A 144179-nucleotide genomic window follows, 5' to 3' on the forward strand; every position below is an offset into this window, starting at 1 on the left:
TGCCACCAAATATTGGGCTAAAATCCTAGTTAAGCAAGCTGTCTGCAAACCTCCAAATTTATAAGTAAATTTCTAAAAGGCTAAGAATCTTAAATTTCTAGTGGAGTCTTGCCTCATACATTGGAACACCACCTGTAGCTCACACAGTGACTGGCTCCTTGAAATCTTTATTCATTAGATTCTGCCACAAAAAATTGTTCTTTGTCTGCTTTGTAAGTTCTAGAGAATTAAAAATGATGATAATTTCTCATACTGCTCCTTTTGTTAAAAACTCACCTTCAGTCTAAAAATTAGAACATCACAGTGCAACTTCACTGTTTGGAATAAACTTCACTAATTTAAATGTAGAAAAATGGTATAAAAATTCAAAGGCAGAGAGCCCGTGGGGAGCACCCCACGAGCGAACCTGAGCCTCGGGACCACAGGTAAGACCAAATTTTCTGCTGCAAGAAAGCTGCCTGGTGAGCTTGGGACACAGGAAAGCAGAATTTCTCTAGGACCGGGCACGTTCTGTGTTTACCGGAAGTCCCACACCCGCGGATCCCGGCCCGCAGAAGCTCTCTGCTCCCAGACCCGGTGAGAGAGAGACCCAACCGCCTGGTCAGGTGGGCACTCCTGAGGCTGCAGAGCGGAAGAGACCACCAACTCTGCTCACCCCTGCCCACATCCCTGGCCCAAGAGGAAACTGTATAAGGCCTCTGGGCTCCCGTGGGGAAGGGCCCAGGAGCGGCAGGACCCCTGTGCCTGAGACACCGCCGGAACCTGAAAGAAACAGACCGGATAAACAGTTCTCTGCACCCAAATCCCGTGGGAGGGAGAGCTAAACCTTCAGAGAGGCAGACAAGCCTGGGAAACCAGAAGTGACTGCTCCCTGCACACACATCTCAGACGCCAGAGGAAAAAGCCAAAGACCATCTGGAACCCTGGTGCACTGAAGTTCCCCGAAGGGGCGGCACAGGTCTTCCTGGTTGCTGCCGCTGCAGAGAGCCCGTGGACAGCACCCCACGAGCGAACCTGAGCCTCGGGACCACAGGTAAGACCAAATTTTCTGCTGCAAGAAAGCTGCCTGGTGAACTCAAGACACAGGCCCACAGGAACAGCTGAAGACCTGTAGAGAGGAAAAACTACACGCCCGAAAGCAGAACACTCTGTCCCCATAACTGACTGAAAGAGAGGAAAACAGGTCTACAGCACTCCTGTCACACAGGCTTATAGGACAGTCTAGCCACTGTCAGAAATAGCAGAACAAAGTAACACTAGAGATAATCTGATGGCGAGAGGCAAGCGCAGGAACCCAAGCAACAGAAACCAAGACTACATGCCATCATCGGAGCCCAATTCTCCCACCAAAACAAACATGGAATATCCAAACACACCAGAAAAGCAAGATCTAGTTACAAAATCATATTTGATCATGATGCTGGAGGACTTCAAGAAAGACATGAACACACTTAGGGAAGCACAGGAAAACATTAATAAACAAGTAAAGGCCTACAGAGAGGAATCGCAAAAATCCCTGAAAGAATTCCAGGAAAACACAATCAAACAGTTGAAGGAATTAAAAATGGAAATAGAAGCAATCAAGAAAGAACACATGGAAACAACCCTGGATATAGAAAACCAAAAGAAGAGACAAGGAGCTGTAGATACAAGCCTCACCAACAGAATTCAAGAGATGGAAGAGAGAATCTCAGGAGCAGAAGATTCCATAGAAATCATTGACTCAACTGTCAAAGATAATGTAAAGCGGAAAAAGCTACTGGTCCAAAACATACAGGAAATCCAGGACTCAATGAGAAGATCAAACCTAAGGATAATAGGCATAGAAGAGAGTGAAGACTCCCAGCTCAAAGGACCAGTAAATATCTTCAACAAAATCATAGAAGAAAACTTCCCTAACCTAAAAAAAGAGATACCCATAGACATACAAGAAGCCTACAGAACTCCAAATAGATTGGACCAGAAAAGAAACACCTCCCGTCACATAATTGTCAAAACACCAAACGCACAAAATAAAGAAAGAATATTAAAAGCAGTAAGGGAAAAAGGTCAAGTAACATATAAAGGGAGACCTATCAGAATCACACCAGACTTCTCGCCAGAAACTATGAAGGCCAGAAGATCCTGGACTGATGTCATACAGACCCTAAGAGAACACAAATGCCAGCCCAGGTTACTGTATCCAGCAAAACTCTCAATTAACATTGATGGAGAAACCAAGATATTCCATGACAAAACCAAATTTACACAATATCTTTCTACAAATCCAGCACTACAAAGGATAAATGGTAAAGCCCAACATAAGGAGGCAAGCTATACCCTAGAAGAAGCAAGAAACTAATCGTCTTGGCAACAAAACAAAGAGAATGAAAGCACACAAACATAACCTCACATCCAAATATGAATATAAAGGGAAGCAATAATCACTATTCCTTAATATCTCTCAATATCAATGGCCTCAACTCCCAATAAAAAGACATAGATTAACAAACTGGATACGCAACGAGGACCCTGCATTCTGCTGCCTACAGGAAACACACCTCAGAGACAAAGACAGACACTACCTCAGAGTGAAAGGCTGGAAAACAACTTTCCAAGCAAATGGTCAGAAGAAGCAAGCTGGAGTAGCCATTCTAATATCAAATAAAATCAATTTCCAACTAAAAGTCATCAAAAAAGATAAGGAAGGACACTTCATATTCATCAAAGGAAAAATCCACCAAGATGAACTCTCAATCCTAAATATCTATGCCCCAAATACAAGGGCACCTACATACGTAAAAGAAACCTTACTAAAGCTCAAAACACACATTGCACCTCACACAATAATAGTGGGAGACTTCAACACCCCACTCTCATCAATGGACAGATCATGGAAACAGAAATTAAACAGTGATGTCGACAGACTAAGAGAAGTCATGAGCCAAATGGACTTAACGGATATTTATAGAACATTCTATCCTAAAGCAAAAGGATATACCTTCTTCTCAGCTCCTCATGGTACTTTCTCCAAAATTGACCATATAATTGGTCAAAAAACGGGCCTCAACAGGTACAGAAAGATAGAGATAATCCCATGCATGCTATCGGACCACCACGGCCTAAAACTGGTCTTCAATAACAATAAGGGAAGAATGCCCACATATACGTGGAAATTGAACAATGCTCTACTCAATGATAACCTGGTCAAGGAAGAAATAAAGAAAGAAATTAAAAACTTTTTAGAATTTAATGAAAATGAAGATACAACATACCCAAACTTATGGGACACAATGAAAGCTGTGCTAAGAGGAAAACTCATAGCGCTGAGTGCCTGCAGAAAGAAACAGGAAAGAGCATATGTCAGCAGCTTGACAGCACACCTCAAAGCTCTAGAACAAAAAGAAGCAAATACACCCAGGAGGAGTAGAAGGCAGGAAATAATCAAACTCAGAGCTGAAATCAACCAAGTAGAAACAAAAAGGACCATAGAAAGAATCAACAGAACCAAAAGTTGGTTCTTTGAGAAAATCAACAAGATAGATAAACCCTTATCCAGACTAACGAGAGGACACAGAGAGTGCGTCCAAATTAACAAAATTAGAAATGAAAAGGGAGACATAACTACAGATTCAGAGGAAATTCAAAAAATCATCAGATCTTACTATAAAAACCTATATTCAACAAAACTTGAAAATCTTCAGGAAATGGACAATTTCCTAGACAGATACCAGGTATCGAAGTTAAATCAGGAACAGATAAACCAGTTAAACAACCCCATAACTCCTAAGGAAATAGAAGCAGTCATTAAAGGTCTTCCAACCAAAAAGAGCCCAGGTCCAGACGGGTTTAGTGCAGAATTCTATCAAACCCTCATAGAAGACCTCATACCAATATTATCCAAACTATTCCACAAAATTGAAACAAATGGAGCACTACCGAATTCCTTCTACGAAGCCACAATTACTCTTATACCTAAACCACACAAAGACACAACAAAGAAAGAGAACTTCAGACCAATTTCCCTTATTAATATCGACGCAAAAATACTCAATAAAATTCTGGCAAACCGAATTCAAGAGCACATCAAAACAATCATCCACCATGATCAAGTAGGCTTCATCCCAGGCATGCAGGGATGGTTTAATATACGGAAAACCATCAACGTGATCCATCATATAAACAAACTGAAAGAACAAAACCACATGATCATTTCATTAGATGCTGAGAAAGCATTTGACAAAATTCAACACCCCTTCATGATAAAAGTCCTGGAAAGAATAGGAATTCAAGGCCCATACCTAAACATAGTAAAAGCCATATACAGCAAACCAGTTGCTAACATTAAACTAAATGGAGAGAAACTTGAAGCAATCCCACTAAAATCAGGGACTAGACAAGGCTGCCCACTCTCTCCCTACTTATTCAATATAGTTCTTGAAGTTCTAGCCAGAGCAATCAGACAACAAAAGGAGTTCAAGGGGATACAGATCGGAAAAGAAGAAGTCAAAATATCACTATTTGCAGATGACATGATAGTATATTTAAGTGATCCCAAAAGTTCCACCAGAGAACTACTAAAGCTGATAAACAACTTCAGCAAAGTGGCTGGGTATAAAATTAACTCAAATAAATCAGTTGCCTTCCTCTATACAAAAGAGAAACAAGCCGAGAAAGAAATTAGGGAAACGACACCCTTAATAATAGACCCAAATAATATAAAGTACCTCGGTGTGACTTTAACCAAGCAAGTAAAAGATCTGTACAATAAGAACTTCAAGACACTGAGGAAAGAAATTGAAGAAGACCTCAGAAGATGGAAAGATCTCCCATGCTCATGGATTGGCAGGATTAATATAGTAAAAATGGCCATTCTACCAAAAGCAATCTACAGATTCAATGCAATCCCCATCAAAATACCAATCCAATTCTTCAAAGAGTTAGACAGAACAATTTGCAAATTCATCTGGAATAACAAAAAACCCAGGATAGCTAAAGCTATCCTCAACAATAAAAGGACTTCAGGGGGAATCACTATCCCTGAACTCAAGCAGTATTACAGAGCAATAGTGATAAAAACTGCATGGTATTGGTACAGAGACAGACAGATAGACCAATGGAATAGAATTGAAGACCCAGAAATGAACCCACACACCTATGGTCACTTGATTTTTGACAAAGGAGCCAAAACCATCCAATGGAAAAAAGATAGCATTTTCAGCAAATGGTGCTGGTTCAACTGGAGGGCAACATGTAGAAGAATGCAGATCGATCCATGCTTATCACCCTGTACAAAGCTTAAGTCCAAGTGGATCAAGGACCTCCACATCAAACCAGACACACTCAAACTAATAGAAGAAAAACTAGGGAAGCATCTGGAACACATGGGCACTGGAAAAAATTTCCTGAACAAAACACCAATGGCTTATGCTCTAAGATCAAGAATCGACAAATGGGATCTCATAAAACTGCAAAGCTTCTGTAAGGCAAAGGACACTGTGGTTAGGACAAAACGGCAACCAACAGATTGGGAAAAGATCTTTACCAATCCTACAACAGATAGAGGCCTTATATCCAAAATATACAAAGAACTCAAGAAGTTAGACCGCAGGGAAACAAATAACCCTATTAAAAAATGGGGTTCAGAGCTAAACAAAGAATTCACAGCTGAGGAATGCCGAATGGCTGAGAAACACCTAAAGAAATGTTCAACATCTTTAGTCATAAGGGAAATGCAAATCAAAACAACCCTGAGATTTCACCTCACACCAGTGAGAATGGCTAAGATCAAAAACTCAGGTGACAGCAGATGCTGGCGAGGATGTGGAGAAAGAGGAACACTCCTCCATTGTTGGTGGGATTGCAGACTGGTAAAACCATTCTGGAAATCAGTCTGGAGGTTCCTCAGAAAATTGGACATTGAACTGCCTGAGGATCCAGCTATACCTCTCTTGGGCATATACCCAAAAGATGCCTCAACATATAAAAGAGACACGTGCTCCACTATGTTCATCGCAGCCTTATTTATAATAGCCAGAAAATGGAAAGAACCGAGATGCCCTTCAACAGAGGAATGGATACAGAAAATGTGGTACATCTACACAATGGAATATTACTCAGCTATCAAAAACAACGAGTCTATGAAATTCGTAGGCAAATGGTTGGAACTGGAAAATATCATCCTGAGTGAGCTAACCCAATCACAGAAAGACATACATGGTATGCACTCATTGATAAGTGGCTATTAGCCCAAATGCTTGAATTACCCTAGATCCCTAGAACAAACGAAACTCAAGACGGATGATCAAAATGTGAATGCTTCACTCCTTCTTTAAATGAGGAAAAAGAATACCCTTGGCTGGGAAGGGAGAGGCAAAGATTAAAACAGAGACTGAAGGAACACCCATTCAGAGCCTGCCCCACAGGTGGCCCATACATATACAGCCACCCAATTGGACAAGATGGATGAAGCAAAGAAGTGCAGACCGACAGGAGCCGGATGTAGATCGCTCCTGAGAGACACAGCCAGAATACAGCAAATACAGAGGCGAATGCCAGCAGCAAACCACTGAGCTGAGAATAGGTCCCCCGTTGAAGGAATCAGAGAAAGAACTGGAAGAGCTTGAAGGGGCTCGAGACCCCAAAAGTACAACAATGTCAAGCAACCAGAGCTTCCAGGGACTAAGCCACTACCTAAAGACTATATATGGACTGACCCTGGACTCTGACCCCATAGGTAGCAATGAATATCCTAGTAAGAGCACCAGTGGAAGGGGAAGCCCTGGGTCCTGCTAAGACTGAACCCCCAGTGAACTAGACTATGGGGGGAGGGCGGCAATGGGGGGAGGGTTGGGAGGGGAACACCCATAAGGAAGGGGAGACAGAATAATAAAAATAAAGAAAAAAAATATTATTTTAAAAGCTTAAAAAAAAAATTCAAAGGCATGGTAACCAATCTTGACAGTCAGTATTCTGGGTTATTCTTTTAGTGCAATGTTATAAGTAATGATACTTATAGAGAGGAAAATGAGCTAAAATTACACTGTTGAAGTTCTCAGAAAAATCATTTAATGTTCCCTTCTTTATTTACACCTGACATCTTTCATAAATTACTTACTATCACTAAATGAGAAGTGCCTTATTTAACTTACATTTACTATCATGAGACACCATGACCATGACAATGAATACTATGTATGTAAGAATGTATGTGTGTATGTATGTATGTATGTATGTATGTATGCATGTATGTATGTATGCATGTATTTGTGAAATTAGAGGAGTTCCACCAACTGAGGTCCAAGTTATTCAAATCTATGTGTCTATGGAGACCAATCTCTTTCAACTATCAAAATATTATTTAAAAAATATTGATATTTGTTATCTCCCATTTATGGCTGATGCTTAAGTTAATCAAAGTAAACCTGCTGCTAAGGCTTCTCTACATTCAATTACTATGTACAATAGGCACACTGGAGAATTATACTTAATCTTAATAAATCATTCTGGAAAGGATAATACATATCATACTAAAAGTATAAGAGCACAAGTAATTTCTCCCACTGCTAGGTACCTGCAGGCTCATGAATATATTTAAACCCAGCATCATATATTTTCCTGCATGAAATTAGAATAAGCTATGAGTCTTTAATAAGAAAAAAGTTACTATTTTATCTTAACAAGATAAGCATACTAATGCATGGAAGAGAAATGATAATCTCATCTAAGGAAGTTTTGCCAGTTGTGTTCGCACTTTTCTATACATCTCAATATTTTTTAGTTAGAGAACATTAAGATTCTTTCTTTGGGTTTCACTATTTGCAGTGAGCAAACCTGTCTGCATATCATCTGTATGGCAATAAGCATTCCTCCAAGGAGTGGGCTGTTTTGTTACTAACTGCGATATTAAATAAACTGCTTGAGTTTCCAAAGTGACTTCCGAAGGAGTCTAATTTCTCAGTCTTTTCTTAGAAACTGTCATTATGCCTAGATATTGAATCCAACCTTTAATGTTGCAATGGTATGTCTATATATCATAATGTTTATATAACATAGGTAATTCAGGGCTTTCTTCATTCTTTCAGCTTACCTTCAGTTGCTTGTTAAAGAAATTCTTTGTTCTACTAGTCAGACCTTAACTACCTATGCATACAGACTCAATACCCAGTAAGCTATGTTTGTCATACTGCAGTGTCAAGTTATCTATAGAAACAACACTAGAAGCATGATGTGTGTAGAATGAGTACAGTTTATAAAAAGTCAAGCTAAGGACCTGTGTGAAAACTTTAGCTCTGAAGATAGATACTGTGAACCAGAATATGTTTACTTCTTCTTTTGTTTAAGGAAGCATGGAGCCATTAGTAACCATTAGGATGTTATATTCAGAATAGTAGCTCTGTTAGATCTCACATACGTCTGTTTCATTCATAAGAATTCATTTTGAAAACATTTTAATGTCAGTAAAAGTCAACAACAAAGTAGATTTATTCTTAATATCTTCTGTGCTCGTAGAAAGTTGAAACTGCCTTTCTGATACTTTTTTGAATATTTTTTCTTGCATTGATCCATTCGCATGTTCAGAAACTCTGTAAGAGGTACCCAGACATGCAGTCTTCTGTGCAGTCATCCAGACTCAGTTCTTTTTTTTGTGCTCTTTACCACAAATGTTTAATGCATGAGCCAAATATGGCAGTTATTCTTACTAAGAAAGATATCAGCCAACATGATTTATTACTTTAATAAGAATCAGTAAGTTAAAATAAAAATTTAAATCTATTTAACTCATAAGCAAATTATTTGAATTGAGACAAATATATTTTCAAATAATAGGACATATTACTCCTATTGGTCTCTTTTTAAACAAACTTAGTTTTTTTTTTTCCTTTAACATATTTTGTTAATATCTATTCAAGGAAAGATATCTAACGAAGGTTAAAAAAGTGAAAGACTTTGCTCTCTCATCTCTATTTATGTCTACATTTTCATTAGATCTGACAACCAATATCAATAAGTCTTAAAATGTGTCTGCTTGGTTTATGCTATTAACTTTTTTAAATTTTTTATGAGATATATTTCTTTACATACATTTCAAATGTTATTCCCCTTCCTTGTTTCCTGTCCGTAAGCCCCATTCCCTCCCCTCCCCCTCTGCCATACGGGTATTCCCCCCATACATCTCCCCTACTGCCCCCCCCATATTCCCCTGCACTGGGGGTCCAACCTTGGCAGGACCAAGGGCTTTCCCTTCCACTGGTGTCCCAACAACAGTGTTAAATTAATTGCAACTCAATGCAAAATTAAAGGAAGGAGCAACAAAATTAACTGATGAAATTTTATCTTTTAAATATTTATTTAAATAAGTGCTTTGCCTAAATATATATTCGTGTACTGCATGTGTGTCTGGTGATGCTAGCATCTAGCAGAGGCTACTGGATCTATGACACTATAGTTTGAAATAAGTGTAACTCACTGTGTGGGTGTTGGGAAAGGAACGTAGTCCTATAAAAGAGCAGCAAGTGCTTTTAAAGGCTGAGTCTTTCTCTAGTCTTGATAAAATTTCATTTAAAATAATTTCATTATAATTTTTCCAAAGCATATTTTTATCTTATCAGCATAATTTGTCTTTCTGAAATTTCGGCTTAGAGAACATAATAAATATCTTGAGTTTCATATATAATTATGAATATAACATAAAAACATGATCATGGATTCAGTCAAGTAGACTATAGATAGAAACATGCTTTAAAGACATTTTCATCCTTGGAGAGCTGAAACAGCCAATCCTACAGCAGCCTATGTCTGCAGACAGACCAAAATAAGAAAGGAAAGCAAGTCAACATTGCACGTGGTGTTTATAAAGTGACTCAGTGTGGGTTCAGATCAGATCATCTTCGAGTAGAAACAAGGAATAAAAGGTATGTGGGACATAATGCATACCTTTTGTCTTTTCACTTCTTAGGTGTTTTTAATTTTTTCCTAAGAACAATATTCTGTATGCTGTATTTTCTCCAAAGTATGTGGAATGAGGTAAAATTTAAGCCTCTTTTGCTTCACAACAAGTTACTTGAATCTTAAATCTGTTTGGCCTCATATCAACAAATATTTTCACACATTTATATCTGTGACTGTCTTTTTTAAACAAGAAAAATGGGTGCAAGGGAGAAATCCTTCAACATTAACATAAGACTTACCTGAGATTGGGGGCTTGCTTTCAGCACAATTTGATTTTTAAAGGTTAAAGGTCAAATGTGTATGAAGCTCAGGCTAATCTTCAACGTGGAATCTGTTGCCTCAGTATCTTAGCATTACATCCATGTGCTATGAATCCCAGCAGATTCTCATAAAGAGAATCCAGTACATGAACTAAATTGCACTAAAGATTTTCTTTTTTCCCCATCTTTGTTTAACCTAACAGGCTTTTGCTTATATATTATGGATTCCAATTTTGTTTTTATTTCATCATGTTTCTCTGTATTTAAACATATATGTCACTATACATATATATATATGTATATATATGTGGTTTTTCTCTTTTGCAAAGTGGGGTGTCATTTCTTCAGTTTTGTGATTTTCAGGTTTGTTTTTATTTTTAATTTTTAGATATTCACTGTTTTTTAGTGAGAGAACAGGGAAAATTTAGATAGGATAGGAGGTGGGACAGACTTAATAGGAGGTAGGGTATGAGAAACCATAATCAAAATACATTGTAAAAAAATATATTTTCAATAAAAAAAGAATTTTAACAATTTATAACAACCGAATAAAGGGTGTGTTTGGGCCTTGCTCTACTACTTGTGATTATTTTCTAATCAAGGCAGGCACAATCATGACTACATTAAGGCTTCTACAAAGCTAGCATATGGCTGGAGTGCGGAAAAAAGTCCGGAAATGGGTAAGTTTATCTGTACAGCACATATTTCTTGGATGCACTGAGAGGATGCCATCAATCTCAGTGCGTATTATTGAAATACATCACAGGAAGTGTCTGCGGCCTAGTGAAAGCTCACCTTTCTAAGTTCCATTTGAAATTATGAAATCTCTGGTCTGAATAATTAAACTTAATTTGATGCTATCAAATGATGATCAGTTATTTGTAACCAACTTACACACAGCATATTAAATCCTTGTTTGTGGGATCATTACTGTACTTCTAATAACTCTCAAATTTTTCTTTATAATGAAAAACACTACAGTGAGGTTAGGATATTTATACATCATCAGTTTCACTTGAACCAATGAACTTACAGTGGTCTCAATGGATGTGGATGGAAATGAGTCAGACTCACCTAACAGCAGGCGGTGACCACAGAAATTCTTTGGTAGCTGGAGTTGACAGAGAATTAAAATATACAGTGTAGACATGCATTATGAATCTAAAATTTGCAGTATCCATTCATTATATGCCTATTGCAAAAATGCTATAGCTGGAATTTGAAGATATAAGAGTTAAGTTTTAAGTTAGAAGGATGTTGGGAGGCTTAGGGACATGGACTGAAATGGACAAGTACTGTGCTAGGATAAGCAGCAAAGCAACTCTCTTGTGAAAACCTCATTGTGGTTTCATGGTAAAGTAAAAATTAAATGCAAACAAATAATTCCACTGCTTTGACTGGTATATATATATATATTTGACTGGGCAGTGATGAAGTTAAAAAGACATAACCTATGAAAACAATTCAAGTTCTTGTACTTCCAAATGTATCTTGCAGGCGACAAATAGTTGAGATCAATGGTTATAAATTCCATTTATTTTGTCTTCAACCTTCTCATACCTTTCATTTAAATGTTTTCTTAAAGACCCAGAGTACAATCTGGAGCCTCTGGGTCCTGGTTGCGTTTGAATTTATTTGTTGTTGTTGTTTGTTTGTTTTGTTTACTTTTGCTTTTCCTTTTTTTATAAATTGAGTATTTCTCTTTTGCAAGGGCTGACACATTTATGCTGGATAACTTTTAATACATATAAATTTACACAATAGTACATAGTCAACAATCAATCTTAGCATTTAATTGTTTAATATCATACAATCTAAAATACCATAATTTTTCATCCTTCTCCAGTTGATAAAGTGTACAAAGAGAGTAGAACATCATTGCTTTACTCTTACTTACCCTGCTGTGTCTTGTTACTTAGACAGAGCACTAGCATAGTAGACAAGTCTAGGTTGACTGGAATGTTTTAGTTAGCTTCTCACCCTTGAAAGCAAAGGAGAAAGTTTAGATTCTGACCTGTGAATCTCCCACTGTGAGTTTTGAAAGCTGCTAAAATATGTGAGTTTTCCAGGAAAATGCCATTCTGTTTTCTTACATGTGTCACCAATGATTGAGAATCAGGAGGTCCATAGCATCAATAGTAGGAAAAGGTCAACCTCAGAACTGTCCCTAGTTCTACTATGTACTCAGATCTGGTTACTAGCATGCTTATTGCAGGTGACAGTGAGACACTCATTGATGGGAGGGAGAATCTGGTAGGGCATTATATGGAGAACATACATGCATGAACAAATGCTAACCTATCTACTTTCCCTGATAACATTTTCAGGTCATGTAGAAGATACTATATAGGTACTTAGTGCATATAATTCATAGCAATCTTGACATTTCCTTTTATTTTTATGAGTTATCTAAAATAGTTTACATACTCCAATGAAGGCTGCTTGATCCCTTAAAATATATTTTTCCTCTTAGGCATGGTTTTGCTGGGTAGTCCTGACTGGCCTAAAATAACTCGGTATATAAAGCTGGCCTTAAACTCAGAAATATACCTGCCTATCCTTTAGAAGTGTGGAGTGTAAAAATATGTGCCACCACACCTGGTTACATATTCTTATATATTTTTTGAGATGGAGAAATATACTTTCTAAAATCTTAAGTATAAAATTAAAGGGTTAAAACAGAAAATATAATTAGTAGGTTAATCGATATAAGATTTTTGTTTCCTGTGATACTTAGCGACATTTAAAACTATTCCTTACTAAAATATTTGCTTTCTCTTTACTTATTGTCTGCAGCTATCCTAAGTATACCACTTCATCCAAAGAAACAAGCCTGGTGTGATAGTTTAAATTAAAATGGTCCCCATAGGCATACATGTTTGAATAGTTGATTCCTAGTTGGGAGAACAGTTTGAGAATGATTAAGAAGTGTTGCCCTATTGGAGGATGTTTGGCACTGGATGTAACTTGAGTTTCAATTTTTTTCATGCCAGTCCCAGTACCCAGTAGAAACAACCAAAATCGAGAATTTTTTTCCTCAGCTTAAAGGTTCAGTGCATCAGAATGGAGAGGCATGGATTGTCCAAGATTCCTGTTTGGTTGAGCATGAGGTAGGAAAACTTCACATAGAACTGGAAGCAGCCTATAGGGGGAGCCAGGGGTGGGTATGACCAATGTCAGTTAGGACCCCCTCTTAAATGCCTCATAGCATTTCAAACAGTGACCCAAGCTAGGCAGTGTTTCACGTCACGAGGCTATGGTGAACACTTCAGACTAAAACAAAATCTAAATCATTAGATAAAAAGATGGTATATAAACGTTAATTTGTACATCCATGTGCTAAAAACACCCAAAGAACAAAAGTGGGAAAAATATTCCCAAAAAGTTCAAATATACACAAGCAAATTCTGTTTCTTTAGTTTGGAGAATAAGTCAATATTTGAAATTCATCAGTTTTCCCAGTACTACATCACAGACTCAAAACAATCTGGGACAAAATCTAGTAGATAGAAAGCAAAACAAAGCAAAACAAAACAACAACAATAAAACTCACCAAAGATTCTGTTTAATTTACAATAGCAATATAATATTTACATGTAAGTGAATGTACCTAATAATCAATAATCAATAATTACAAGTGCAATGCTCTAAATAGTTGTCTTCCTAAAGTTCATATATTTAAATTCATCCAGCAAGATGATAATATGACAGAAACTTTGAGAAATAAATCTAAACTAATATATGTTTATATTATGTAACTAATATGTACTGTGAAATTTCCAATAGCTACTTTGTCCTTTGAGCATCTAAAGAATGGATGGGGAAGGGAACACCCATATAGAAGGGGAGGGGGAGGGATGTTGGCTGGGAATCTTGGAAAGGGAATAACAATCAAAATGTAAATAAGAAATACCCAAGTTAATAAAGATGGGGGGAAATAAAAGAATGGTCTCCTAAGGGCTCCATAGCATCTCAAACAGTTATGACAGCATCATGAGAGATGATATTGACCAACTCCTGTTGCAAGCACTTTGGTCCTGGACTTTCCAGCCAACCAAAACTCTAAGGTATGAAGGTTTGTTGTTTACCAGTCAGTGACACTATAGTGTAGCAAGCAGAAGAGATTAAGTATCACATAGGTACTTACAGGGCTACATTCATCAGATGAAGGTGTTGTTGAGAAGTCTCACACCAAACTCTGGAACAGTGAGAAAAGTCTGTGTTTTGATAGAATACAAGTGACATTGATGTATGGTGAGGAGTCAATTTTTTGAATATAAATGTTTCTCTATTAAAATTGAAAACACATACTTGAAAGTCGAGGACCTGTATAACTTTGAAGAACATTTCAGAGAGATTATTTGATTACATGATTACATTTTTGTCTGTTCCCCTGATACGTGGTTTGCGTTAAGATGTTTGTTGACAGGCAAAACCAAATATTTTACTCCCAGGTAACAAAGTTCATTAGATTTCAAATTTCCACTTGATTCTTAATGCTTACCTCGTAAGGTTATCCATACAAATTTCATTATAAATTCTATTATCTGAGTATAAATTTTCTTTCTTTTTATAATTATTGTTATCTTTAATCTATTTTTTGCAGTCCAGTTGTTATCCCCCTCCCATTCTGCCCTCCGAGAGTTCCTTATCCCATTCCTCCCCAACCACTCCCACCCTGTCTCAAAGAGGATGTCCCCACACTCCCACACACTCTTCGTACCCTGACATACCTTCCCATTCTCTGAGGCCGTGATTCTCTCAAGGGTTATGCATCTTCTCTCATTGAGGCCAGACCAGGTAGTCCTTTGTTGTGCATGTGTCTGGGGCCTCAGACTAGCTATTGTATGCTACCTGGATGAGAGCATGAGAGATCTCAGCGGTCTTGGTTGGTTGAGATTGCTCATCTTCCCATGGAGTCACCCGCCTCCTTAGTTTTTCAGCCTTTTCTTAATTCAAGTACAGTGGTCCCCGGATTCTGTCCATTAACCAATTGGTTGGGTATAAGTATCTGCTTCTGTCCCAGGTAGCTGCTTGTTGGGCCTCTCAGAGGGCAGCCACAATAGGCTCCTGTTTGTAAGTATGTCATAGCATCATCAGGCCTTGGAGCCTCTCCTTGAGAGGGATCCCAATTTGGACCTATCACTGGACCTCCTTTTCCTCAGTCTCCATTTTAGAGTTTAAATCATATAGCAGAGCAGTCAGAGCAAAAAAACAAAAACAAACAAACAAAAAAACCCCAAAAACAAAAAATGAACTAACAAAATTACATATCTCACTTAATCACAGGTAAGTAACTACGATATTAATGATTTCAAAAGTTGAATTTGACTCTGGTGACATAGTTATGGAAGACTCCACAAGGGGGTATTCTGTAATTTCATGCATTAGCTGAGGTGCCTAAAAGGATAGGTAGTGTTACTACCAACAATTCTTATCTCAATTTTTCTCTGTTGCTATAACAAGCTACTTTATATTATAGGACTTATAAGCAATAAAACCCCATGTATATGTTTAATATGCTGGAAAGTCCAATATTAAGACAGCATCAGCATGTCTTACATGAGGAAGGAGTGTTCTATCTGATTTCCAGAAAACAAGAAACAAAACGAAAAAACAAACAAACAAAAAAAAAAACAAAAAAAAAAACAAAAAAACAAAACAAAAAAAAAAAACCGCCTAATTGCTGCATGCTCACTGGGGAAAAATAGTCTGCACAAAATGAAAGGCCAAATCTATTTTCTAATTGATCCAACCCTACGCCTGACGAGGACCTTGTTTTAGGATGAGATGTCTCTCAAGTCTATATGGATACTGCTAGAATTCTGCTAATTGAGTTTGACCATTAGGCTTTAGGGGACATTCAAACCTTAGAGAATCTCTGACTTGCTACTGTAGAACTGGACTTCTCAGGGAGAGACTCGTAGTTCTTGCTGTAGTTGTTATGTAAAGAAGCTACTAGACTTCCACAAGGACCTTTGATGTATTTTGTAATCTTATCATTTTTCTTCAGAAACTTTAATATTCTGTTTCTCTTTTAGACTATGAATTAAATGAGTGCCTTAAAACATAAAAAAATTAAACTTACCTATGTTTTTAAATTAAATTTGTCAATCTAAAACTTGCAGTTCAGTGTTGCTTAGGAAACAACATGTTTCTCAACCCATGTTGTCACCTATCCAGAGATGCCAGGATAATATAAGATTGTTATCTCCTGAACTCAAAAGTATTCAGAGCCAACCGAAACAAATTCAGCACATATAAGAAAGTAATGTTCGTTTTAAAGTACAGATAAAAATGAATAAAAGTGAAACATATGATTACCCAGATCATTAAGTGGGGCTAAATAAACTAAAATGTTAAGTTTGATATTCCCAGAGAGTTGGAAATGCAACATAGCAGGAAGTTCTGATTCCATTTAATTGAGCCTTGCTTTTGGCAAAGTAAGCGGGAATTTTGCCCAAGGCAATAACTAAGACATCTGTGTACTAAGAGATCTCTGGATAAAGATTGCTGTAATCTATATTCAGCATCAAAAAATATTAGTCTGTTTAAGTTTTCCTACCAGTCTTGAGGTTCAAAATATGTCAGAGCCTTAAACACGTGGGACAAAATGAACAACTGAAAATCATGAGCGAAATATAATGCTAACACCAGTTTCCTTAATCTTTCTTAGACCAAGCAAACCAAATATATTCCTATATCTACAAAAATAATAATAAAAACAGGGAGGAGAAACTGTGTAGATTTAAAACACAAACACCAAAATTATCGGAGCAAATGACATCTAGTGCCATAGAGAGAAGAAATACGTTTCATTTTGTGCTGAAGATAGCCGAGGAACTGAGTAATGTTAACTTACAGAAGGCCTGAGATTGGACTGAAATCTCACCTAGGACCTCACAGGATGTAATCAAAGCCAGCTTTACTGGAGAACAGATTTACCTTCTACAATGAAAGCTCTCAGAGCACCTGAAATCAGAAGGAAGATGAAACTGCGAGGTCACACTCCGTATTTCTCAGCATCCTCACGCTTTCCAGCCTTCCTTTTTGCTCAGCTAAATCACAAAGAAACATGTTTGACTCAAAAAGTTTTACAGTTCAGGCCTAAAAAAAATAGCAGAAAGCACAATAACCAGTATTCATGGTGGAATGTGGGAAATTACCCCATCAAAACTGAACTGAAAAATCAGGGGTATCATCAATAGCCGAACAGTTCAGCCCCATGGTGTAACTAACTTGGAGCATCTGTAACTGAAGAAAAAGTGAAAGGACACCAGCACCCTCATTGTCAGTAGAGGACTCATTTGGGTAGTCAATGAAATGAGCAAGATCATTTTAATTAGTTATTACTATTGAGTAATATTTGTTGTCTTTTTTTTTTTTATTGGTTAGCTGGGTTACATAGTACACTTCTGGTTTTTAATGAAAAGTCCAGAATGATATCCAACAACAGTGCGTAAGTGTTCCTTTTTCTCCACATCCATGACAGCATTTGTTGTCATTTAAATTCACTATGGCAGTCTTTCTTACTAGAATGCTTTTGATGTGACGTTTCAAAAATGCACATCATAACTCTAACTTAACTTTAAAAATTATCAATTAATGCTTATTGATTGATAAGTGAAATATTTTTAGAAGACTCATTCCTTAAAGAGGAATTTATTCATTTCATTTTTTATTTGTATGCGTTTTTGATCTCTCTCTCTCTCTCTCTCTCTCTCTCTGTGTGTGTGTGTGTGTGTGTGTGTGTGTGTGTGTGTGTGTGTGTGTGTGCGCGCGCCCCTGTATGCTTCTCGACGTACATCCTTTGTCAGATGTATGGCTGCCTTCCACGGCCTGCATTTCATTCCATTGATGGTGTCCTTCACTGTACAGAAGTTGTTTTATTTCCCGAGTTCTTGTTTGTGAATTGTTGATCTTCTTTCGTGAGCACCAAAGTCTCATTCATCGAGCACTCACCCGTGCTTACAGATTGAAATTTTCTCCCTAATTTTCTCTCTAGAAGTTTCAGTGTTTCAGGCCTTATGCTGGTGTCCTAAATCCACCTGGAGTCAAGTTTGTTGTATGGTGGGAGATGAAACTCTGCTTTAATTTTCTGCATGTTGAAATCCAGGTTTCCCTGCACCATTTGTTGAAGATACTACCTTTTTTTTTTTTTTTTTTTTTTTTATTAACTTGAGTATTTGTTATATACATTTCGAGTGTTATTCCCTTTCCCGGTTTCCGGGCAAACATCCCCCTCCCCCCTCCCCTTCCTTATGGGTGTTCCCCTCCCAACCCTCCCCCCATTGCCGCCCTCCCCCCATAGACTAGTTCAATGGGGGTTCAGTCTTAGCAGGACCCAGGGCTTCCCCTTCCACTGGTGCTCTTACTAGGATATTCATTGCTACCTATGGGGTCAGAGTCCAGGGTCAGTCCATGTATAGTCTTTAGGTAGTGGCTTAGTCCCTGGAAGCTCTGGTTGCTTGACATTGTTGTACTTTTGGGGTCTCGAGCCCCTTCAAGCTCTTCCAGTTCTTTCTCTGATTCCTTCAATAGGGGACCTATTCTCAGTTCAGTGGTTTGCTGCTGGCATTCGCCTCTATATTTGCTGTATTCTGGCTGTGTCTCTCAGGAGCGATCTACATCCGGCTCCTGTCGGTCTGCACTTCTTTGCTTCATCCATCTTGTCTAATTGGATGGCTGTATATGTATGGGCCACATGTGGGGCAGGCTCTGAATGGGTGTTCCTTCAGTCTCTGTTTTAATCTTTGCCTCTCCCTTCCCTGCCAAGGGTATTCTTTTTCCTCATTTAAAGAAGGAGTGAAGCATTCACATTTTGATCATCCGTCTTGAGTTTCGTTTGTTCTAGGGATCTAGGGTAATTCAAGCATTTGGGCTAATAGCCACTTATCAATGAGTGCATACCATGTATGTCTTTCTGTGATTGGGTTAGCTCACTCAGGATGATATTTTCCAGTTCCAACCATTTGCCTACGAATTTCATAAACTCGTTGTTTTTGATACCTGAGTAATATTCCATTGTGTAGATGTACCACATTTTCTGTATCCATTCCTCTGTTGAAGGGCATCTGGGTTCTTTCCATTTTCTGGCTATTATAAATAAGGCTGCGATGAACATAGTGGAGCACGTGTCTCTTTTATATGTTGAGGCATCTTTTGGGTATATGCCCAAGAGAGGTATAGCTGGATCCTCAGGCAGTTCAATGTCCAATTTTCTGAGGAACCTCCAGACTGATTTCCAGAATGGTTTTACCAGTCTGCAATCCCACCAACAATGGAGGAGTGTTCCTCTTTCTCCACATCCTCGCCAGCATCTGCTGTCACCTGAGTTTTTGATCTTAGCCAATTGCACTGGTGTGAGGTGAAATCTCAGGGTTGTTTTGATTTGCATTTCCCTTATGACTAAAGATGTTGAACATTTCTTTAGATGTTTCTCAGCCATTCGGCATTCCTCAGCTGTGAATTCTTTGTTTAGCTCTGAACCCCATTTTTAATAGGGTTATTTGTTTCCCTGCGGTCTAACTTCTTGAGTTCTTTGTATATTTTGGATATAAGGCCTCTATCTGTTGTAGGATTGGTAAAGATCTTTTCCCAATCTGTTGGTTGCCGTTTTGTCCTAACCACAGTGTCCTTTGCCTTACAGAAGCTTTGCAGTTTTATGAGATCCCATTTGTTGATTCTTGATCTTAGAGCATGAGCCATTGGTGTTTTGTTCAGGAAATTTTTTTCCAGTGCCCATGTGTTCCAGATGCTTCCCTAGTTTTTCTTCTATTAGTTTGAGTGTGTCTGGTTTGATGTGGAGGTCCTTGATCCACTTGGACTTAAGCTTTGTACAGGGTGATAAGCATGGATCGATCTGCATTCTTCTACATGTTGACCTCCAGTTGAACCAGCACCATTTGCTGAAAATGCTATCTTTTTTCCATTTGATGGTTTTGGCTCCTTTGTCAAAAATCAAGTGACCATAGGTGTGTGGGTTCATTTCTGGGTCTTCAATTCTATTCCGTTGGTCTATCTGTCTGTCTCTGTACCAATACCATGCAGTTTTTATCACTATTGCTCTGTAATACTGCTTGAGTTCAGGGATAGTGATTCCCCCTGAAGTTCTTTTATTGTTGAGGATAGCTTTAGCTATCCTGGGTTTTTTGTTATTCCAGATGAATTTGCAAATTGTTCTGTCTAACTCTTTGAAGAATTGGATTGGTATTTTGATGGGGATTGCATTGAATCTGTAGATTGCTTTTGGTAAAATGGCCATTTTTACTATATTAATCCTGCCAATCCATGAGCATGGGAGATCTTTCCATCTTCTGAGGTCTTCTTCAATTTCTTTCCTCAGTGTCTTGAAGTTCTTATTGTACAGATCTTTTACTTGCTTGGTTAAAGTCACACCGAGGTACTTTATATTATTTGGGTCTATTATGAAGGGTGTCGTTTCCCTAATTTCTTTCTCGGCTTGTTTCTCTTTTGTATAGAGGAAGGCAACTGATTTATTTGAGTTAATTTTATACCCAGCCACTTTGCTGAAGTTGTTTATCAGCTTTAGTAGTTCTCTGGTGGAACTTTTGGGATCACTTAAATATACTATCATGTCATCTGCAAATAGTGATATTTTGACCTCTTCTTTTCCGATCTGTATCCCTTTGATCTCCTTTTGTTGTCTGATTGCTCTGGCTAGAACTTCAAGAACTATATTGAATAAGTAGGGAGAGAGTGGGCAGCCTTGTCTAGTACCGGATTTTAGTGGGAGTCCTTCAAGTTTCTCTCCATTTAGTTTAATGTTAGCAACTGGTTTGCTGTATATGGCTTTTACTATGTTTAGGTATGGGCCTTGAATTCCTATTCTTTCCAGGACTTTTATCATGAAGGGGTGTTGAATTTTGTCAAATGCTTTCTCAGCATCTAATGAAATGATCATGTGGTTCTGTTCTTTCAGTTTGTTTATATGATGGATCACGTTGATGGTTTTCCGAATATTAAACCATCCCTGCATGCCTGGGATGAAGCCTACTTGATCATGGTGGATGATTGTTTTGATGTGCTCTTGAATTCGGTTTGCCAGAATTTTATTGAGTATTTTTGCGTCGATATTCATAAGGGAAATTGGTCTGAAGTTCTCTTTCTTTGTTGTGTCTTTGTGTGGTTTAGGTATAAGAGTAATTGTGGCTTCGTAGAAGGAATTCGGTAGGGCTCCATCTGTTTCAATTTTGTGGAATAGTTTGGATAATATTGGTATGAGGTCTTCTATGAAGGTTTGATAGAATTCTGCATTAAACCCGTCTGGACCTGGGCTCTTTTTGGTTGGGAGACCTTTAATGACTGCTTCTATTTCCTTAGGAGTTATGGGGTTGTTTAACTGGTTTATCTGTTCCTGATTTAACCTCGATACCTGGTATCTGTCTAGGAAATTGTCCATTTCCTGAAGATTTTCAAATTTTGTTGAATATAGGTTTTTATAGTAAGATCTGATGATTTTTTGAATTTCCTCTGAATCTGTAGTTATGTCTCCCTTTTCATTTCTGATTTTGTTAATTTGGGCACACTCTCTGTGTCCTCTCGTTAGTCTGGCTAAGGGTTTATCTATCTTGTTGATTTTCTCAAAGAACCAACTTTTGGTTCTGTTGATTCTTTCTATGGTCCTTTTTGTTTCTACTTGGTTGATTTCAGCTCTGAGTTTGATTATTTCCTGCCTTCTACTCCTCCTGGGTGTAATTGCTTCTTTTTGTTCTAGAGCTTTTAGGTGTGCTGTCAAGCTGCTGACATATGCTCTTTCCTGTTTCTTTCTGCAGGCACTCAGCGCTATGAGTTTTCCTCTTAGCACAGCTTTCATTGTGTCCCATAAGTTTGAGTATGTTGTATCTTCATTTTCATTAAATTCTAAAAAGTTTTTAATTTCTTTCTTTATTTCTTCCTTCACCAGGTTATCATTGAGTAGAGCATTGTTCAATTTCCACGTATATGTGGGCATTCTTCCCTTATTGTTATTGAAGACCAGTTTTAGGCCGTGGTGGTCCGATAGCACGCATGGGATTATTTCTATCTTTCTGTACCTGTTGAGGCCCGTTTTTTGACCAATTATATGGTCAATTTTGGAGAAAGTACCATGAGGAGCTGAAAAGAAGGTATATCCTCTTGCTTTAGGATAGAATGTTCTATAAATATCCGTTAAGTCCATTTGGCTCATGACTTCTCTTAGTCTGTCGACATCACTGTTTAATTTCTGTTTCCATGATCTGTCCATTGATGAGAGTGGGGTGTTGAAATCTCCCACTATTATTGTGTGAGGTGCAATGTGTGTTTTGAGCTTTAGTAAGGTTTCTTTTACGTATGTAGGTGCCCTTGTATTTGGGGCATAGATATTTAGGATTGAGAGTTCATCTTGGTTGATTTTTCCTTTGATGAATATCAAGTGTCCTTCCTTATCTTTTTTGATGACTTTTAGTTGGAAATTGATTTTATTTGATATTAGAATGGCTACTCCATCTTGCTTCTTCTGACCATTTGCTTGGAAAGTTGTTTTCCAGCCTTTCACTCTGAGGTAGTGTCTGTCTTTGTCTCTGAGGTGTGTTTCCTGTAGGCAGCAGAATGCAGGGTCCTCGTTGCGTATCTAGTTTGTTAATCTATGTCTTTTTATTGGGGAGTTGAGGCCATTGATATTGAGAGATATTAAGGAATAGTGATTATTGCTTCCCGTTATATTCATATTTGGATGTGAGGTTATGTTTGTGTGCTTTCATTCTCTTTGTTTTGTTGCCAAGACGATTAGTTTCTTGCTTCTTCTAGGGTATAGCTTGCCTCCTTATGTTGGGCTTTACCATTTATTATCCTTTGTAGGGCTGGATTTGTAGAAAGATATTGTGTAAATTTGGTTTTGTCATGGAATATCTTGGTTTCTCCATCAATGTTAATTGAGAGTTTTGCTGGATACAGTAACCTGGGCTGGCATTTGTGTTCTCTTAGGGTCTGTATAACATCAGTCCAGGATCTTCTGGCCTTCATAGTTTCTGGCGAGAAGTCTGGTGTGATTCTGATAGGTCTCCCTTTATATGTTACTTGACCTTTTTCCCTTACTGCTTTTAATATTCTTTCTTTATTTTGTGCGTTTGGTGTTTTGACAATTATGTGACGGGAGGTGTTTCTTTTCTGGTCCAATCTATTTGGAGTTCTGTAGGCTTCTTGTATGTCTATGGGTATCTCTTTTTTTAGGTTAGGGAAGTTTTCTTCTATGATTTTGTTGAAGATATTTACTGGTCCTTTGAGCTGGTAGTCTTTACTCTCTTCTATACCTATTATCCTTAGGTTTGATCTTCTCATTGAGTCCTGGATTTCCTGTATGTTTTGGACCAGTAGCTTTTTCTGCTTTACATTATCTTTGACAGTTGAGTCAATGATTTCTATGGAATCTTCTGCTCCTGAGATTCTCTCTTCCATCTCTTGTATTCTGTTGGTGAAGCTTGTATCTACAGCTCCTTGTCTCTTCTTTTGGTTTTCTATATCCAGGGTTGTTTCCATGTGTTCTTTCTTGATTGCTTCTATTTCCATTTTTAATTCCTTCAACTGTTTGATTGTGTTTTCCTGGAATTCTTTCAGGGATTTTTGCGATTCCTCTCTGTAGGCTTTTACTTGTTTATTAATGTTTTCCTGTGCTTCCCTAAGTGTGTTCATGTCTTTCTTGAAGTCCTCCAGCATCATGATCAAATATGATTTTGAAACTAGATCTTGCTTTTCTGGTGTGTTTGGATATTCCATGTTTGTTTTGGTGGGAGAATTGGGCTCCGATGATGGCATGTAGTCTTGGTTTCTGTTGCTTGGGTTCCTGCGCTTGCCTCTCGCCATCAGATTATCTCTAGTGTTACTTTGTTCTGCTATTTCTGACAGTGGCTAGACTGTCCTATAAGCCTATGTGTCAGGAGTGCTGTAGACCTGTTTTCCTCTCTTTCAGTCAGTTATGGGGACAGAGTGTTCTGCTTTCGGGCGTGTAGTTTTTCCTCTCTACAGGTCTTCAGCTGTTCCTGTGGGCCTGTGTCTTGAGTTCACCAGGCAGCTTTCTTGCAGCAGAAAATTTGGTCTTACCTGTGGTCCCGAGGCTCAGGTTCGCTCGTGGGGTGCTGCCCAGGGGCTCTGTGCAGCGGCAGCAACCAGGAAGACCTGTGCCGCCCCTTCCGGGAGCTTCAGTGCACCAGGGTTCCAGATGGTTTTTGGCTTTTTCCTCTGGCGTCCGAGATGTGTGTGCAGGGAGCAGTCTCTTCTGGTTTCCCAGGCTTGTCTGCCTCTCTGAAGGTTTAGCTCTCCCTCCCACGGGATCTGGGTGCAGAGAACTGTTTATCTGGTCTGTTTCCTTCAGGGTCTGGCGGTGTCTCTGGCAGGTGTCCTGCTGCTCCTGGGCCCTCCCCCACGGGAGCCCAGAGGCCTTATACAGTTTCCTCTTGGGCCAGGGATGTGGGCAGGGGTGAGCAGTGTTGGTGGTCTCTTCCGCTCTGCAGCCTCAGGAGTGCCCACCTGACCAGGCGGTTGGGTCTCTCTCTCACCGGGTCTGGGAATATTTGTTGTCTTTAAAATCGATTTCTTTACTTATTTCAGACATAGTCTCACTATGCTAAAGAGGATGTCCTCAAAATTGTCATCCTGTCTCAGTGTCTGATGTAATTATGATCACAGAAGTAATTGTATTATATTTATTTGTGCATAAGGCATTCCACAAAGGAATTTTCTTGTATCACTCTCTTTACACATAGAAATGAAAAATATTCTCACAGCTTATCAAAGATATCTTTATCTTCTTATTGAGCTTTTAAGAGTTGAAAAATGAAACTTCATTTATTTATTAAATATGATTATATTTTATGGAAAGATGCATACTTTAATGATTAAATGAATCTAATTAACATGCTCTCATGGTGGATATTTAACCTTAATTTTGGTTAGAATATTGAGTTACTTTCCTAAAATTTTCAATTATATCATTCTTTTATAGATTTATTTACATTATTTTAAATTATATGTAGCTGTGTGTGTCTGCATTTAGGTATCTTCCTTTGAATGCAGGTTCACCTACATTAGAGCTTAAGTTATAAATTGTGAATTGCCTGTTTTGTGCATTAAGAATAGAATGTGGGTTCTTGGGGAATAGCAATGAGTGCTACTAACCACTGAGCCATCTTTCAACCTCACTAGTTTATTATTCCTAATATTAACTATAACTAGTATACTGTGTATCTCCAGAATTGATTCTGCCTAATTGAATCTTGGTATCCGTGACCACTATCTTCCCATCTGGAACTATTTCATCCTCTGCTTTATGAAATTGACTTTTCAAATGCCCCACGTGAAACGCTGCTGTGCGTGTTTTTCTCTGAGTCAATTCACCTAACACAGTGAACATTCATTTAGTGCTATACAGTTGGTTGACTCTACCGTCCCTGTGGTGAACAAAGATGTAATGAATGCAAAGTGAAAATATTTCTTCAGATGCAATAATTTTTAAGAGCTTTCTTTTTGTTGTTGTTTTTGATGTTGTTAAATTTAATTTATTGTATTTGTATGAGTACTCAGTAGCTGTGTTCAGACACACCAGAGAAGGGCATTAAACCCCATTACGGATGGTTGTGAGCCACCATATAGTTGCTGGGAATTGAACTCGGGACCGTTGGAAGAGCATTCAGAGCTTTTTTTTTTTTTTTTCTTTTTTCTTTTTTTTCTTTCTTTTATGTGGAATTTTTTTTAAATTTATCTTTCCTGGTTTCCCAACCATAAAACCCCTATCCCATCTCCCCTCCCTTATCTCCTATGAGGGTGTTCTCCCACCCGTCCACCCACCCCTACCCGCCTCCCTGCCTTGATATTCCCCTATACCGGGTAGGTCCAACCTTGGCAGGACCAAGGGCTTTTCCTCCTACTGGTGCCCAACAAGGCCATCTTCTGCAACATATACTGCTGGAGCCGTGAGTCTGACCACATGTACTCTTTGGATAATGGTTTAGTCTCTGGAAGCTCTGGTTGGTTAGTATTGTTGTTCTTATGGGGTTGCAAACCCCTTCATCTCCTTCAATCCTTTCTCTAACTTCTCCAATTGGGACCTAATTCTCAGTTCAATGGTTTGCTGCTAGCATTCCCCTCTGTATTTGTCTCACTCTGGCTGAGCCTCTCAGGAGACAGCAATATCAGGCTCCTGTCAGCATACACTTCTTGGCTTCATTAATATTGTCTAGTTTTGGTAGCTGAATATGTATGGGCTGGATCCCCAGGTGGGGCAGGCTCTGAATGGCCAGTCTTTCAGTCTCTGCTCCAATTTTGTCTCCATTTCTCCTCCTATGTTATTTTTGTTCCCCCTTAAGAAGGACTGAAGCATCTGCACTTCAATTGTCCTTCTTCTTGAGCTTCATGTGATCTATGGATAGTATCTTGGGTAATTCGAACTTTTGGGCTAATATCCACTTATCAGTGAGTCAGTGAGTGCATACCATGTGTGGGTTTTTTTGTTTTTTGTTTTTTGCTTCTTTTTTTTTTTTGTGGTTGGGTTACCTCACTCAGGATGATATTTTCTAGTTCCATCCATTTTCCTCTGAATTTCATGAAGTCATTGTTTTTGATAGCTAAGTAGTACTGCATTGTGTAGATGTACAATATTTTCAGTATCCATTCCTCTGTTGAAAGGCATCTGAGTTCTTTCCAGCTTCTGGCTATTATAAATAAGGCTGCTATGAACATAGTGGAGCACGTGTCTTTGTTGCATGTTGGAGCATCATTTGGGTATATGCCCAGGACTGTTAGGAGTTGTGTCCTCAGGTAGTACAATGTTCAAATTTCTAAGGAACCTCCAGACGGATTTCCAGAATGGTTGTACCAGCTTGCAAACCCACCAAAAATGGAGAAGTGTTCCTCTTTCTCCACAACCTTGGGAGCATCTGTTATCACCCAAGTTTTTGATATTAGCCATTCTGACTGGTGTGAGGTGGAATCTCAGGGTTGTTTTGATTTGCATTTCCCTGATGACTAAGGATGTTAAACCTTTCTTTAGGTACTTCTCTGCCATTTACAGCTTTGTTTAGCTCTTTGCCCATTTTTTTTCTTTTTCTTTTTTTCGGAGCTGGGGACTGATCTTTGCCCATTTTTAATAGGGTTATTTGGCTCTCTACAGTCCAACTTCTTGAGTTCTTTGTATGTATTAGATATTAGCTCTCTATGGGATGTAGGATTGGCAAGAACTTTTCCCAATCTGTTGGTTGCCATTTTGTCCTAATAACAGTGTCCTTTTCCTTACATAGCATTCAGATATGAACCCACACAGCTATGGTCACTTGATCTCTGACAAAGGAGCTAAAACCATCCAGTGGGAAAAAAGAGCATTTTCAACAAATAGTGCTGGTTCAACTAGAGGTCAGCATTAAGGAGAATGCAAATCAATTCATTCTTATTGCCCTGTACAAAGCTCAAGTCCAAGTGGATCAAGGACCTCCACATAAAACTAGATACACTGAAACTAATAGAAGAAAATGTGGGGAAGAGCCTCAAACACATGGGCAATGGGTGTTGGGCCCTACCTGGGTGTTTCCCTCCCTCCTCACTGAGTCTTTTAGCCTGCTATAGCAAGAAATTGTTTACACCCTTGGCAGCTGCTCTTAGCCCCTGATTTGGGGCTGGAATTTTCCATGGCACCCTTCCTCCCCACCAAGCCTTCCTGCTTGTTGTTGTTAAGAAGTTGTTTATGCCCCTGATTGGGCCGGAACTTTCACCACACAGACTTTTCCTGTTTTCCTTGTTGGGGATGGATTTTCACCTGCCTTGTTGTTTTCCATGGCTTTTGCCTCTGGTATATAAGGAGATCTCAGTAAAGCCTCGGTGGCACTCGCTGAAAACGGGTGACCCATGTACGTGTTTTCTTTCAATCCCGCAGACCTACGCCCGATATTCACACACTGGCAGCACAGGTGCTGACATCTGGACGTTCCACCGAGATCGGGAAAGAGAGGACAAACTGACGGGATCATTCCAAAAGGCCGGCCGGCAAGGAAGCAGAATGTATTAGGGACAAGCGGCGACCATGGGGCAAAACTGGAAGTAAGTAGTGCTACAAAGGTTGTGTCTTAGCCATGGGAACTATAAGTTCCTCGTTATTGGTCATAGATCAGCTTGTAAATTTATTCAAACAACAAAGTACTGATATTAAGACAAAGATAGCCCAAGGTTTTGTTAAAACTATAGAACAAGTCAGTCCTTGGTTTATAGCTAGTGGCAGTCTGAATATTCTGGATTGGAAAGGGAGATTGAGAAATTGGGAGAAAATGGGCCAGGAAAGGCTCCAGTAGGCATAATTCAGAAGGACCGCAGAAATTCAAAGCATGTGCAAAGATAACGATTTGGGGTAGTGGTGAGTAAACCTTGTCAAAAGGGGACAAGATAATAATGATAGTGTTTTTGTGTATGTGTTCCTTTAGAGTTATGCTATCTAGAGAAGTAAAGTCGATTCTCATAGATGTTTTTAGTCTTTGGACCCTGACTAGAGACCATTTACACCCTAGACAAGAGAGAGAATGGGGTTGAGCAAAACAGTCCTCCCGGACTCTTCACAGATGCTTTGGCAAAAGAAGGAAATGAGCTTAAGTTTTTTGGAGCTCTCCTGGAAACAGAAGGAGGTGGGAGACATCTTGCCTCCTTTCTGGCTCCTATTGGAGAAGGGCATATTTCTGGTTCTGGGTCCTTTGGGATATCTGGGTCCATTTGTTGGAACACCATCTAGTTCTTTTCCTCTATGTCTATTGTCTGTCCTTGGTGCACCAAGCTGTCCATGTATGTCAATTTATGTCTGGGTTTTGCTTCTCGTTGCTTGAATGTTTATGTTTCATGTTTAAAAGAAAAAAAATGGTTAAAACTTTAAATGCTGGTTGATTCACCCATTGATGTAGTTTTAACTCGTTTCAAGAAAGGAACAAATAAATAAAAAGTTTCAATTGGCTTTTGGAGCCCTGCATCTGTAGTTAGGAGCCTAGGTCCACTGGGGAAGCTCCCCAAGGGACTGGCTAAATGTTTCTACTAACTGATCCTAAAAGCACCAGGAGCTTCACAGCTTCTATGGTAATGGAACTGATGGCTGTTTGTCTTAGAAAAATCGTTGACTGTAATTATTGGACTCAACAGGTGCCAAGGTGTTTTTCTTAAAACTATAGCTAGAAAAAGTAAAAGTGGTGGTTGATTTAAATATCAAAGAGATATGTAGCCACTTCATTTTTTGTTTCTGATTGGACATGTCTTGGTTATAGTTTACTGGCTTTTAAGTTATTGGGTATGGTTAAAAATTTGTAACATTGATAACAAAGTTGGCTTAAACCTCATAATTCGGATGGAGTAATTTTAGACAACACATGGCATGAGCCAACCCAGGGAAACAGGTCTAAATTGGAATAATATTTTAATATAATTCTTATCGTAGAAACCAGACTTATAAAAATTTAGGGCAATGTCTCTTTGTTGAGGAATTAGAGCCTACACCATCATCCATTCATATGTAAGAATTGACAGTCAAACTTTAAAATATGAGGAATGGACTTGGTGTTTTGGAGAGACTGGATTTTGGACAACAGATGGTTTGTTGGAGGTTGAGTTTTGTTTTCCAAAGTTATGGTTGTGCTCTGGTGTTAAAGGGAAACTTAAAGATTGTGGTTAAAAATTTCTAGTGTTACATTGACTACAGTTTACAGTTTGATCACAGACAGGCTCAAGATTCTAACTCGCACATATTTGTAATTAAAAAAAATTCAAACAGGTGGAGATTGTTACTAGATTTACAATAGGTTGATGAAGCTATGGAACTTAGAAGAGCATTACAGCCTGTTTGCTCACTCCAACTGCTATTTCAAGAAATACATATACAATTATTATAGATTTAAAAGATTGTTTTCATGCTCTTTCTTTACATCCTGGCAATTAAGAAAGATTTTCATTTAGTGAGCTTGCTTGTAATTTTGGAGAGCCCATGAAGGGATACCATTGGAAAGTTTTGCCTTGAATCACTTTTGGCCCTACATTATGTAAAAAAAATTTTTGTCACTGCTTCAATACAAGAAGACTTTGAATCTTTCAGTGTATTACTCATTATATAGACATTTTAATTTTACTACAAGCTTACAATGTGCTTTAAATTTTTGGGAGTAGCTGCTGCTCCAGAAAAGATTCGATATTTCTTTTCAATATTTGAGACATTGGTCAACTAAGAAGAGAGAAAAAAATTTCTAAAATCTGTGCCATGTGTGTTGGCACCCCTTTTCCTTTGGTTCAGAATGGGACTAAGGCAGTGTCAGGGGAGGAGATTCTCAATTGTTCTTCCAGGTCCTATCCTACCGACCATTTGCTGGGAACAAGAATATTCTACACGGATTGTTCGAGTTTCTGGTGTGATCCCCATACCTCTGGATAAAGGATGATGCCCAGTGATACTCTATAGGCACAAAAGAGACTGGCATTACAGCAACAGTCAATTGTTGCCATTGCCATTTCAGCCACTGCTGCTACAGTGGCCAGTGTGGCCATATCTCAATTGGCAGCTGTCATTGGGCCTGTGGGACTATGGAGACTATGGACTGGAGAGGTTGCCATAGCATTGAATGTGCAGAATAGCATTAATATTTAGATTCAGTTGGTCATTCTTCATCTCAACCAACAAACTCTTCTCAATTGGACTTCCTCTGGGAAACCCATGTTATATCTTGTTCTAACTTTTATCATTCTATGTGTGTAACCCTGTTAAGGTCCTTAACAGCAGCAAGGCTGTTGGGAATGAATGCTTATCTTAATTGCTTGCTCTTAGCAGCTGCCGTTCAGCTGTTTTAAAGTACCAACAGAGCCAGTCTCAGGCTGAAACCAAACAGGTTTGGTTATCATTGGCCGGGAATAATCCATTTGCGCAAATTAGGCTCAGTTTGTATGACAAGTAGTTAGGCAAAGACGGGCAACCTTCTGGGATCGTACTCTCCTAAGACAGAAATCCTGAGGCTGGCAGGATTTTCAGAGACGGAAAAGAGTTTTGGAACCCCCAGATTGATCCTAAGACAGGCGCTACTTAAAAAAATAAAAGAGGGGGAATTGTTGGGCCCTACCTTGGTGTTTCCCGCCCCCCTCACTGAGTCTTTTAGCCTGCTATAGCAAGAAATTGTTTACACCCTTGGCAGCTGCTCTTAGCCCCTGATTTGGGGCTGGAATTTTCCATGGCACCCTTCCTCCCCACCAAGCCTTCCTGCTTGTTGTTGTTAAGAAGTTGTTTATGCCCCTGATTGGGCCGGAACTTTCACCACACAGACTTTTCCTGTTTTCCTTGTTGGGGATGGATTTTCACCTGCCTTGTTGTTTTCCATGGCTTTTGCCTCTGGTATATAAGGAGATCTCAGTAAAGCCTCGGTGGCACTCGCTGAAAACGGGTGACCCATGTACGTGTTTTCTTTCAATCCTGCAGACCTACGCCTGATATTCACACACTGGCGGCGCAGGCGCCGACAAATGGGGAAAATTTCCCGAACAAAACACCCAAGCCTTATGCTCCAAGAATCGACAAATGGGACTTCGTAAAATTGCAAAGCTTCTTTATGGCAGTCAGTGCTCTTAACTGCTGAGCCATTTCTCCAGTCCACAGAGGCAATGATTTTTAAATCTTGGATGTGTACCCAGAACATTACAGGGTAATTTTTCTGGGAAATCACTATTTTTTTTTTCAAAATAAATGCCCAAATTTCACTAGCATTGACTTTTAAAGTATTTTTCTGCTAAAAATGTAAGTCATATTTCCATGTCAGTTCTCCCTAGGGTTTCTACATTTCTTTACCTAATCACTGTGTTTTAATCCCGTCAGTGTCAACATGCCCTGAAGTGATCTCTAAACTTCTTCCTGAAAAGTCTAACATATACATTGTCCTCCTCACATACATAATCTGTGTATGCTTTCTTCTGTCTGTCCAGTCGAATGAATAAGAGATAATACAGATGTCTATTTTCAAGGTTATCTCCATTTCACTAACACTCAAAAGCTCAACATCTTATGGTCTCTTCCATGATTTACACACTGTGCTCAATAAAATGTCGTCTACAAACACTTTCAATCTACATTTCAGTACTACTACTACTAGTAGTAGTAGTCGTCGTCGTAGCAGCAGCAGCAGCAGGAGGAGGAGGAGGAATAGCAGTAGTAGTCATGGTGGTGGTGATAGTGGTAGTATTAATAGCACTTATTAGGATTACACCTGGTGGGAGGGAGAGCTGAACCTTCAGAGAGGCAGACAAGCCTGGGAAACCAGAAGAGACTGCTCTCTGCACACACATCTCGGACGCCAGAGGAAAAAGCCAAAGACCATCTGGAACCCTGGTGCACTGAAGCTCCCGGAAAGGGCGGCACAGGTCTTCCTGGTTGCTGCCGCTGCAGAGAGCCCGTGGGTAGCACCCCACAAGCGAACGTGAGCCTCGGGACCACAGGTAAGACCAACGTTTCTGCTGCAAGAAAGCTGCCTGGTGAACTCAAGACACAGGCCCACAGGAACAGCTGAAGACCTGTAGAGAGGAAAAACCACACTCCGGAAAGCAGAACACTCTGTCCCATAACTGACTGAAAGAGAGGAAAACAGGTCTACAGCACTCCTGACACACAGGCTTATAGGACAGTCTAGCCACTGTCAGAAATAGCAGAACAAAGTAACACTACAGATAACCTGATGGCGAGAGGCAAGCGCAGGAACCCAAGCAACAGAAACCAAGACTACATGGCACCATTGGAGCCCAATTCTCCCATCAAAACAAACATGGAATATCCAAACACACCAGAAAAGCAAGATATAGTTCCAAAATAATTTTTGATCATGATGCTGGAGGACTTCAAGAAAGACGTGAAGAACTCCCTTAGAGAACAAGTAGAAGCCTACAGAGAGGAATCGCAAAAATGCCTGAAAGAATTCCAGGAAAACATAAATAAACAAGTAGAAGCCCATAGAGAGGAGACACAAAAATCCCTGAAAGAATTCCAGGAAAACATAAATAAACAAGTAGAAGCCCATAGAGAGGAGACACAAAAATCCCTGAAAGAATTCCAGGAAAACACAATCAAACAGTTGAAGGAATTAAAAATGGAAATAGAAGCAATCAAGAAAGAACACATGGAAACAACCCTGGATATAGAAAACCAAAAGAAGAGACAAGGAGCTGTAGATACAAGCTTCACCAACAGAATACAAGAGATGGCAGAGAGAATCTCAGGAGCAGAAGATTCCATAGAAATCATTGACTCAACTGTCAAAGATAATGTAAAGCAGAAAAAGCTACTGGTCCAAAACATACAGGAAATCCAGGACTCAATGAGAAGATCAAACCTAAGGATAATAGGTATAGAAGAGAGTGAAGACTCCCAGCTCAAAGGACCAGTAAATATCTTCAACAAAATCATAGAAGAAAACTTCCCTAACCTAAAAAAAGAGATACCCATAGACATACAAGAAGCCTACAGAACTCCAAATAGATTGGACCAGAAAAGAAACACCTCCCGTCACATACTTGTCAAAACACCAAACGCACAAAATAAAGAAAGAATATTAAAAGCAGTAAGGGAAAAAGGTCAAGTAACATATAAAGGGAGACCTATCAGAATCACACCAGACTTCTCGCAAGAAACTATGAAGGCCAGAAGATCCTGGACTGATGTTATACAGACCCTAAGAGAACACAAATGCCAGCCCAGGTTACTGTATCCAGCAAAACTCTCAATTAACATTGATGGAGAAACCAAGATATTCCATGACAAAACCAAATTTACTCAATATCTTTCCACAAATCCAGCACTACAAAGGATAATAAATGGTAAAGCCCAACATAAGGAGGCAAGGTATACCCTAGAAGAAGCAAGAAACTAATCGTCTTGGCAACAAAACAAAGAGAATGAAAGCACACAAACATAACCTCACATCCAAATATGAATATAATGGGAAGCAATAATCACTATTCCTTAATATCTCTCAATATCAATGGCCTCAACTCCCCAATAAAAAGACATAGATTAACAAACTGGATACACAACGAGGACCCTGCATTCTGCTGCCTACAGGAAACACACCTCAGAGACAAAGACAGACACTACCTCAGAGTGAAAGGCTGGAAAACAACTTTCCAAGCAAATGGTCCGAAGAAGCAAGCTGGAGTAGCCATTCTAATATCAAATAAAATCAATTTCCAACTAAAAGTCATCAAAAAAGATAAGGAAGGACACTTCATACTCATCAAAGGAAAAATCCACCAAGATGAACTCTCAATCCTAAATATCTATGCCCCAAATACAAGGGCACCTACATACGTAAAAGAAACCTTACTAAAGCTCAAAGCACACATTGCACCTCACACAATAATAGTGGGAGATTTCAACACCCCACTCTCATCAATGGACAGATCATGGAAACAGAAATTAAACAGTGATGTCGACAGACTAAGAGAAGTGATGAGCCAAATGGACTTAACGGATATTTATAGAACATTCTATTCTAAAGCAAAAGGATATACCTTCTTCTCAGCTCCTCATGGTACTTTCTCCAAAATTGACCATATAATTGGTCAAAAAACGGGCCTCAACAGGTACAGAAAGATAGAAATAATCCCATGCGTGTTATCGGACCACCACGGCCTAAAACTGGTCTTCAATAACAATAAGGGAAGAATGCCCACATATACGTGGAAATTGAACAATGCTCTACTCAATGATAACCTGGTCAAGGAAGAAATAAAGAAAGAAATTAAAAACTTTTTAGAATTTAATGAAAATGAAGGTACAACATACCCAAACTTATGGGACACAATGAAAGCTGTGCTAAGAGGAAAACTCATAGCGCTGAGTGCCTGCAGAAAGAAACAGGAAAGAGCATATGTCAGCAGCTTGACAGCACACCTAAAAGCTCTAGAACAAAAAGAAGCAAATACACCCAGGAGGAGTAGAAGGCAGGAAATAATCAAACTCAGAGCTGAAATCAACCAAGTAGAAACAAAAAGGACCATAGAAAGAATCAACAGAACCAAAAGTTGGTTCTTTGAGAAAATCAACAAGATAGATAACCCTTAGCCAGACTAACGAGAGGACACAGAGAGTGCGTCCAAATTAACAAAATCGGAAATGAAAAGGGAGACATAACTACAGATTCAGAGGAAATTCAAAAAATCATCAGATCTTACTATAAAAACCTATATTCAACAAAACTTGAAAATCTTCAGGAAATGGACAATTTCCTAGACAGATACCAGGTATCGAAGTTAAATCAGGAACAGATAAACCAGTTAAACAACCCCATAACTCCTAAGGAAATAGAAGCAGTCATTAAAGGTCTCCCAACCAAAAAGAGCCCAGGTCCAGACGCGTTTAGTGCAGAATTCTATCAAACCTTCATAGAAGACCTCATACCAATATTATCCAAACTATTCCACAAAATTGAAACAGATGGAGCCCTACCGAATTCCTTCTACGAAGCCACAATTACTCTTATACCTAAACCACACAAAGACACAACAAAGAAAGGGAACTTCAGACCAATTTCCCTTATGAATATCGACGCAAAAATACTCAATAAAATTCTGGCAAACCGAATTCAAGAGCACATCAAAACAATCATCCACCATGATCAAGTAGGCTTCATCCCAGGCATGCAGGGAGGGTTTAATATACGGAAAACCATCAACGTGATCCATTATATAAACAAACTGAAAGAACAGAACCACATGATCATTTCATTAGATGCTGAGAAAGCATTTGACAAAATTCAACACCCCTTCATGATAAAAGTACTGGAAAGAATAGGAATTCAAGGCCCATACCTAAACATAGTAAAAGCCATATACAGCAAACCAGTTGCTAACATTAAACTAAATGGAGAGAAACTTGAAGCAATCCCACTAAAATCAGGGACTAGACAAGGCTGCCCACTCTCTCCCTACTTATTCAATATAGTTCTTGAAGTTCTAGCCAGAGCAATCAGACAACAAAAGGAGATCAAGGGGATACAGATCGGAAAAGAAGAGGTCAAAATATCACTATTTGCAGATGACATGATAGTATATTTAAGTGATCCCAAAAGTTCCACCAGTGAACTACTAAAGCTGATAAACAACTTCAGCAAAGTGGCTGGGTATAAAATTAACTCAAATAAATCAGTTGCCTTCCTCTATACAAAAGAGAAACAAGCCAAGAAAGAAATTAGGGAAACGACACCCTTCATAATAGACCCAAATAATATAAAGTACCTCGGTGTGACTTTAACCAAGCAAGTAAAAGATCTGTACAATAAGAACTTCAAGACACTGAGGAAAGAAATTGAAGAAGACCTCAGAAGATGGAAAGATCTCCCATGCTCATGGATTGGCAGGATTAATATAGTAAAAATGGCCATTTTACCAAAAGCAATCTACAGATTCAATGCAATCCCCATCAAAATACCAATCCAATTCTTCAAAGAGTTAGACAGAACAATTTGCAAATTCATCTGGAATAACAAAAAACCCAGGATAGCTAAAGCTATCCTCAACAATAAAAGGACTTCAGGGGGAATCACTATGCCTGAACTCAAGCAGTATTACAGAGCAATAGTGATAAAAACTGCATGGTATTGGTACAGAGACAGACAGATAGACCAATGGAATAGAATTGAAGACCCAGAAATGAACCCACACACCTATGGTCACTTGATTTTTGACAAAGGAGCCAAAACCATCCAATGGAAAAAAGATAGCATTTCCAGCAAATGGTGCTGGTTCAACTGGAGGGCAACATGTAGAAGAATGCAGATCGATCCATCCTTATCACCCTGTACAAAGCTTAAGTCCAAGTGGATCAAGGACCTCCACATCAAACCAGACACACTCAAACTAATAGAAGAAAAACTAGGGAAGCATCTGGAACACATGGGCACTGGAAAAAATTTCCTGAACAAAACACCAATGGCTTATGCTCTAAGATCAAGAATCGACAAATGGGATCTCATAAAACTGCAAAGCTTCTGTAAGGCAAATGACACTGTGGTTAGGACAAAATGGCAACCAACAGATTGGGAAAAGATCTTTACCAATCCTACAACAGATAGAGGCCTTATATCCAATATATACAAAGAACTCAAGAAGTTAGACCGCAGGGAAACAAATAACCCTATTAAAAGATGGGGTTCAGAGGTGAACAAAGAATTCACCGCTGAGGAATGCTGAATGGCTGAGAAACACCTAAAGAAATGTTCAACATCTTTAGTCATAAGGGAAATGCAAATCAAAACAACCCTGAGATTTCACCTCACACCAGTGAGAATGGGTAAGATCAAAAACTCAGGTGACAGCAGATGCTGGCGAGGATGTGGAGAAAGAGGAACACTCCTCCATTGTTGGTGGGATTGCATACTGGTAAAACCATTCTGGAAATCAGTCTGGAGGTTCCTCAAAAAATTGGACATTGAACTGCCTGATGATCCAGCTATACCTCTCTTGGGCATATACCCAAAAGATGCCTCAACATATAAAAGAGACACGTGCTCCACTATGTTCATCGCAGCCTTATTTATAATAGCCAGAAAATGGAAAGAACCCAGATGCCCTTCAACAGAGGAATGGATACAGAAAATGTGGTACATCTACACAATGGAATATTACTCAGCTATCAAAAACAACGAGTTTATGAAATTCGTAGGCAAATGGTTGGAACTGGAAAATATCATCCTGAGTGAGCTAACCCAATCACAGAAAGACATACATGGTATGCACTCATTGATAAGTGGCTATTAGCCCAAATGCTTGAATTACCCTAGATCCCTAGAACAAACGAAACTCAAGACGGATGATCAAAATGTGAATGCTTCACTCCTTCTTTAAATGAGGAAAAAGAATACCCTTGGCTGGGAAGGGAGAGGCAAAGATTAAAACAGAGACTGAAGGAACACCCATTCAGAGCCTGCCCCACATGTGGCCCATACATATACAGCCATCCAATTAGACAAGATGGATGAAGCAAAGAAGTGCAGACCGACAGGAGCCGGATGTAGATCGCTCCTGAGAGACACAGCCAGAATACAGCAAATACAGAGGCGAATGCCAGCAGCAAACCACTGAACTGAGAATAGGTCCCCCGTCGAAGGAACCAGAGAAAGAACTGGAAGAGCTTGAAGGGGCTCGAGACCCCAAAAGTACAACAATGCCAAGCAACCAGAGCTTCCAGGGACTAAGCCACTACCTAAATCCTATACATGGACTGACCCTGAACTCTGACCCCATAGGTAGCAATGAATATCCTAGTAAGAGCACCAGTGGAAGGGGAAGCCCTGGGTCCTGCTAAGACTGAACCCCCAGTGAACTAGACTATGGGGGGAGGGCGGCAATGGGGGGAGGGTTGGGAGGGGAACACCCATAAGGAAGGGGAGGGGGGAGGGGGATGTTTGCCCGGAAACCGGGAAAGGGAATAACACTTGAAATGTATATAAGAAATACTCAAGTTAATAAAAAAAAAAAAAGGATTACACCTATTCCATTCCCTTTATAAAGATGTTAGTCTATAACAAATACTCAGTTTTAGCACCCTAAGACTCCTTTTTAAAAAAATTTTTAAAGATTCTATTGATTTACTTTATGTGTTATGAGTAATTTTGCTCATATATTTGTTTATGCACTCCTACAGATCAGACCAGAGGATTGTGAGACACCATGGGTTTGGGACAGAAACCTCAGGTCTCTACAAGGCCAAGTGCTCTTAACTAGTGCTCTTAACTAGTCTCCAAGGTTCTTAACTAGTCAAACACTTCTCCAGCCCCATCTGGTCTCTTTATATACCTATAATTAGTAGAACTTGAGGATAGGAATGACATAAGAATGTAGCTGAGATTAGAAAAAAAAAATATTCTCTTCCCATAGAGTGCTTTGAAAAGGATCAGAGAACTCATTAAATCACAGTTGATTCAGTTAAATAAAAGAATAAACACCAGTGCTCCAGGTTGCAGAACAGTGTGATCCTGAATACTGAGACCCTGCACCAATGCTGAGCAAGTCTCTAGGCCTGTGCTACCGGGAGTTGACCAAAAACTGGATCCGCACAGCTGGCATATAGGGCACTGTGGGTGCTGTGGGACTGGTGTGGGGCCACGGACAGGCGGCTGATCCTGGACTGGCTGCCATACATCAGTGGCAAGTTTAAGAAGGACGATAGGCAGCATTGAGGCATTGATGGTAGCATGTGCCAGAGGCCTCATATACAACTTAGTCCTGTGGAGGACACGGACTGCATCGATCTGGGGACCTCCCGCGTTGACACACACTGGGGCTGCCTTGATGTGTGCAACATTAAACCTTGTTCTTATGCCTTGGAGGAAAAAAAAGTCACACCATAAGAAGCAATGCTCATAAGTACTTCAGTTGGTTATTACAGTTATTCCAGGATAATTTTTAACTATGAGCTATGTATCGTTTCTTTGACTTCTTTCACCTTATGTTTGTCATTTATGTAATGAAATGATGGTGATTTTTATATGTTAATTCTCTATGTAGACCTGGCGTAATTTCAGGACAGGAAATAATGTGAAAAAAATACTGTATGAAAATTTCAAATGATTTTTTTCCTTTATTGAAAACATTGTTTTCAACGGTTGAATAATACTCCATTGTGTGAAGGTACCACATTGTCTTGGTGCCTGTGCTATTGGAATTTGTCTCCTGTGCAAATGTGTTTAAGACTATTCTCCATTTCCATTTCTATTAGTTTATCTGGTTTTAAATTGAGATCTTTGATCTACTTGAACTTGAGTTTTCTACACAGTGATAAATATGAATCTATTTGATTCTTCCACATAATGACATCCAGTTAGGTCAACACTTTTTGTTGAAGATTTTTTATGTTTTGTTTTTGTTTGTTTGTTTTTTGCTTGCTTGTTTGCCTGCTTCTTTATTTTATGTATTTCTGGCTTATTTCACAAAAACTAGTTGTCCATACATGTATGAAGTCATGTCTAGGTCTTCAGTTTGAGTCTACTGATGAACATGTCTGCGCTTATGCCAATACCATCTGCGTTTTACTACTACAACTTTCTAAAATAGCTTGGTGTCAGGTATAGTGAGACTTTCAGATGTTCTTTTACTGCACCCAATTGTTTTTGTTGCCCTGGATTTATGTTTTTCCATATGAAGTTGAGTATTGCCTTTCAAAGTTGTTAAAGAAGTTGGAATTTTGGTGGGGATTATGTTGAATCTATAGATTGCTTTTGATTAGGATGGCCATTTTTACATGTTATACTTACTGATCCATGAGCATGGGAGATCTTCCCATCCTATAGTACCCTCTTCATTTATTTACTTTAGACTTGAAGATTTGGTTTTAAGAGTCTTTCAATTGGATGGGTAGAGGAACTCCAAGCCATTTGTGCCTATTGTGACAGGTGTTGTTTTCCTGAACTCTTTCATAACCCATTTGTCATTTCTGCACAGAAGGGCTACTATTTTTTAAGTTAACTTTATATTCCATCACTTCATTAAAGGTCTTTATTAGTAATAGAAGCTCTGTGACATAATTTTTGGTGTTGCTTATTATACTATCATATATTCTGCAAATAATATTTTGATTTTTTTCCTTTAAATTTGAATCTCCCTGATCTCTTTGAGATGTATTATTGCTATTGCTAGAACATCAGTTGCTCTGTGTAATAGATATATAGATGGTAGACAGCCTTGCTTTTTGCTAATTTTAGTGGAATCACTTTGAGTTTCACTGCATTAAATTTGATGTTGGCTCTTAGCTTGCTCTAAGTAGCCTTTATTATGTTTATTTATGTCCTCTATATTTAATGTCTCTAAGACTTTTTTTCAGCATCTAATGAGACGATCATGTGGCTTTTCTCTTCAGTTTGTTTCTATGGTGGATTACATTGACAGATTTTCATGTATTGAATCATACCTGTATCTCTGAGATGCCACCTACTTGCTCATGGTAGATATTCTTAGTGTTTTCTTAAATTTAGTTTGCCAGTATTTTATCAAGTATTTTTCATCAATGTTCATGAGAGAAATCAATCTGTAATTCTACTTTTTTGTTGAATCTATGTCTTAACATGGATATCAAAGTGATTGTGGCCTCATAATGTGAATTTCACAACATTACTTCTGTTTCTAATTTGTGCAATAATTTGAGAATTGGAATCAACTTTCTTTGACAATTCAGGGGACCTACCACTGAAGAGGGGAGGAATGATTCTACCATCCAAAGGAATTAAGGAACCAGGAAAACATGGCGCACATAATCAACAAAGCAGGACTCCCTCATAGGGACTCACAGAGAATAAATAGACAAACATGGAGCCTATACAGGTCTGATCTGGGTTCTCTGCATATATCTTATAATTGTATAGCTTGGTTTTCTTGTGAGATTCCAAAAAAAGTGGAGTGGGGGATTTCTCTGAGACTTTTCCAACTACTGCATTGCCTTATCTACCTTGATAAGAGGGTTTTTGCCTGCATTCTGTGGATATCCATGGGAAGCCTGCTCTTATTTGAAGAAAAAATAAAAAGGATTGGAACTGGAGGAGAAGAGAGGTGGAGGGAGGGATTGTGGGAAGTAAAGGGAGGGGAAACTGAGTTAGGGATTTAATGGATGGAGAGAAATATAAATAAATAAATATTATTATAAGATTTTAAAATGGAAATGGTTTTCTATACTATGTTCTGATTATGTTTACCCCTCTTCAACTCTTCTTTATTTCTTCCCACATCTTCTTTCTCTATATCCTCACCCTTTATGCCTCTTATTATAAACAAAGATGCATATAACAAAAGATAATAAAATGGAATAAAATGACTGATACAAACTAAACAAATTGGAATATACTAAAGCAAATAATCAAGGAAAAGAGACAAAGAAAACACAAGAAACTCATATAGATGTACAGATACACATATGCACACAGTAAAGAATCCCATTAGAAACCCAAAGCAGAAGCCATAAGAAATATGCAAATGATCTGTAAGCAAGAAATACAAGCAAGCAGACCTGACTAAAAATCCTGAGACAAACAGAAGCCTTTGAGTTTATTTTGTGTTGGCCATCTACTGTGGGACTTGTGCTGTACCCTTAAGAGTAAGAGAGACAAGGGAGGGAGAAAGGAGGGGGAGGAAATAAAGGTGGCACCATCAGGTACTGGAGGAGATGTACAGAGGGTCAGGAAATCAAACAAAATATGTATCACGGGGGGATGAGAAACTGAGGATAGCCACCGGAGGGTCCAAGACACCAGGGAAACGTGAGGCTCCCAGGACCCAGTGGTGATGACTTTGGCCAAAATGAGCAGAGAAGGGGGCGATAGAACCTGTAGAGACCTCTTTCAGCACAGACAAATGGCCCTGGTCTAAGGATCAAGATATCCACCCATACCAAAGTTTTTAACCCAGAAATATTTCTGTCCAAAGGAAGAACAGGGACAAAAAATGTAACAGAAATGTAACAGAAACTGAAGGAAGAGCCAACCAGGAACTGACCTACCTTGAATACATCATGTCTGCAGTCACCAAATCCAACTCTGTTGCTGTGGTGTGGTCAAGAGGTGCTTGCTGGCAGGAGCCTGGTGTGGCAGTTCCTGAGGATGTCCAGCCAGCAACTGACCAATGCAGATGTGGAATCTTGAAGCTAACCATCAAACAGAGTTCAGGGAACCTGGTACGGGAGCTGGCAGAAGGAATGGAAGAGCAGAGGGGGATTGCAAGTCCTTTGGAAGTACAACATAGGCTGCCCTGACCACTCATTGCTCCCCGAGTCTAAACCACCAAAGAGTGTGCCTGGAGGGATCCATGGCTCCAGATATATAAGTAGCAGGGCATGGCCTTGCTTGACAGCAATGGGAGGAAAGGGCCTTGGTCCTGTGGAGGCTTGATGTCCCAGCATAAGGGAATGCTGGAGCAGTGGGGTAGGAGAGTGGGAGTGGGTAGTGGGGGACTCTCCTACAGACAAAAGGGAGAGAAAAGAGCGAATGAGGGATGGGGTTGGTGGAGGGTAACCAGGAAGTAGGATATCATGGGATAGGGTGTTGGTGGAGGGGGTAACCGGGAAGTGGGATATCATTTGAATAAATGAATGAAATGATTTATTTAAAAAAAAAGAATAATTTGTTTCCTCTAGTGAGTTTCCTTTGAAGAAAATTAACTTCACTTTTAAGTGGCTATCAATTGAACATAGCTTCTAGGTTAGGGTGGATATATGTTCCACTTTTCCTTTCCAATCCAGGACACCATCTGATGCAGACCTGCACAGGTCCTACAAATACTGTCTCAGCATATGAGTTTATAAGTGCCTCAGCCCTGTTGAGTCTATAAGGCCTTGGTTTCTTAGTGTCCTCTACCACCACTGGCTCTGAAACTCTATCTGCATCTTAATTTGCAACATTCCCTGAAGCCTGAGGTAAGGAATTTAATGGAGATACTCCCTTTAGTGCAGAGTGCTCCAGCGTGTCTCATAATCTCTATAATGATTGCACCACCATGATGTAGTCAAGGTAGGTTAGGTCAGTCTGTTGGTCTCTGTTCAAAGAACAAAACATCATTTCAAATTGGAAAAAGAAGCTTTGTTATCCAGTTATTTCCAAAAGTAAAACTGCTGTTCTTTAAGGGTAGTATAAGTAAAGATATGACAATTCATTAGTGATTCATAATGCACATAACTTCCTTTACTTTTTGCAACAGCCTAATTTTTATACTATGTAATGTCTGTATTTAAAGAAATAAAATAAACTATTAGTAAGTTAAATATGAGGCTGACAAATAGGTCAACAGATGAAGGTAATTGCTGTCCAGTCTAGTGATCTCAGTTACATCCACAAGGCTAATATAAAAGTAGATAGATCCTCTGACCTACATATGTGCAGTGTGGTGCACAGATGTATATGCATACGTATAGACACACACACACACACACACACACACACACAAACACACACACACTAAATAAATGTATCAAAACACTTAAAATCACACAAGTGTTGGAAAAGATATGATTCATCCATTTGTTTCATGCAAGTTTCTTGCTTTCAATATCTTCTACACTTATTGCCCTTGAAGAGGATCCAGGTTTAGTTTCCATACCTACATGATGACAAACAACTATAACTACAGTTTCAGGGCATCTGATGAGTTTTTTGCCTCCATGATTGCCAAATATGTATCCCATGAATATAAATACATTCATGTGAACTAACATTCATAAAAATACAATAAAATTAAGTCTACAACAATTATTGAAATCACACACATATATAAAATATACAATATACTATATTATTATGTACATACATATATAAATGCTAATTTCTGTATTGAAAAATAAAGTATTCATAAGTTAAATATGAGGCTGATAAAATATCAAAGGATGATAGAAATTGCTATCATATATATATGAATATAATGTGAAATATATCAGAACTGGATTGTTGATGTAAGTCTAAATAGATATTTAGACCTTTATAGATTTTGTTTACCCTTGGAACTGCAGTCAAGCAAAAGTAACCAAGTTTGTGTACAGTACTTACTTTCTTTTTATAAACAAAATTTGATGATTTTGAATGTAGAGCTCCTTTGGATATTACCATATAGTAGTAAAGCTATACTTATGATTTAAGAATATTAAAAAATCTAATAAGTTAAATAGATTCTAGGATTTCTCGTCTAGGATTTAGATTTCCTATGTGAGTATTCTAGGACAGAAGGAGTTAAAGCTTCTTCTGCTGTCACTCAGGGTCTTAATGACAAACTACATAAAGTAATGCAGAAAACTAAGACTTGTGAGAAAGATAAGCTTTTATTATATCATGTTTAGATGTTTCAAATTAGGTAAAAATAAATGTATTCCATGAGCCTCACACAGCCTCCATTGAAGGGTGATCACAATACCAGCTTTAAGTGCCATTTACACATCACCAGCAGCAATTTTCATCTGCTTTGTTATTTGTTCACTCTTGCCATTGTGCCAGATTCAACATTAATATAAAAACAAGAGTCAAGCCTCTCCTTTTTTCTGAGTGTCTTCTTTGCTTTGTCCCTTTCAGGTTGCCCTGCTTTCTCAGGGAAATAGCAAAGCTGTTAGAGATTGATTACACACTTTCCCTTTCCTTCTGGTCACCATTTGTCACTGCTGAAAGTAAACAGCAAAATAAAATCTTCTCTGATGAAATGAGATGCCATACAAATCCCACACAGTCTGTCCTTCAGGGCTAACACCTGATTGTTCTTTGTGCCTCTGGTTACTTACATCCTCACCAATCTGAAACACATACATCTAGCCACATTGCTAGGAAGTTTATACTTTCTTAAGCATTTAAACGCAGTATTACCATTTCCTTTTTTAAATTTTATTATTAATTTAAAATTTTTAAATTATTATTATTATTGTTTACTTGTTTACTTCACATCCTACTCAGTTCCCTGCTCCCAGTCACCCTCTCTCACAATTCTTCCTCCATCTCCTGTTCCCATTTTCCATTATTTGACTATAATTGTCTGATTCTGTCTGAGTTATCTGCTGGGTGGAGCCTCTCAGTGGACAACATACTTCTGTCTGCAAGCATTAGGTGTGTTAGGGATTGGTGCTTGCCAATGAGATGAATCTAAGGTTGGGCCAGTATTGGTTGGACAATCTGTCAGTCTCTGCTTCAGCTTCTGTGCCTGTGTTTCTTGTAGACAGGATAAATTTTGGGTTGAAAGTTTTGTGGGTAAGCTGGTGTCTCTATTGCTTCACTGAGGTTCCTGCTTGTCTACAGGAGGTTGCCCCTTAAGATTCCAAATCTCCAGTGCTCTTATTCTAGGATTCTGTCTCATGCTGGAGATGTCTCCCTATTCCCTAACCAATCAGTTGCAAATTTCATTCATTGTCATGGTCATCTGGCCATTATTTCTTATGAGAAATCTTCCTTAGTACTGTCATGGTTCACTTAATTCTTCAAATTTTGTAATACAATTTAATTAAGTTTTTTTACAAATATCATTTAGAAATAGTACTCAGATTCCAATTAAATTTGTTAAAATTTAAAGTATATGATTTTGATGTTAAATTTTAAAAAGACATTTATATTCTATGAAATCATCAGATTGTAAGCTAATGATATTAATGATGTAAAAAATAAGATGGAAATCCATATAGTTTGTATTTGTCTTATATTTTCTAGTGGAATGCTTACCCATTAGAAGACATTAGAGTCAAATTGATGTGTGCATGATCACCTTGGACATTATTCCATTTATTAGTTATCTACAGAAATACAATCTGCAAATGACTATGAAAACAAGAGTCATACTGAATTTGTATACAGGTATGGAGTTGCCATTGCCTTGATAAATATTACACTTTAGAGGTACAAGATAAAAATTAGCATTTTTACAAGGAAAAGTACAGGATATATGTACACACACACACACACACACACACACACACACACACACATATATATATATATACATATATATATATATATGAATGTGTATAACGACAGTTTACTTTAAGCAGGCCATGAACTTGTGATATCAATGAAAATTGCATGGGAGAATTTGGAAGGAGTAAATTATATAACTATAATAGAATATTAACAAATAAAAGAAATGAAAAATGAAAAGTATTTTTGAAAGTATCAAAGTAGAAAAAACAAATTGCACTTTTAAACAATAAAGGAAAAGCTTTGAAAATTCCGAAATCTTGAAAAAGTTCAAGATCAATAACTACATATGTGCAGCATATTGTCTCTCCCACAGCTCTCCCATAAAGGCATGCATTTATCTAACATTTAATAATGTAGAATATCCAAATTCTTTTAAAGATCACCTAGTGACTCTTATAACAATAGGACACATTTTCTTTTGTACCATAAACTAAAGTAGGTATTCATTTAAATTTCTTGTCACCCCACAAACCAGCTGTGTTTAAATATTAGTCTACAAAATCATTTGATCTTTTGGCAGGTATTTCTCTGAAATGTTTCTGAATTATATCTTAAATATATAACTAGAAAGTCTTGTTTTATTGTGGCAAAATTATCTATAGACTTTTCTGTTTGATTAATTAAGGATCAAGGGACGAAAGACTGTAAGAGCCAGAGGCAACAAGTTGTATGTAAAATGACGATAGTTGTGAATGTATACATAAAACCTTTGCAAGATCTAGCCAGAAATAACCCTAACATGGATAGTGGGTATGTACAAGAAGTCTCATAACTTAAGAGAAGTTGACAGCATCAAAGAGGGGTGGTCAGTTTTCTTCACGGCCCTGAACATCTGCTGTTGGTCCTGAAGATAGTCTTTTACCATTCAGACGCTACTAGTGGACTCTGGGTTTAACAAAAGGAATACATAAAACTAGTAAAAAATAGAGATGAGGCAAAAGGGTGGAATTTTAGGGGCAGAATGAGATGAACTTGATCAAAGCAGTACATAATACATATGAAACTTCAAGCAACATATGTCATATGTTAAGTAACTGAAATTTCAGGATGTTATACATAATGTCTTACAGAAGGTTATAAAATATCGACCTGTTGCTCTCACATTCTTCTTGCCATCTTGTACTGATGATTCAAGTTTAAGGAACTCACTGGAGGAGTTCATGAAAGACCTAGTGAAGTCTTCTGTCCATTCATAAGTGATGCGCAGAAGTGATGTACAACCACAAGTAGTCCAGCTCAAACAGTGGCTGATAAATACTTCAGTCATCTTCTTCCATACAGACTGTGACAACCCTTAAATTGGGACTCAACTAAGCATTGCCCAGCGTCTCAGTTGAAATAATGAGACAACAAATGTGTAGCATAATCTAGTTTGTATGGCAAATTTTAAGATATCAATCCATACTTTAAACAATCAAATTTAACAAGGTTCACTGTCCAGTCTACTGCTGTAGACATCAGCTATTGAGGATATTTCTGAAAATCAAAGATAGTCAGCATGCTGGCTGTTAAAGTGCCAGAGGTCTGAAGGAGAACTCAGGAGGCTACTAACACAGAGACTGCATCACACTAGAACATTTAAAAGAGCTGTGCTACCTGCCTGTTCCTAATGAAAGCCCAGTAAATAGAAGACAATGGTTTTGGTTTGAACTACCACTACTGAAAAACTTCATAAGATACCTGTTTACTTTCTTGCCTTCATAAATAAAACATAATAGGTTCAGATACCATCTTTTGGTGGTTTTAATGTTGTATCTCAAAATTATATTGGTAGTGCATTTCTTTTTTTTTTTTTATTAACTTGAGTATTTCTTATATACATTTTGAGTGTTATTCCCTTTCCCGGTTTCTGGGCAAACATCCCCCTCCCCCCTCCCCTGCTTTATGGATGTTCCCCTCACCATCCTCCCCCCCTTGCCGCCCTCCCCCCCAACAATCTAGTTCACTTTGGATTCAGTCTTAGCAGGACCCAGGACTTCCCCTTCCACTGGTGCTCTTACTAGGATATTCATTGCTACCTATGAGGTCAGAGTCCAGGGTCAGTCCATGTATAGTCTTTAGGTAGTGGCTTAGTCCCTGGAAGCTCTGGTTGCATGGCATTGTTGTACATATGGGGTCTCGAGCCCCTTCAAGCTCTTCCAGTTCTTTCTCTGATTCCTTCAACGGGGGTCCTATTCTCAATTCAGTGGTTTGCTGCTGGCATTCGCCTCTGTGTTTGCTGTATTCTGGCTGTGTCTCTCGGGAGAGATCTACATCCGCCTCTGTCAGCCTGCACTTCTTTGCTTCATCCATCTTGTCTAATTGGATGGCTGTATATGCATGGGCCACATGTGGAGCAGGCTCTGAATGGGTGTTCCTTCTGCCTCTGTTTTAATCTTTGCCTCTCTATTCCCTGCCAAGGGTATTCTTGTTCCCCTTTTAAAGAAGGAGTGAAGCATTCACATTTTGATCATCCGTCTTGAGTTTCATGTGTTCTAGGCATCTAGGGTAATTCAAGCATTTGGGCTAATAGCCACTTATCAATGAGTGCATACCATGTGTGTTTCTCTGTGATTGGGTTACCTAACTCAGGATGATATTTTCCAGTTCCAACCATTTGCCTACGAATTTCATAAAGTCATTGTTTTTGATAGCTGAGTAATATTCCATTATGTAGATGTACCACATTTTCTGTATCCATTCCTCTGTTGAAGGGCATCTGGGTTCTTTCCAGCTTCTGGCTATTATAAATAAGGCTGCGATGAACATAGTGGAGCACGCGTCTTTTTTTATGTTGGGGCATCTTTTGGGTATATGCGCAAGAGAGGTATAGATGGATCCTCAGGCAGTTCAATGTCCAATTTTCTGAGGAACCTCCAGACTGATTTCCAGAATGGTTGTACCAGTCTGCAATCCCACCAACAATGGAGGAGTCTTCCTATTTCTCTGCATCCTCGTCAGCATCTGCTGTCACCTGAGTTTTTGATCTTAGCCATTCTCACTGGTGTGAGGTGAAATCTCAGGGTTGTTTGGATTTGCATTTTCCTTATGACTAAAGATGTTGAACATTTCTTTAGGTGTTTCTCAGCCATTCAGCATTCCTCAGCTGTGAATTCTTTGTTTAGCTCTGAACCCAATTTTTTAATAGGGTTATTTGTCTCCCTGAGGTCTAACTACTTGAGTTCTTTGTATATTTTGGATATAAGGCCTCTATCTGTTGTAGGATTGGTAAAGATCTTTTCCAAATCTATTGGTTGCGGTTTTGTCCTAACCACAGTGTCCTTTGCCTTACAGAAGCTTTGCAGTTTTCATCTTTTTTTTTTTTTTTCCGGAGCTGGGGACCGAACCCAGGGCCTTGCAGTTGCTAGGCAAGCGCTCTACCACTGAGCTAAATCCCCAACCCCCTCTTTGCAGTTTTATGAGATCCCATTTGTTGATTCTTGATCTTAGAGCATAAGCCATTGGTGTTTTGTTCAGGAAATTTTTTCCAGTGCCCATGTGTTCCAGATGCTTCCCTAGTTTTTCTTCTATTAGTTTGAGTGTATCTGGTTTGATGTGGAGGTCCTTGATCCATTTGGACTTAAGCTTTGTACAGGGTGATAAGCATGGATCGATCTGCATTCTTCTACATGTTGACCTCCAGTTGAACCAGCACCATTTGCTGAAAATGCTATCTTTTTTCCATTGGATGGTTTTGGCTCCTTTGTCAAAAATCAAGTGCCTATAGGTGTGTGGGTTCATTTCTGGGTCTTCAATTCTGTTCCATTGGTCTATCTGTCTGTCTCTGTACCAATACCATGCAGTTTTTATCACTATTGCTCTGTAATACTGCTTGAGTTCAGGGATAGTGATTCCCCCTGAAGTCCTTTTATTGTTGAGGATAATTTTAGCTATCCTGGGGTTTTTTTTATTCCAGATGAATTTGTAAATTGTTCTGTCTAGCTCTTTGAAGAATTGGATTGGTATTTTGATGGGGATTGCATTGAATCTGTAGATTGCTTTTGGTAAAATGGCCATTTTTACTATATTAATCCTGCCAATCCATGAGCATGGGAGATCTTTCCATCTTCTGAGAACTTCTTCAATTTCCTTCTTCAGAGTCTTGAAGTTCTTATTGTACAAATCTTTTACTTGCTTGGTTAAAGTCACACCGAGGTACTTTATATTATTTGGGTCTATTATGAAGGGTGTCATTTCCCTAATTTCTTTTCTCGGCTTGTTTCTCTTTTGTGTAGAGGAAGGCTACTGATTTATTTGAGTTAATTTTATACCCAGCCACTTTGCTGAAGTTGTTTATCAGCTTTAGTAGTTCTCTGGTGGAACTTTTGGGATCACTTAAATATACTATCATATCATCTGCAAATAGTGATATTTTGACTTCTTCTTTTCCGATCTGTATCCCCTTGACCTCCTTTTGTTGTCTGATTTTCTGGCTAGAACTTCAAGAACTATATTGAATAAGTAGGGAGAGAGTGGGCAGCCTTGTCTAGTCCCTGGTTTTAGTGGGATTTCTTCAAGTTTCTCTCCATTTAGTTTGACGTTAGCAACTGGTTTGCTATATATGGCTTTTACTATGTTTAGATATGGGCCTTGAATTCCTATTCTTTCCAGGACTTTTATCATGAAGGGGTGTTGAATTTTGTCAAATGCTTTCTCAGCATCTAATGAAATGATCATGTGGTTCTGTTCTTTCAGTTTGTTTATATAATGGATCACGTTGATGGTTTTCCATATATTAAACCATCCCTGCATGCCTGGGATGAAGCCTACTTGATCATGGTGGATGATTGTTTTGATGTGCTCTTGGATTCGGTTTGCCAGAATTTTATTGAGTATTTTTGTGTCGATATTCATAAGGGAAATTGGTCTGAAGTTCTCTTTCTTTGTTGGGTCTTTGTGTGGTTTAGGTATAAGAGTAATTGTGGCTTCATAGAAGGAATTTGGTAGTGCTCCATCTGTTTCAATTTTGTGGAATAGTTTGGATAATATTGGTATGAGGTCTTCTATGAAGGTCTGATAGAATTGTGCACTAAACCGGTCTGGACCTGGGCTCTTTTTGGTTGGGAGACCTTTAATGACTGCTTCTATTTCCTTAGGAGTTATGGGGTTGTTTAACTGGTTTATCTGTTCCTGATTTAACTGCGGTACCTGTATCTGTCTAGGAAATTGTCCATTTCCTGCAGCTTTTCAAGTTTTTTTGAATATAGGCTTTTATAGTAAGATCTGATGATTTTTTGAATTTCCTCTGAATCTGTAGTTATGTCTCCCTTTTCATTTCTGATTTTGTTAATTTGGACACACTCTCTGTGTCCTCTCGTTAGTCTGGCTAAGGGTTTATCTATCTTGCTGATTTTCTCAAAGAACCAACTTTTGGTTCTGTTGATTCTTTCTATGGTCCTTTTTGTTTCTACTCGGTTGATTTCAACTCTGAGTTTGATTATTTCCTGCCTTCTACTCCTCCTGGGTGTATTTGCTTCTTTTTGTTCTAGAGCTTTTAGGTGTGCTGTCAAGCTGCTGACATAAGCTCTTTCCTGTTTCTTTCTGCAGGTACTCAGCGCTATGAGTTTTCCTCTTAGCACAGCTTTCATTGTGTCCCATAAGTTTGGGTATGTTGTACCTTCATTTTCATTAAATTCTAAAAAGTTTTTAATTTCTTTCTTTATTTCTTCCTTGACCAGGTTATCATTGAGTAGAGCATTGTTCAATTTCCACGTATATGTGGGCATTCTTCCTTTATTGTTATTGAAGACCAGTTTTAGGCTGTGGTGGTCCGATAGCACGCATGGGATTATTTCTACCTTTCTTTACCTGTTGAGGCCCGTTTTTTGACCAATTATATGGTCAATTTTGGAGAAAGTACCATGAGGAGCTGAGAAGAAGGTATATCCTTTTACTTTAGGATAGAATGTTCATAAATATCTGTTAAGTCCATTTGGCTCATGACTTCTCTTAGTCTGTCTAAGTCTCTGTTTAATTTCTGTTTCCATGATCTGTCCATTGATGAGAGTGGGGTGTTGAAATCTCCTACTATTATTGTGTGAGGTGCAATGTGTGTTTTGAGCGTTAGTAAGGTTTCTTTTACGTATGTAGGTGCCCTTGTATTTGGGGCATAGATATTTAGGATTGAGAGTTCATCTTGGTGGATTTTTCCTTTGATGAATATGAAGTGTCCTTCCTTATCTTTTTTGATGACTTTTAGTTGAAAATTGATTTTATTTGATATTAGAATGGCTACTCCAGCTTGCTTCTTCTGACCATTTGCTTGGAAAGTCGTTTTCCAGCCTTTCACTCTGAGGTAGTGTCTGTCTTTGTCTCTGAGGTGTGTTTCCTGTAGGCAGCAGAATGCAGGGTCCTTGTTGCGTATCCAGTTTGTTAATCTATGTCTTTTTATTGGGGAGTTGAGGCCATTGATGTTGAGAGATATTAAGGAATAGTGATTATTGCTTCCCATTATATTCATATTTGGATGTGAGGTTATGTTTTTGTGCTTTTCTTCTCTTTGTTTTGTTGCCAAGACGATTAGTTTCTTGCTTCTTCTAGGGTATACCTTGCCTCCTTATGTTGGGTTTTGCCATTTATTATCCTTTGTAGTGCTGGATTTGTAGAAAGATATTGTGTAAATTTGGTTTTGTCATGGACTATCTTGGTTTCTCCATCTATGGTAATTGAGAGTTTTGCAGGATACAGTAACCTGGGCTGGCATTTGTGTTCTCTTAGGGTCTGTATGACATCTGTCCAGGATCTTCTGGCTTTCATAGATTCTGGCGAGAAGTCTGGTGTGATTCTGATAGGTCTGCCTTTATATGTTACTTGACTTTTTCCCTTACTGCTTTTAATATTCTTTCTTTATTTTGTGCGTTTGGTGTTTTGACTATTATGTGACGGGAGGTGTTTCTTTTCTGGTCCAATCTATTTGGAGTTCTGTAGGCTTCTTGTATGCCTATGGGTATCTCTTTTTTTAGGTTAGGGAAGTTTTCTTTTATGATTTTGTTGAAGATATTTACTGGTCCTTTGAGCTGTGAGTCTTCACTCTCTTCTATACCTATTATCCTTAGGTTTGATATCTCATTGAGTCCTAGATTTCCTGTATGTTTTGGACCAGTAGCTTTTTCTGCTTTACATTATCTTTGACAGTTGAGGCAATGATTTCTATGGAATCTTCTGCTCCTGAGATTCTCTCTTCCATCTCTGGTATTCTGTTGATGAAGCTTGTATCTACAGCTCCTTTTCTCTTCTTTTGGTTTTCTATATCCAGGGTTGTTTCCATGTGTTCTTTCTTGATTGCTTCTATTTCCATTTTTAATTTCTTCAACTGTTTGATTGTGTTTTCCTGGAATTCTTTCAGGGATTTTTGTGTCTCCTCTCTATGGGCTTCTACTTGTTTAATTATATTTTCCTGGAATTCTTTCAGGGATTTTTGCGATTCCTCTCTGTAGGCTTCTACTTTTTCTCACGTCTTTCTTGAAGTCCTCCAGCATCATGATCAAATATGATTTTGAAACTAGATCTTGCTTTTCTGGTGTGTTTGGATATTCCATGTTTGTCTTGATGAGAGAATTGGGCTCTGATGGTGCCATGTAGTCTTGGTTTCTGTTGCTTGGGTTCCTGCACTTGCCTCTCGCCATCAGATTATCTCTAGTGTTACTTTGTTCTGCTATTTCTGACAGTGGCTAGACTGTCCTATAAGCCTGTGTCAGGAGTGCTGTAGACCTGTTTTCCTGTTTTCTTTCAGCCTGTTATGGGGACAAGGTGTTCTGCTTTCGGGCGTGTAGTTTTTCCTCTCTACAGGTCTTCAGCTGTTCCTGTGGGCCTGTGTCTTGAGTTCACCAGGCAGGTCAGTTGCAGGAGGAAAGTTGGTCTTACCTGTGGTCCCAAGGCTCAAATTTGCTCGTGGGGTGCTGCCCACGAGCTCTCTGAGGCGGCAGCAACCAGGAAGATGTGCGCCGCCGTTTCTGGGAGCTTCAGTGCACCAGGGTTCCAGATGACTTTTGGTGTTTTCTTCTGGAATCAGTAATGTGTGCAGAGTGCAGTCTCTTCTGGTTTCCCAGGCGTGTCTGCCTCTCTGAAGGTTTAGCTCTCCCTCCCCCGGGATTTGGATGCAGAGAACAGTTTATCCGGTCTGTTCCTTCAGGTTCCGGTGGTGTCCCAGGTGCAGGCCCTCCCCCACAGGAACCCAGAGGCCTTATACAGTTTCCTCTTGGGCCAGGGGTGTGGGCAGGGGTGGGCAGTGTTGGTGGTCTTTTCTGCTCTGTAGCCTCAGGAGTGCCCACCTGACCAGGCGGTGAGGTCTCTCTCCCACGGGGTTTGGGGAGGTAGTCAATTTCTTATTATAAAAACCATATTTAGTTATGTATCTTATGTATATAGGTGTTTTATCTGCATGTGCTTCTGCAAATCAGAAGAGGGAATTGTGTCTCACAGCATTTCTGTTAAATAGACTGACTTGTGATCCACAGTGTGGGTGCTGGGAATTGAATTCATAATCTCTGAAAGAGCAGGCAGTGCTCTTAACAATTGAGCAATCTCTCCAAATCCTGAAAGTAAATCTTTATTGTGTAGTATTTGGGCTATAGAAGTCAAATGGCTAAAAATGTATGTAAAACAATCTTAAACTCAGTTTATTTTCTTCAGACATGAATTCTGTGTTCTGATTTGTTTTGATGTTTTCATATAGCCCAGATTGGCCTTGAACTCATAATCCTCCTACCTCACTTCCCGAGTGTGGTGATCACATGTTTCCTCATGCCTGATTAGTCATGAATGTATTACTTCCAACTTTATTGCTGCTGCTGCTGCTTGCTGCTATTGTGGTACCTACCCCACCACTCTTTAGAGTAAATGAAACTCCTTGGCCAGAATCTGTGAAGGTGTATAATGCATTCTGTGTGTCAACGTTTGGACAGAAGCACACATATGAAAAGTAAATCTATATATAGGATTGACATGAATTACAGTAAGGGTGAAGAGCCACTTTTTCCACAATAGAAGACCAAAGAAGATGTGATCTTACCAAAGCTATGTGAGAATCGAGGCAGCAGAGGTACCGTCATGAGCTAGAAAGCACTTACCAGCAAGGAGAAGAGAAGACATGGCAAAGGCGAATGCTTTCATATGAGCCATATTCACATGTTTGCAGCCTTTAGGTTTAACCTACTCTGGAGAAAGACCTTGTCACTTCTGTTAATGTGTCCTAGGAATCCCCTCATAAATGTACCAGAAGAGAATCTCTTAGTTCATTCCAGATCCGATCAAGTAGGTTGACAGTCAAGATAACAATCACAAGGTTCAAACAAAGATACATTTGGGAATGAAAGTAGCAGAAAGATTACTCCAGAACAAGAAACATGATTTAGGAATATACCAAACAGTTCCATTCTGGAGATTCAGAGGCATAATGGCCTGAGTCTCCTTGTAGAAATGCAAATCTCACAAACCAGTAGGTCATTCTAACATTTTATCACTCTCTTAAGAAATACTGTACTGTTCCTCATGCCAGTTTTTCCATCTAGAAAATAAAATCTCAAATAGTATAGAGGGATCCTAGAGATTCATGGCATAACTTTTGCTTTTGCAAATGGTATATATAAAACTTAGCAGGTGTTGCACACTTGTGTCATAGGGTAGAGCAATGCATAAATGAGGATCGGGGCAGGTAGATGTTAGTGTTCAGTTCTTCTCCACACTCATCAGTTCTCTGACAACTTGTTCTATCAATACCTGAAAAAGAAATGCCAAAATATCAACTTATAACTGTGATTTGTAGTTTCAGTTCTGACAGTTCATGTTTAAAGATATTCTGTTGGACAAATACGCATTTAAGTATATTGTCTTTCTTGATAAGTTCTTGTGTTTTCCTGGTGAATTGAACATTTCATCATTGTGAAACGTACCATTTTATTTCTGGAATATTCTTTGTTGTCTATTATCTTGCTTATGTGCAATATGTTTTTTTCAGTCACTTTTGATCTTACATCCTATGTTTATATGTACTAAAATTGATTTCTGATGCAGGGTGTGTGGTTGAGTCATGCATTATTAGACAATGGACACTGATGGTTTTACTTCCTTTTGGGTGAACCCAGGCCATCCCATGCATGTGCTTTATCTCTGCCCTGCACCTTTAGCCCTCTCAGTTTAGGGATGAAGTTTCACTATGCAAGCAGACTGTCTTAGAACTCACCCATGTGGCATTAGTGCCTTAGCTTCCTAAGTGTTGAGATGAGAGAAATAGAACACTATAATTGGCGTCATGTCTTAAAGACTATTCAGGGGTTTGTGTTAGTTAGGGTTCCTATTTTTGTAAAGAGACACCATGACCATGGCAACTCTAATAAAGGGAAACATGTAATTGGGGTTGTGCTTACAGTTTCAGAGGCTTAGTATATTATCATCATGGTAGTATCAAGCAGGCACAATGCTGAGAAAGAGATAAGAGTTCTACATCTGCATCTTTAGGCAGCAATACCTGACAGCCACACAGCAGATAAGACCTCAACGCCTGACCCCACAAAGACACACTTCATGGAAAAAGGTCACATCTACTCCAATAAGACCACACTTGTGGGCTAAGCATTCAAACACACGAGTCAATGGCAGCCATCCTTATCCAAACCACCACTGGGTTTAACATGATTTTGTGTTGTTCAGTCTGTGGTCAAAGTAGCAATAATTAACACATAGTTCTCTCTTAAACTTTCAATAAACTTTTTTTTCTTTTATTCAACACAGGATTTCTCTGTGTAGCCATGGCTATCATGGAACTCACATTATAAAAGAGGATGATCTTGAAATCAGAGATATGCCCACCTCTGTTTTCTGAGTGCTGGTACTAAAGGTATGTTCCATCATGTCCAGCTCCTATAAGCATCATTAACTAAGCACATTTAACTTCAATATTATTGTACTCCATGTAAAAAATTTGTGCTGTCAGTACTAGTTTTGTTCCTATATATGTTTTAAATCTTATAATACATGGGAAACATGTTTCCTTTCAATAATTTGTTTATAATACTATGAAATGAATAAAGAAACAATTTTTTTATACCTTCACACTCTATAATTTACATATCATTTACATACTACAAAAGTGTGTCTTTAGTTAAGCACTAATTCATTTAGCTTAAATATTTTCTGAAGCATTCCTTGTAGTTGTACAACATTTTCTGCTTTGCTTTAAAGATATTTATGTTTATTGTGCTATATTTTTGCTATAAAATTGAGCTGTTTCATCCTTTGTCTTTCTTGTGCCTAATGGTAGCCCTATATGTCTTATTTCCAACTTTTTACTTTTATTTATTATGTTCTTTGCAAATAAAATTAATTTATTATAAGAAGCATTTATTATTTTTTGGTAAAATATGAAAAACTGACTTTAATTAGCATATTTAAGCTCCTTCTTTATACACAATGAGATTACTGGTGTGATTGTGTTTAAATATCAATGTGGTCACTTAATTTTTATTTGAACTGCATCTTGTCATTTTTATCTACTTTTGCCGTCTCCTTGACTACACGTTTGATGACTCCATAGTATCAGCATGGGGAATGAATAATGAAAACATTATTAATTTAGGTGCTAATTTAGGATTTATAATATAAAGCTTTAATGTTTCACTATCTTCATTTATCACAAGTCCTTTAATTCCTGAGTGAAACAAGAATATTAGCACTATGTGCCTTCCAATAATGAATTCTTTCTGTTTTTTTTAGTGTTCTCATATATTCTCTACCATAATATAATAAATTTCATAATGTATCGTTTTCTCTGAGTGATGGTGATGGAAGGAGTTTACACAATTTCCAGTTTACCATTACTCTTTTAATTTGGTTGGCCTTTTTCTTTTGCTTCTGTTTTATGTTTTATTTGGTTGTTTATTTTATTTTATTATCTCTGTTTTTTCCTTTTATTGAAAATATTTTTTCATATAGTATATTTTCTTCATTGTTTCCTCTTTTTTGTTCCCCATTCTCTCTGACCTCCCTACCACTTAGACACAGTCTTTGTCTCATATTAGAAAACAATCAGGCTTCTAAGAGATAATAGTAAAAAAATAACATGAAAAAAGCAGACACATATGAATAGGACAAAGAGAAGCAAAAGACCACACCCTCTAAAAAAAGGAATGAGAAATAGATATAGATATACATAACTACTCTTTTGAAAACTCAGGAATTCTTGGTAGGGGATGAACTCATAATATATATGCAAAGGATCTATGGGAAGAAAAATAATAATAATAAAGAAAGGGGATATTCTTGGTCCTGTGGATTCTTGATGACCTAAAGAAGAGGGATACTAGAGGGGTGAGATAGGCTTGGGTGTGTGGAGGGAGTACCTTCTTGGAGGTGAAGGGGATGGGATATGGGATGGGGAGCTCATGGAGGAAAGATCAGGAATGGGAATAAGATTTGGAAATAAATAAATAAAATAATTAGTAAAAAGAAGAAGTCCACGGATGATATATTTGGAAGAACATTACATGCTGGAGAGGAAAATCCATAATCAGAATAAATATCTGTTCCAATAACAAATAAAATAAAATAAATAAAAAGCCCCATCAAGACATTATGAGACAAGATACTTCCAAAAATATTCTTGAGTTTATTTTCATGTGTCCATCTATTCTTGGACATGCAGCCTACTGTTAAGTGTAGCTTGTTTCTCCAGTTAGACTGCCTTGGAAGAAACTAAATACTCATTTAAGAGGAGTTATTGAGTGGAAATAGTTTCTGGATTAAAGATGGGGCTAGGTATCTACTTCTGCTTTCAGCTATAGTTTCTTACCCATTCAGGCTCTATGCAAGTCGTCTCAGTCTCTGTGAGTTCATATGTGCATTGACTATGTTGAGTTTAGAGGGCCTTGCTTCCCCCACTGGCTCTTGTACTTTTTCTGCCCAGTTTTCTACATTGTTCCACAAGACCTGAGAAGATGGACTTGGTGAAGACATGTCTTGTAGAGCTGTGTGATCCAAGGTCTCTTACTCTCTGCACATCACTTGCCTATGAGTCTCTACATTTGTTCCCATCTGCTGCAGAAGAAATCATCATTGATGGTGGCTCTGATCTATCATTCCATTAGGAGTCACTTCATTGCTGTGTTCCTTTAGTAGAACAATAATATTTGGTTTTACTCCAGGACCCTGAGCACAATATTTAGTCTTATATTTTTGGTTAGCCAAGCTGCTTCAATGTGGGTTATGTCTCATGGAGTGAACTGTAGAAGTTAGGTGGTCTTCCCCCAATCTCATGAACCTAGAAATAAGACTCAAACTCAAAATATGTTTTGAGGAACTTACAAATACCTCGTCTATATAGCTAGACTCTTCTTTGACTAGATTAAAACTAAAATAACTCATTTATTATAATCTATATTCTGCTACATGGCTAGTTACCTATACTCAGGTACCATGCATCTGTCTTGTCATGTCTTCCTAGGAAAATCTCCTGCCTAGCACTATCCCAGAATACACTATGCCTTCCAAGTGTCCCACTTTCTACTTCCTGACTAAATTATAGGCCATAAAATTTATTATTGAGAGATATAATATATATTTGTATATACATATATGCACAAAGTATTTTCTCTAATCTTCCTTTTAGTCAAATAAATGGCTCTTTAATTTTAAATAAAAACTGCATACAAATATAACAATTATGAAGTATGAAAACTGTAAGATATGATTTACATTTAAAATGAGAAGTTGATATCATTTAGCAGCTTAAAAACAATTTAAATATCATCTATCTTATCTTGGTGTGTTCAAAGTTTTGTATCTCACATTTTATCGTAAGTTGTATTACCAACCTAAAAACCTCTTCTTAGGCCCCAAAAAAGTCTTAAATCCAAAAACACGTATGCATATGCTAAGACTATGACTATCTAGTCTTTAGCACCGTCAGAGATTGAGAAAGAATAAATATTACCTGAATAAGTAGGAAATACAAGCAAGCAGCTACCAAACTAAGAACTGACAGGCAGTTACCTGCATTGACAGATACCCAGTAATCTCTATATACTTGGATAGTTTATCTTCAGTATTCTGGCCCAGTATATGTGACAAATAACTGTGAGGCAGGAATTATGAAGCACTTGCTTAACCTGTCTTGGCAGGATCTGGCAGATGAATTCCCTGCATCCTTTTGTCTTTGTTGGACAACATTTTGTCTGTCATTGAAAAATGGGCAGCTCTTTGCCCAGTGGCAGCTTGTCTCAAACAAGGGAACTCCAAATGGAGTTACTTTGATGTTCATCATCTTCCTTGAAGTAGAATAGAGGGCTGCACCGAGTTGACATGTCTCAATGTTTAAAAGGCCTTAAATTAATAAAACCACTTTTTATTTTATTTTATTGATTTTATTTATTTATATTTCAAATGTTGTCCTCCATCCCAGTTAAGCCTCCTATCCTCTCCTCCATTCCCCCTGCTTCTATGGTGGAGCTTCCCCACCCACTCCTTCTCCTGCCTCAGTGCCTTTCCATTCCCCTATACTGGTTCATCAAGCATCCACAGGACCAAAGGTCTCCCATCTCATGAATGCCAGATAAGGGGATTCTCTGCTACATGTACAGCTGTAACCATGGGTCCCTCCTTGTGTACTCTTTGGTTGATGATTTAGACACTGGGAGCTTTGGGTGGGTCTGGTTGGTAGATATTGTTGCTCTTCCTGTGGGTTTTCTAAACCTTTCAGCTTCTTCCGTTATTCCCCTAACTCGTCCATTGGTGTCTCTGCACTTATTCCTATTGTTGGCTGAGAGAATCCGCATCTGTATTGGTCAGGCAGGAAAGCTATACCAGACTCCTGTCAGCAAGCGCTTCTTGGCATCAGCAATATCATCTGTGTTTGGTGTTTCAAGATGGGATGGATCCCTAGGTGGGCCAGTCTCTGGATGGCCTTTCCCTCAGTCTCTGCTCACTCTGTCTTTGCATTTCCTTTTAAAAGAAGCAATTTTGGATTAATATTTTTCGAGAAGGGTGACTGGCCCCATTCCTAAACCAGGAGCCATGCCTATCCAATGGATATGGGCTTTACAGGTTCTCTCTTCACTTTGTTGGGTATTTGGGCTAATGTCATCCTTGTTGGGTCCCGGGAACTTCTTGGGTCCCTGGTATCTGGGACTTTCTAGTGGATAACTCCTGTTGCATATCCCCTACTGCTACACTCCTCCATTCAATTATTCACTTTCATGACCCTCTGTACTTCTCCCATGACTCCTCCCATACCTCATCCTGCCCCCCTTTTTCCTTCCCCTCCTGTCTCACTCAAATACCTCTCTCCTACCTTCCATGATTATTTTCTTTCCCCTTCTGATTAGGAGTGAAGCATCCACACTTTGATCTTCCTTCCTTTTGGGTTTTATATGGTCTGTGAGTTGTGTTGTGGGTATTCTGAGGTGTTTGTTTGTTCGTTCGTTCGTTCATTTGTTTGTTTGTTTGTTTTCTTCTGTTTTCTTTTTGCTAATATCAACATATCAGTGAGTACATATCATGTGTGTTCCTTATGATTGGGCTATCTCACTCAGTATATTTTCCATCCATTTGCCTGTAAATTTCATGAAGTCCTTGTTTTTGAAAGCTGAATAGTACTCCCTTATATAAATGTGCCATATTTTCTATATCCATTCCTCTGTTGAGAAACATCTAGGATGTTTCCTGCTTCTGGTTAATATAAATAAGGGTGCTATGAACATAGTGGAGCATATGTCCTAGTTGCATGTTGAAGCATCTTTTGCATATATACCCAGGAGTAGAATAGCTGGGTCCTTAGGTAAAACAATTTCCAGTTTTGTGAGTAACCACCAGATTGTTTTCCAAAGTGGTTTTACCAGCTTGCAGTATCACCAGCAATAGAAAAGTGTTCCTCTTTCTGCACATGCTCAACAACATCTGCTTTCACCTGAGTTTTTGATCTTAGTCTTTCTGACTGGGGAGGTAGAATGTCAGGGTCAATTTGATTAGCATTTCCCTGATGACTAATAGACATTTCTTTAGGTGCTTAACAGGTATTCGAGATCCCTCAGTTGATTTTTATTAGGGTTATTTGATTCTCTGGAGTCTAACTTCTTGAGTTCTTTGTATATCTAACTGATATAAGGTTGGTACAGAGCTTTTCCCAATCTGTGGGTTGCTGTTTTGTCCCATTGACAGTATTCTTTGTCATACAGAAACGTTTCAGTTATATGAGGTACCATTTGTCAATTGCTTATCTTAGACATGAGCCATTGGTGTTCTGTTCAGTAAATTTTCCCCTTTGCCAATGTGTTTGAGGTTCTTTCCCACTTTCTCTTCTATTAGATTCAGTGTATCTTGTTTTATGTGGAAGTTCTTGATCCACTTGGGCTTGAGCTTTGTGCAAGAAAATAAGAATTCATCAATTTGCATTATTCTACTTGCTGACCTCCAATTGAACCAGCACTATTTATCGAAAATTCTGTCTTTTCAGGAAACTGGGAAAGGGAATAACATTTGAAATGTAAATAAAAAAATATCCAATAAAAAAAAATACTGTCTTTTTTCCACTGAATGGTTTTAGCTGCCTTCTCAAACATTAAGTGACCAGAGGTGTGTGGGTTCATTTCTGGGTCTTTAATTCTACTCCATTGACCTTCCTACCTGTGCCTGTAACAACACCATACAGTTTTTATCACTATTGCTCTGTAATACAGTTTGGGGTCAGGGATGGTAATTTCCCTAGAAGTTGTTTTATTGTTGAGAATAGTTTTTGCTTTCCTGGGTTTTTTATTATTCCAGATGAATTTGAGAATTGCTCTATCTATCTCTGTGAAGAATTGAGTTGAAATTTTGATGGGGATTGCATTGGATCTGTAGATTGCTTTTAGTAAGATAGTCACTTTTACTATTTTAATCCTGCTGGTCCATGGGCATGGGATAGCTTTCCATCTTGTGAGGACTTCTTTTATATCTTTCTTCAGAGAGTTAAAGTTCTTGTCTTTAAGAGTTTTTCACTTGCTTGTTTAGATTCACAGCAAGATATTTTATATTATTTGTGACTGTTGTGAAGGGTGTTGTTCCCCTAATTTCTTTCTCAGCCTGTTTATCCTTTGAATAGAGGAAAGCTTCTGGTTTGTTTGAGCTAATTTTATAACTAGGTACTTTGCTGAAGTTGTTTAACAGCTTTAGGAGATCTCTAGTGGACTTTTGGAAATCCCTTATGCATACTATCATATCATCTGCAAATAGTGATATCTTGACTTTCTCCTTTGCAATTTTTATACCTCCTTTTGTTGCCTATATGCACTGGCTAGAACCTTTGAGTACCATATTGAATAAATAGGGGGAGAATGGGAAGCCTTGTCTTGTTCCTGATTTTAATAGAATTCCTTCAAGTTTCTCTCTATTTAGTTTGATGTTGGCTATTGGTTGCTATATAATGACTTTACTATGTTTAGGTATCGACTGAATTCCTAATTTTCGGGGACCAGGACCGGACTGCCAGACTGTTCAAAGCTAGAGCCTTGCCCTGAGCAGATTCCTGAGAAGGGCTTGACCTTTTCAAAGAAAGAACAAGTCCCCGGAAGACTTGCCTCATTGTCTAAGAAGAATATCTTGCGGTTTAGTGATTCACCTTATGTCCTTAGGCACTTCCCAGTACTCCCCCTGCCCTAAGCTTCAGTTCCTGCTTCAATTTCTGCACAGCTTTAAATGTAATTTAAAGCTGCAATTTCTGTACAGCTTTAAATGCTGTACACTCCTCTGAATAAACAGACCTTGACAAGGACACTGCTTGGTCTTGCTCCTCTTTCTCACCCGTTCTCCCGCAGGTATTGGTCCCCCTCAACCACCACAAATAACTGAGTCTCCGCTGGCAGGGGCAAGTGGCACCCAAAGTGAGGCCGAGGAACGGACCCTCACCAGACAGAAAAAGAAGTTGAGGACCCCGGGTATTTGTCCAGAAATCGACGCAGATAAAGTGAAAGTAGCTGTGCCGATCTGGTGTTCATAGCTGCGCACTCTCACCGCTCATGAGAGAAAGACGTAGCAGGTAAGAGTTTTCTGTCTAATTGAGAATGGGCAAACAATGTCTAAGGAAGCGGTCTCTATCAAAGACCTTAAGGCTTCTCTCAGGGAAAGGGGAGTAAGAGTTAAGAAAAAGGATCTCATTAATTTTTTTTTTTTTTTTGTCTTTGTGTCAAGAACTTGTCCTTGGTTTATTATTGAAGGACCAGAAATTAGCTCCTATAGTTGGGACAAGGTTGGAAAGTGTTTAAATGACTTATTGTAAGAAAAAGGATCTGAGGTGGTTCCGATTCAGGAGATAGCGTCTGTGTCTTTGTATCTTTGTGTTTTGTGCCAGCTAAACTCTGGTTCTGTATTTGCTACTCTGAGTCTGTATTTGCTCCCGAGTTCTGGAGTTCTGGTTTTGTAATTGCTCCCATCTCGGGCTGAGAGGGAGGCTCGTGTCTCAGGAAAGATGCGTGTGTGAGCAGTAGTTGTGCCAGGGGCTCACCAATTGTGCTGCCCTGGGAGATGTCCCAGGAGGTGAGGGACTCCAGGCAGGCCTGGGAGATTACCATCTGGGTGCCAGTGAGGATTCAGTGATTCTCCTGGATTAGAGAAAAGACCCACCCTCCTGGCCATCTGTATTTCCACAATGGTCTTTGTCTGGGTGTCTTAGGTCTTTGTTTTGTGTTACTTGTGACTTTGACAATGGGAAGATTCTGGTTGAGAAGGAGGAGTGATGTGGAATCTGTTCCCCTTCATCTGTCTTTTGTGAGCTCATGGAAGCTCCCATCTGAATCAGTTCGATTTTGTGGCGATCTTGCAGCAGCCGCTTTTTTTTTTTTTTTTTTTTTTTGTGAGCACTTTTGGGTTTTTTTGTCTGTTAATCTTTGGATTGTCTTTCTGTGTGATTGAATGCTTTTGTCCTCTTTGGCGGACCTCTATTTTATGGACTCTCTTCTTGTTTTCTCACCATCCCACTTGAGATGCTTGTTAGTAGCTGTTACAGGAAATCTATATGCTCACTAGAGGTGTGTGTTTTAGAAACAAGAATTTCATGTTTGCCCTGGGTTCCATCGGGATAGGTGTGGGGATAGGCTTGATTTTTATTGCAAATGATGTAACATTGTATATGTTAGTACTCCTTAACACTTCTTGGGACTGTGCCTCAGGGATCACAACCTGTATAAGTTTAGAAGTTCTAAAAGGCAGTTATGACCTTTGTGTGTAGGTTCAGATCGTGTCCAGATTGGAATCCTGATGCTAAAGACTTAGTAAGACAGAAAAGAGAGTTGAAAATTACTTAGGGCTATCTTAAGGCTGAGTCTAGGTGCTGCAAGGGCAGATTCAAGGACATCTGCTGTTGCCCTGCAACACAGGGCTTATGGAGAATTCAGAACTGCCACTGACTTAGATATAGAAAGAGTAAAAAAGACTTTTTAGCTGACCTCCAAGAATCCTTAACCTCCCTCTCAGAGGTAGTTCTTCAGAATAGGAGAAGATTTTAATTCCTTCCTTTATTTCTTCTCTGACCAGGTTGTCATTGGGAAGAGGTTTGTTCAGCTTCCATTTGTATGTAGGCTTTCTGTTTTTGTTTCTGTGTTTGTTGTTTGTTTATTTTATTAGCATTAGTCCTTGGTGATCGGATAGTATGCATGGTATTATTTCAATCTTCTTGTATCAGTTGAGACTTGTTTTGTGTCTGACTGTATGGTCAATTTCGGAGAAGGTACCATGAAGTCCTGAGAAGGTATAATCTTTAGTTTTAGGATGAAATGTTGTGTAGATATCTGGAAAATCCAGTTTCATAAGTTCTGTTAGTTTCACTGTGTCTCTGTTTAGTTTATGCTTCCATGCCCTGTCTATTGGTGAGAGTGCAGAGTTGAACTTTCCTACTATTATTATATGAGGTTCAACATATGCTTTGAGCTTCAGTAATGTTTCTTTTACAAATGTGGGTGCACTTGACTTTGGGACATGGATATTTAGAATTGAGAGTTCATCCTGGTGGATTTTCCTTTGATGAGTATGCAGTGCCATTCACCATCTTTTTTGATAACTTTTGATTGAAAGTCTATTTTATTGGATACTAGAATTGCTACTCCAGCTTGTTTCTTAGGACCATTTGCTTGGAATTTTTTTCCCAACCTTTTACTATGAAGTAGTATCTGTCTTTGTCACTGAGATATGTTTCCTGTATGCAGCAAAACCTTGAGTCTTCTTTAGGTATCCAGTCTGTTAGTCTATTTCTTTTTATTGGGAAGTTGAGCCCATTGATGTTGAGAGATATTAACAATCAGTGATTTTTTGTTGTTACTGGTGGAATTATGTTTCCTGTGGTTCTCTTCTTTTGAGTTTCTCCTGAGAAAATTTAATTTCTTACTTTTTCTTGGGTATAGTTTCCCATAGTTTCCCTCCTTGTATTTGAGTTTTCCTTCTTTTATCCTCTGTAGGTTGAGATTGGTGAAAAGATTTTGTGTAAATTTTGTTTTGTCATGGAATATCTTGGTTTCTCCATCTATGGTAATTGAGTTTTTTGCTGGGTATATTAGCCTGGGCTGGTATTTTGTTCTTTTAGGCTCTGTATGCCATCTGCCCAAGATCTTCTGGCTTTTAGAGTCTCTGTTCAGAAGTCTGGTGTGATTCTGATAGGTCTACCTTTATATGTTACTTGTCTTTTTTTCCCTTTCAATTTTTAACATTCTTTTTTGTTTTGTTTTGTTATGTGCACTTGGTATTTTGATTATCAAATGATAGTAGAAAGTATTTGATTATTATGTATCTGATCAAATCTGTTTATTGCTTTGTAAGCTTCTTTTATGTTTATAGGCATCTTTCTTTGGGCTAGGTAAGTTTTCATCTATAATTTTTTTTTGAAGTTGTTACTGGCTCTTTGAGTTGGGAGTCTTCCCTCTCTTCTGTACCTAATATTCCTAGGTTCTGTCTTTTCATTGTGTCTTATATTTTTTGAATGTTTTGAATTAGGAGCCTTTGCTTTTAGTGTTTTCTTTGATTGTTGTGTCAGTGGCTTCTATGGTATTTTCTATGCCTGAGATTCTCTCTTCCATCTCTTGTATTCTGTTGGTGATTCTTGAATCCCCCCCGCCTATTTTTTATAAACATATCACAGCATATATGAACAAGTGAACATTTCTATTTTTTAGCTGTGTATTATATGTTCTTCTTAGGATATATACTATTGTGATAATCTAGACCAGAATCTAATACAATCATGAATTTTACTGTCTGACTATTGTCTTCTATTTCTTAACCATCCCTAACAGTTTGCAACAGCAGCTATTAAAAGGAATGGGATTGAACCTTGTATTGTTAAATGAGTTGCATAGATATGATAAGTATATAAAAGTTGAAACATGTATTCAATACATAGTAAAGAAAATTAACTTTAAATTTGGTATCAAGACATGAAGATTTATACCAAAGAATACCTTAAAGATGTATCATATACAATAATCCATAGCAAAGTAGACAAAAATAACCATATCTCAGAATAGCAATAGTTCTATGTTGAAGAGTAGATTCCATAATCAACACATTTATTCTATTACTTCTTTATGATATTTCTATAATACTCTTATGTCCCCTTTGGATTTTCATCATTACTCCCCCTTTCCTACCTAAGTTTCTAAAAGAAAGAAAAAGAGAAAGATAAAGTAAAGAGGGAAAAAAGAAAGAAAAAGAAATCCCTGAATCTAACTTCTTCTCTCCAAGATCCTAACTATTTGTAATCACCTCCATCCTCCAATACCTGTTGAATGACCAAAAGAATCCATCCACCAAGCCTCCAGTGAATAGTACTTAGTTTTCTTATAATTGCTTCCTGCTGATTTTGGACATAGCCTTACTTAATGGGGCAGAGGAAAATGGGAAAATGGTTAGTCTTAAGAAAGCTAGCTGTAACATCTGTTGTCCAGTCTCTATGCATTAAGAGAGTTCAGAGCTTTTTTGAAGTCCTGATTGGAATAGTCTGAAAGGCTGGACCAAGTGAGCTAGGTATTTTGAAGCTAACCTAGAAACAAGTCTCTTAGAGGAAACAGCATTGTTATAGTCTGAGGTTGAATCATGCTGGAAGCTGGAATAGTAAACCTAAGCATCTCAGCATCCCCAAGGGTGAATCATGTTAGGGCTGTGTTAGGTACTTTTTGTTTTGCTTTTCTATGAACATAAGGCTTTTAGAAATAATATATATTGGTAATATATATTTCTGTATTAACATAATGTATGGGATGTATTATGTACACAGATTAGTTAAAGATGATTTTGTTTTTTTTGTTTCAGGTGGTGAAAGATGACTGTCTTTCTTTATAAGTTAGTTTGGATTGTATAATGAAACTCTAATAAAAATCTCCACTCATGCCATATGAAATGATGGCATATAATACTAAATCATGAGAACTCTGTAGACAACAAGTTTTATTGACCATTTATGCTCACATTTCGGCATACATGTCCCAGTCAGTTTTAGAGTTGTTTCAATAGTTGGTCTATATTGTATATTACCCATTCAGTCTTTTAGATTTTTTCCTACTTTCTATAGCAAAGATCTTCAGGGTCCCCTTCTATCAAGTCTGATGATTATTATTTAGGATGAAATCCAAAGCCTTTCCTTCTATTCCCTCCCCCCTGGACGCAAACAAAAAGCCTCTTGCCCAATATAACATACCTCTTGGCCAGCAGTTTGAAATCATTCTAAGTATAGACTGACCCAAACTAGCAGTTCCTTTTTAATTCAACTCTCCTCTATTTTAACCTCCTTCAAAGATGATGTACAATACTACCATTACTACTGAACACATAACCATATTCACATTGATAAATCAAAAGAAGGCTGTATGGAGTCTAAATATACTCCTCTAGTGATATGCATTTATTATTATTTATTGAGCCTGGGATTTTTCTATGTAGCTCAGACAATCCTGGATTTGTTCTGTAGATCATGTTGGCCTCAAAAATCACTAGGAAACTATTCGTGTTGGTCTTTGTTTCTCAAGGGATCAAAGCATGAGTTTATTCATTTAGTATCTATGTACCTTTGAAAACATATTTATCTCTTTCTCCCTTCCTTGAAGATTTACTTGTAATGAGGATTTATTTATCCCCTTTTTCTGTCTTAATTGAACTTTCATCCCTATATTCAAATTTTTGAAAATTCTTTTCCATCTTAGTGTCCAAGCATACCTTCAAGCATATTATAAAACAATGCCACATTGTCTTATTACATGCATGGTTATTTGATTTGTCTCCTCTGACAAAAGGCATTTGCATTGTGTATTGCCAAGCTGATAGTTAACATGCAATACAGTTAATAAGTTTAATGGTATTTTTTTATACGTCACTGGCTTACTTTTTTTCTTGTAATATCTTCATGTAATGATCCATCATTTTTCTTTAGATGTTTCTTTTGTCCAGTGGTCTATGGGCTCCCTCATTGGATGTTTGTCTTCTGGAAAGATAAAAACCAGCAACCCTGCCCTAACCCTTGCAGTGGTCCTTAATTCTGCATCCTCCTTACATTGATTAGCAGAATATATCTCTTCTAGGGCAAAATGCTTTTTGGCAAAAGAAAAAGCATTTTCTTTCAAATTAAAATTATAAACACACTGTATGTGATAAACAGAACTATACCTTCTGTTCTCTTTATTTAAATTTCCCATTGATATGTATGTATTTTTTAAATTACTAATGACATTCCTACTTATTATTTACCAAAAACCTACATAGTGCCTTTAAGGAAAAGGGTGTCACTTACTATTTTAGACTGTGTTTGAAAGCAGCTGTATCTATCAGCAGGGTGTCCTGCCCTGACTTCTGTATTTTATCAGAACCTCTAGAATATTTTGTTGTCCCAGCTCTGAGCATTCGAGGTTCCTTCCCAATCTCAAGTCCGTGTGTCCTGCCATGCTTGGCTAGGCTGGAGCCTCTGGCCTCTGACCACTCCATGAAGGCAGTAAGCTTGTGGTAGGATAGGACTAGACCTTTATATTCCCTCCCAACCCTCTGCCTGGAGCTCCACAGCTCTGCATTCCTCTCTCAGTAGGGGTACTCAGTGCCTTTGAGCTGTGATTGTCGCTTTTACACAGGTTTAGGGCTTGGAGTGTATATAGGAACCCTAGCAGGTTGTTTTGTGTTCTCACTGCTACCTGCTGTTTATAGGCCTCCTTCCTCCCTAGAGGCAACTTTCTTATAAGCAGGGGCCTTTCAAAAAAGGGAATTACTTTTCTTTTGTTTCTCAGGGGTTTTAATGCACCACAGGGGTTCTACTGAAGAGCTTTGAGCTCCCTCTGGTTCCTCAGGTGTTCTGTGCTGGCCTCTCTACTCTGTAACTCCCTGGAGAGAACAAAATGCTTTCAAGTGGTTTGTAGCCTCCTAGTTTTGGAGTTCTGTTTGTGCTCCAGGCCATAGCAGGCTACTACTAGCTGTGGCTCCTGAGAAGGGGATTGTACCATGCTGTAGCAATTCTTTCTGTTCCCCTCAAAACTGTTTTTGGTCCCAGAGAGGGCTAGCTTGCATTTTCCACCTAGAACCTTTTCTTTTCATTGCCTTAATATGAATTTTAAGGGTGTGTATAACATACCCCATATTGGGCACTACTGGTAGAGATTAGGTGGTTTTTTTCTCCCAGACCCATGTTCTCAGAAATAAGACCCAGACTCAAAATATATTTACAAATACCTTGGCTATATAGCTCAGCACTTCTCTGACTAGATCATAACTTAGAATTACTCATTTATCCTAATCTACACTCTGACGTGTGGCTGGTTAACTTGTATTCAGGTACCATGCATCTGTTTTCCTCTTATTAATCTCCAATCTGGAACTATCCTAGAATCTTTCTCCCTCCAGGATGTTTCACTTCCTCGTTCCTGCTTAAGCTATAGGCCATCCAATTTATTATTGACAGGATATTTTCTCTACTGTGAGCCTAAAGCCAAGTCCTTGGGTTTTGTTTGTCTGTTGTTGTTGTTGTTGTTGTTTTGTTTGTTTGTTGTTTTTGTTACCATCGTCCTTATACCTTTCAGGCAGTGCAAAACTGTAGAATAAAGATTTTTTTTATTGGTTAAGGGTTTACTTTATTTTTCTTTTTCCTTTCTGGTTGCATGTATATTATCTTCCAGTGTAGATTGTTGTCTTTATGCAGGTTAGGGCTGGATCAGGATGGTGCAGGGCCTGTGATTGGGCAGTAAGAAAGTAGGGCAGGGACAGAGTTTTGGTAAGGATAGAAAGAGGAGAAAAAGAGGAGAAGATCCAAGATGGAGGCAGAGAAGTATGACCCAGGTTTATGTGGCCTTAAATGGCCACAGGTAGTTTATGAATATTTCTTAACGAATGGGATTTTATAGGTCAATGTATCTTATGTAGGTGGGCAATTTATAACATTATGAATTGGTTGTGAGTTTATTGTGTGAACATTTTGTGGAGTGTAAATTTACTGACATAAATTACTGAGATAAATGTGATTTCTAAATTACAAGCTTCTAGAGTTTTGATTTTAACAGGTGGCTAGGAGTTGATACTATAACCATTAGGGGGCAGATGCTGGGAATGTGAACAGAATTCAGTGACAGAGAGCCAAGAGGTTGGCTGCTGCTGGGACCAGAGACTTGTTAGAGGTAGTGTGGCATGGTGCCCTAGAACTGGCCACTGCTGAGATGAATATACCCTGCTAAGGCCATATGGCTCAACAGTGCCAGCTAGCAAGGATTTGTGGATATTTTTAATATTTACTGCAACATTCCAGTGTCAACAGCACTATTTCATAGGGCTTAAGTCTCTATAGGGGCACCAACTTCTCTGTGTTCAATGAGTTATATAGATTCTGACTTCAAGAATAAGGCTTGGCCCGCTACTTTTTGAAGAGGAACTTATGGTTGTGACAATAGCATAAATTGTTTAGGGATTCGTTTGAGACTCATTTGGCCAACAACTCAATTAGAAGTAATCCATTCTCAGTACTGATGTAGGACCCAATGAGCCCTACATCTATCTCGGAGGTCCTACTCATGAAAACACAGAAACAGAGAATGATGCAATCAAGCAGGAAGTTTAATGATCCAGCACGCTGGGATTGCTCTGTAATCGGGACAGAGGAGACCCTGAGTAGCAAAAGCATGCACTTTTTTATACAATTGTGGAGGACAGCCTTTGGCAACAGCATGAGTTGGTCCTTAATGATGCACATTGACTCTTACATTCCTCAATGGAGAGATATCTTTGTCAAGTGGATGGGGGACTGAAAAGGGCCCTGCCCTTGCGGTTAGCTCATTTCCTGGAGCAGGGTGTTATTCTAAATTCTTTGGAAACTCTCTGGTTCTGATAACAGAAAGTCCCAGCCACCTGTTGTTTTCCTTAAGGCAGCCATAGTCCTTATGCTTGAATCTTACACTGAAAACTTCATATATAGTCTTAGAGATGCTGCCCATGGCTATTTCCTAGGAAATGAAGTGGGAATTACCATGTAGAAGGTAAGGCTAGAAAACAAAATGACTTCAGGTGCCTTGAAATACTTAACAACATGCAAATGAGTTGTCTCTATTTTCATCTTGTGTGGTCTTTTGCTAAAATAATGAGCAACAGACTGTCATGGATGTGATGCATTTGCCCTTCCTTTAGATTTGCTTTATAAACCAATAAAACAATAAAGAGAAGTTGAATCAGGAAAGGGCCATTGAGAGATCATATCGAACAGGAGAACAAATACTCAGGAATGACTTATTCATTACAAGTGAAAAAACAGGAGTCAAGGTCACTGTTGGCAAAACAAGCATAAAAAGAGGTCTTGAGACATACAAAGATTAAGATGAATGACCTGACTTACACCTTCTTCTGTGCTTCTTGGGTATCTGTCAAACTGTTCTACACTCCTGTTCAAAAACAACACAAAAATATAAAATAAACAACCAACATTTAAAGGAAAAAGGCAATAACAGCATAATAAGAACAAAACCTCATAGTTGATCAAATATATGGTGGAGAAAACAAATTGATTGTTTGCTAATTGACAAATGTATGTACACGTAACTAATTTGTAGAAAAAAGGTCTTGATAAGATTGTATTGTTGCTTTCTTCAATATAAAGAAGCATTCATGTAGAACTGGAGGCAGTGTAGTGTAGATGCTTGCAGATGGCAACCATAGAAAGTATACCCAGAGGAATAAAATGCAATTAAGAGAAGCTCACAGAAAATGTAAGGGTTCAACATTAATAATGATGTGTTGTGTCAAAAGGCAGTTGAAAGAATTCAATGAAAGTATAACAGCATCACACTGAAGCAATCACTTTACCAAATTATATGACAAGAAGCAAGTATTCTGTGTTATATACCAGGGCTTTCACCATAACTGCTTGTTTATAGAATTTCTCACTCACATCATACATAGAAGGCAACGAAGCTTTTTAAGTTCATAAAGCAGAAGATATCCCTGAATTTCTAACCATGTATTTTAGTTTTATAATCTGGTCCCCGATGTGGAACATAAGTAAACATATACTACATAATGAGTGTAGGAATTGTGTCCTTTCTGTCAATTTTCTTCCTCTCTGTCTCACTGCTTCTAGGTAATCTTAGTGAGTTCAATCAATCTTTTATTAAAATGTAAGCAATGTTACTATCACGTGGTATAGTTGAAAATACTGCTGCCCATTACACAGTCTCTCTACACAGCTTGCCTGGAGCCAGGTATCACGGTGTTGTATTTACTGTTCCTTTAGTCCATGCCTTAAGTAACTTGCAGTTTTATCAAGGAAAAAATCACCCCAGGCTATCGTTATTTAAAACTATGTCAGAGAACTGTCCAGTTTGAGAGCACAAGGGAAGAAAGGGTGGTTTTATTTCTCCTCTCTCTGAAAGTTCTCAATATTTGAACGGATAATTATTTTCTGGAGCATTTATATGCAATTCCAATAGGCCACAACATGTTTCTAATGTTGTATTTTGAAAGGAAGCATATAACTCCAAGTGTAGACCCAAGAAAAGGCTATCCAGTGTACTTCAGATGCTTTAGGGTCAACATTCTTCTAGGGCATATTAAATTCAATGACCCCATTTTCCCCTTGAACAAACTATTTAAAAAAAGAAAAGAAAAAATTCCTTTGCAAGAAGGAAAGATATGGGGCTGGGGATTTAGCTCAGTGGTAGAGCGCTTACCTAGGAAGCGCAAGGCCCTGGGTTCGGTCCCCAGCTCCAAAAAAAAGAAGGAAAGATATTTGAGAGTAGTTAAGTATAGACCATACACCACATGGGACTTCTCACGTATGGTTATTTTTTGTTGTTGTTGTTGGTTTTTTTTTTTTTTTTTTTTTTTAGGGTTTCTGTTGCTATGATAAAACAGCATTACCAAAAGCAACTTGAGGAAGAAAGGGCTCATTTAATCTTATCCTACCAGGTAATACTTTCTGGGGAAAGTCAGAAGAGGAAATTAAGCAGTCAGGAACTTGCGTTCTTACAGTTCCGTGAACTACTTACACAGTGATAACACTATGTATACAGTACACTGGACCTTAAAACATTGCCAGGAGCCAAGTTCACTTTTACACTCTCTGTTTCAGGAATATTCTCAGAAATGTTTCAAGCCCACTTACATGGGAGACCTAGCCAGTTATCTGTTTCTATCAGTACACCTGCAATTTCCAATTTAGGATTGCAGGAACCAAAAGAACAATGGGAGGGTAGTGACAGTGATGAATTGGTCTTGGGCCCTGTGTGGCCTTCCCACCCACTTGTCTTTTTAAGCTGCTGTTCTGAAATAAAGTTTGAGAGTTTGATCAGACAACTGACTTGCTCTCCTTCTTTGCACCTCCTGTCCTCCATTCTCTCGTTCCCTCCCCAGGTCTCCTCTGAACCCCTGCAGATCGGGGCAACACATCAATCAAGAAAATGTACCACAGACTTACCCATAGGCCAATATGGTCAGAGAATTTTGTCAATTGAGCTTTCCTTTTCTGAACTGAATATAGTTTGTATCAAGCTGACAGAAAATTAGCCAGTACAGTATTTGACTTTTTTTAAATGTAACACAATTTTATAGAATAAGAATGAGACTGCTGAGAAAAAGATACAAATTTAATCAATAGAAAGATTCAAGTCTTGAAGAGATAGCTCAGTGATTAAGAGCACTTGCTGATCTTGCAAGAGGATCCAGGTTCAATTCTCAGTACCTACAGTATGACTCAAAATGATCTGCAACTGACATGATAGGCTCTTTTGGCAGTAAAGGAAGCATGTGGGCCTGTATTTACATGCAGGCAAAACATATGTACAGAAAATATCATTTTTTAATTTTGAAATAAAATAATTTTTCTTAAGCCAAAATAAAACAAAACCAAAGAGTAGCCTTGGGCATATAGTCACACCAGTGATAAGAGCAGAGCCAGCAGTTAAATGTCCAACTCAAAGTGCTGCACAGTATCAACTACAAAATGCAATGTTTATCATTATGGTAGATTAAACTATCTTAAACAAGGAGAAGGAGCTTGGCTGAACATAAATAATCTCTGCTGGGAGCAACGTTTTCTTCCTTTTGTACATATTATATGGCTTGTTCATTCTATCTCTAAGGAATGATGTTCTTGGTTTATTTTACTGCAACTAATGTCCTAGGAAAGAATTATGTGTAAAATCTCCCTAAGAAAGAGGAGGATGTGACATAAATAATACCCATACTACCCTACAAGAGGAAGTGAGGTTATTTCTGCTATCTACTACGAAAAGAGCAGCAAAGAATCTGTGTCTCTGGGACCTAAGCATAATCTCTTGGTGTTCTAGCCTTTCTTAGTCTTAGCAATGATTGAAGCTCCATGCATTGTGAATTTCACTTCATGACCTCAAGTAGCAATGTAACTATGGAATTTCAGCTTCTTCTGCACCTGTTAATCTACTATAAGCTAATATTTCACAAGAGATGGGAGAATATATGTATACCACCAGTTGTCTTTTCCTTCTTGACAGTTATATTGGTACCAAGACAATAGAATCGAGCTTCTCACTTCCTCTCTGTTCACCACTTGCGTGTCTAGTACCTGTGGAGCCAGAAAATGTGTTGTGCTTGTAATCCCTGGAACCAAAGTTTCTGAAGGCTGTAAGCCACTGTGCATGCTGGAAGTTGAAGCAGAGTCCTCTGGCATTGTAGCCAGTGCTTCTAACCATAAAGCTATCTCTCCAACCTCTCAAATATCAACTTTTAAATACCAACATTTTAATGGAACAATCCCAATCCTGGAATTTAAGATGTGAGAAGTGGCCATAGGAATTTCCCCCGTAAATTAAACCATAGATTTTGCATGTGCAATTAATACTGTAATTCTTAACATACAGTAATTTATAATTAGAATTGAGGTGTATTCAGGTAGTGTTTGTTGCTCTTGTGTGACTTGATTTCATGCACAATATTGTATAAAATAAAAGCTATAGGATATCCCTATACTGGGTGAATAACATGGAAAACGGGTGAATAATTCTGGAAATATATGTTCCTGATTTTGAATGTATTTTTGAACATTCATATGTTAAGAAAGCTTTTATAACCTTGACTGAATATATATATATATATATATATATATATATATATATATTTGCTTTTTACTTTTTTCCTTTAGGTTCCATTGAGAAGTCAACTCTCTGATTAATTTCCTGCTTTTTGTTTTTGTTTTTTCTTGCAGCTTTCAATATGATCTTGTTCTGGCTCAAATATAATGTTCCCTGGAGAATTTTTTTCAATTATTATGCATTTGTGTTTTGTGTGCTTTTAGTATCTGTATAGTACCTTTCCTTCAATAAGGAACTTTCTCTTCTATGATCCCATTGAAGATCTGATCTATGCTATTATCACTAGGGACTTCTTCATTAATGCCTGTACTTCTTTTGTGTATGTTTGTGTGTTGAGGGATATATGTGTGTGTAGAATTTTGATGATGATCAGTTTTGTCTCTCCCCAAAAACTTTGATTTAAGAACATTATGTGGCATCTAAAGTTTTCTGCTGGTTCTTTATTCAGTAGCTTTATGTAATAATTTCTCATTCTGACACTCCCATAATAGCCTCTCCCTTTGGTTGTCTTTCTAGGAATACCACTTTGAATTACTGGATCATTCTACCAAGTTTTTAAAAAAATGAATTTATATACAGTCTCATGTCTTTACATAAAACGTTCTGGTATACTTAATAGCATAAATGCAATAAATCAATTTATTTACAGATATGTGTGTCAAGTCCAGTACAAGTTTTCCAGGGCTAAATACAAAATAAAATGAGGACATTATGACTTTTAGAGCATCTAGGGAGGAGTGCATTTCCTTGCTCCTTTGACTTTAAATGTACAGTCAGGTTCTTCCAGCTATACGTCTGGAGTCCTCGCTTCTTTGCTATTTGTCCTCTCAGAGATGCATCTAATGTCTAATGATGGCCATGTTCTATGTTTTATCAATTCTTTCAAAGTTTGCCTCCCTCAGGTTCTGTAATGTTATTTACAAAGATCTATCACTGTGAAAAATAACATAGCCATAAATTCTGAAGTTAGGTTATTGTAGTATTGGGGAGTTAGTTCAATGTACAATACAGAACATTAATAATAATTTTTTATTTCTAGTTAAACAAGGGCTCTGACTCAGAAAACATGATTCTTTTAGTTCAAGCTTCATTGTTTAATAGTATGATAATGCTAACAACTTAGTTTTAAACACAAATTTCTGGAAATGTAGTCTAACGGTATGTTTTCAAAAAATTTTCATTTCCTTCTGTATGTAAATGACCTTGGTTTCAGTGTTGAAGACATGAATTAGCAGTTAAATGTGGGTACTGCTCTTCCAGAGGACAAAATTTCAATTCCCAGCACTCGCACATAGAAACTCCCCCATATCTCCAGATTCAAGGAAACCAATATTCTCTTCTGGCCTTGTGGGACACTATACTCATATGCACACACTAACACACAAACCCACACATTCACCCACCCCACTCTAACCTCTTTACAGGGTTTGGCCTGGCTTTGGTTTGTATAGGTTTTGTAAATGTTGTTGTAACCATTGTGAGTTGCAATGAGGACTGTGTGCACTTGCCTTCCTCTTAGATAGATAAATGTTCTAATCATCACTGTAGAAACTGTCAGTTCTTTCTAGGGAACATATTTAAAGAGGAGTAGCTTGACTTCTGGGATAGAGAGGCAGCCATGGGTTCCATAATCTGACATAAGATGGCTACTGTGACACATTACTAATTCCTCTTTGGAGAATTATCTCTATGTTTCTGGGAGTACACAGAAAGTTGCTGTCAGCACCCAACCCTCCATGGAGAAGAGCAACACCTAGTGGTAAATTTGAATTTGGATTAAAAAAAAAAAGACAGGAAGTAGCAGCTGCTTAGCAAACTCCAGAATTCTGGTAAGGTTTCCAGATACAGATAGATATCTTTGTGGAATATTATTGGAATTCTGAGTTTGAGTTACACATCAATTAAATACCCAAAGCCAACAGTTTAGAATTTATCAAGGCCAAGATATTGGACGATCTTTCTTTCAAGCTTTCTCCTTGCTTTAAAGACATGGGGCACATTTAAGAGAATGGGGCATAAACATCCATTTTAATGAGAAAAAAAGAGAAAACGTGTTAGTGGGAAAAAGTAAGCAGAGCAGCAAGACCAGTTTCCCGCAGCAATGCATTGATATTAAGACACAGGTCTGTAGGACTTGCTGGGTTAGCATGATAATGTGGGTGTCAGGCACTAACTCTGCCCCTAGCATTGATCATGAGCTACATGGGCTTTGGAATTGGGAGAAATAAATTTCTATTAGCTCTCATAAACTAACCAGTTTAAGGTGCTTTATCATAGTAGCATAAACCAACCGAGATAGCTACTAAGTATAAATGGGATTTATTTTAACATTCAGAACACAGATTTTTTGGCATTTTACATTTAAGAAAAATTGTTATTAAAACTATTGCATCTGTTCAAAGTAAATTGTATACTGCATTGCGTTGTGAGTTTGTTTTCTGTTCTGTGTATGTGACCTACATAGAGATACATGTACAGGTATACACAAAGGGCAGAAGGGATGTCAGGTATCCTGCTGTATCACTTTATGCCTTATTCTCTTAACTCAGAGTCTACAGCTGAACTAGGAGTAGGCTGGGGACCAGTATGTTCCAGTGATCTTGCATTGATTCCTCTCATTGCTGGGTTACAAGCACGCTTGCCATTCCGGACTTCAGGCATGAATGGCACAGATGTATAATCTTGATTTTTCTCAAGAAGTATATGAAAAAGGTATTTCACAGACATGTGAATCAAGTAATTTTTCAAGGTCATAGAGAGAGTGCACAGTAAAGCTGAAATTCATGGTCTTTATTAACACTCTGTTCTGTTTCTTAATTCTTAGCTATATTAAACTAATTTCCTACTTAAATATCATTAATTATTTATAATATGAATTTACATTATAGATCTTATATACAGAATATATTAACAAACATCAATAATTTCTGCATGATATTCATTTTACAACTGCTTTCTTTAAAATATGTATGTCTATTTATTTAATCTTCCTGCAAACATACTTGTATCGTCCATTGTCAAGAATAGTGAATAAGATGTGTGTAGGATATTTTTAGAAATGAAGCTAAGCTTGATAGTGCTTCTAAATCAAGAAAATTAACATAATGTTCATTCTTTATAGTGAATAACTTTATGCTTTAAAAAGCGAAAAACGTTTCTACTTACCAAATATCATAAATTTGGTCCTTTATCTTATCCTGTTGGTGCTTTTGTGTTTATAAGTATTTTTACCACTATTTTGAAAGCATGATACTGTTTCATGTCTGAACTGTTCTTTGAATTATAACAATATTTGATGTAAGCTGCTTCCCTGCCTATTCTCTTAGGTTTTATGCTCAGTGTTCATGCTCACTATGACAGGTATAAAGTAAATGCCAGCCATCTTTGTTTTTGATATTTTATTTATTTACAATTTAAATGTTATCCCCTTTCCTGGTTTTCCTTCAGGAAACCCCTTATCCCATCCTCACTCCCCATGCTTCTATAAGGTGCTCCCCCACCCACCTTCCACTAGCACCACCCCACTCTGACATTTCCCTACAGTCAGTCAGCTTATTATGCTAATCTGCCTATATCATAATCCTTTAGAATCAAAAGCTAAATTAATTAGAATATCACATGACAGTATTTTTCAGAGTGGCTCTGACATGTCACAAACATATGTTAGTGTCAGACTTATTTAACATAACCTGTTTTAATTCTTTATGTTTTCTATGAACATAACTGTAAGGTTAACTGAATACTCAATGGTAATGAGCATCATACTAAAACCATTTCTACTATTACAACAAAGGATTGAGAATAGAATTTCCTTCTTTGAATACTTATTTTCCTAACCAGAAATGAATACAAATGGCTTTGTTTTGCTTCTGATCCTAGAGGGTAACTTGTCTTTCTACGTAGTGAAAAAATTAAGGCAAGATTCTCCAAGATTTTGGAAGAGGGTTGTGGTAGTTTGAATGGGAATGAGCACCATAAGCTCATAGATTTGAACATTTGTGTACTAGTTGATACAACTCTTTGGGAAGGATTAGGTTCATCGGAGGAGGTATGTCACTACGATAGAATTGAAGGGTTTTGAACTCCATTATTATTCCAACTTAGGACATGCTTCCTCTGTCTGTCCATCTCTGTCTTTCTTTGTGCCTCCATTGTAGATTAGATATACACTCTTACCTACTGTCTAGCATCATGGCTGCCTGCCTGCTTGCTGCCACATTCACTGCCATGATGACAATTAACTCTAATCTTCTAAAATCCTGAGGTCCAAAATTAATTTATTTCTTTTATCTGTTACCTTGGTCATAATATGTTAAAGAAAGTTCTTAACACAAACTAAGGTTTCTATCCCACCTTTGACCATTTATTTCCCAAATTAAAGACACACAAAACTTTATATTTGTAATAAGCTTTAGGAGCACTAGAGCTGGGCAGATATCTACCCTTTATTCTATTAAAATTTATTTCTCACTGATAACTCCGAGTTATTTCTATGTTTTATCTGGGCTGCTCTTAAGTACAATTGGCCAGTCCTCAGTGCCACATTTTCGTGAACTCATCTAACAAATGGCAACTTCTCTCCTTCTTCCACTTTCTTCTTTCTCTTGTGGTTCTCCTCTGACCTTCACCCTGGGTAACCATAATCCCTACCTATGTTTCCTTTTCCCAGCTATTGTCTGTGGGTATCTTTATTCCCCAAACCAAAGTAACTTGGGGGCAAGGTCATATAGTGTCACTTATAGTGGGTTTGTGGGAGGAAAGTTTTGCTTTTGCATTTTACCTGGCTTTTCCAAAATATTCTTTCTTTGCTCAAGTTGATTTTGTGTTTTGATTAGTATGTGCTGGGAGAATTTTCTTTTCTGGTCCAGTCTAATTTGTAATCGATCAGCTTCCTATGTTTTTCATAGGCGTCTATTTTTTTAGTTTGGGAAAGTTTTCTTCTTTGATTTTGTTGAGAATATTTTTCAGGCCGTGGAGTTGGAACTCTTTACATTCTTCTATTTCTATTATTCTTAGGTTAGGAATTTTTATGGTATCTCAGATTTCCAGGATGTTTTGTGTCAAGAATCTTTCGATTTATCATTTTCTTTTACTGATACAGCAATTTCTTTTATGGTATCTTCTACATCTGGGATTCTCTCTCGTACTTGTTGTATTCTGTTGGTGATGCTTGCACTGTTGTTTCTTTTCTCTTTCTTAGGTTATCTATTTCCAGGGTTTCCTTAGTTGTAGGAAGCTGCGAAGTGCTGCACCCCAAAGATAGTGCTGGTTTCTGCCTTCCACCCTCCCGATGGTGAACGCTCCTTGTGATAAACAGCCCTGTTTGGCTGTGCTTACCTGGCCTGGTCACTTCCGTATGTGCAGCCTATTGGTGGGACCCACATGGCTCATTGGGGTTGGCCGGTAGGAAGGGATTTAAGGCGATGTAGGGCGTTCCCCAAAGTAGAAGATTGTATCAAGGTTCCTGAATAAACTGCTTGAAGAAGATCTCCTCAGGTCGTGTCTTCCTTGCTGGCCGAGGTTGGGCATGGCACTTAGTTTGTGTTTTCTTTTATTGCCTATATTTCCACTTTCTGGTCTTGCACTTTTTTAAAAAATTCTTTCACCTATTTAATTGTGTTATCCTGTACATCTGTTAAGAAATTTGTTTCTTCTTTAAAGACCACTATTTGGTTGTATTTTCCTATATATGTTTTAAAGGGATTTATTGATTTCTTTTTTAAAGGCCCCTATCATCTTATAAGATTGGATTTAAGATTTTCTTGTTGTTCAGTAGTGTTAGGATATCCTTGGCTTACTATAGTGGGGTAGCTGTACTTTGGAGCCATATTGTCCTGGCTCATGTTGAATTTGTTGTTTTGAGGGCCTTACCCATCCAGATGGTTTTGATCACTGAATATTGTTGTTGTAATAGGTACTAGGAGGGTGATGAGCCTCTATCGTCCTGATGTGACAGGCCTCTGATGGTTATCCTTGGGCTCTATGGTTCCAGACCTGCAGTTCTGTATAGTTCAGGAGCCTCAATTACAATAAAGGTGGGTGGAGAGGTGGCAGGAGACTGGAGTTTTCCTTGGGCTAGCAGTCTGTTCAGGGCAGCTTGACTTAGCCCAGGAGGCTCAGAGAGCAGAGAAGATGGGTGAGGGAAGGAAAGCTTAACTGTGTAGTTCAGGAGTGTGATGGAAGTGGAGAGAGGCATCAGAAGATTGGAAGTCTCATAGAAGTTAATTTTTAATATATAGCTTTTAATAATACAATAATAAATTTTGAGAAATAAAACATGCAAAGTATTAGAATTTTGTTGAAATCTCAGAAAACTCTATTGAAGAAAATCACAGAACTCCACATGTGTGTATTTTTGAAGAAAGTCTTTCGAACAGTTTTATTCATTTTAAAATTGGGTAATATTCTTACTGTTAGGCTGAAATGACTTCCACAAATATTTTAAGGATTATTTTTATCGTATATAGGATTCCTAGCTTTAAAGGATTTATTGTTGCTCAGCACAACTCATTTCATGAAAATCTAATGGAATGGTGAGATAACCTCACATCTGTTAAAGTGTCATATATATCAATATATGGAGAAATTACAGCATTTATAATCTGGTACGGAAGATTGGCAGCATGATTACTTCCCAAAAATTTGAAGGTAATACCACTACCCATCATACACACACACACAAACACACACACACCACACACACACACCACATATACATATTACTCATATATATGATATATGTAATTGAATATATATGTAAAGATAAATCAATCTTGAAGAAGAGATACATATACCGCCATGTGACTTGAATCATCATCTATGATAATTATGACATGGATCCAAGTGACTACTGTCATACGAATGGATAAGGAAATATAATAGAATACAATAGAATATCATTTGCTTTCAAAAGAAGAAATTTTACTTTTGTAAATATATATTTATCTGGAGACTTTAAACAAAGTGCGATAAATCAGACACAGACAAATACAGGGTGATTCCATTTTTATGGCACATCTGAAATCCCAGAAGCAGACAATTAAATAGTTGTCAGAACCTTGGGGAGACAGAGAGCTGTTGTTGGATTGGTAAAAGTTTTGGTTTTGACAAATGAATACATTATAGAGACATATTTTCCAATCTGAAATCCATATTGTTTGTAGGTTATATATGTTTTGGTGCCTACCACATTGTTTATGATGATGACATCAGTGTGCTCACATATGCACATATTCATCAAATTATACATGTTGAAATTAATAGCTCTGTATATACACATTTCATGTTAATAACGTCTTCAATTTTTATTTTTTATTGTATTTAACTTTTAAAATTGCTTTTGTTTTTAAGATTATCATATAATTTTGTCATGTCTGGTCTCACTTTCAGCAGTTATTAATGACAATTATGTCCCTTAACAATTAATGGGACTTTATACCCACCTGCATTTTCCTTGCTGAGATTTTGTCTTATGTGACCTTGCAAAGTTTATGTGTGTGTTATCATAGCTGATTTGAGGTCATAGGTAACACTTCCATTCGAGCATCTCCAAATGAAGCAATCTACAAGATCTTATGCTATTGTCTTAGTCAGACTTCTATTTCTGTGATAAGATACTATGCCTAAAAGTAAATTGCAGTTTATACTTGCGGGTCACGATTGTCACTGAGGAATGTTAATGCAGAATCTCAAGGCATAAATGCAAGGGCTTATGCGGAGACCATGGAGAAATAATACGTACAGGCTTGTACGAGGAATCATGACATTCTCAGCCTGATTTCTTATAGCACTGTTCAGAGGTGGAAATATTCTCAACAACTTGGCCCTCCCACAAACATTGCCAATCAAGACAATGTACCGTTAACTGGACAACAAACCATCCCATTGGGCATATATTGTCCATTAGGTTATATATTAAAACTGACTCGAACTTGTATCAAATTAACATAAAACAGGATAGAACAGCATTCATATCCTATATCCACAAATAAAATCAACATACACATACAGACACAGACACAGACACAGACACAGACACAGACACACACACACACACACACACACACACACAGAGAGAGAGAGAGAGAGAGAGAGAGAGAGAGAGAAGAAAGTATAAATCAAAATGAAGGTCATATTAAGAATAAATATAGAAATATACAGGATGTTTAATGTCCTATAATCCTATATCCACAAGTAAAATGGAGGTGTAACCTATAGCATGTGCAATCTGAGTTGTTGCATACAAGTAGGCATATATGTACACAAATATTGACAACAGTCATTAGAATTTGTTTGCAGCACATAAAATATTTAGGAAGCCACATTTTGATTTCTTTGCTTATCATTGAGCAGACTGAGGATAAAGTTTCTACGTACAATAGCACTTCTCTTGAAGTACTTTGGTAAGTAATTTTATGAGTCAGAGAGAGGAATGTATATTATTTTCTTTTGAAACAAAAGAGTTTTGTTTTCTATATCAAGGAGTAAGAGTTACATCATTCAATGAACAAAATAGTAAAGTCAAGAATGTGCAAATATACATGCGCATGGGTGCATCTGTGCATGTGTGCACAAAACATAACACAGAACCTAAGAATAATTTGGGAGAAAATAAAAATAGAAAATAATTTATTAGGTCACTGGAATAGGTTTACACTGTACAAAATTCCTCAGAATTGTCTAATAATTTATAAATGAACCGGACACATTTATATATTCTGCTCTCTTTCTCCCCTTGGACGATGACAGTAATGCAGTAAAAGAAAATGTAGATATTAATCCAAAAATACAAGAGGTTAAGGGGTAAGAAGGAAGTACACATAATAGTTTCTGGTCAGGATTTAGAAGTTAAAATTTGTTAATTGAGAAAATTAAAAGCACATATCCACACAGGCAAGCCCTTTAAATAAATGAGCTAACTAGCTTTGGTACATTGGTTTAGAGTCTCGAACCATGAACGCATTGGAGAACTTGTAGTCTGATGCAAGAATAAGTGCTTGGATGTATATTCAGCTTCCACAGACATTCTTCATCTGCAAGAATTTACACTTTTTTGTGTTGCTATGAAAGATCAGATGTTTCATTCTATAAAGAAAACAAAGTCAGTCCAGGGGAAAAGAGTGGTAAGTACTCAAAGAGTTTTGCGATGGTGTTTATTACAAACCAGGACCCCATGCCTGACTTATACTAGTGCAAAATTACCATGGGGGTAAATTAAAAAAATAACCATCCACAGCAAATCTATTTAAATGTGAGAATATTTTCTATGGAGAATATGGATGATTAGGAGGAAAAAGCTTGTCTTAATAGAACTCACATTTCCTTCAAGTGTTACAAAAACTATTCCATTTTTAATGTCTCAGATCAATGACATTGAACCCTTGAATGCTTTTCAGAAAGGCACACTGACTATGGATTTGCTTTGTGTGTCATATTTCCCTTTCGTACAGTATCAACATGCACCCCTGCTATATATATTTGTAATGAATAGCTTCTGAACCTATCTTAAATTCTGTGCATACTTGTCAAGTCTTGATTATCAGGAATCAAAAGAGTTGCAAGCAACTTTGTAGGTCAATATTATAAAATGTTCCCTGGGAACAGTAATTTCTAAACAGTAATTTCTATCACATTTCTACACAATGTCAAGATAGAAGTGGGCAGACTTACAATGGAGCGTACAGCTTTTATGTTTTTGCTCCAGTGAAGCTAAACCAAATTATTAAAGTCTTTTCAAAATTTCAGCATCAGCATTCATGAAGGTTTTAGTAGAGTTTAGTCCAGCAACTGAAAAGGCATTGGTAATCTGTGTATCCATAGAAACAGAAATACATACACTTTCTAGTAAGGCAATGCTATCTTTTGGATAGGTCATAATGACAGCTGGAGAGGAAATTCAGGAAAGAAAAGAGCCTCAAGCAAGACTCTCCTTATTAACTTTCTCCCAATGTCACAGATTTTATTTGTGACGGGTAATGTATTCATTTACACTCCACCATCATGAGTAAATACTCACTTGTCTCTGAGATTCATAGAGCTTCATCTTTCATGGACAGTTTTTTCTTTAATGACTCACTTCTTACTTTCCAAACAGTGGTAAAGAAATAAATATGTTTTATTACATTAATTTATTAGGTACAGTATTTTTATTTTTAGAATACACCATTGTACTTTAATATCTTTTCTTTAGCATGCATTTAAATATTTGAGATTTATCCCTACACTGAGTCATTTACTACTGTGAGTATTACTTAATGTTTTGACAAGGCATCACACAGTGCTAACACAGTTAAATTCATTTTTTATCAGAAATTCCATTTATGAAATAAAATTTTGAAAGACAATGGGGGCAAAAAATGGGAGGAGTCTGGTGGGATGTTGTCTTCTACATGCTACATGGTGTTCACAAAATACAATATCTTGTACAAAGCTTGCAAGGGAAAAACACATACATAGCAGAAAAAATGGCAAGAAAAGGAAAGAGGAAATAAGAAAAGAAGGGAGGAAGGAAGGCAAAAAGGGAAGGGGGCACTAGCTGGGAATAGGCAGAGGGATTCAGTGGTTTGAGGCAGAATGAGAGTGAGTAGTGAGTAGTCAGTGTGACACTAGTGCATCATATACAAATATAATACTGTTAAAATAAAGTAGTAATGATCAGTACTTGTAATCATGGTCTTTATAAAACTAGGAATTTGTGTGTATTGTGCCTGTCACCTAGCAGACATTAAATTGCACTGCATTATGTTATTTTTCATCCTGCATTATGTTATTCTCATCTCTGTTCTACAATTGAAGATGGTAAGAATATGAGAAATAAAATATCATATATGAGTATTATGTGTATATATGTATAAACAAACACATGCATAAACAAAAACATATGCATACATATATGTATGGTATACATACATATACATACACATACTTATAAATACATATGCATACCTATATGTGCATAAATACACACACATGTAAAGAAATATATGCATCATACATTCTTTTTCACCATCTTTATTAAATTGGGTATTTCTTATTTACATTTCAATTGTTATTCCCTTTCCCGATTTCCAGGCCAACATCCCCCTAACCCCTCCCCTTCCCCTTCTATATGGGTGTTCCCCTCCTCATTGTCCCCCCCATTACTGCCCTCCACCCAACAATCCTGTTCACTGGGTGTTCAGTCTTGGCAGGACCAAGGGCTTCCCCTCCCTCTGGTGCCCTTACTAGGCTATTCACTGCTACCTGTGCAGTTGGAGCCCAGGGTCAGTCCATGTATAGTCATTACTTTATGAAATTCATAGGCAAATGGATGGAACTGGAAAATATCATCCTGAGTGAGGTAACCCAATCACAGAAAAACACACATGGTATGTACTCATTGATAAGTGGATATTAGCCTAAATGCTCGAATTACCCTAGATGCACAGAACACGTGAAACTCAAGAAGGATGACCAAAATGTGCATGCTTCACTCCTTCTTTAAAAGAGGAACAAGAATACACTTGGGAGGGGATAGGAGGCAACGTTTAGAACAAAGGCAGAAGGAACACCCACTCAGAGCCTGCCCCACATGTGGCCCATACATATACAACCACCAAACTAGATAAAATGGATGAAGCATTGAAGTGCAGGCTGACAGGAACTGGATGTAGATGTCTCAAATACATAGGCGAATGCCAGCAGCAAACCACTGAACTGAGAATGGGACCCTCATTGAAGGAATCAGAGAAAGGACTGAAAGAGCTTGAAGGGGCTTGAGACTCCATATGAACAACAATGCCAACCAACCAGAGCTTCCAGGGACTAAGCTAAATGCATTTTAAGCTGCCAAGGGGCAGTGTTGGCTTGGAGAAGAGTTTCTGAGAGAAGAGGTGTCTGGGAGTGGTAAAAAGAAAATACTTCTCTCTCTCTCTCTCTCTCTCTCTCTCTCTCTCTCTCTCTCTCTGATCTGCTCTATTCTAGACAGCTTTTTCTTCCAATTCTAAAATCTCTCTAGTTGGGACATCTCTCTCTGCTAGTAAAAATTATAAAAGCTTTCAGGATAGATCATGGATTTTCTGACCAAAGTCAGGAAAGCTGTTATAAAAAATTAGTGGATCTTCTGACCAAGTCAGAAATCCCGTTAGAAAATAATTGAAGAAACATTTTCACTCTCCACAGAACTCTAGATAGCTCAGCTCTCTCTAGAAAAAAAGTTCTAAAGAAAAACTTCTATGGCTTTATGCTAACACATCTCCTGTAGACCAAGGCCCAGTTTTTTTATTTACATATGAATTCAGTTCTTTGTTCCAGGTTCCCTTTTGATTATCCTATGAATCAGCATCCTGTGACTCCAGCCTGTGAATTCTTTTTCTTTCTTTTTTATTGGATTTTTCTAATTTACATTTCAAATGTTATTCCCTTTCCAGTTTCTCCATCCTTAAGCCCCCTATCCCATATACCCTCCCCCCTGCCTCTATGAGGGTGTTCCCCCATTTACCTACACAGCCCTCCCTCCCTGCCAGCCCTGACAGTTTTCTACCCTTAATTCTAAGGAGACAGCAAGCACAGTTTTTGTTTGTTTGTTTTGTTTTGTTTTTGTATTTTTTTGTAACATTGAAAAATAATTCAGAGATCTTCTTGACTTCCCTTTAAGCACAGACAATAAGCTGGTTAGATGGGACACTGCCCTGAAATTAATTACCATTTCCAACATGCCTTGCTCTGCCCTATTCTAACCATGAACTCAGAAATCCATCTGCCTTTATATTTCCATGTCTTGTATCTTTCTGACAAGTTGGCTCATAGTTTAGCTGCCTTTTATTTGTTTGCTTCTTTAGATTCATGAATCCCCTAATAATTCATATTGCATTCTTACATTTTTGCCTAGGGGAAAAATTATGTATTTTTGAAACTCATGTATTTAGAGCTCTTTCCCATAGCCTTAATGGCTGTTGTGAGGTCCAATGTTTACCATTTTGCTAAGACATAGCCACACCTTTACCTCCCAGACTGTCTCTGCTTATCAGTGAGGAAAGAGTCCTTCTAGCATTTATTTCAGAAAATAAGTGCATTACTATACTAAAATATAATAGAATATATACTTGACACTCCTGGAGGCTCACTTCAGGGTTCTGTCCCAGGGGTCAGGAACCATGTGACACTGTCCCCACCAAAGGCATGCCAGGTTCAGCAATTAATCAATAGCATACTGCATTGTTAATAACATTTCTAGTTAATATCTACAAAATATTGTTTTCATTTATATATAGCAGTTATTACTCAGAAGTTTAATACATAAACTATTTTTTCTTCCAGAAATGGATAGATCACTCAAAGAAAAAAATGAATTGGAGACTCTTTCAATTCATGGTTTAATTTCCAGCACCCACATGGTTATTCACAATCAGTCCATTCTAGGGCATCCAAACTCTCATCCAGGCTCTGATTGCACCAGTCAATCATATGATGCACTGACAACATGCAAGCCAAACATGAAAACACATAAAATAACAATCATGGCAATAATAATGTATTATTGCTCTACAGTAATTTGGTGGAAGATCAAATATTAAGAAATTGGAACATTTTTATGTGCTATAATCTGTGAATTCATACAAATAGCTACCCAATTGTGTAGAGAGAACATGGTTTTCTTGTAGTCATCCCGTGCCTCTTGATATTACACTATTCATGCTCCTTTTCTACAATGATCCCTGAACTTTGGAATTCTATGTAGGGGTGGATAATTCATAATCTCTGAGTTTCTGAATCTGTCCTGTTGAGATTCTCTGTGGAAATCATAGTCTACTATATGCTAAAGATTTTTCTAATGAGGGTTGTGAGATCTTTTGATCTGTGACTATAATGATATGTCTCTATAAGTTGATTTACTTTTATATCCATTTATCATTATAATCTTCACAACTTCTCTCTGAGCTCTATTATCTTGCTAAACATAATTTCCTAGCAGATAATGGTTTCATCTTGTACAGTGTTGCTTAAAATCAAAAAGGCATCATTGAACATTTTATTTTGTTTGTGGATGTTAGATTGGAATATTCAGATATGTGTCTTTCATTTGTAGTATTCATAGACATCAGAAAATTACTGAAGACTAGTAGGGCTGCACTTTCACAGGAATGGATATGGAATTCACTAGTGTAAAAGGGTTAATAGCAACTATGTAGCAGTTACAGATAACCTAAGATTGGAATGAGAGCAATTGGCAGAAGAGGATAACACAGAGGGAAAAATAACACTAAAACATTTTCCAAAAAGACATATGAAAAGTTACTACAGTATATTTCTGAAAACTAAATATATATAAACTAAAAAGAATCAAAATGGGCTTGTCCACAATGGAGCATAATGGGCTACCAAATGAAACCAGAAATTCACAAATAAAAAACCCAATACCATGAATAGGCTAATTCTTTTAAGAACTGTTGGCCACTTTGGGACTTTGGTGTCCCAAAGATATGCAAATATTACATGACATTGCCAATGTTCCATTATTTTTCAGAATTTGGCAGTAAGGGCATATTGCTAAAGTCATCATATACTTGAGTGATAGAACATGGAGAAATAAAGCTAGTACTAACCTGGAAATTTCATGATGACTGACTAGCTTTAGTAGTACTAGAAGGATCTATGCATAGTAACAGAGAAAATAATACTTATCTGTAGGACATGTGGGACCTTACTAAAAGACAGGCATAAACACTGGCAAGGCTGAATGTGCTCGAACTGTGGAAATCTCAGAGATTTGATGGCAGAGGGGAGTCATTCCTCATCTGCCCCTGTACCTGCTCTGGAACATGTAACCACAACAACCCATTGAGGACCATGGCACTCAGTCATGTAGCCTAACACCTGCAATTCTTCTCCATGCTAATGAGGTTATCTAGACAGCCTGGAACCTTTAGCCAATGAGCTTCCCCTCCTGCATATTCCTTCTACACAAAATATATATAATCCCTGATTCACTTGGAATAAAATGTATATACATTTACATCCACCATCAAATAAAACAATATGGACAAGTAAGCATCCTCTCAGAGAGCTCCATTGTTAAGGATCACTTTGGAGAAGACCTTTGACTGAAGACTTAAGATTCCCAAGGAGGGCTTTCTCTCCTCCAGCCGCACTTGTGCTCTCAGCCCTTGATCCCAATCAGACTTTATTCACTTCTCCTTGGTTCCGACTGACATGTAGATGTCCTGAGGCAAAAGGCAGACAGTGCCTGGGTACCCAGAGAGGAGGCCAGGAACCACTGTGGACCCTGATTATGGACTTTTCCCTGCTTCCTCCTTGGTGCTAGCAATACCTAGGCACACACAGTGGAGAGGCCAGATGCAGTAGTCTTACCCAGATATAGTCTCTGTGAGATACAACAAGTGAATGAGCAAAACGTGCCCACTGTTTTAATAGTGGCACAAATGTCAGGAGAATGACAATCTTTTGTTTGTTTTTTAATTGCATTTAAGATTCACCCTACTCGTTTTAAATGTGATGACGGGAAATTAGTTTCTATTTAACTTTGTTCTCTGAATTTTTTACTGTTGAGACATATTTGTCCCCATAGTAGGAAACATGCTCAGTATCGTAAGTCTGGCCATGAACCTAGGAGCTCATAGTCCCCAAGTGTGAAGTCATTACTAATATTTTGAATCATATTGCTCTCTAATTTCATATGTGTGAACCCAAGGATTAGTGCAGTCTCTTCAGAGAAACCTGAATATGTAGTAGACAGCAATTAACATAGAAACTCGCAACCTGTCAAATGATGACAGTAAGTGCCTGTGGAGTGCTCAGTCTTAAGACTGACATCTTTATTTCAAACCTCACATTCTACTCAACATCAGGCTCAGGTGTTCAATTACTGAGGAGAGTATGAAAAGATTGTGAAGGACAAGAAATGGCCAGGATAAACTACAACAGTGTCCTTAGGGAACAACATTGCCCCTAAACTCATGGTCTGAAAGCAGCTTTGGTTGCTGGTAAAAGATCTGCACAATATCAATGGAGTAAACATTACAGTAATGGACAGACTTATGAGCCTCAAACACAAGCTGAGGAGATATTGACACTTAATGATTTCAGGAGAAGGAAACAACAATTTTCTTTGTTAAGGTAATGGTCCTTCTTTAGTCAGCTACAATGCAGTATATGGACTCAGATCCATGAGCATATAGACAGCATGAAATGGACTTGATGCGTTATTTGAACAAAAATATAAGGAATTTTGGAAAGGGTAGAGTGGTGGTTCTGGAAGTAATTTCAAGTAACGGCAGGTGTATATGTTCAAATTCTATTTTTTGCAAGTATTAAATGATCAATAGATCATAAAAAATGTTGTACCATTGAAAAAATACTATTTATTCCTTAAAATACATTTACATTCAAATCATGTAATTTTGTTGAATTGAATTATAACTTAAATATTTTTGTTAGCTATATTTATATATAGTATATACAAAACTTATATATAAATATGTGTGTGTATGTGTGTGTGTGTATGTGTTGATTTAATTTCTTATATACAGCTAAACATATTGAGGCTTATCTGTTATTATAGTCAGAATGACCAAGCATGCTTTTATACTTAAAAATATCTATTTATTTTTTTACAGATATTTTATCTATTTTAAAATTATGCTAAGTTTCAATGTTTTATCAAGGTACAGTAACACTTGCATTAATACATGACTTTGGTAGACCTCCACATTGCTTTCCCTTCCCACATGGTTATTGATTTCTCCAACATAAAACTTTGTCCTTAAAAGTCAGTAAGAACAATTGCTTTTCTAACAGCATCTAAAAATCAAGTAGTATTGTATGTACAATTATTTATATGTGTATAGTAAATGTACTTGCTCATAAAATGGATGTTCATCACCAAACACAAATGCCATAGGGATTTTGAGAGCCATAGAAGTAATCTATTCACACTTACATTACATAAGTTATGTAAAAAAGCATTGCCTGAGTAGTTCAAATATTTTACCTCATTTAAACCCATTATCCTCTAATAACTTACTCCACTTGGAGATTGTTCTTATCTTAGTGTAAATATATGCTAAAATTAAATATTTCTTTATAATTACCCCTTCTTGGAATATGGTTAACATCTACTTCTGGGAGATACTTTAACAAAAGCTTTGTGTCCCACTTTAGTCCTACATGCAGGGTATGTGGCTGTGGAGTAATACACCTTTTTTTTGGTGCTGTTTGAGAAAATGCTGAATAATGTGGTTGACCTACATTTATTCAGTCATAATCATTCAAAATTATCATTCCAGTCTCAAGCCATTATTCATTTGGATTGGATTGAAAAATGTCTACAGTCTGCAGCTCTGAGTTCTGTTTTAGCAACTCATTTAACAAACATTTATTGGCTACTTGTTTAGGCCAAGATGTGTTAAATGTCTTACTTAAAACATGACAAAAGCTATACAATGCTGAGCTCTTTTGCCAAACCATCAAATTACCAGAGAAAAGATTTCAGCACATCACTGAAAACTGAAATATGTGTTTTCCCATAATCTAAAATTTGCTGTTTTTCTAATGATTCAGTGATGAATTTAGTGCACATATCTTCCATTATTACAAATGAGTAATTTATACTGCTGAATATTCACATTTCAAAAATATATTTAACAATTTATTCCTAAATTTTTATGGCAAAGCCAAGTTTGAGTTTGAAAATGTATTTTGAGGAAAAAATTGTGAGACTGTTAAAACAAAAATATTATTTCTATTTGATGTCGTTCATCATATCTTCCATTAAATACTCTGGTATTTATTTAATAGGCTATTTCTAAATCATTTTCTGAAGCAGAAATGATTTGAGATGGAATTTATATTGTTAAGTTATAGTCTTTTCTGTGTCCACTGTCCTACCTTTCCTTCCTCACCAGGATAAGAAACTGTTTGAAGACTCAAAATAAACACCTTGATAATATAATGATGCCTTTCTCTCTTTATAGATCAAATTTGTTCTTTGACAATTTCATATATATAAATTATATATACATATTACCTAATTATATAACTTATATTTATATAATTTATATATAATGGGATTAAGTTTATAGAATATATAAAATATAAATACAGACTTATGAATAATAAAAATATCATATATATACATATTCATATGTATACATACATACATATTCTATTCTCTACTCCCTATCATCTGTCTCTCATCTCTTCACCACCTACCTGTTTCTGCCAGTCTTCTTCTCAGAATCAAGATCTTTGCTTGTTTTCTGTGGATCCTGGTTTGATAGCCGAAGATTTGAAATATCCTTTAAAGCTTGGTGATGATAACTGGTAGACCGAATAACTGAATGCAACGGCTCCCCTTGTCTCGAAACTACTAGTAACACATAGTTTAGCAGTAAAGAGTAAGACCATCTGAGCCTTCCTCATTCAATTCGTAATGGCTGACAGGCCCAGTCTCATGAAGACCCACTTCAAATAGTACCAGCCGCCGAGTTCACAACTGCATTTGACTGGTTCTTGTTGGAAAAGAACTGATCTTCTCCTCCTTATTTCTGTCTGCGAAGTTCTGTGATCCTCACCTGAGCCTTAGAGGAGATGGGCAGGATTTCCAGTTTGAGGTTAAATAGTGATGCGTCACCTTTTTTTAAATTTTATCTTTATTAACTTGAGTATTTCTTATTTACATTTCGATTGTTATTCCCTTTCCCGGTTTCCCGGCCAACATCCCCCTAACCCCTCCCCCGTCCCTCCCCATCCTCCTCCTATAACCGCCCTATCCCCAACAATCACGTTCACTGGGGGTTCAGTCTTAGCAGGACCCAGGGCTTTCCCTTCCACTGGTGCTCTTACTAGGATATTCATTGCTACCTATGAGGTCAGAGTCCAGGGTCAGTCCATGTATAGTCTTTAGGTAGTGGCTTAGTCCCTGGAAGCTCTGGTTGCTTGGCACTGTTGAACATATGGGGTCTCGAGCCCCTTCAAGCTCTTCCAGTTCTTTCTCTGATTCCTTAAACGGGGATCCCGTTCTCAGTTCAGTGGTTTGCTGCTGGCATTCGCCTCTGTATTTGCTGTATTCTGGCTGTGTCTCTCAGGAGCGATCTACATCTGGTTCCTGTCAGCCCGCACTTCTTTGCTTCATCCATTTTATCTAGTTTGGTGGCTGTATATGTATGGGCCACATCGGGGGCAGGCTCTGAATGGGTGTTCCTTCTGCCTTTGTTCTAAACGTTGCCTCCCTATTCCCTGCCAAGAGTATTCTTGTTCCCCTTTTAAAGAAGGAGTGAAACATTCACATTTTGGTCATCCCTCACTTTTATTGATACTTTAAGCCACCCTGAGTTTCTGCATTCACCACCTTTCATTGAAAGACAGCCATTTCTGAGGAAGGTTAAGAAAGTGTTTACCTATATGGATGTAATATGAATAGTTGTAATGTGTAACCTGTCTCATTGTGGTGTAAATACTGCCTCCCGTTCGTTCTCTGATAAGTCAGCGAAAGCTGAGCAACCAATGACTAAGGACAGGAAAAAGTAGGGCTGGAATTGTAATCCCAGTCAGGGGAGGGGAAGGGAGTAGGAGGAAAACAGGATTCACCAGGAAGAGAGAGTTAAGACGACACCATAGGAACACACACGAAGCAGAGAGACGCAAATCAATACTAAATACAAGTATTTCAGGGACTTAGACGGATAGCCAGATCAGTTTTGAGGATTAGTATAGATGAATAACTGCTCAGCGATTGTGCCATAACCTTCTTAAATAGATCTAAGTCTCTGTCTCATTTATTTGGAAGCTAGCCTGGCTAAAGAAAAAAAAGTATCACTTTTAAAATCAGACTATTTTACATCGTAGCACATAATTCTTGGCACATAATTTCAGTGTTTGGGTTTTATGTTGAAGTCTTTGGTCCAACTGAAATTTAATTTTGTTCAGAATGAGAGATGAATGCTTGGTTTTGTTCCTCTACATGAGAACGGGCAGTTTTCCTAACATCATTTGCTGATGATTCTGTTTCCTCTAGCATGTCGTTTTGTGTTTATAGTTTCATGGAGCTAATGTTTCCTTTACTCTGTTCTATTTGTCCTAGTGCTTGCATTTGTGTCGGTGTCAATCTTTGTCATTACTATGACTCTATAGTGTAACTTGAGATTCGATATTGGAAGGACCCAAATAGTACTAGTTTCGCTACAAAAATGCCTTGGATGCCTGGGGTCTTTTCTCTTTCTATCTTAATTTTAAGATTTTTCCATATTTCCATTACAAAATAGCCTAAACATTTTATTGGAAAAAATCATTATATCTTAATATTATTGCAGTGGCTATTAAGTTTTAACATTCTCATTTGGAAAAAGGCACCTTTCAAACAGTATATATAATTTTAAAGAAATTAGGGACCTCATAACATACAAGACAATAAAATGCATATATGCATGAGTTGTATAAACAAATGTGCTTTCTTACATGAGCGGTATAAAGGGTGTTTCCTGATGAACTGAAGATTACGGCAGGTAGAGGACCATGAGTATCAGCTTCTGAGAAGCGAAGGACTGTGATTCTGACCCTCCAATGAGTATCAGTAGCCATTAATTCAGAAATTCAAATAATTTGCATTTTTTATCATCATCCCTAATGAAAACCAAGTTCTTTTTGAAAATCAAGAGCTCACTGGAGTAAGATAATAGATTAAAACAAAGACCAATAATGTGAAGAATAAAGAAATATGTGACAAGAGTTTTAGTGTAACTACACATAAACAAGAGAGATGAAACAATTAACAGCAAGAACACAATGAGAACACCTGATTAACAAGTGGTATATTTTTTCTGATTATTATGCTGATTTGATAAGTTATATAGGTTGATATTTGTCTGAATTAAGAAACTGAAATTATAATATTCCATTTCAGAATTATACTTTCACCATAAAGATCATTATTGTTTCCATCTTATCCTCACATAAATCATTAGGTACTAGAAAATCTTGTGAATTTGATTAAAGTAGTCAATAGATAATGGAAACACATACAGTTGGTATTAAATATAGAAAAACACATTACTACTGAAGTCCTATAACTGGACCATTTACAGTTTATGGTCAGATTTTAAAGTTCAGTAATATTATTTTCTGTAGTATTTCATAAATTTTGCTTAACTAGCATTATAAACAATTTGTAGAGCATTTATGTACTTTTAGAAATGTATGCTATTGCATATAAATATATTTATTAATTATTATAAGTAATTTATGAACATAGCTTAAAATGAATCATTTTTAAAATTACTTAGCCATATAGAAATCTTTTGCTTACTGTCCCTCACTTTCTTTTCATATTTTTATTAAGAATTAGGAATTTATTCCTGGTCATCTGTTAGTTTAATGAAAATACAATTATTCATCTCTATTGTATACATCTAAGAAATAATTTTCTTCACAATTACTCATACATTTGGCTTTACATTGTTCTCTCGGTTTTGTCTCTCTCGCCTACCCTCCTACTCTATTGCTATGTTTCTCTTTCCTGGTCTTTTTCTCACCTGATTCCCTTCTCTCTGTCTGTTTTCTCACCTTTCTGTTCCTCATTGATTCACTACCCTATCAATATAAATTACTTTACCTTATGGTTCTGGGTTTTCTACATAGCTAATTTCATCACATTCTGGTGGTAGTTATATTTTGATGTGATAAATATATTATCCAATAATAGATAATGTCTGCCTAAATTTATTGCTGAAATAAAATTTTATCCTTACTTATTCTTCTAGTTATGTATTTATTTAACAAGATGTATTGAATGGTCATCATTAATTATGTATTAATTCATTCAAATAGTTTTTGAATTTGTTCAGCAGGAAAAGTTTACTCTATCCCAACACATACATGTTGATAGATTAGTAAGACAACCTGGGCAAAATAAACTTTGAACAAATAAAAAATTAAAACTTTTGGCTGAGTGAGCTATAGGATCTAACTTCTCTCCTACACTATGGGATGCATATTATCAAGCAATGTTCATATACCACATAGATACTATGATTCCTGTCTTCATTTGGATAAGTTGATAAGTTCATTTGGATAATTGTTGAACTCCACAGAAATAATGCTTCAGTCATTTGAAATCATCCTCTGAATTAATTTTTCCTTGTCTCGTCCATAGCATACCTTAATCATCTCTATGTGTTCCCACCTGTGAAACTATTCTGCATTTCATGGTGCAATGGAGCAAATAAGACTGTTCATAAATCAAATTGATTTACAAGGGAATTATCCACATAAACAACACAGGAATCAAATAGTGAGGAAAAATAGTAGTACAAGCTGATGTCTAAAAGTGGATTGAAAATAAATGGATTTTGTTTGTTTATTTGTTGTTTTGTATAGCTACATAAAAACCTTCCCTAAGGAGCTTACATGCATTTCCCCTTCAGTGTATGTATTTTGAGAAAATGGAAATTTATTATGTTAACAGAGTGGAAATGAATCTCACTTCACTTCAAACACATTTTTCTTTGCATTATGTAGCATTCAAATTGGCCTCTGTTTAAATGTAAAACTTTCAATGAGGGAGAGGTCAAACATAGGTAAATTGGTTTCGTAAATCAAGAGAGAATTATAAAGAGAATGTCTATGAAGTAATAAAAACAGAGTAAAGATTTATTGAAGAAAATATTTAGTTGATAAACAATAACATTTATTTTTAATTTGAAGTCTTGACCCAAGCAAACTCATTAGCTCTCTTTGTAAGAAAGCAATTCATTTTGTAAATTTATTATTTGTCTGCATGTTATTGGGGTAAGAATTTTATTATACCACTGAAACTGAGAACTGTTTAAAACAAATGTGGACTTCTTCCATTGTTACGTTGCTTTCTCCATAAGTCATTTTCATGGGGAAGGTTTAATGCTGATAGTTGACATGATAAGAAGCCATCTTTTATACTTTAGACACAATTTGTGCAGTATAATTGGTATAACTTTCCTTTCTCATAACCCCTTTGAAACATTAGTCTTGTGTCATCTCTATCTGCTGATGTTCATAACAAGAACTACAATATTAATTCTGACTTTCTTGTGTTCTAAGTGTTGTTCTAATCTCATGCATTCTCTTTAATTGTATAGGTTAATAGATGTATCCTGTCATGTTCACTGCTGGGGTATGAAGAAGTTTGTCGGGGATAACTCTAAGTGGTATGTCTGTGATGCTAGAGGCAGACAGAGTGCTGTAATACACTAGTAAGTGTGAACACAGAAGTTTGCTGATTTTTACTTATTACTTTGTTCTTTTGTTCTCAATGTCACATAAAATGCATTAATACTTTTTAGCGTTCTCATACAAAGTTTCCTTAGTATGGAAGTGGTAGAAAACATCTCACATTCTTGATTTCCTTTGTCAGAAAATATAAGTACACTTAGGAGTGACATATCCGTTTAAATAGATGTCACATATTACCTTCAGTGTTTCGGATGTATTTCTTCATAGAAGCTTCTTCTCAGTAAACTCTACTCTCAGATGTTAGAAGAGAACTGTTATGAACCTGAGGCTTTCTAACATAAAACTTTCCTAGAACATAAAGTTTGCCTAGTTAGTAGAAACCTAACAGTTTCAAAAAACTTTGCACCTGAATTATTTGAAACCTCATGCTTGATGTAATAGATTTGAAACATTCTAAAAGATGTAAAACATATGAAGGAGAGATCTTTGTGAAAATGTTATTTTTTATACTAGGAAATATTACGTTAAATATTATATTATCTTTCAATAAAATTGGATAAGCCTTTGGATTAAAATTTTTGAAGTAGAAAGAACACTCCAGTATCCTAGTTAGTTTTATGCCAACTCCATTGAAGTCATCAGAGAGGAGGGAGCATCAGTTGAGAAACTGGGATATAGATAAAACCACAGGGAACTTTTTGATTGGTGATTGATAGAAGAGTATTCAGAACATTATGGATGATGCCATCCCTTGGCAGCCGGTTGTGAGTTCTATAAGTAGGCTGAACAAGGCATGAGGAACAAGTCATTTAAGCAACATACCTTCATGTCCTTTGCCTCAGGCCTTACCTCCAGATTCCTGCCCTGGTTAAGTTTCTGTCCTGATATTTTGATGATCAACTGTGATATGGAAATATAGGCCAAATGAACCCTTTATTCCAACTCATTTTTTTGTCATGGTGATTCATCACAGGTACAAAAAACCTTGCTAAGGCATCTGGTTAGGGTCTGAGTTATCTGCACTAACTGTTTGGTTCAAGTGTTTTCTAGCCAGAAGATTGGCATAATGAGCAGAAGCAGAGAGGAAAATGGTCAGCATTCAAAACATACCTGTATCAATATTTAAGGCATAAAAATTAACAAAAATTACTAAAACACATGATTTATAAGGTAATCATTTAATATGAAATTTGAAATTCTTAATAATTTTAATTTATGAAATATTTGACCTAATTTTAAAGTACATTGGGTATGGAAGGAAAAACCCAGATAATAATTTTTTTTTTGCTGATATCTACCACATTGTTTATATTTTAAGCACTCAAAATACATAAGATTATTTAATACTTATTTCTACATTCCATTCTTTTAACAATGAGAAAACTGTGAATGAAATATATATATTTCCAGTGCAACAGTGGACCAGAGGGCTCATTGAAGTGCTCTAGGTCATTCAAATGTCAATAGCCTCACAGACACTCTTCTCTGCTTTCCTCTTGGATTAAGTGAGTGACACATTAAAATATTTTTTCAGAATTACTGCTGTCTTCCATCATTTCAGTTTCTGTACTTATTCCTAGAACTTCAAAACTAAGTAAAATTTACAAAAACCTTAAATATTACTCTCTTGAAGTCACTGTCTTTCTCTTTCATTTTAGGGCAACAGAATCCAAATATTCTGATTTGCGAATATTCTAAGAAACTTTGAGCTTCCCTCTGTTTTCCCTTGTAGAAGACAGGTAGAATAACCTGTGGATAAAGTAAGGAAGAGGTAATGTTTTCTATATAAATCCTTTTGGAGGGCAGCAGGAAATTCAACTGGTAGCATACAGGCAGCCATTCACTATCCTACAAAAGAAAGAACTAAAGAACAAGGCATTTAGCTGTTCAGGAAGAATGGTGCAAGGAACCTGAATGTAGGATGATGTCATACATCTTAAGGCAGGTACAAGATAGAACAAGGCATGTCATTGGACAAGAAGGAAGGATGGGAGGGGGAAATTTTGAGGGAAGAGGAGGAGACTGAAATGGAAGGGGACTGAAGAAGAAGCCACGGAGAGAACATGGAGGCTGATGTAAAGATTCCACTCTGTGTATTTACAGGTTGTTATGAATATTTTTAAGGAATGGATGTGTATAGGGCTTCGTATGTTTAGTTGGGCAATTATATCTAATCAATTGGATCAGAGGTTATTGTGTTGTGTGTTCTTTCTTGTGGCGATTTGAATTTGGGAGAGTGTGTGGCGGCAGAGAAACTGTGCCACCATGGAGCTGGGATGTATATTTCTGGCATGGTGAAGCCAGCCTTGGGAACTGGATGGGTAGAAAGATTGTTGCCAAGTTCAGAGAGAGGTCATCAGCAGTGCTCTATGAGATGGAACAAGGTGGGTGAGAGGCTTTGCTGATTGAGATGAAAATATCTAACAGATATCTTGGGGCTCTGCAGTGCCGGACCTACTGTGGGGTAAAAAAACAAGCCACTTTTTATTTTTTATAATTTTACACCAACACATGAAAGCATAGAGAACCCGTATCTATTTTTGTTTATTATTACATTTGCAAGATAACAGAATGATCAAAAGAATGCTGGACATCTTATCTTCATTACCTGTGTTTCAGAAGAGTTCCATAGCTCACTAAGCATAAAGGGCAACAATTCTGCTGGTAGCATCTGAGTCCAGTTGGCTGTGAGGTGACCATCTCCATGTCTCTTGAAGTAATATGACATCATCATTCAGTTATGAAGGAAACTAATATAAAAGTTTGGAATTTTCTAAAATATGCCCCATATGGGCATAACTGGCTTGAATTCATCCTAAAGGTAAAGAGAATAATCAAAACCCACAGAACATTTTGCTTACTGATACTCTAAGAGACATATGTTCTTTGTACATACTCTAACCATTCATGTTAGATCTCTTCTAAGTTAAGAAGACTTGGTGGTAGGAATGGAATTCTGAAGATTTGCGTTTTATTTTAGGTGAGCGTTTATTTCCTCTCTTAAGTCTAGTATTCTTGAACAAGAAGAGGAAAGGGGATAGAAAAAAGAGAGAAGGAGAAAGAGCAAGGAGGAGAAGGGTAAGAGAAAAACCAAAGCATATATGTGCCTTAACATCTCACATTATTTAAGTTACAGAAAAAAAATTGTTTTTCAAACATATCACATCAGAGCTAGGGATTCTCAGTGAATAGATTATCAAACTCTTTAAATGCTTTTGTTTAAAACATTTAAAATATCAGAAATTTAGTTCTTACAGAGCTGAAGACTGGGAAGTCAAAGACACAGAGAGATGCATAAAAATTTGTGCTGTCACTCCAACTTTCACATAGGAATCAACAAGAGATCTCCCTAGGGCCTTTAAAAACCACTCACACCATTTCCCACCTTCCTTTCCTTTTTCCAAACCCTTCACTATACCCTTATTGCTCTGTTTTAAACTTAATTGTTTTTATATATATGTAGTCAGAGGTATGCAAATATGTTACTAAATGAAACTTGTTCAGTCTGTATATGGTTACTTACACATATGATTTCAAATCTGTCTGTCCATGCAATATTAAACAGATAATTGATTTGATCTTTCTTATGGGAGATGAATTTTTCCATTGTCAGCATTCCTTGGTTGCTTATAGTTAATTCTTTCTAATGATGTTTTTATGGGAACAAATAATGATCAACACTTGATAGAAGCTTTGGTTTGTGTTTGCACAATTCATAAATTTCCTCTAAAATATCTGTGGATGCTTTCAAAATCAAATGTAGATTTATATTAATACATACAAAGATATTATTAAGTATGCATATTAATTATGAATATTTGACAATGTAAAAATATTATGGTAAGGAGAAAGTTCCTATAATCAGGAAAGATACTGAGATTTATTTATTTCTGTGAGTGTCCACTATTTAGTACCCTGGTCCTTGAAATATAATTTTTGATTTTTCAAATATTAATACATTTTAGGGTATAAAATAAAGTATATACAAAAACACACAGTGTGGCAACCCATTTTAATTATATCTGATTTATCCATCCTGAATTTCTTTAGAAATATGATTAATAATAACACTGTTATCCTACAATATGTAATGCTATTCTAATCTTCTTCTTAATAAACTCTGGCACTGCTCCCAATTGTTCTTGTAGCTTCTCTTTGCTTTATTTCTATAGCTTCACAATGGTCAGTCATGAGAATGAACTGTGAATTAAGCTGCTGCCTCCCTTGGTGGCTCTCTTTCCTTGTAGCTCACTGAAATGATAAACCGGCAGGAGATATTTCCAGTATGTGTCTTCAGGCTTAACTTCTGTGGTATGTGTGTTAAATATGTATTTTAAATATTGATAGATTATCCTTCAAATAGCTTACTGGATTGTATTCCAAATCTACCAGTGAAGTTCTTTCATTATTTTAACAATCATGCTTCAGCCCTTCTTAGAAGGGGGAACAAAATACTAAAGGAAGGAAATATGGAGACAAAGTATGGATCAGAGTCTGAAGGAAAGGCTACCCAGAGACTGCCCCACCTGGGGATCCATCCCAGAAATAGATACCAAATCCAGACACTATTGGTGATGCCAAGAAGTGCTTGCTGACAGGAGCCTGTATAGCTGTCTTCTAAGACGCTCTGCCAAAGCCTGACAAATACATTATGGGAATGCTCGCGGCCAACCATTGGACTGAGCACAGGAACCCCAACTGAGGAGATAGGGGAAGGACTGAAGTAACTGAAGGAGTTTGCAACTCCATAGGAAAAACAACAATATCAACCAAACAGATCCCCCAGAGCTCCCAAGGACTAAATCACCAACCAAAGAGTACACACAGAGGGATACCTAGTTCCAGTTGCGTATGTAGCAGAGGATGGACTTGTGAGACATCAGTGAGAGGAAAGTCCCTTGGACCTGTGAAGGCTTGACGCCCCAGTGTAGGGGAATGCTAGGGCAAGGAGGCGGGAGTGGGTGGGTGGGGGGAGCACCCTTATAGAAGCAGGGGGAAGGAGGATGGTATAGGGGGGTTCCAGAGAGGAAACCAGGAAAGGGGATAGATAACTTCTGAAAAGTAAATAAATAAAATATCCAATATAATAAAAATTTGGCTCCTCTGATCTTCCTTGTGGACAGACACATTCCTTAGGTGTCTAGCTAATGTTTTCTGTTTTGTTTTTAAACAAATTAAACTGTTTTATAGCACTTTTTCCCCATTATTTTCTCTAATCTCCTGTATCTCCAATCTCACATAACTCCTTGTCTTTAGCACAGCTATTTACCTAAAGCTGCCTTCAGTAGTATACAGGAAATTGGAAAATATGTATTAATGTAATTTCTTCTTGAATTTAGTCATACTTTCTCATAGTTTTCATTTTGAAACAAACACCTATTGAATCTCAACAAAAAAAATTTCTGTTTACTGACATAACACATTGTTACTCAACCCATCTTACCAGCTAAAGTAGGCTACAAGCAGCATTGACTTCTGCCTTTTACTAGCTCTCCTTGTCCATTCCCCAGACATGAGAGAGCCCTATCTAGATTAGATGTAAGGGGTGCAAATATTAGTGCCACATCCCAATGTTGCAATTGGTTTAATTTTGTATTTTGTGTATATAAATTTTTATTTATATAAATTTGATCTTTTTCTTTTTTTCTTTTTTTTTTTCGGAGCTGGGGACCGAACCCAGGGCCTTGCGCTTGCTAGGCAAGTGCTCTACCACTGAGCTAAATCCCCAACCCCTAAATTTGATCTTTTATATATAAAATTTAATATTTTATACTAAATTTAATATATTTTAATTAAATATTTTAATTTGGCTTAGTATTTTAACCAAACTCCAAAGCATTATCATTCAACCATAATATGCCAGTCTTTTATAACATAAATCAAGGAAGCGTCTATGTCATGAAATAAGGATAAAGAAGCAGAATCCTCTAAAAGGGATATATATATATATATATATATATATATATATATATATATATATATATAGTGTGAAAATAATCCTGCTGCTCTACTGTTCCAACCATAATGAATTTTATGAAGGACACCTGACAATGGCACTGATCAATGTTATTAACACTGTGTCTTTTCCCAGGAATTAATGGTACTGTACAATATGGTTTAAATCACTATCACAAATTTTTCTGCCATTATTATTGTAGAAAATGATGTGTTTGGTAGTGAAAATAATAGTTATTTGTATTTGTGGTATAAGGATGTATATGCATTAGATACATAAAATATCCAGTAAATTTATTGATTTTTACTGTCTTGAAATTTATAATGTATTATTCCAGTTTCTTGAAACTTGCTATACAAAGGAACTTTTCAATGGTACTCACTTATTTTTCTCTATCAGTGATTCAATTAAAGAACCATTACCACACATTAGATTTTTACATTTACATAATTTGAAAGCTGTCCTAAGTGAGAGCTATTTCTTTGAGGATATCATCTTTGCTATTGCCTCACTGTTTTTCAAAATTCAATGATGTTGTTGGGCATTGAACAGTAAATGGCTCTCAAGTTCTAAACATGGACAAATCCACAACACACAGATTCAACTTTGTGCAATGAATATCCTCCTTGTGTAAAATTTTAAAATCCTGACATATCACTTCTAGTACTAATTCCGGTGCTTTACCTATAGATACTGTAATGTATATAGAATTTGGTAGGCCTTATAAATAGGAAAGCTGAAGGCTTCCTGAGCTGAATTGCAATGACGGTTTGACGTTGCTGTTTGGTTTGTATCTGAGACTTGCGACTGTGAACTGTGAATCTTGTAATGAAGCATGTCTGTATGTAAGAGGGTATTTGGGTGGCAAAGCCTCAGGTGCCACCTCAAATCAGCCTCACTCAGTCAACAATTTCCCGAGACCTTCAAGTGATTTATGAGCATGTTAAAGTGCTGTAGCAGATGCCTGGCATACTGTAACAAGATACTACCTAAAAGGCAGTACAAAACCAGGAGGACACAGCAGTGATAACAACAAAAATTTACCTTCTCGAAAATGACAAGTGCGTCCACGGGCTATACTCTATGTATACATCAAGTAAATTTATCAGGCTAGTACATATATCTTTGTGTTCCAGTACTGGAATAAAATTTGCCTGTTGATCATTGTTTTGTTTTGTTTTCTTTCTTTATTTTTTTACTGGATATATTTCTTTATTTGCATTTCAAATGTTATTCCCGTTCCTGGTTTCCTGTCCATAAGTTCATAGTAACTTTGATAAATTGTATATTGTGGGGTACTCAAAGGGTACAACTTGCAGCCTTTATTCAGGAGATAAAAAGAGTAGAAAAGGGACCGTGAAGCTTTTACTTCATGTTCCTCACAGGGGTAAACAGACAAAAATGCCCTGGTGAATATTTAATATATTAGATTCCTTCCAATATTATGATTGAATATATATTCCAAAGACTAGATATTGAAAAAAAAACCAAAAACAAAAACAGAAAACTGTGATCCTAAGCTGCTCTAGATAAGTGGTAAAGGCTAAATTGCCATCTACTTAACACTCTCATCATGTCTTAATGAGAACTTAAAATATGTCTATGAACATAAAGCTTTTTCAGCTGTGGAACATTTTCCAAGAAGAAAAGTGAGAGATTACATGCTTGTCAAAGTTGCTTCTACCTCTTTAATGATGAAAGAATTCTCAAGAATCCCTGATAGACAAAATTTGCATAAGCCAGAGGACTTATGTACCCAGGCAACACTCCACATATAAAATTCAATGATTTAATAATTCCATACCACTTAAGCTATTTGGCATCTTTAACTTCAAAGGTGTCCTGACTAGAAGACAATTATGAGCAGAGAAAGTCATGAGAAAAAATAATTTGAAAGGATTTCTTTGTTAGTATAGGTAAAAGGAATTGCACAGAGCAGATGCAGGTGCTCTGGGAACAGTGGCTGGATAAGTGGGGGCATCATTAGTACTTTATACTTGGTGCCAGAAACAATATGCAGATCTCGAATGTTTTATTGTACTTGGTAGGTAAGGCTCCGAAGTGTATACTTCATGGCTGCTGCCCACAGAAGCAAAGCACCACAGAGAGACAAAGCTTCTAAGATCTTCTGCTTCTTGAAATATAAGATGGGACTTGATGCCTTATGTTAATTTGAGAATCAAATAAAGAATGTGCTGTAGTTTTTTGAAAAAAAAAATAAATCTCTAAAAGCCATTAATCCACACCACAAAATCAAAGGGAATATTCAGTCCAGCAAAAAGAATTTAAAAACATCAGATGCTTTCGAATTTTTAAAATGTCCTTTCTTTCTGACATTAATGACTGCCATCTTTTCAAAAGAAAAGGTCCCTTTGTGGGGGTTAAGGAAGTGGCTTCCTTTATGATAGCCAAATCTGAAGTGTAGGCAGTGGTCAATTTTATTTTACGATTGTAAGGAAGCTTGGTGAAATGCAATGTGTGCGTCTTCTAAACAGATGTATAGAGTTGACAGCAACAAACATCATCTGCCTACATTGTCACAGAAAGAAAATCCATTTCAGATCTCAGTCCTGAGAATATACACAAAAAGTTCCCCAGCATGAACTTATTAAGGGTTCATGGAGCTAATTCTCTTAGACAACTGAATTTGTTTATTGTCCATGTCTTTAGTGTGTATCACAACTTCGCTTCCAGCCAGAAATGGACTCATCTTCCACTTTAACTTAGTCAGAGTAAAATGGAGAAGACATTATACTAGTCATAAATAAACTTGGCAGCAAATAGTCTTTATGAGAAGTGTGTGTTTATTGTAATACTGCCCTATCATATTTGCTGCCAATCATTTAAATTTTCTTAAATTTTCACACAGTTCAGGGGCAGTTAAAGCTCTGTTTTTAAATTCACATCATGTAATCTAGCCTTCCATTTTGTGAGTAAAGTTTTCGTGCTGAAAAGAGAAATGGGTTTCTGTATCTATTTATGCATCCGTTGATGCATTTGACACTGAGTGCCTAATATTGGAATAAAACTCCCAAGTGCTAAGGGCTGAGGCATAAAGGACATAGTTTCTGCCTAGAGGAGGCTGAATAATAGAATCATAATAAATGCAAAGGCACAGGCAACATGGTTACTATATTCACTGAAGTTACATGCTAATCCAGAGAGATTTTTAGCTTCAATGACTAATATGTCCAGTTACATAGACAGGATAGCACTAACACTCCTTCCTGGCACATATACCCTTTACTATCTGAGAAAAAAATCCATTTTCCAAACCTTCTGCTTCCTAGTAGCCTTCCTGGAGAACTACCTTGTTTGGCAGACCTTTAATTCAACTTCCTTTTTACTTAAAGCTTTTTATTGTTGTTGTTTGTTTTCATTTTTTCCCTTTAAAATCAACACTCTCTTGTCATAGTTTCAAAGCTTTCCTGGGTTTCTCAGTTTCTAGACTAAATTTCATTTCCAGCTGTCTGACTTCGCTCTGGACACCTAAGTTAATATCAAAATTGGTAGAGACAGGTCTCTATCTTCCTTTTATTCTTCACATTCTGGATTTGTTCTACTGTTCTTATTACAGTTTTAAGGAACACTCATTCTCCATAGTACAAAGGGTATAAATTTTGGGAAAGAATGCTGACTCCTATGAGCAAGAATAAAAGTGGTGACTGTAGGCTGTATTTTTCTGTGCCCAGGCTAGGTATTTTGAGCAATTATATACTCTTCTAATGGTACTACTTTTGTAAATATTGCCCCATTGGGAAGCAACAAAAGCTATATGTAAAATTATAGCTGAAATACAAGTCATGATACCAATCTCTAGCCATCTTATCTTACAATCCTCTTCAGTTCCTTAATCATAAAACATTGTAGACCAAAATAAAGATTATAAAATGTCTCTCAGCTGTTCTTGGACACTCTAGAACAGTGAGCTCTAGCTTTGTTGTATTCAAACATCACTACAAAAGTACCAGCATATGCAAGGCTAATTAAAGACAGCAACTCAGCTGCCTGAGTGAGGTGTGCACCATGTCTCTAAGGATTCAAAAGAAAGGGAAGATGAAAATAGACATTCACATTACAGTGGTCTTCTAATCAAATTGTCTCTAATAAAATATTTCATATCCCTATTCTTTAGGTCCTTGCTATATTTTGATTTTATATACAGGCAACCTACATATTTAAAAATTTACTCTTACTAAATTTTTTTCACAATTTATTTAAATGAGGATAATGTACAAGTTACTTTTCCAATAACAAAACTACAGATATACAAACAAAAATCCCAAATATGACCCCAAGAAGGTAGTCGCAGTCAAGAAATTTGTTTTGAGCACTAAGATTTTAAACTATCTTTTACATACAGTCAAGATGAAATTTTCTGTAGTATTAGTCTAGGTTCACCATAGACACTGAAATCATAGTTGATTTTGATATGCTCTTTTGTAATAATAATAATACTGATAATTGTTGAGAATTTACTATATTCTAAGCAAGGTTATAAATTAAATTTCACACACAGACATGTCTGATGGCACAAACTAGTTAATATTGTTATCCATATTTTACAACAGGAAACAGGTGAAACGAAATCAGTGTTCAGGTCCCAGGAACTGCAGAATTAAGAACTCAGGACTTTCTGACTTCATAGTGACATGTTCCACTTTACATCATACAGAGTACAGGCAATAACTGTAATTTTCTCGTAATTAAAAGCATTCTTACCGAAATAAACACTGCATCTGATACAAGCTATATATTTTTAAAATTGAAGTTGTTAAAGTCACAAATATTTAAATGGGTTAAGTTCCAATTTTTTAATATAAATACCTTCTTTTAACCATTTCATTTTACATCCTGCTCACTGCCCCCCACATCTCCCCCCACAATTCTTCTACCCTTCTACTCCCCATCCCCTTTTCCTCTGGGTAGACCACCTCCTTATACCCTACTCCTTACTCTCCCTCCCCATCATGCTAACACTTCAAGTCTCTGCAAGGCAAGGCACTTCTTTTCCCACTAAGTCTAGACCAGGCAGCCCAACTAGTAGAGTATATCCCACATACAGGCAACAGCTTTTGGAATTTGTTCTGGACTCACAAGAAGACCAAGCTGCACATCTGCTACATATAAATAGGAAGGCCTAGGTTCAGCCCGTGTATGTTCTTTGGTTGGTGGTTCAGTCTCTGAGAGCCCCAATGGTTCAGGTTTAGTGACTCTGTGTTTCTGTGGAGTTTCCTATCCCCGTTGGCACTCACAATCCTTCCTCCTATTCTTCTGTAAGAATCCCCAGTATCCACCCACTGTTTCACTTGGTGTCTGCATCAGTCTGAGTCAGCTGCTGGGTGGAGCCTCTCAAAAGACAAGAAGTTCTTGTCTGCAAGCATACGAATATCATTAAAGGTGTTAGGAATAGGTGCTTGTTCATGAGACGTGACTGAAGTTAGTCCGATATTGGTTGGCCATTTCCCGAGTCTCTCTGTTCCTTCCTCCATGTCTGCATTGCTTGTAGACAAGACAAACTTTGGGTTGAAAATTTTGTAGGTGGGTTGGTGTCTCTGTCGCTCCATTGGAGTCCCTTTATGGATACAGGAGATGGCGCCTTCAGGTGCCCTAAGGTTCCATCTTTTTAAGTATTACTTCAGTGAAACATCCAGCCTACCAGTGAGACCACATGACCTCAATGCTTTGTAACAGAAATGCTTAATGCTGAAAGAAAGGGAGTAAGATTTGATGCAGCTACTTTTCCTGGGACTTAGTTGAGCAATTAGGAAATCCACTTACATTTCCTACTCTTTCTGACGTTTATAATTGTATATGCTGAAGAAGTTGAATTATAAAACTGCAACAAAGTTTTGTTCACAAAACGTTCATTCTTAGTGAAAGACAAAGTAAAGACTATTTGGAAACAGAAGAAGGATGGTGTAGATGTTTAAATGACTATATATATATTTCCTTAAAATGTTTGTTTTTTAGTTAAAGGGTCTCACATAAATGTGCTAGAAAAATAGTAACTCTCTTACAGAGTATGCTCATTTGGGAGAAGGGCATGGGAATTGGAAACAACCCAGTGACCAAGTTACACAGAAGAGTCAGCAACTGTCATGACGATAATATAGGATTTTAAAAATAAATATTCTTGAAGTAGGTTTGAGTATCCAGAATTTTGTAGAAAGTGGAGAATATTGTACCTGATACTAAAAGATCACCTACCAATTTTCAGATAACTGCATTACATGATATAATAATTTGGGGGAGCTCCACAGAATAAGAGTACCTAAAGAAAAGTTTGGAGGAAGAATTAAGTCTCTAAGGTCTGGATGTCATACATAAAACAAAGAGAATTTTAAAGGGAAAGTAGGTGAATAAATTCTGAAATGGGTTTGAAAATAGCTATTGAAATTCTGCCTCTGTACAAAGAGGCATTGGTGTGCTTTCAATTCCTCTTATCTGTTACCCTGATTATTTTGAAATTAAGAATATTGTAAACAATACTCAAATAACATGTTTCTGCATAGTGTTGACATTTTATTTATTCATATAAAGTAAAAAAGGAAAGAAACCAAACCAGAAATAAAATTAGATATCTCCATGTATCATACTTTACAAGAGGAGAAATTGAAATAAGTTTGAATTTTTATATGCGAGTGTATAAACTCAATTTATAGTTTTTGAGAATCCAAATGGTCATGTCTGACAACTCTCTATAATACTAGTCAGTCCTGTGATTCCACAAAACAGTCCAATGTCTCTAGATCATCCCTTCACAGAATGGTTAATCTCCTGTTACTTCATTTTTAAGTAAATCTGGTCCATCTTCATGGTTTTGGTCTTGAAAAGAAAACTTAGACTCTCAAAAGTTTCAATGATGGTACTGGGTTTAATTGTGCCGTCTTTCTAAAGTTCCTTTGTTAACTTAGCAATTCAAGGATATCTTTTATAGAGCCAAGGATATGTTTTGTAGAGCATGGTATAGTGTGGTGAGAGGAGGTACTTTAGCAGACCCATGCTGAGGTATCCCTCCCCCTGAGTTTGACCATAATTAGGATAGGTCTTTCCACTTCAATGACTGGATTTAGATGCTTCTCCAAAGACATACCCAAGGTTCCTCCCACAAACCAATTACAAATCATTATGTACCATCGAAGTCCACTTTTGTCAATTCAACATGCGCACATACCACTTTTCACAACTCTCAGGTTCATAGACATCTGATGATACAAACTATACACAGTCACATTTCAAAATTCTCCATTTTTAGGAACGATTCTAGCTCTGTTGAAAAGTATAAGGGCAGGACTTGTGAGATATTTCAGTGACTGAATATGCTCACTGCCAAGCCTGATGTCCCTGAATCTGATATTGGGGTATCTCATGATCAGGGAGAAAGTAAATTTTACAGATTATTCTTCAACTTCAATATTCAGACAGTGGCATGCTTGTGTACACACTAGCAGGCGCAGAGTTAGGAAATTTGTTAAATATGAACCCATATAATATCATATGACATATGATACATATATACTGGCAAAGGGTAAATACTCCTAATCCCCAAACCAACAGTGTTGGCATAACTAGAAAAGAGTGCACAAATGCAAGACTAAAATTTAGCAGAGAAAGCATTAAACCCAGTGTCTCTATTCTAAGTACCTAGAGTTAATGATGGGATCATTTGAAGTCCAATATTACAGGGTAACCAATATTATAGATCTCCATCTCTTCTCTCTGAAACACCTACACCCTCATCTGAGCTAGCATCTCACCGTGCATGCATCTTACTTTGGAAGGCATCCCATAGTCCTCACATTTTCAGCATCGTGTCATCTCCACTGAAATATAAATCTCTCCACAGATTTAGATAGCAATCTCTCAGAGGCACAATATAGAGAATTTTTCTGTCACACACTGCTAAGCCTCAGGGGTCTTCTGACACCTTGGAGCAATCTCCCTGACTCCTTGATCTTTTATTTATAATGTTTGTAAAACCAGCACCACATAGACAATGCTGCAAGTTCTTCTGCTAGCACCCTAGAGCCAAGAACCCTGGGAACAAAACGATGCCATGAAGGTTGATCATAGGGGGAAACTACCCTAAGTTGTTCGTTTAAAATTTCTTGTCAAATGAACTGGAACATTTCAAGGTGGAAACTTGCATGTTTGGGAATCTTGCCTTCAAAGCAATTTTCCTATTGTTCAGTGTAGAGCATACTTTTATGGCATGATGCTAATCATTTTAAATAATTCTCCTGCTTTCTCAAACCATGCTTCGCTGAAATTTTAAATGTTCCTCCTTTCTTATCAAACTGTGCATTCTTCATATTTTTGTTCTCTCTCTCTCTCTCTCTCTCTCTCTCTCTCTCTCTCTCTCTCTCTCTCTCTCTCCTTCCCAGGCCTGTTCATAAGATATGGCCTTGACATACCAAAACAATTTCTGCCCCAAAGGCATCTGTGCTTTTTGCTTTGAAATCTGACTCTCCAAGCTTTTGGGCTATTGCAGAATTCAGGCAGAATGTTTGTGAGATCCTGTGAATGGCCTAGTTACTGGTGAGTCTTTTGTTCATCTCAGAATCTTGAGAAGCTTCTCTCTATGGTTTGTGGTTTTGGCTTTGTGGTTTTCCAAACACACATGTTAAACTCTGCTTACAGCATTCCAGGATTCTCCAAACTCTCCCACATTCCCCACATTCCTTCAACAAACTAGTTGGAGAGACAGACAAAATAGACAATATCAATTTCTATACGAGTTATTTTTCCCATAGGCTTTGATTTTTGAATTTTTTTCTTTTTTGTATTTCCCCCCCTTTGGAGATAGGCTGTGTGTGTGTGTGTGTGTGTGTGTGTGTGTGTGTGTGTGTGTGTGTGTGTGTGTAACCCCAACTGAACTACAACTAGCCCTGTATACCAGACTGGCATTGATCTCACAGAAAATCTCTCTGCCTCTGTTTTCCAAGATCTGAAATTAAAGGCATTATAAAGGCCTATGATTCACCAAAGAATGATCCCCAGAGTCAAATAGTATTTAAATGTAAAAAGTGTTTTATTCTGCAGAAGTCCACCCTGCTGGGGTTTCACATTGCCAAGACAGAGAGACCACAAAGTGAGCTCCCTGGGATGGTTTAAAGCTTATTGGGAGAATTGTGGGATAGGTGACTTTTATCTTGTTCCATCTTTAGGGACATTCCAGAACTATTACCAGGTCATGGGACTGAAAACTGTTGCTGGTGAGGTCTGAAAACTATTGCTGAGGAAGTCTAGAAACTGCTGTTGACCCACTATCCTTGCTTTAGGCTAGGTTGCAGGGCAGTTTCAGAGGACTGGACTTGCCTAGACTTGTCCACTTCTTGGAAACAGAGAATTAAGCCTTGTCTCCCATTTTGAAGCCTGATAGAGAGTTAGCCTTACCTTCTCAGCATATGCCACTACCACCACCTCAGGTTTTAAAAAAATACTTGTCAAAATCAACTTTAAAAAGGAGTATAATGTAAAAGAGTATATGGCAAATGTAAAGACATTGTATCAGGAAGAGGAGGCAAGTGGTTTTGGTGTCTCTGCAGATAGGACGTGCAGAGCAATAAATGTTGCCACTGATATTCAAATTGCTCTTTTCTTTATAGTAATCTAACACAACAGCCATGAAATAGTGCTCCCTACATTGATGTTTGTTAGCCCTTTCAGCTTACTCAAGAAAATCCTTCACATATATCCAAATGTTATGTTCTAAGAGAGTCTAGATCACATCAAATTGACCAGAGATATCACCCTTCTGGGAAAAAAAACCCTAACTTGAGAATTTAAAAATATCTTTGAATCCAATGCTCTTATAAAATAAAAGGAAATAGATAATCGATAGAGGGGGGGGGGGAGAAAAACAAAGAGAAAGACCTGCATCTGCTTTAGGCTTTGAAATAATCACACTTCACTCATCTCAGGATGAAATTTCTGGAACTTTACTTATAAATCTTAAAATTTAACATGGCTGTGATTTCTGAAAGCTGCTACCTAGGTAAATGACATCTCTGAGAGTACACATGAAGTGTGGAACTAGGCCTCAAGGTTATACTTTGGAATATATTCATTGTACATACTTATAGGTTTCACCAAGACATTTTCCTTCAAGAGTATCATGTACTTTGACAATGTTTGCTGAAATACCCTTCCTTTTCTCCTCCCTCCTCCTCTCTCCTTCTGTCCCTCTCTTTGCAGTACTTTGATATTCTGTGTGAGTCTTAGTAATGCTTAGTATCTGACTGTGCTTGATTCCCTTCTGAGGTATCTTCATTCTCTTCGTTCTCTCTCCAACTGTGATAAAAGGTACTGTTGAAAACATTACATTTAGAGGTCACATCATGTGAAAACACTGTTTTTGAGTCCTGTTTTTAAGTATGGTATTTTACCTGAATGTCTTTCACAGGAGGTTCCCCAAGGACACTGCAAATGAGTTTGAGTCACTTTCAAGTTTCAAAACAGCTTTCCTTAGACTAGCTAATGGAGTTCAAAGAACTCCAAGTCAAGATTATATAAAATGAAATGGACCTTAGGGCAGCCCAGGCTTTGAGACAATATAGTAATCATTGTTGAAGTTGAATATAAAGGAAAGATGGAAATATCTCAAAGGAAGACAGAAAAAACCGGTTTGCACAAGAACAGTTCAAGTGCTTCAGATAGAAAATTAGCTGTGCCCTATGGTTAATGTTCCACAACAGAGTATGCAGAGACAGCAAAGCTAGAATATGTTTATTCTGACTTTATAATTCTTTTTCTTTCTTTCTACCCCTCTCTCTCTCTTCCTCCACCCCTCTGTGTATGTGTGTGGGGGGAGGAGTGCTCAAACCCAAGGATTTGTGAAGTCTATGTACATAATCTACCCTTGCATGTTTCTCTCATTGTTATGATTTTAATAATTAAATTTTCCACAAACATGGGATATTTTTCTCTATGTGGCAAAATAGGTTCCTTTGGTGAGTATAATAATCTCCTTTTCTTAAAAGTTCAATATCATGTAGTTAACATGTTCCTTTACATAGAACTCTTACATTTTTATATTACTTTATTATTTTATAACTCTTTTCCCTTTTAGTTCAATATATCATATAGATTTCAAATTCATTCAATTATTTTAATCTAGCTTTAACAAATCTCAATGTAATCATAACATTCATGTTCTTCCCCTCTTAAGACTAAAGTTAAGGTTTAAATAGTTACACCTTATTTAAAAATCCCATTTTAATTCATACAACTCTGGATTCTAACATAGTCCCTAGGTAATAAAATTACTAAATCTCTGACATAGAGTGTAGAAATTAACCATAATCACATTTAACTGTTTCTTTTGCTTGATTCTCTTGCTGAAGTGGTTATCCCCTATCTACACTTGACTTGTTCTAGAGACAGCTAGAAAATTTACCTTCTGAGATTACTTGTTTCGTGTTCAAATAGTTCTGCCTTTATTTCTTATTTTATGATAACATTCAAGTCACTGCAACCCTTCAGTAAATTGGACCCAGTTTTCATCCTTGGGGCCATATAGAAACATGATAATACTGAAAAATCAGTGCACATAGCTGTGTTATTCATTCTCCTCCAAGAAAAAATGTTCTTATTCTCCTCAGCTGGTCTTATATAACTGTACTTACTGTCTGGAAATTCTCTTCATTATCAATTTATGCTCTCAGTAACAGAATCAATTTTCAACCAATCATTTCAACATGTACTAAATAAAGAACAAAAGGCAAAAATGTACAGATACATCTGGCACTACATCTAGGTCTACTTGAGAGATGCATTACAACAGAAACCAAGATAACAAATGAATTCTGATGGGCATCTCCTCTTAATGTTCTATATGAAATTTGTCAATTACTTAAGCCCCTCATTTTTTCTTAGATAAGCATGGTGGTTTGAGGCAGTGCATAACCTAAACCCCATTCTAAGTTGTTATCATCCCAGTTATAATATTAAGTATGAATGTTGGGGGATTCATTTTAAATTTTGCTTTCTTCAATTAGACTTTAAATATTTGTTTACTATAATTTTAAAAATGGTTAATAAATTTATAATTGCAGGTATGTATATACTCAGTGTGAGTACAGGTATGTGAAGACAATGCTTGAGGCCAGAAGACTCCTTCATAACCTCCTGGACCTGGAGTCATATGTAGTTGCAGGATTCCTGATGTTAGTGTGGGGAACTGAATTAATATTCTTTAGAGGAGCAGCAAACCTCTTAACTAATGAACCATCTTTTCATTGCCAACTTATTATAAGGAAAGTCATCAACATACTTACTCCTTGCATTTGCCTTATGCGAGTATAGTGTGGGAATATTTTGAAATGGCTTTCTTAGTCATTTCCTTAAAGAGAACAAGAACAACACAGTGTCAGCTAAGTGTAGAGTTCTGTGGTACATACCCAGGGTCTTTTCTTCAGTCCACTGTTCCATCCACCAATCATGTGGACCTCGCATCAGTTAAACAGGACAGAAACAGAACATCTAAATGAAAAGTGAAATGTTTGCTTTCAAGTTCTGCTCATACAAATGCACGTGTGTCTTCCTACACTGGCTCACATCTCCAGCCAGTTTTTCTATTTCTTGGGTCAGTATTGCCCTCCAAAGTACCTTACTGGTCTCTTGGTGAATCATTGGAGCATAGTTTGAATCACAGAGATAGCTTCAACTTTTAAATGACTATATTAGAATGGTTCTAGTCTGCATTCCCTTGTGTGTAATATGACCATGAGGCAATAATTGTAGACTGGAAAATGTCTACTAAGAAGGCAATTGTGCATAGTCTCCCAAACTTAAACTAAAGATTGCATTTAAATAGAAATGCATTTGGAATGTTTTTTAAAATTGATTACATTTGTTTCCTGGGGGAGGAGAAATTTCGTTTTGTAAGTATATAGGAAAATTTTGAACCAAATAACAAAACATCTATAAAAATTAAAGCAAAAGAAAAACACTGACAATAGAAAATGAATATCTATGTCTAGAACAATTATGTCTCATAAGCATCCCTTCAGCTATTTATTCTTTGGAAATCATGGATTATTAATGAAGTATGAGGATTGAAAATTTATTTTGAAAAATGATAAAAATTCTATTTATCAATTAAACTCAGATAATATAGATTTATTTTAAATATTCACCATTGCTGTAATTAAATATAAATCATCATTCATATATTTAATGTATTCTTACAATGTAAGAAGCTGAAATTTATTCAATTTTTAGTTTGTTTCTTCGAGACAGGATTTTTCTTTTCATGGTTCTTGGAACTCACTCTGTAGACCAGGCTTATTTCAACTCACAAAAATTTGCCTGCATCTATCTCTTGAGTGTTATGATCAAAGATATGCACCACCACAACCTGGCTATGAATTTTTTGAAATCATATCATAATACAATACAAAATCTGAGAAATTATTACAATAATTTTATAACATAATATAATTTCTCAAATTTCAGGGCTAGAGAATTGGATTGGTATTTGAGAGCATTTGTTACCCTGTAGAGGACCTGGATTTGACACTCAGCATCTACATCGATGCTCACAAATCTGTAACTCCAATTCCTTAAGCATCAGGTATACACATGGTACCCATATGTACATGCAGCCAAAACACTTAAATACCTAAAATGATAAAAGAAATACATTTAAAAATATTTCTGAAGTTCTATAAGAACACAAATAAGGATTCATGAAGTAATCCATAAACTAGAAATGAACAGCGAATCTCCAAGTTACAAGTCTCTCTACAATTAAACTGACAATATGATACATTTCTCTAACTTTTATTGACACATTTTAACAAACATCCTTATTCCAGTACTTCTACAAAGGAGCAATAAATCTACTTTGGGATAGAGTCACTCTAGAAAGAAATTCATATAAATTCTAAGACAGCCACACAAGGAATAATAAAAGTCACTAAAAAAGTAGTAAATGGATAATTATAGCCTCAAAGGATATTCAGAATGTATGCAAAATTACAAAATCAAACTAAAACCAAAAGGAGTCTGTGGCTCATTTCAGTTGAACATACATATGAACGAGCAGATGTGGATATGAAGCCCTCTTTTTACCTGTCTAGGAAAATCAATTCTACATTTTTCCTCCTCATTCTGCATTTTCTATTATTCAAATATATATAATATGTTTCTTATTGAGCAATACTGTTATCACATTGACATGTAAATTACTTGATATGATAAAACTCTCAAGAACATTAAAATTTCATGCATTTAGTTCAATAAGTATGTATAGGTTATTAGCAATGTGACTGCAGTATGCTCAGGTATGGAAAACCAGAAACTTATACAAATTTATGAAGATTTTTATAAGGATTTATTTATCCATGTATTTATTATTTTATTATAAATAGACTCTTCTTAAACATTTGCCACAATGGGATATAAGATTTTAAAAATATATTCCTGTCATTAGCAATATAGCAAGTTTACCTCTATTTTTGGAAAGAAGCTTTGAGAAGGGCTAAGTAAGATGCTTAATCATACAAATATACAAAGGGTCATACGAAGATCAAGTGTCCAATATGCTTATTATCCAGATCCTACTATGACACTATTCGAATCCCAGGACATTTTTGGGAAAGTGTACTTTGATATGGGAACAATTCAGTTGAAGTGTTTATCATATAAGCAAACTCACACAAGCCCTATAATAAAAGCATGTTTGAAGGGATGATAAAGAAAAGAAAAATAACCAAAACTGAGAAAAAATTCATAAGATTTCTGTTTATCAGTTGATGCTCAAGAAAAGAAAACTTGTTGAAAATATGAAATTAACTCTTTAAATCAAGTTTTATGAAATGTACCTTTGGGTTATTTGAAAGAATGGATTTTAGTAGCAACAAAAGAATCTAACAGAGGAAGAGGTGTGTATTCATGTATACAAAATAACAAAACCCATAGCAAAAATATTAAGCATTTACATCCATCATCCTTATTTCCTTTATGCCTGAGTGTCAGAGTTACTCTTCTATTGCTGTGAAGGGACACCATGAACAAGGCAACTTCTGAAGAAAATATTTAATCTGTGGTTTCCTTTGGTTCAGAGGGTCAGTCCATTTCCATCATCCAAGAAAGCACAACAGCAGGCATGGCCAGGAGCAGTTAGCTAAGAGCTTACATGTACATCAAAATCAGAGGTAGAGTGAGAGACTGCACTTGCACGGAAGTTTGAAACATCAAAGCCCATTCCAAGTGACACATCTCCCCCAATAAGGCCAAATCTTCTAATCTTTCCTAGACAGTCCACCAACTGCATGCTAAAGTCCATGTGTCCAAGGACAAAGATTTACATTTGGGATCTACTTACAGCAGAAATTAGGAAATTTATGATTTTGAATAGATCAACACTATCATCATAGAAAATCTATCCTCTGTGTACCTTCCCATTTTGTACTTCAATTAGTTATTAGCACCACCCACAAAACCTGTCCTGCCTGAGTATTATGTCCTGCCTAAAAGATTATGAATGTTTACTTAAAACACTTGCAAATAAAGAACTTGAAAAAGAAGCAATTAAATCAAACATGTTAACAAAAGAAAAAGAGTATTAAGTAGGTTAGAGCTGAAAAGAGCCTATGTCATCGACATGGGCTGTGCCAATATTTGCCTCACTCACTGTCTCATTTTCAGGCTCCTACCTAATGCAAATAGCAATTTCAGTCACCCCTCTTTAGAGAAAGTACTGGAGAAAAGCATTTCATTATCCAATTTTAAATATTTTATCCCCTACTATTGTAAGTTATTCTAGCCAAACTATATTTTCAGGCAGGTATTATTTTATGTCTGCTTTGATTTTATATTGCTCTGATGTGATACCTTAAGTCTTGAAACTTTTAATTAATAATATCAACAGCATATTTTATTTATACTTACATACCAGGATTCATAAAATGAACTCATTTTTTAAATATATTTTACATTGTCTAGTAAACATCCTAAGTGGTAATCTAATCTTTCAGTGCCTATTGATGTAGAGTTTTGTAGCTACCTTGTATTGAATTTCTAAGTCTCTTCTAGCAACAGAGTTCAGTCACAGGAAAATCATTCGGTTTAATTATTCTGTGTATTTTCTGCTTAAAACGTCAGCATAGCTCTTTCTTGTAGAGTCCATTTACTCTGCTTATGGACACTAATTAAGGAAGATCAGAAGCCCCTAGAATGGGTTAGTAGGCAAAATTTGAGGACACAGGGATATCTACATCTATATAACAACTCAATTATGTAAGTCTTCAGAAGCAAGCATATAAAGGCCTGGAGGAGTGGTAGAATGTTTAAAAGAATTTGCTTTGCAATACTGCAGAAGTAGTAAGCAAAGGGATCTGAGAGAAAAAGTGAATCAGGACTCAACATTGAATCTCTGTCACACTTGCTGTAAGGTGCAGCCATAATTCAGTCTTCGTGAACTGTCACAAAGCAAGAAACAGAAAAGTTTAAAGAGCTTCTGATTTTCAATAATAAGTACACTCTTGAGCACTTTACTCTCCTGTTTTCTATATTTAATTTTATTTATATCAAAACATTATTGATTTATTAAAATACACATTTATTATGCACACTGTGGTGAATTTTAAGTACATACACATGGTCTTGACACTGAGATAATCAGTTCTGCTGTGTCTAACCAAGTTTTTGTTGTATCCTTCCAATTATGAAGTGGGAAGACATCACAGGGGAAAAAAGAGCAGTAACTAGAACATGATAGAGTCTCATCATTCTGGATTGACAGCACATACAAGGGAAACAGAAGATCTGAACTTCTCTTGCTATCTAGAAACCAACCTACAGGCTATAATTTATCCCATGACTTCAGGCTCAATGTCATCTTCCAGAGAGTAATTGAAAACAATTTTCCTGAAACAAACATTGTAGAGAAGGTTTCAGAAACAGTGGATTTTAGAGGGCAAGAAATACTATGCCAGTCTCTAGGATAGGGATGAACTTTTTTTTTCTAGCTTGTGCATGGAGCCTAAAATGCCAAGTTCAGGCTAAGTCCTCCTACTAATAGTAATGGGTCCAATTTTCAGGATTGGAAACAATGATACTGCATGCCTGATGGCTCAGGTTAAGTCTTGTAGTGGTCTATTTCCCTCAGCCCTAGAAGGTGGAAGGTAGGAATGATCTTCTTCCTCTTGTTTTTCTTGTTTTTCTTGTTCTTCTTGTTCTTGTTCTTCTTGTTCTTGTTCTTTTCCTTTTTGTTCTTGTTCTTCCTCTTCCTCTTCTTTCTTCTTCTTGTTTTTCTTGTTCTTGTTCTTGTTCTTCTTGTTCTTGTTCTTCTTGTTCTTGTTGTTGTTGTTGTTCTTCTTCTTCTTCTTCTTCTTGTTCTTCTTCTTGTTCTTCTTCTTGTTCTTCTTGTTCTTGTTCTTCTTGTTCTTCTTGTTCTTCTTCTTCTTGTTCTTATTCTTCTTGTTCTTGTTGTTGTTGTTGTTGTTGTTGTTCTTCTTCTTCTTGTTCTTCTTCTTGTTCTTGTTCTTCTTGTTCTTGTTCTTCTTGTTCTTGTTCTTGTTCTTCTTGTTTTTCTTGTTCTTCTTGTTCTTGTTCTTCTTGTTCTTCTTGTTCTTGTTCTTGTTCTTGTTCTTGTTCTTGTTCTTGTTCTTCTTGTTCTTCTTGTTCTTCTTGTTCTTCTTGTTCTTCTTCTCCTCCTCCTCCTCCTCCTCCTTCTTCTTCTTCTTCTCCTGCTTCTTCTTCTTCTTCTCCTTCTTCTTCTTCTTCTTCTTCTTCTTCTTCTTCTTCTTCTTCTTCTTCTTCTTCTTCTTCTTCTTCTTCTTCTTCTTCTTCTTCTTCTTCTTCTTCTTCTTCTTCTTCTTCTTCTTCTTCTTCTCCTTCTCCTTCTCCTTCTCCTTCTCCTTCTTTTCTTCTTCTTCTTCTTCTTCTTCTTCTTCTTCTTCTTCTTCTTCTTCTTCTTCTTCTTCTTCTTCTTCTTCTTCCTTTTTCTATTCCTCCTTGTCCTCCCCCCTCCTTATTTATCTTCTTCTTCCTTACTGAGGAGCTATCCATTGAGTTCGAATTAATATTTTCTACCATCTGCTGTAGTCTGTAACTCAGCCAGAGCCTGGAGCTGATTAAGATTAAACTGTTATAACAAGTTTATATTCTATCAGCTCAGAAGGATCCTAACTGTGTGGATGTGCAGAAAATAAGATATAGACTAAGACATACCCAATATTCTATCAACCACATACAATATCCTAAATTTAATCTTTATCTTTAGATGTTTCTTGCCTCCTCCTTCCTTAGATAAAAGAATATAACAGTGGGCTGGGAATATAGTTCAGATTTGCTGCCTACTGAGCTCAAGCTTCAGAAGTAATGGGAAAGAAAGAGGAAAGGAATAAAGAGAATAAAAAGGATTAAATGTGACAGGTTGAGGTTTTCTTTCTTGGTTGTATACAAATGTCTCATTCTGTAATGAGAAATATATGACAAACTTAATTCTAGGGGCTTGGAAGATACCCAGTTACTGAACAAGCATGGGGTCTGTGATCAAAGTGCTGGGACCCATATTAAAAAAACATATCTTGGCTATTTATACCTGTCAGCATATTGCAATTGGAGATGCAGGAGGATTTTTGGGTCTTAATGACTAGCAGCATAGCTCTAAAATTCAATAAAAGACTGTCTCAAGGGACTTAGACTAATAGTCATAAAGAAGGACACTTGATAACTTCTTCAAGCCTCATTGATATACCTGTGTAAACATATACCAGCAAGCAAAACTCTATTTCTCTCTGTCTCTGACTGACTATCTCTGTCTGTCTCTGTTGTCTCTGTCTGTCTCTGTCTCTGCCTCTCTCTGTCTCTCTGTCTCTCTGTCTCTCTCTCTCTCTCTCTCACACACACACACACACACACACACACAAATATACACAAAAACACACACTGAGTATGGGAGTGAGAGGAAACAATTTTTCTAGTTTGGCAAACTGATAAATGTGATAGGCTTACTTTCAAAAGTATAAGTAAGAGATTACTAACAGTAGAATGAGTGACTCAAAGGTAGGACATCAAAAACCCACTCTAGCATATATGATGACTTACAAAATCCGAGTCTTTGTATTTCACTACAATAATTACATGAAACTTGATAGGTTTCTGTCACCTCTAGTTAATGCTAGTCCACAGTTGTTCTAATTCTAAATGATATAGTCTCGCTTTGGCCATGTGAAACTTAATCTTTTAAGTTCCAGGGTATTCCTGAGACTTGCTTGTTGTTTTCTTCCTAAGCATTTCCATTGTTGTTTCTTTTCTGCATCTTAACTAGGTTCCCTCCAGATCAGATGGTTTCAGTTTGGAGGCGATATACAATATATAAGACTGATTTCCTTAAACTTCAAAACAAACTTACTTTACACAATATAAATTGAGATGAATGCACTAAGGCCTCTAGGCCTTGTGTCTTCTGTAACTGAAACTATATTTCAATTGTCATCTTGATTTTCATTTTTAGGCTACAGTTTTCTAGAGCCTACTTGTTTGAATGTTTTTATGTTAGATCACATAGTATTTATAATGCATGTCTGGCTTATCTCATCCAGCAAATTGTCTTCCAATTCCAATATAATCTAACAAAAGTCATGATAGTCTCTTGGAAATATTGCCAGATAGGATTGCATGCTATGCATATACAAATTGTATTTTTTTATACTGGTCTATTTATCTATATGTTCATTAGGGTAGTTTTTTTTTAAGGGTCTCTCTCTGTCTCTCTCTCTCTCTATATATATATATGATATATATGTATATGTATATATATATTATGTCTTTGTTTCTTGTTGGCATTAAGGTAATTCTGAGTATATTGGGTAAATTTTGAAATGTATTACTTATCATCATTTTTGTATGGATAGTATACATAGTTCTGAGAATATTTTCCATAATTATCTACTCTCATTGACAGATTTGGGCTTTGTGATTTCTGGTTGAGAAATTTGTTAACTACTTATTTTAATTACTTGAAACAATCAGTGGCTTTCTTTAGTTTTTTATTTATTTATTTAATTTTTTGCTTGTTTGATTTGAAATCTGATTTTTATATGTTTTTATTTTTTAAAACAAATTATAGAACATTTTTGTGTGAAATGTTAAGAATATTATTTTTAGTGTTCATGGAAATTATAATTATTGTCTCTTTTATTTTTGATGTTTGTAATGTTTGTTCTTTATTTTTTATTCTTAAATAGACAATATACTGTTTTGTTGATCTTTTTATGTATCCTCTTTCATGAATGCCACACTATCATAAGATATTCTCGAGATTTTTACATCCCTGATATTCCTAATTATTAAGTATGCCATATATTAACAATAATATTTTCTGTAAATGCAGAAATATTTCAGATAGAAGAATTGAACACTATTATTTCTTCTACTTAGGTTAATGTGGTTCTAATAATTTGGTTTTTGTAGGTTTTTTTTTACATTGGTGAAGCATTTGCAAATTGCTATAACATTTCAGGAATGGGATAAAGTTCTCAGTATGAAAGTCTGGAAATCACTGAATGAAGCTTTACACCTAAGGTTGGAATAGAAATAATTTTAAAACTTCTATTTCCTTGCCAAATATTTCTGTTTAGTTAGTTCACCTACATGGAACTTTTTTAAGAGAAAGGGAAGGATAACTAATTTGACAATAGTAACAGGTATTAGTACATCTTGCTAACCTTGCTAAACAAACATTTACTCTTGTATGGTTTTCAAATCACATCACAAACTTTCAAATCAAATAAAATCAGACTTAAAAACCTGCATAAAAGTGTGCATGCTCATTACTCTTGCTGAAGACTCTTTTGTAATAGTGATACATTATATAGTCAAACATGTAGGTCTAACATGTGTTAAATGTTAGATGCTATTGTAACATTGCCTATAAAATTCACCTGAAATTTGGTTTTGAATTAGAATGTGAATGTAGTACTTGATAAGTACTTGCTGTATTCCTCAAACTTCCTAATGCTGGGACCTTTAAATACAATTCTTTATATTGTGGTGACCCCCGACCATAAAATTATTTTGTTGTTACTTAATGACTGTAATTTTGATAATGTTATGAATCATAATGCAATAATCTGATCAAGATATCTGATATGTAACCTGAAATGGTTTCCAACACATAGGTTAAGAACTAATGATGTGTTTAACAGTGGAGGTGAATATAATGAAAATATATAGTAAAATTCTCTAAAAGTTAATAAAATTCTATGCTATAAAATTCTATAAAAAGTACCACAAAGAACTTAGAAACACAGCTAATTAATTCTTCAAAAGACTTGTTTCAGTATAATGAAATATAATTACTGTGTGATCATTCATTAATAAGATCATTTGGCTTATATTTTCTTTTCAAAAATTAGAATAACTTTTATTTCTCCTGTGAAACTTTTGCATACGTACATTGTGCCTTGATCGTATCTACTCTCAAATTCCTGTCATTGCACAAGGACTTAAAACATACCCTACTATTCCATTCATGTTCTCTCCTAATTTTTTTTCACTTTTCACATTGACAGATCCCAGGGTGCTTCAGGATCAGATTTTTTGGTAGGGACATTTCCACAGGCCTTTTCTGATTGCAAATTGCTGTGGGAGAGACCAGGCTACTGAGTATCATGTCACCTCTGAGCAGATGGTCCTGAGTTATATTATAACGACTTAGGTAATGCCATCTTTCCCTAACTCTTTTTTGTATTAGCAATTCTTCCAGGACTATCCAAAACCCTGACCAATGTTCACCTTTATTTAACAAAATCACTGATGTGTATGCAAGCAAAAATATATAACTAAAATAACTAGAGAAATTATAAACAAAAAATAACTGCAATGTGGTGTCTGGAAAATACTGCTAAATTCTACAAAAACGCACGTATCAGTAATAAGTCAATTTTGGGGGAGGTGCTATTTGCTTAAATTGGTCTTGATTTCGTCAATAAAGAAGGCAGAAGTCAATTTCTGGGTCAAGAGTAAATGTGGGAATTCTGAGTCCCAGGAGAAAGAAGAGACATGAAGAAGAAGAAAGTATCTTTTGACCAGGCTTTGGAATGTGTAGCAAAAACAACCATGTAAACTCTTGGGATAGCTAGACAGGCTGATATACACTAGCTGATATAGGTTAGCTAATAAGTTTAGGGCAGGAGATTCTGCCCCCAACAATTATGTTATCTGGCAAGTTACAAGATAATAAGGCTATCAATGTTTTTATTCCATGGAGCAAAGTTGGGTTGAGAAAGTGAGAAGGTGGGGTGGTAGTTGGTGGCTTTCCTGGGTTCAGGTATTGGATGTGATCGATGTTGAACTAAGCTGGGAGGGGTTTCGGGAGTAATCACAGCTCCCAGGAAAGGCAGTAGCTAGCTGGCTGCTGGCAGAGATAAGCCAGGAGAAATAGACAAGTCACAAGTCGGAAGTGGGAACAGCTGTAGCAGATCTCTGAGCTAAGCGGGAAGAGAAAGCTGTGGTCCTAGGAAATAGAAGTGTGTTTTTCAAATTACACACAACAGGTCAACCCCCTTACTGATGATAAACATTCTCCTGCCCTTCAACCTCCTGCAAATGCTCAATGTAACTGTAGTTTTGTCTTCAAAGATGCCATACTCCTAGAATATCAGCATGGCTTCCCCTCTGAAGACCCAAAAGTCTGAAGACCTCCCAGGAGATCTGCTGAACCTAAGCCAACAGACCCCACAGACAGAAGGTATCCCAGGAGATCTACTGTACTCGGTGGAATAGGCAAGGGACCTTAACAAATGACCGCAGCCCTGGGATACATGAGAAGCTCAGCAGACTCCTTATGGTAGTATATATAAGCGGCCACAAAAATTCTACCAGAAAACTTCCATAGCTGACAAACAACTTCAGCAAAGTGACTGGATATAAAATTAACTCAAACAAATCAGCAATCCTCCCTTATACAAATGATATATGGGGTAAGAAAGAAAATAGGGAAATAATAACCTTCATGATACTCACAAATAATGTAAAATATCCTCATGTAACTCTAATCAAACAAGTAAAATATCTGTATGACAAGAACTAAAAGAAAGAAACTGAAGATGACCTCAGAAAATGGAAAGATCTCCCATGCTCTTGGATTAGTAGGATTAACCTAGGAAAATGTAAAAAATGTGAAGATGTGGAGAAAGAGGAACACTCCTTCATTGCTGGTGGTACTGCAAACTGCTAAAACTACTTTGGAAAACAATGTGAAGGTTATGAGAAAATCTCCAGGATGACAAAGCTACACCACTCCTAGGCATATACCCAAAAGATGCTCCAACATATAACAAGGACATATACTCCACTATGTTCATAGCAGCCTTATTTATAATAGCCAGAAGATGGAAAGAACCCAGATGTCCCTCAATAAAGGAATGGAAACAGAAAATGTGGTACATTTACATAATAGCGTACTACTTGGCTACTACAAACAACGACTTCATGAAACTTTTAGGCAAATGGACAGAACTAGAAATGATCATCCTGAGTGAGGTAACACAGCCACAAAAGAACACACAAGATGTGTACTCACTGATAAATAGAAAAAAAAAAGCTCGGAATACCCAAAAAACCATATGAAGAACAAGGAAGACCAAAGTATCATTGCTTCAGTCCTACTTAGAAGGGCAAACAAAATAACTACATGAGGTAGAGGGTGGGAGGGACTTGGGAGGAATAAAGGAAGGGGAGAGAAAAAGGGGAGGGGGCAAGATCAGGTATGGGAAGAGATGGGAGAAATGGACAGAGGGTCATGTTGAACAGAGTTGATTAGCAATTGGGAATGGGCAACTGGGGGTAGCCACCAGGAAGTCACAAATACCAGGAAAGCAAGAGGCTCCCAGGACACAACAGGTATGACATTAGGTGAAATATCAAACAATGGGGAGGGAGAACCTGTAGAGACCATATCCTGAGGTTAGGCACAGCTTCCTACCCACCAGTTGAGGGATGGGTCCATCCACCCATCTCCAAAAGTTTAATCCAGAATTGCTCCTGTTTAAAGGAAATATAAGGACAAAGAGTGGAGCAGAAACTGAAGGAAAGGCCATCCAGAGACTATGCCACCTGGGGATCCATCCCATATGCTGCTACCAAACCAAGACACTATTGCTCATGCCAAAAAATGCTTGTTGACAGGAACATGATTAAGCTGTCTTCTGAGAGGCTCTGACAGAGTATGATCAATACAGATGGGGATGCTTAAAGCCAACCATTGGACTGAGTAAGGGGATCCCATTTGGTAGAGTTAGGGAAGGACAAAAGTAGTTAAGGAATTTGCAACACCACAATAAGAATAACATCAAACAAATAGATCCTCCAAGAGTTCCCGGGACTAAACCACCAACCAGCTGCATATGTAGTAGAGGATGGCTTTATCTGGCATCAATGAGAGGGAAGGCCCTTGGTCCTAGTGTAGGGGGATGCTAGAGGGGTGAGGAGGAAGTGGGTGAGTGGGTGGAGGAACACCTCATAGAGGCAAAGGTGAGGGGGATGGGATGGGAGTGTTTCAAAAGGGAAATAATAAAAGGAGATAACATTTAAAATATAAATAAATAAAATAATCAATAAAAAAAAAGAAAAATGTGAACATGAGGTGCAAGTGGTAACTTAGTAAATAGGTATGGTACTGGACTGCTGATTGACAACCTAGAAATACCATAATGTGTTAGGAGAGAATCCACTTTCGGGTATTTTCTCTGGAGATCTATATGTATGCTGTAACATGAACATTCCCCCACCTCTACACACAAACTCACACAAAAATATACATCTAAAAATATGGTCATGAAACTTAGAAGTTGGTGGTGGAGTTCTCACATTAAGCATGTGCTATCTCATCACAAAGAAGACATTTAGAATAATCTGGGTATGTAAACGGATTGTGTTCTAGTTGAAAAAAATGGCTGAGTTGTATACAAAATATTTACTTTACTTTTTATATTCACGTTTTCTATCACCGAATAAAAAGATATAAAAATTTTCAACGAAAACTGGTTATAAATGGCAATAAAATTGTTTATTTCAAAGAAACTGGGCTACAAAGTATAGGGAAATAGTTATACATTTGAAGCAAATCCTTTATCACTATGTGTTTCTCAAATCATCTCTATTGAAATGAGTATTTTAATGAACATTTCCTTCCCTCTCTAATCAGAAGCACAATCTGTTCTTTGAGAAAAATCTACTGGCTTGAAAATATTTTAATCTTGCAAAACTTTTCCACTGCATTGTTGTTTTAATAGCTCTATCCTCTCAAATTCTAAATATTTATGTGTATGTATATATGCAATATATTATTTGTTCTGCAGGACAGTGCTATGTTTCAGTAGAGTATTTGCTGAAACTTCTCATTGCTTTGTACACTTACTCCATATTAATAATGGTTTTTCATGGTGAGAGGAAATAGATCACAATGTGAGAAGAGACGGCTTCATGAAAGGGGGAAAAATTCCCAGGCTCTCTGTTTCAATATAGATCACCATTTATTTTGTGTTGGGTTGCATCAAAGATTCAACTATTCTTTGCTCTGGGCTCTCCAGAAACCCTTATAGTTTGCACCACATTCTCTATCTTAATACCTCCTTATTAAAATATTACCATGACTTTTGCAAGGGTCTATCTGCCCTCATTTCTAATTTGCCCTATAGTCTATCCTAATTAAACCACCAGAGTAACTCTTCTTAAGATGTTAGTCAATCATGTAACATGGCCTTCGAGTCTTTCACAGCCCTTCAGCTTTCCCTACACATTCCAAATATTCCTATATCTTTAAATGCTTTCAAGATTATTTTGGTGGTTCTAGATAATTATTCCCTTAATCTTTTCTCCCTGGTTTCCTGTTTCTCTTCACTCACCTACCACTTCTACCACTATAAGGATCACTATCTACAGTAGATTCTGGGAATACATTTTTTAGGGATTTTACCCTGATGTTTCCTTTTATGGGAGAAGTGCTTTATCAACATATATGATGTCAGCAATTGTCAAAGTAACTATTTCTTTTTGTACATTTCAAGTTTTATCCTCTTTCCAGGTTTGCCTTCTGGAAACCCCCTATCCTATCCCCCTCTCCCCCTGCTTCTGTGAGGTGGTCCCCCACCTACCCATCCACTCCCTCCCACCTCCCTGCCCTGGCATTGCCCTACACTGTGTCTCTCAGGAGAGATCCATACCTGGTTCCTGTCAGCATGCACTTCTTAGCTTCGTCAATTTTATCTGGTTTTGGTGGCTGTAGAATTACTCTCCTGAATTTTTAATTACACCCATTTTAGGGGACATGCTTATCTTCTCTGTCTATTGAAGTTGTCAAGGTTTTCTTCATTTGGGTATGCCTAGATTTTCGAGTATTTCTTTGTTTTCCCCTAGAATGTTTTTTAAGTTTCAGGCTTGCAGTAGAATTTTTAAATTCATTGTAGTTCATTTTTGAACTGATAAGAAATAGGGATATAGTCTTAATTCTCTAAATGTAGATAATCATTTTTTTCCACAACCATGTGTTAAAGAGAGAGCACCCTGCAACATCCCATGTATGGTTTTCATACATTCTCTAAGATTTGGATGGTCAATTTAGTTCTATTATTTAACTATTATATTAATTTACAAGTATGTTTTTGATATTATGACACTATATTATATGGATGTTGTATTATAATTTAATATGTTCTTTTTGAACAGGATTGCTTTAGCTGTATATTTTGTGTTTTCACTTGAATTTTGGATTTTTTTTCTATTTCTCTGAAGAATATCACTGAAGCTCCGAAGATTCCACTGAATCTGCACATCACTTTTCCAATGTGGATTTATCCAATAGATTCTAGCAGACTCACCAGTGGGTGAATAGCTACAGAAATTCCTTTTCCTTCTTCCAAACTTTGTTTGTTCATCAAAAAATAATAGGATCCTTGCCTCTTCCCAATCCATAGCTGACAGTGGGACTGACCCAACACCTATGGGAGTCTAGTGTCAATAGGAACGCTGCTTTGAATTTATAACTCTTATGACCCTGACATGCTCAGAAGATACCATTTGTCAGTTCAAGACATTTTTTATTTTTAGCCCTGCATTTTTATTGTTGTTTGAGAGTGACAATGTACTTGGATCATATTCAAATAGTCCATAAAAATCTTCTCAACCTCATGTCACCTTCCTTACCCATTTAACTTTTTAAGATTAAAATAAGAAAAACTTACTTATGCTGCTTATATAATCTTGGATATGTGGTCATCTATCGGAAATGGATAAGTTTTTCAGGGACAAGAGTCGTTTAAAAACATATTCTAATTTTGTTTTACTATTTAAAAACTTTTTTATAAATTTAAATATATTGTGATTCAAGTTTTTCCAAATTCTCCCTACTCCCTATCCACCCAATTTTGTTTTTTCTAAAAAAAAAAAAAAAAAAAAAAACCAAAAAGTCAATACAAAAACAAAACCCATTCAAACAACAAAATAAAACCACACCCCAAACAAAACTGTAATAAAATGACAAATAAAGTTTAGCATTTTCTCCTTTTATTAAGCAGATTCTTTTCTCATACAATACATCTTGAATATAGGTTCCCCTCTTTCTATTCCAAGTTCCTCTCTATCTTATAAATTCAGAACCACTGCCTTTTCTGGCTCTCATTAGAAAATAACAGGCTCTTTTTCTAAGAAATAATATCAAAAGAGAACACAGTAAAATATAAGTTAAAAGAAACTCATTATGTTGAAATTGGGGAAACCAAGCCAATAGAAAAATGAAAGAGACGAAAAGAAGACGCAAGAATAAGAAACTCACTTTTTAAAACATTTATGAATCCCATAAAAGTTAAACTGAAAACTATATTTTATGTCTAAAGGTTCTACTACATACACCATTGTAAGCAATCACAGTGATTGCAACTTTAGTCTCTGTGAATTTCTAGGAGTTTTGCTCATTTGTTTAAGAGGACTTTGTCTTCCTTATATCCTCTATGTTCTCTGTCTTTACCACTCCTGCTTCCTTTTCCACAGGGTTTCCTGAACTCTGAAAGGCAAGGATTTGATGGGGCTATCTTATTTAAAGTTTTAATATCCCCCGCGTCTGTCTTTCCTTAGTTTTGGAATGCAAATCTCTATATTTCTGATGTTGGCTGACGGCATCAATCTATGAGTACAGCAGAATATTAGGTAGCATTTTTTTATTTTCCTTTTTTTAAAGCAGTAATATTTAGTTTTATCCTATATCTTGTCTATCTATTTCCTGATCCCTGGTCTTTCAGGCAGTGCATGGTATGTGTTTTATCACATGAAGTAGCCCTTAAGTTAACTGAGACATTGGTTGGTGACTTCCATGATGTTTGTACCACTATTGCCCTAGCATGTTTTACAGAGGTGACACATTATATGTCAAATGCTTTGTGCTAGATTTGGTGTTTAGGTTTCTCTTTTGGCTGCTTGCAGAGTACATTTCCATGTAAAAGACACAAGAAGATGAGGAAAAGATTATATGCTGGCAACAGCTTGGCAACTTTATGTCTAATATGTTATCTTCAGCAATGTGGTCTTATTGTCAGTTCGCACAGAGCAACCCAATGCCTCGGCAGTAGCGAGGGTTGTTAGGGGACTTGCTCTCTACCTTTTTGTCCAACAACTCAATTGGATGAAATCCCATCCAGGTACTGGAATTTTCCTTTTGATGAATATTTACACAGGGCACAAGTATATTAACATCCTTCACCATTGGATAGATAGATCTACATTCTTCATCTGCAGATATATTTCTCAACAATTTTCTAATCGTGGCCTTTCCATGTCCAGACCATTCAATCAATCCATTGGCTATAGCAAATGAATCAGCAAACATCCACACATCTTCCTATTTCTCTTTCCAAATAAAATAAATGACTATTTTTACTGCCTGGAAGTTCTGCCCATCATAAAGTTTTCACTTTTCAAGTGTTTTTCCCGGATTTCTCAAAAAAGGGCTGAAATACTGTAGGTGTTCACTTCTGTTTCATGACTGCATAATGGGCAGAAACATCAGTGCACCAGGCCCTAGTCTTCTATTTTTTAGTCAATAGATCATAGGACCCTTCCCTTGAGATTCTAGGTGCACACTTCCAGCAGACAACGTTGTAACAGGTGTAGAAATCATAGGCATTTGTGATTTTATCATGTGACTTCCTTGTGCTTTCTGGACCTGCTCTTGCCCAGTCATGTATATACCACCTTCATTTGATAATATATTGCTGCTATGCACATCCTGTGAGTAGCATAACATACATTTCATGTTGTGTGTCTGAGGTCGCACAGTGACTTCATGGCACAATGTCAAACATTTACTTTCCACTAAGGCCCAATAACTGGTTAAGAGCTGACTTTCAAAAGGAGAATAGTGGTCTCCAGATGACAGAAGGGTCTTCCTCCAAAATTCCTAAGCTCTGTTCTGTGATTCACCTGTAAGGATCTGAACAGCATCTCTATCTGCCCCTGACAACTCAAACACCATGGGATCGACTGGATCATATTGTCCAATTAGAGAATGAAATTATTGAAGAATCCCTTTTCTGTTTCAAGCCCCATACAAAGCTAACAGCTTTCCAAGTTAATCTGGTCACACTTAGTATGTGGATCAGAGTACACCAACTAAGGAATGTGTTGTTTTCAGTATCTAAGTAGGTCAACTAAACATTGTTCTTCTTTCATGATTGTGGGAAGGAATAGGTAAAATAATTTGTCCTTCCTCTTCCGATTAATAGAGCTACATGTCTCACAAAACTGAACTCCTAATAATTTCACTGTATTAGAAGATCTTTGGTTTTGAGTTGAATTTCTTCCTCATTATTTGATGTGCATAGTATTACTTAGTTATGGTTTTACTGCTAAGAACAGTCACCATGACCATGGCAAGTCTTATAAAAGACAACATTTAATTGGACTGGCTTATAGGTTCAGAGATTCAGTCCATCATCAAGGTGTGAGCAGGGCAACATCCAGGCATGCATTTTGCAGGCAAAGCCAAGAGTTCTATATCATCATTTGAAGGCTGATTAGTCGAAGAATGACTTCCAAGTAGTTAGAATGAGGGTCTTAAAGCCCACGCCCACAGTGACACACCTACTCCAACAAGGCCACACTTCCTAATAGTGCCATTCCCTGGGCCAAGCGTATACAAATCATTACATTCCTCTCCTGACCCCCACAAGCCTGTTCAAACACAGGAGTCTATGGGGGCCATATCTAGCCATAGTATAATAAGAAGTACATTTAGTTCAACTTCCAAAGTCCCCATAGCCTATAGCAGTCTCAACAATATTAAAAGTCCAAAGATCAAAGTCTCTTCTTGGATACATTCAATCATTTAACTGTAATCCCCAAATCAAGACAGGAAATCAGATGGGCAAACCCCAAATTCTGAACCTCCATTTCTGATGCCACAACAATCTTCAGATCTCTAACTCATTTTTATTTATGTTGACTGCAACAAACTTTTTTTCCTGGGCTGATTTTACTCCCTGTTAGCAGCATTCATCGGCAGATATGGCTCTGGCATTTTTTTTTAAACATCTTTGGGTCTCCAAGGCAACTTCAATGTATTAGCTTCTTTAAATGTCTGGAATCCACACACGATCTTCTAGGATACTCCAAAGAGATAATATCACTTCTCCAGTTCTGCTTTCTATGGCACTCTATACTCAGGTTGATCTATTCCACTGTTCTTGGTGATCATGCCATAGTACTGGCATCTCCAGTACACTGGGGACTTCTGTGCCAACTAGGCTTCACCAATAGCCTCTTATAGGCTCTCTTAATGGTGCCAAGCCTCAAATTCTTTGCATGATCCTTCAGACCTGGGCCATCAACTGTAACTGAAGCTCCACCTCCACCAGTGGCATTTTAAGACGTCTCAAGCCTCAAGCCCAGAGGCTCTCCATGGCCCCTTCATGCCTTCAAAAACAGTACTACTTGGGGGACTCTTTCACATTACCAATTACAGGTGCTGTAGGAGGTACAACCATGGCTATCTCTGGAATGCTGCTTTTTAATGCTCTCAGAAAACACTGCGCAGATGATTATACCTCAGTTATGCTGGTCTCTTCTTAATCACCACTGATTTTCTAGCTCTGGCTAACGAGTATCAATTGCCCCAGTAATCCCTTCTATTCTGGACTCTAAATCAAAAGTCACATGGCCAAAGCTGCTGATTTCTGCTGCTTGCTGGGGATGGAACATGGCTCGCTTTTCTCTTACATTATCACCAGCTTTCTGTTTTGCAACTCCTTCACTGACTAAGCTTGGCTGTCCTGGAACTTGCTCTGTAGACTGATTTTGAACTCAGAGATCTGCATGCCTGACTCCCAAACACTAGGATTAAACACATGGGCCACCAAGCCTGGATTTAAGTTTTTCTTGACCTAGGACTTGCTCTGTTGTAAGCTGGCCTTGAACTCACAGATCTGCCTGGCATTGCCCCCAGGGATTAAAGGCTTGTACTACCATGCTTGGAACTAAAATTAGTTGGAGAGGATCTTGTCCCAAGAGCTTTATTCCCTTAATTTAATTTAATGTCCTTGAACCCAGGATTCAGCTCCATTTCACTTCCTGGTGTCCCTTTAATACTTGAACCATATGTTTTCTAATTTTCCTTTCTCAACTTGTTTCTTTTCATTAAAGTACTCTTCATAAGAGTAAATTTTAGTAACCACAAAACAGAATTCACACCAGACTGACTTGAGACTTCATTTTCCAAAGCAGTTAATCTAAATCTCATCAACTTAGCCTAATACAGACATTTCAGACAATTGCAAAAAGCAGCCACATTCCCTCCCAAAATACCACAAAAAGAGTATCTAAGCCACATACTGGCATTCTTCTCCACTGAATGATATTGGGCCAGGTCTGAACAGTCCAAACCACTCTCAGTAGCAAAGTATTTTATGATCATACTGGATTAGCCCATTAATCCCATTTAAAGCATTCCACTGCTTTCCAAATCCACAGTAATATTCCAAGTCCCTGGTACCAATTTATGTTTTAGGGTTCTAAAGCTGTGACACTGTGGTCAAGGCAAGTCTTATAAAGGACTTTATGTGAAATTAATTGGAAAACCTCCTAACTCAAAACATCCAGGAAATCCAGTACACAATGAAAATATCAAACCTAAGGATAATAGGTGTAAAAGAGAGCAAGATTCACAACTTAAAGGATCAAAAACTATCTTTAACAAGAGCAAAACTTCCCCAACATAAAGTAAGAGATGCCCATAAACACACAAGAAGCCTACAGAACTCCTAATAGATTGGACAAGAAAAGAAATTTCTCCCATTACAAAATAGTCAAAACACCCAATGCACAAATAGAAGAAAAGCAGTAAGAGAAAAAGGTCAAGTAACATATAAAGGCAGACCTATCAGAATGACAACAGACTTCTCAACAGAGACTATGAAAGTCAGAAGATCCTGGGCAGATGTCATATAGACCCTAAGAGAAGACAAATGCCTGTGCAGGCTACTGTATTCAGCAAAATTCTCAATTAACATAGATGAAGAAACATAGATGGAAGATATTCCATTCCAAAGACAAATTTACACACTATATTTTCACAAATCCAGACCTAGAAAGGATAATAGATGGAAAACCTCAACACAAGGAGTAAAACTACACTCTAGAAAAGGCAAGAAAGTAATTTTCTTTCAACATATTCAAAAGAAGAAAGCCACAGAAACATAATTCCACCTCTAACAACAGAAGTACCAAGAAAGAGAAAGAAACAAAAACATAATTCCACCTCTAACAACGAAAATAATAGGAAGCAACAATCACAATATCTCTTAACACGAATGGACTCAATTCCCCAGTAAAAAGACATAGACTAACAGACTGGATATGTAAAGAGGACCCAGCAATTTGCTCCATACAAGAAACACACCTCAGAGACAAAGACAGTCACTACCTCAGAGTAAAAGCCTGGAAAACAACTTTTCAAGTAAATGGTCTGAAGAAACAAGCTGGAGTAGCCATTCTAATATTGAATAAAATCGACTTTCAACCAAAGTCATCAAAAAAGATAAAGAAGGACACTTCATATTTAATCAAAGGAAAAATCCCCAAGATGAACTCTCAATCCTAAATATCTATGCTCCTACATTCATAAAAGAAACCATACTAAAGCTCAAATCACACATTGCACCTCACACAATATTAGTAGGAGATTTTAACACCCCACTCTCATCAATGGACAGATCATGGAAACAGAAATTAAACAGAGACATAGAGAAACTAACAGAAGTTGTGAACCAAATGGACTTAACCAATATTTATAGAAAATTTCATCCTAAGACAAAAGAATATACCTTCTTCTCAGCACCTCATGGTGCCTTCTCCAGAATTTACCACATAATCTGTCCAAGAATAGGCCAAAACAGGCTGCCACATATGCTATATTATTGAAATAATCCCATGCATCATATCAGATCACCATGGACTAAGGTTGGTCTTCAATAACAATAGAAACAACAAAAAGTCCACATATACATGGAAGTTGAACAACGCTCTACTCAATGATAACTTGGTCAAAGTAGAAATAAAGAAAGAAATTAAAGACTTTTAAGAGTTTAATGAAAACGAAAACACAATATACCCAAACTTATGGTTAAACAATGAAAGTAGTGGTAAGAGGAAAATTGAGTGCCTCCAAAAAGAAACAGGAGGTAGGATACACTACCAGCTTAACAATACACTTAAAATTTCAAGAACAAAAATAAGCAAAAACACCCATGAGGAGTAGACAGCAAGAAATAATCAAACTCAGGGTTGAAATCAACCAAGTAGAATCAAAAAGAACTATACAAAAAAATCAACAAAACCAGGAGCTGTTTCTTTGAGAAAATCAACAAGATAGATAAACCCTTAGCCAGACTAACCAGAGGGTACAAACTTGAAAGGAAGAGTCAAAATATCACTATTTGCTGATGATATGTTAGTATAATTAAGTGACCCCAAAAGTTCCACCAGAGAATATTAAGCCTGAAAAACAAATTTGGCAAAGTGGCTGGGTATAAAATTAACTCAAACAAATCTGTAGCCTTACTTTTCTTAAAGGATAAACAGGCTGAGCAAGAAATTAAGGAAATGACACCCTTCACAATAGTCATAAATAACATACCTTGGTGTGACTCTAACCAAGCAAGTGAAAGACCTGTATGACAAGAACTTCAAATCTCTGAAAAAAGAAATCAAAGAAGATCTCAGAAGATGGAAAGACTTCCCATGCTCATGGATTGGCAGGATTAAAATTTTAAAAATGACCATCTTGCCCAAAGCAATCTACAGATTCAATGCAATTCCCATCAAAATCCCAGCTCAATTCTTTGTAGAGTTTGAAAGAGCAATTTGCAAATTCATTTGCAATACAAGTAAACTCAGGAAAGGAAAAACTATTTTCAACAATAAAAGAACTTCTGGGGGAATCACTATCCTTGACCTCAAGCAGTATTACAGAACAATACTGCTTGTTCAATAGTGATAAAAACTGTATGGTATTGGGACAGGGTCAGGCAGATAGATCAGTGGAATAGAATTGAAGACCCAAAAATGAACCCACACACCTGTCGTCAGTTGATCTTTGACAAAGGAGCTAAAACCATCTAGTGTAAAAAGGATAGCATTTTCAACAAGTGGTGCTGGTTCAACGGGAGGACAGCATGTAGAAGAATGCAAGTCAATACATTCTTACCTCCCTGTACAAAGCTCAGTTCCAAGTGGGTCAAGGACGTCCACAAGAACCAGATATTTTCAAACTAATAGAAGAATAATTGGGGAAGAGCCTTAAAAATATCTGCACAGGGGATAATTTCCTGAAGATAACACCAATGGCTTATGCTCTAAGATCAAGAATTGACAAATGGGTCCTCAGAAAACTGCAAAGCTTTTATAAGGCAAAGGACACTGTCATTAGGACAAAATGGCCACTAACAGTTTGGGGAAAGATCTTTACCAATCATACATCTGATAGAGGGCTAATATACAATAAATACAAAGAGCTCAAGAAGTTAGAGTCCAGAGAATCAAACAACCCTATTAAAATATGAGGTATAGAGCTAAACAAAAAGTTCTCAGCTGAGGAATATTGGATGCCTGAGAAGTTCCTAAATAAATGTTCAACATTGTTAGTCATTGAGGAAAAGCATATCAAAAGAACCCTGATATTTCCACCTCACACGAGTCAAAATGACTAAAATAAACTCAAGTGACAACAGATGCTGGTGATAATTTATAGATAGAGGAACACTCTTCCATTGTTGGTGTGATTTCTTGCTCATGCAACCCCTCTAGAAATCAGTCTAGAATTTCTTTAGAAAAGTGGACATAGTTCTATGCTATGACCCAGCTTTACTGTTCCTGGGTATGTATGCAAGAGATCCTCCAAAAATAAGGACTCATGCTCCACTATTCTCATAGCAGCCTTGTTTATAATAGACAGAATCTGGAAAGAATCCAGATGCCCTTCAACAGAGGAATGGATACAGAATATGTTGTACATTTACACAATGGAGTACTACTCAGCCCTTAAAAACAGTGACTTCCTGAAATTCATAGGCAAATGCATGGAAGTAGAAAATATCCTGAGTGAGTTAACCCAATCACAAATAAACATATATTCTATGCACTCACTGATAAGTGGATATTAGCTCAAAAACTCGAATTACTTAAGGTGTAAGTCACAGACCACATAAAGTTCAAAAAGAAGGACAACCAAAGTGCAGATGCTTCAGTCCTTCTTCAAGGTAGAACAAAAATATTCATAGAAAGGGATATGGTGACAAAGTTTGGAGCAGAGACTGAAGGAATGGCAATTCAGAGCCTGTCTTACATGGGGATTCAGCCCATACACATACACACACACACACACACACACACACACACACACACACACATATATATATATATATATATATATGTATATATATATATATATATATATATATATATATATATATATATATATATACAGCCAACAAACCCAGACAATATTGCTGATGCCAAGAAGTTCATGCTGGCAGTGCCTGATATAGCTGTCTCCTGAAAGACTCTGTCAGTGCATGACAAATACAGTGACAAATACTAGCAGCCAACCATTGAACTGTGAACAGGGTCTCCATTGATGGAGTTAGAAAAAGAATTAAAGGAGCTGAAGGGTCTTGTAACACCAGAAGAAAAACAATATCAACCAACCAGAGCTCCCAGGGACTAAACCACTACCCAAAGAGTACATATGGACAGACCCAAGACTTCAGCTCCATATGTAGCCCAGGGTGACCTTGTTGGGCACCCCAAGCTCTTGGTACTGCCAGTGTAGGGCAATGTCATATTGGGGAGGCAGGAAGGGGTAGTTGTTTGTTTGGTGGACACCCTCATAGAAGAAGACTAAGAGGGAATAGGATAGGGGGGTCTGTGAACAGGAGACCAGGAAAAGGTATAACATTTGAAATGTAAGTAAAAAATATCCAATAAAAACATCTTTAGTTGGGCTGACTTACAAACATATATAAGTCATCACAACCAGTAAGTTCCAGGTTGAAACTCCCTTAATTCTTCTAATCAGCATGTTATCAATATAATTCACTAATGTAATAGTTTGTGGAATAAACAAACGATGTCCCAATGTCTCTTATAAGTTGTGTCACAGGGCTGGAAAATTCATATTCTTTATGTAAAACTGACAATGTGTGGTGCAAGTTTTGCCAATTGAATGCAACTTATCTCTGACGGTCCGATGGACAAATACTGAGAAAAAGGCCTTTGCTAGATCATTGGCTGCATACCATGTATCACGAATTTTGGTAATGTGTTCAATTGGAAACACCACTTCTTGTACATCACCAGCAATCAGAGTCACCCCTGATTGAGTTTTTGATCTTCTACTGACATTCTCCATGATCCATCTTTTTTACGTACTGAAAGATAGAAGGCTTAAACAAAGATGTGGTGGGAATCATTCAACCCTTCCTTTTTCAAGTCCTTGATCATGGAATAAAGTTCCAAAATTTCTTCTGGGATGCCATACTGCTTTTGAATCACATTTTCCTTGACAGAGACAACTCTGTTTAGAATTTCCAACCATAATAGCCCTCACTGCACAACTCAGGGAACCAATGTGACAATTCTGCCAACTTCTAAGTGTATCTATCCCATTTATATTCTTTATAACTGAGCATGGGAACACAATGGATCTGCTGTGCATTGGGTTTCAGCCAAATCTCCATTAATCACCTGACCTTTGTAAGTGTCTTTTTTAACTGGAAGGCCACAATGATTCTTGGGATCACCTAGATAGAAAGTCTGTTTAGTTTTAAAAATTAAAAATACTTTGAACTTCTACCCTATAAAAAAACAACCTATAAACTGTTCTTTTATTAACTTCAGGCTGACAATTTGACAAAATAAGATAACCACTGATTCTTGTAGAAAATGTAGGAGTCCCTTCCAAAACATAGAATCAAAAAAAGCAGAAATTAAAAACAAACAAAACCATTCAGAGTAAATATATAATAAAGAAAAACAGTGGGAGATGATTGTTGGCATCAGTGGAAGAATGGAAATAGACAAATGGTTCTGCATGCAACTATGCGGGTTAAACAGAATATTGAAAGGCTCAGAGACCCATTTCTGAATGTTTCTAGCTTTATATTCTAGACAAAATTCTGAGTATTTTCCAATATAGATTATTCTACCCTTGTCTTCTAAAGCAGGTCTCACTGTATCGTTTGCCAATTTCTTTCTTCTATTTCATTTTTTGGCATATTGTTGCCTGAATGTACATGCATTGCCAGCATTTATATCAGTAACAAATGTGCACATTTTCAGTGATATTATGGGACTCTTAACACCTAGAGATCTCTTCCTTCCTACTTTCTTTCCTACCTTTCTTTCC

Source organism: Rattus norvegicus, chromosome 3 (assembly GCF_036323735.1).
Source record: "Rattus norvegicus strain BN/NHsdMcwi chromosome 3, GRCr8, whole genome shotgun sequence".
Lineage (NCBI taxonomy): Eukaryota > Metazoa > Chordata > Mammalia > Rodentia > Muridae > Rattus > Rattus norvegicus.